This window comes from Limanda limanda, chromosome 14, assembly GCF_963576545.1.
Source record: "Limanda limanda chromosome 14, fLimLim1.1, whole genome shotgun sequence".
Classification (NCBI taxonomy): domain Eukaryota; kingdom Metazoa; phylum Chordata; class Actinopteri; order Pleuronectiformes; family Pleuronectidae; genus Limanda; species Limanda limanda.
Window position 1 is genome coordinate 21,092,856 of NC_083649.1, and position 116,889 is coordinate 21,209,744.

General features: G+C 42.1%; 3 protein-coding genes across 3 annotated transcripts; 2 read left to right on the forward strand and 1 right to left on the reverse strand.

Annotated features, from left to right (window-relative positions):
* Window positions 1-3,214: 3,214 nt before the first annotated feature.
* Window positions 3,215-4,678, forward strand: supt4h1 (SPT4 homolog, DSIF elongation factor subunit). Its single transcript, XM_061085996.1, has 5 exons — window positions 3,215-3,380; window positions 3,689-3,795; window positions 3,900-3,955; window positions 4,272-4,325; window positions 4,422-4,678. The coding sequence occupies exons 1-5, from the start codon at window positions 3,312-3,314 to the stop codon at window positions 4,487-4,489; spliced, it is 354 nt and encodes a 117-aa protein (XP_060941979.1). The 5' UTR covers window positions 3,215-3,311; the 3' UTR covers window positions 4,490-4,678.
* A 10,574-nt stretch (window positions 4,679-15,252) lies between these two features.
* Window positions 15,253-78,015, reverse strand: LOC133019504 (RIMS-binding protein 2-like). The gene is made up of 30 exons (XM_061086013.1): window positions 77,853-78,015; window positions 75,200-76,181; window positions 52,583-52,690; window positions 51,553-51,681; window positions 49,953-50,129; window positions 49,063-49,248; window positions 43,098-43,265; window positions 40,821-40,904; window positions 40,610-40,699; window positions 40,247-40,369; window positions 40,067-40,171; window positions 39,789-39,839; window positions 39,078-39,110; window positions 37,108-37,291; window positions 35,825-36,030; window positions 33,233-33,339; window positions 33,030-33,139; window positions 32,078-32,953; window positions 30,660-30,811; window positions 30,068-30,547; window positions 29,580-29,966; window positions 28,477-28,632; window positions 26,073-26,172; window positions 24,225-24,367; window positions 23,515-23,683; window positions 21,873-21,920; window positions 21,020-21,144; window positions 20,855-20,926; window positions 19,758-19,877; window positions 15,253-19,160 (listed from the first exon to the last, which is right to left on the reverse strand). Exons 2-30 carry the CDS (start codon window positions 76,019-76,021, stop codon window positions 18,822-18,824), a joined length of 5,850 nt encoding a protein of 1,949 aa, XP_060941996.1. The 5' UTR covers window positions 76,022-76,181; window positions 77,853-78,015; the 3' UTR covers window positions 15,253-18,821.
* Window positions 78,016-86,549: 8,534 nt separating this feature from the next.
* Window positions 86,550-96,137, forward strand: LOC133019010 (scavenger receptor cysteine-rich domain-containing group B protein). The gene is made up of 11 exons (XM_061085348.1): window positions 86,550-86,706; window positions 87,487-87,519; window positions 89,983-90,021; window positions 90,522-90,824; window positions 90,922-90,990; window positions 93,240-93,554; window positions 94,155-94,223; window positions 94,464-94,532; window positions 94,667-94,981; window positions 95,646-95,738; window positions 95,821-96,137. The coding sequence occupies exons 1-11, from the start codon at window positions 86,571-86,573 to the stop codon at window positions 96,135-96,137; spliced, it is 1,758 nt and encodes a 585-aa protein (XP_060941331.1). The 5' UTR covers window positions 86,550-86,570.
* Window positions 96,138-116,889: the final 20,752 nt, after the last annotated feature.

Genomic DNA, 116,889 nt, shown 5'->3' on the forward strand with positions numbered 1-116,889 from the left:
CTGTCGGTGGTGGTGCTGATGGTGGTGCTGCTGCTGTCGGTGGTGCTGATGGTGGTGCTGCTGCTGATGGTGGTGCTGCTGCTGTCGGTGGTGATGCTGGTGGTGCTGATGGTGGTGCTGCTGCTGTCGGTGGTGATGCCTGTGGTGCTGATGGTGGTGCTGATGGTCTGCCCCTTGATGAGGTTCATGTCGATGATAATCACCTCGCCCAGACTGTCCCAGTAGATAGCCTTATTCTCTGGGTTACTCATCAAGTCCCAGAGTTTTCCGTGGAAAAATTGATGAAGGTTATCCCCTAAATGTCCACTAGCATCCATGCCGTTGACTCGTATGTAGATCTGGAAGTGGGGGTGAAACTAGTTAACATGGGCTTATCAGGTCAAATGCCAGCAATTAGCTTTAGTTAGCTTATAATCCAACACAATACACTAACTACCAATCCTACAGCTAACTATGTATAGCAAAATTTAGCTCAGATGCTACATCTTCAAAACATTAAGGAGGAGTGGTTTACGGTTAAAAAACAATACAATATTTTCTAGATTTTTATCAACAGTGTAATTAAAACGCATCATATTAATGGCTATTTTGTTTCCGCACCTTGATCTTCTATGTGTGTATTCAATACCCTGCATGTCACAGTCTGACAAACTCGTAGCACCTGCACGTTGAAGTCTGTTGCGGTCGGGGGAGAGAGCGATCGATGACCAAGTGCACGTCTCCGCTTTGGATGCGTTTTCCTCTCTGTGGCAAGGATAAACACTTCACTTCCTGTAGCCACCAGGGGGTGCTGTGATTTAAAGTCATGATTTCTGTGTAGATGTCATCAGGCCGGGACTCTAGTCTTACATGTCTTGTTTGGACTCGGTTGGACAATAAACGCTTCACTTCCTGTAGCCACCAGGGGGCGCTGTGATTTAAAGTCATGATTTCTGTGTAGATGTCATCAGGCTGGGACTCTAGTCTTACGTGTCTAGTTTGGACTCAATTGGACAATAAACGCTTCACTTCCTGTAGCCACCAGGGGGCGCTGTGATTTAAAGTCATGATTTCTGTGTAGATGTCATCAGGCTGGGACTCTAGTCTTTAGTCTCTAGTCTCTAGTCACACGGCCTTAAAACCATATGAATATCTTCAGGGGGGGGCTGTTGATACACACATGTAGTTTGAGTGAGATGGAACCATGAACACAGAAGTTACAGCAATGTCGTGTTTCGCGGCGAGTTGATGAACTTTGACGCCACGCCACGGTTACACAGTGTGAAGAAGGACAAATCCCTAAATCATTTTTTATCTCCATCTTGTTGTGATGACACTCATCTGAATTTGAAGTTGATCTGATGAAAGCCCTGGGACAAGTATGTCAAAGTAAAAATGGTGAATATGGTCAAAATGGCCACTAAATAGAAAATGGCGGGCTTCCTGTTGCGTTTTTCATAATGCTCTAAGAGGCTTTTTTTTATCATTAGTCACGATACACCTCTCGCCCGATTTTGGTGAAAATCGGTTATGTGGAAACCTAGCTGCTGGGTTCCAGGGGGCGCTGTTGAGCCATTTTGCCACGCCCATTTCCAAATACTCCAGAATACTGTCATTTTCACCACGTTCTAATATACTGCAAAGTTTAGCAATTTTTTGAGCATGGGAAAGCCCTCAAAAAGCAAATTCCAAATAGTCACAATAATAAGAATAATCCTTACAATTTCAATAGGGCCTCACACCTTTCGGTGCTCGGGCCCTAATGAGTGTCATCACAACAAGACGGAGATTAACTGATTGAGGGATTGATTTTTCGTCACACGTTATGGCTGTGGCGTGGCGTCAAAGTTCGATTACATGCCAATAAAACACGATGTTCTGTATCGCGGACACACATGGACGATGAATCCTTTGATGCTGAGCCGTAAACAAACAAACAACTCCACTCCTGCAGTGACAGTGGTCATAATTCAAAGGAATATTGCAAAGGTGAAGTCTCTCTCTCTCAAAGAATCAGAGTCCAAGCCTGAACAGCTCTATGTGTCAAAATTTCCTGAGTCATTATTTATTTTTTTCAGGCAAAACGCATGCAACACTTTCAAAATGCATGTGCTCGGGCCCGCCCAGTGCTGCTTTGCAGCCCTAGAAATTATAGTTAGGATATGTTATTTGTAGATTAGTAGCTGACCTCAAATGTCACTGCTTATAACACCTTTCATTTCTGATTTGTGCAAAATGCACATGGTGACATTTATTTCAAAACTTGAATTAGATATATATATTATTTATTTTTATTTATTATTATTATTATTTATCCTTATTGCTTCTTCTGTATAACCTCCTTCTTACAATAAACAATCTTATCTGTCACAGGAAGAGTGACAGATGACCACAAATAATTAATTGAACTGAAAAGGAACTTGTCAGAAACATTGAACATAATCTATTTCTGAATGTCTTTGGATAATAATGCTGAGTCGTATAAAAACACAACAATTATTAAAATCACAACGAACAAAGAAGAGAAAGAAACAACAGCTGCATGATTTGGGGATATTTCTTCACCCACGGTTTTGCAGGAGGTAAATCTTAAACAAGAATATGCAATATGTAAGCTTTTAATAACTCTTATTAATTATACAGTATACAAAGTTAAATGTAAACTACAAGAGAAATCTGTGAATTGTTGGACTATAATATACTGTACCTGTCATATTACTTGAGGTTCTAAATGTACTGGGATTAAAAATTGCATAAAATGTCACTTTGTTTTAGTCTTTCTTGTGATATGTGTTTATTAATTCTATATCTGTCGTGGGTTTGGGCTTGGGAGGATGTACTGTTGTGTTTTGTGTCATATTGTCATGTGTGCTGTGTATTGTATGCCTGTATCTAATAAAATGAATTTGTAAATGTGTGCATTTCGATTGTTATTATAATGATAATATTAACTAAAAGTAAGGATTACCAAGGAATTTTTATACACAGGGAAATTAGTATTTATTTTCCAATTTTGTGAACATCTCAGCAGTAGCTGATGAAGATTTATGTTTGATTTGACATTTCATATTTTGGTAAAACTGAAAAGTAGTTTTAAATAAATAAAATAAACAATTTGCAACAACACAAACACACAATCCCTCAAAGCTCGTCATTTCAGGATTATTTTTATACAGGCGCATAGGCGGACACCTCTGTGCTTCTGGCTCGTTCTCTCCTAGTCTCCAACTGATGACGTACTTCCTTCAGCGACAGTAATACATTCAAAACATTTATCTGTTGGACTGGTACACCGGCTTTTGTCGCGTGTTTCACTGCTGGGATTTAACACAATGGCGCTTGAGACGGTTCCTAAAGATCTGCGACACTTGAGAGCTTGTCTCCTGTGTTCGCTGGTGAAGGTAAATCATGAACAGTTCGGAAGAAACGATGGAGCTAGCTTCAATGCTAACACGTAACCGCTCTCTGTGCAGCGTTCTCTATCTGCTGGCACAAACATGGAGTGAAGGTTTCAAGTCATGACTTCACGATGAACTTTATTTACGGAATATTATTGAAATCTTAAGAAATTGTGTGTTCGCGTTACAACAAACAGCGGTTTTGTAGCTGGACACGAACCCACTACACCAACAGAGACCAAGCATGTCTGCATATATCTGGATCGCATCTTAATTCTCGTTTCATTTCATCGTCCTCTTTTCTTCCTCAGACCATTGACCAGTTTGAGTATGACGGCTGTGACAACTGTGAGTCGTACCTCCAGATGAAGGGGAACCGAGAGATGGTGTATGAATGCACAAGTTCCTCGTTTGACGGGTAAACATCCACGTACAACGATCGTCCCTAAAGGTTCACATGGAGTGTGTGTGTGTGTCTGTGTGTACTTTACGTTTAACATGACTGTGTGTGTATGTTCACAGTGTGATATCCATGATGAGTCCAGAAGACAGCTGGGTAGCTAAATGGCAGAGGATAGGTAAGGATGTGTTCCTCCACTTAAAGGTGCAGTGATCAATTACTGACCATTGGGAATAAGGGAAAGCAGACACACACAACCATTCACATAAAGTCACACACACATACACACACAGAGAAAATCTAAACATTTGTTTGTGACTCAATATGATTTCATTAAGGATATTTTCTTGCTAGTAACGAGCTAGCATACCCCAATGCTGTAGAGAACAACATTCATTATGCCCTTGTCCCGACACTCAAGTATTGTCTCAAGTCACTGTCAATTGGAATCATTATTTAAGTCTTTACGCTTGGGTACAATTTCCGTCCTACAGGAAACTTCAAGCCAGGCGTATATGCTGTGTCAGTGACAGGCAGACTACCTCCAGGTATCTAAACTGTCCTGTCTTAATATGTAACATAACATAAATGTGGAAAATCTTCATTGAAGTTCCTTTCTAATTTTCCTCTCTCCTTTTCTAAAGGTGTGGTGCGAGAGTTGAAAAGCAGAGGAGTGATATACAAATCCAGAGATACAGCAGTGAAGACATAAAACCAACAGCTTCCAGTTTATGTTGTCGAGTGATATCGTTGTGCAGCAACCCCAAGACGAGAAACTACAACATCACTTCTTCTTTTTTGTCGGGATTAGGAATGTTAGCATAATGATTATGTCAGAAAAAGGGGGTGTTTTGTATTTCTTTGAGTTGTTGAGAAAAATAAAAGTCTGTTTTATAGGAAATTGTCATATCATTGTTTATTTTTACACTTCTGTATGATGTAAACACACGAACATGAACCATGAAGAAGCTGAACTCTTCATCTTCTCTCTTATCTTCTTCAGACTGTTTTTCTGTAGAGAATGGGTTAGCCAGCAAGTCAGACATGTTCCAGGATGTCTAAGGTTGATACCGTCTGCAGGTGTTCATTGAATAAATGTACAGTGATCAAAAAACATCCACACCAGGATGCAGGTATACAAAAGTAGAAGAAGTCATGAAAGAGGAAAATACTTTTTCACAGCACTTTGAAACCACGACTGAGCTGAGAGATTGTGTAGACATTTTTGGTTTGAACAAACTTCATGAAACATTTCTGTACTTAATTATTTGCGCCACAATACATGGCTTTTTACCTAGTACCTGAATTGTTTGCAGAACCTTTTACTGCCAGTAGGGGGAAATAAACGCCCAACTATCAGTGGAATAAGCCCATTCTCATCTATTGTCTCCAGTTCAATTTCAAAGCTTGTTTCATTACCAGTAACCGCTGTAGATACTGTTTCATTGCACAAAAGCCTGTAAGTTATAGCTTGTTATCCTGTGATGTGTGTATCAGGTAGAGCAGTCTGCTTTTGTCTTGCGTTGCTATTTTGGGAGAATGTCCTTATTCCCAGAGGCTCCAGGCTTTGTCTAATTTCACTGTAACCTGATGGAGCGGGGTCATGCACATCAAAGACTCTTTAAATCTCTGTAAGTGAGCACAGTGAGCTCTCGCTGTCGTCTTATTAGATCTTATTAGTTGAGATTTGATTACACCTGGGAGGATATTTTGTTACAAAGGTGTGGTTAGTGAATTCTCTCTGATTAAAAAAACACCCTGAGGTTATGGTTCAGTGAAGTGAAGCCGATGGTTTAATCTCAGGATCCTCATCTCGCTGGTAATAAAAGTAAATCCAAAATAAATGGGTATTCCCTGATTTTAGAGGGTTTGAACTCAACAAAATTAGTTTAAAACAGTATAAGAAAGGTATATGTATGAGTCATATCATACACGGGGCAGCTGTCCCAGTTTCATGTGTCTCACTTTATGTTTCTGAACAAACTTCAGTCGAGAAAGAGATGAAATGATGTGCAACAGGCCACTGAAGAAACAATCCTTTAAATATCAGGAGGATTTCTTTTGCATCTTTTTTTAATGGAGGACAGAATCTTTATTTTTTACCTAACACCTCTATACTCACTGATAAACTAAAAATAAATGCCACAACAAAGACTAATACAAATATAATCTGACAAACTCATATATCACACTGCAACTTGAAAGTGTCTCACACTGCACTCTGTGGTGTGCTGCACTGCAGGATGTGCACGAGGGCCTCACGTTAGTCTGCCCTTTGTGTGGTTTGACACTGTAACTGGATCTGTATTAGAAGCAGCTTGCAACAGAGGGAGACGTCTCTCTATCGCCACAGAGGAATCATTCTGTCCCTTCATCCTTTTGGAGAAATTGCACTCAACTATAAAAGAGTGGCCCGTGCTTAAAAACAGAAAGTGTTCAAAAGTATTAATACCACACAGTAAAAATACTTTAAGGTCCTGCTTTCAAAAGTTTACTTGAAATTCAACTACATTTTATAAGTGTAGCACCAAATCACAACATACATTATCTCAAGGTATTCTAAACAGTCAGGTTGAGACCAGACAGAAATTTAGAGAAAACCATCAGTTCCCACAACGAGCAAACACTGTTGAGAAAAAAAACTCCCTCATTAACTGGAGGAAACCACAAGCAGAACCAGACTCAATGTGGGCGGCCATCTGCCTCGACTGGTTGGGGTGAGTAAAGAAAAATAGAGGAGAGAAGATAGAGAGCTGGGGGGTGGAGGAAGAGAGGGGGGGGTTGTTATCTAAAAAAGAAAGAAGAAAAGTAGCAGAAGATTCAAAACTACTTCAGATATTAAAGATAAAAATACCAGAATGGTTTTTACCATTATTTATGTGTTCATATCAACTATAGTTTAATTCATCAACCCAACAATCGTTATTGTATTCATTTTGTGGATCAAGCTTTAGTTTTATAAGTTAATTGTCACTATAGCTGTCAGAGAAATGCTGTAAAATAAAAAAAATATGAAAATATGTTCTTGGACTGTGGTGGAGTAAAACTACAAAGCAAGAGAAAATAAAAAAATATTAGATGCGTGAACATTTTACGTAAGTTAGTACTTGAATTAAAGACCCAAGTTATTTTTCACTGTTAAGCTGAAAAGCTATACTGTAAATTAACTCACTAAATATACTTTTCACAAATGAGTATGATAAACAAAACAAATAAGTTTAAAGTTTAAATTGATAAACCAATGTGAAAATAATGCACTTATTTATTTGAGCATCTTTCTTTCCTGCTGCTGCCACAATGAGGTCAGAGACTCTGTAGCAATGAACTTTATTAACAGTATCTCTAGCTATGAGTCATCTTGTTGCATTTTATTTGTCCTACTATTTAATTTTTCCCTCCATTCCTCCACTCTCGGTAACTAAGATGAAGTGTTATGTTGTAAGATCTTCGTTTGACAAGGACCCATGCTTCCTCTCATACAGTTAGCAGCAACTTACATTTGTTTTACACAAAAGCTAAATTCACATCAATCATTCCATTACATTGCTTTTATCCAAAGCGACTTACAATAAGTGCATTCAACTATGAGGATACAAATCCAGAACAACAAGAGTCAAGTAAGTACAATCATTACAGTTATTCAAATGTGAAGAATGTTAAATACGTCTCATTCCCCTCAACTCAAATGAGACTTTTTGAACAGAGTGTAAAGTCTTTAGAGACAGTTGATGATCAAATCAGAAATAAACCACAAGTGTCTGTGCCTCCTTGTGGGTTTTTAACTCTCAGTGCACATCTACACGAGGGCAGCCAACAGTCCATTTTTACTGGTGTTCTACTGTGTAACACAACAGTTTCACACTGGAGTGCAGTTTTTAGCACTTCTCCTCGTGTTCTTCTCAGATGAAGCTGAAGTTGTTTCATGAAAACTAAAAACTAAAAACAAAACTGAGAACTGGGCTCGCTGCTGTGAGACTTCCACAACCACAAGCATGTGTCAGGAAGACTTTCAACTCCGCCCAGGCTCTCTACTCTACACAGCAAGTGTCATACTGGCATTTTATTTTCTCTCACAAGCACACACACACATACACACACCCAAACACACACACGCATGCAACTACACGTTAGGGTTTTGCCCTTATTTGGATATGTCAGGGATTAAAACTGAAGGGTAAGTATTAGAATGGAAACTGAGGTGTCAACTCGAGGTTTGTTCTAGAAATATGATCTGTGTGTGAGGATAAAGTGGAGAGAGAGATCAAGGACGATGTATTTCACACACACACACACACCCTCACAGTGAGTGTGTAAGTGTTTCATAAGGCTGACAAAACTTCCTCTCCTCTGCAGAGTAGAGAGCAGAAAAAGAACTGAGAGTAGTCCGTCATAGTTAAGGATTTCAATTCCTTTCACAAAGGAGGCTTCATCCGCAGCACTGACATGTGCACATGTGACCTTTGGGGCTCAGCAGTGTTGGAAGATGTTCTATGATCCTGTACGAGCACAACAACAAAATACTACAAGTTAATACTACAAGGGCTACATTTAAAAAATAATTATTTGTATAGTCAATTTACTTTAAGTATTAAAAATTAACTTGTATATTATGCGTTAAATGACCCCTGGGACTGATATTTTATTACATAAAACATATTAGGTTTTAATCATGGTGCATCACCCTGTGAGCTGCATTTCACTGTTGGAGCCACTCAAGGTGAAGCTGGTTACTTTAATCGGAGGAGTCTTTCAACAATTAACAGGAGGAAAAAGAAGACCTCCTCTTGTCCTCTATGAATTATTACCTCCGCCGAGGACTTCATGTTTTCAGCCCTGTGCGTATGTTTCTTGGTTGGTTTACTTTTAAGGAAGATTACGCAAAAACTACTGAAATGGGGTTGTGTCACGGAACAGGGAGGAACTCATTAAATGTTAGTGTGAATCTGGATCAGGAAGCAAATTACAGGAACTTTTTATTAGTTTAACAGGTGTCAGCCTTTTCATCAGTGACTATTAAGAATATTTTAATTATAGAAACTTTATTTGTTCATGTAGAGACAGGCTGAAAACAATAAATGAAAGTGCTGAAATTATTTTTAAAAGGACACTTTTATTTATATTAATATTTTCATTAACACTAACATTTAGTGATAAAGGCCTCAAAATAAGTTGGAATATTTCATATTTTTTCAGTTTCTGGTCAATAGGTTGTGTATCTCTGGTTCAACATTTTGTTGGGTTTTGGACACTTAGTGACCTAATATGCTATAATATTAATATGTTATATTGAGTAACGTGGTAGAGTTGAAGTATAAAGACGCATACAAATAAAATACTGAAGTGTAAGCACCTGAAAATGTGACTTCTAAATCTACTTTCCGTCGGTGCTCTGCAGAAGACGGTTCAGAGCCGCTCAGGCCTCTGTGGAGTTTTCAGGCCTGGGAGGCGTCTGAGCTTCTGGGCGGCTCGGTGGTGTCGACACACGGCCGAGGGTTACAGGCAGGGAGGGGGAAATGGCTGTGGGCCCAGATAAGGTCTATCACCAGAGGCAGCAAGGGCCCCGGCTTTGGAGCAAGGATCACTTCCTCATTGGTGGAGCAGTGGCTGGTGTCGGTGGAGGCTGGGGACTCAATTAGCCGGAGAGGGCAGGGATTAGAAACTGTCAGGGCAGGGGTCAGGAGATTGGAAAGGTTTAAACAATGTGTGACCGTAAACTGGATCTTTTCAACAAGTCGTCATTTTAATGGCTTGTTATATCTGTAACTTGAGCATCATATATTGTATTATAGTATTAAGTGTTCAACAGTATTCATTTAATGTAGACGTATTCAGTATGAATACATGTAGGGATAAGAATACACATACAGGCGTCAATTTGTTTTCCCCCTAACGTCCATCTTTCCCATACTTTTGTGTAAATTCAGTGTTATAACCATCTCTCCCCCACACACATGCACACACACACACACACACAGAGGTGGAGGGATTTGTTTCCCACATTCACTCAGCCTCAGAGGTATCGATGTCAGATGACGTTTCTTCCTTTTCTCACTACAGGAACTAATGTCGTGGGAAATAAGTCGTACTCTCCATAACCATGTCACACATTTCTGTCCACACACACACCCATGTTGTTCATGGTTCTCACTGGGAAAGTGTGTGAGCAAGGTTCCACATACAGAGAGAGTGACCTGTGTTGTAAATGTTCTACTTCTCCTTCCACTGCATTGTTATCACAGGTATATTCACTGCTCAGAGTCAGATTGACATCGAAATTGTACAGAAGATTCAGTCCATGAGGCTGCAGAACTCTCACGTTCTCTCACATGTAGCTGGTGACTCTGTGGAGGGGCATGACCCAGATTGGGCAACACTCAGTGTTGGGAAGGATACTTTCAAAACGTATTCCGTTACAGAATACAGAATACATGCCCAAAAATGTAATCTGTAACGTATTCCATTACATTAACTAATCTGAGTAACGTATTCTGAATACTTGGAATACTTCCGGTTTGTATTGCATTTTTTAAGTGTATGATTGCGGCGTTGTTATAGTCAGTGGAGAAGCAGCAGTTTAAACTCTCTCTCCAGCTGGATGTCCGGCTCCCATCCACTCCCACCTCTGTGCCGGCCCCACCGGAGGCTGAAGGACCCCCCCCCCCCCTGCGCCAAGGCTGCCTCGCGCCGTGCTACGATCGTTTCGGCGTCGAGTTTATTTTTTTTTGCGCTTGACGCGAGCGTATCGCTCCATGAAACACACTGAAAAATGATTTTAAACGATATTGATGACATTTTATATGATATAAATGATAAAGTATGCATCCCATAGTTTGCATTCCCCTTCTGTTGTCCTGGAGTTTTAATTTTACCAATTTTACCGATCACATTATTAAATGCCCCCCTCTGCCCATCCACTACAGACACACAAGCAGTCATAAAGATAAAAAGAGAGGGGGGGGCGGAGAATACGTAATTTACCCTCGACACCCGACATTGAACGGAGAGAACAGCGGAGAAGTTCTTGAAGATGGATGAAATTAAATTGGGACTCGGTTGCAGTTAATGTTGGAGCAACAAGTGACTAAATGCTTTTATACTACTTGGTCAACGGGTGATATTATTAGCGTTGCCCGGCGCTTCAGCGTCCGGTGTGAACCCGGCGTGCCTCGCTGGTCTCCTGCAGAGCCATGACAGCGGAGCTCTGGGAGCGCAGGTCGGTCTTCTCTCACCAGGTGCTGGAAGGGCAGCTTGCGGATCAGCAGCTCCGTAGATTTCTGGTAGCGACGGAACTCTCTCAGAGCCTCGGTCCCGGGCCTGTAACGGTCCCGAGCCGGTAGCGGTGAGGCTCCTTCACGCCGCCGGGGGCCCGGGCGCTCTTACGGCAGCCCTGGTCTCCAGCTGCTTCCTGGGGGCTTTGCCGCCGGTGGATTTACGAGAGAGTGAATAAACTCGAGAAGTACCGTCATGTAATCCACTGATTTCAACAATGTAACTGTATTCTGAATACCATCTATTTAATCTGTAACTGTAACGGAATACAGTTACTCATAATTTGTATTCTAAATACGTAACGCCGTTACATGTATTCCGTTACTCCCCAACACTGGCAACACTGGACTGAATAGTGACACATTTAAATGCTGTTTTCACATATAAACGTCAGTATTAAGAATCTAATAGCATCACATCTAACAGCACAGCATGGACACGCTGTGCTGTGCTCCTTCTGTCAGATTTTGCGTGCAGGACTTGTAATGTAAGTTGTAACAGAGTATTTTTAGAGTGTTGCACTGTTACTTTCAACCCAGTAAAGGATCTGAATACTTCTTCCACCACCTCCACACCGAAACCAAGAAACAGTGGATTCCCTCTTCATCGCACACATTTAACATCCACCCACAGTTCACAAAACAAAATTCAAATGCCAGTGATGGAAAGAATAACACCTGACGGAAAGAGTTAGCTTGAGAACTAAAAAGGAATGGAACAGGCAGCATTCATGCACAGTGCACACATATTTCAATAGATTATTATAAACAATAAGGATAACAAATCATTTATAATGCATTATTTCATTTAAGTTTATGCCATAAACGATATGAAACTATTTTGTAGTTTTTATTAATGTACATCCTTTATAGTTACTGGGTTTTTACTATGTCATTTATTATCCATCTATAAATGTGTTATAGTTTTTTGACAATAACAAACACATTTATCTGCTTATTATTATAATGTATATGTATCAATATCTATTCACACCTGAATTCATGGTCATAATTACTACGTAGCTGAACTTATTGCAAATTGTTACCCTCATCACCAGTGTCCATTAAGTATGTAAGCAAAAGTAATATAGACTTATTATAGAATTGAATACACTAAGCTTTTTCCTTTTCGTTATATAAAAAACAAATCACTGTCAGAGCTGCTGTGTAAAACATTTAGTGAATTAAACTGTTAAACTACCAGAGAGGGAGAGAGGAATGAAGGGAACACAAGTTTTGGTTCTCTGCTGAATTTAGTTAAGTCTGCAAGAGGCTGAACGTTTATACTTAGTGCTGGTGGACTTGTTTAGATCCTTCACATGAGTAAATACACCACAACACTGTACTAACACTTGTTTACAAGATAAAATCCTTTATTTAGTGTTGAATGAGAACTTATATGTAAATATTCTCTGTAAAAAATGTACTTAAACATGCAGGAAGATAAACTGTATGTGATACTAATATGTTTTTTTTTTAATTACTGATGTATTATTGAGAGGGATCTTAATATTATACTGAATTCATTCTGTGCAGTCTGCACTATAAAGATCATCATGCTCATCATGTTATGTACATTACAGCTTTAAAGAAAGTAGTACCTATAGCTTTCAATATATATACTGGAGTAACATTTCAAAAATTCCCCTCAACATGTAGTGAAGTAGAAGTATAATGTAGCATAATGTAAACTGGAAATACTTGAGTAAAGTACTTTAAAATTGTATTTAAGTGAATGTATTTCCGTCACAGCCTGTGCTCTACATAAAGAACACTCAGAGGTATCTGAGGCTGATGTTTCCACATCGCTGAATGTCAGCGGTGCAGCTTCGTGGCATCGTGTTCACGGTGTCGACCTGACGTCTGTGGACTCTGTGGGCTACAGTTGGACATTTGCATTTACAGGGAATTGAAACCTGTGGGCTTTTACTTTTGAAAAACAACAGAAAAAGAAACAGTAGTCCCTACAACTGCCTACAAGAGAACACAGTTCAAGTTTAAATTCACATTATTGCAAGTTTATAAGTACACTATAATTGTTTAATCAAGGGTTAAATCCTTCTTACTGGCCTCAAAGAAATCCCATTAAAAGTGATATCAGTGAAACAGAGGGGGAGAAAGTTGTCAGTGTTCCCTGTGTGATAAAAAAAAAGGGTCCTGACATGAGGACTGTGGATCAGTTGGAGTGAAACAGCTTCAGGAAGCATTGTGACACTTTTAGTGTTTGTATGAGCACAAGGACACATTTAAACATGTGAAACTTCCCTTTACCGATGCAGCTTCACAACCACCTTCAGTTGGAGCGGTTTCATTCTGAGCACACCTCTATTGTTTCTGCATTCGTCTGAGGTGACAGGCTCTGGTTGCTGAGAACAAACACTGACCATCTGTGTTCAGCTCATCTTACAGGAAACTATACTTTATACTGGAAAACCTTTCGTGTTTCTTGTAAAAGAAAGAAAAGTTCCACACACTCACACACACACCGACACACACACACACGGTGTTCATCTGAGCTCATCAGGTAGCTTCCTGTAGTGCTCTGACATCGAAGCAGCAACTCTGAGAACACGATCTCAGGATGTGCACGTCACATGTGTACCACCCAAACTGAAGTTAATGCAGAATATAAATATAAACAACCAATGTGAACGATATTAACAGTTCACATTTACTTAAGATGAGCTCATATCGTGTGTTGCAATCTTTCCTATTACCCAACAACACATTCTATAGTGTAAATGGCACCATCATGTGCACAGCAGTACACATGAAACTCTTGAAGGGATTTTATTTAAGTGTGATTGAGAAAGCAGAAATTATTAAAAAGAAAGCTATCAAAAGACGCTCTATTGTTTGTAGTCGACACAATATATGTTTGTGACATATTGTCAACGTGGCGTCTTCTGGTTGCTTTTAAAAAGGCGCCTGAAGAAAGCAGCAGGGAGAAGGGGCGGAAGTGGCGAATGAGAGCGGCTGTGACTGTTAGACCTCTTCCTGTGGTTACATCACGTGGTCATGGAGGGTTCAAAAGGAGACGGCTTCTTCTTCTTCTTCTTCACCCACTCCTCGGACAGAGAGAAGACACCTGTGAGAGGCTGCCGGAGAAGCTTCACGTCCAACAGAGAAAAAACACGAAGGTTGAGGTACAGTATGATGGAGGGCATCGTGTCTTTAATGTTCAAACGATCTGTGACGAATTCTGTGTCAGATAATACAAGATGTTACAGCATTTACTTCATTTATGCAACTTTTTTTAAATTATTGTTTTGTCAAAGGAGTATTCTATTCAATGTCAATTAGAATTTGGATGAATACATTGAAAACTTAGTGCTTGATACTGAACTCATTCTTCAAACTACATTTTTTATTTAAGCTTCAAATGTTTCTACAGGATCTTTGCATTTGTTACGATATTATTTTAACCTGCTCACAGACGTCTTTGATCTTATTTTCTGTAACTTTGTAACTTGTGATTGCTCCGACAGAAAAGCTAACTCATGCCAGACAAAATGGCTTCCACAAGATAGCGCTTCCTCTGCCTGTTAGGTTTTGACTTCAGCTTAAAAAAAACCCAGCACTGAGGCCCAATTTGTGACAGCTCTTTGTCGTGTGTTAAACTTTACATGCAAATGTTTCACGACAAATCAGGAAGTGTGTTTTTTCAGGTTTGAGAAAAAAGTGAAGTCTGTGTAAGTGTTGGGTGTGCACTGGGCCGATAGGTTTCAGTTTGGGGCACAACTGGGCGTGGGGGGTTGGTGTGTGTGTGTGTGTGTGTGTGTGTGTTCAGCTGCGAACCCAGGTGCAGAAGAAGAGAAGCGGGGAAGGACACAAGATGGAAGAAGAAGAGCGGTGGATGTACAGTGCAGTCATCCATAAAGTAGAAAGCACTACTAAACTCCTTGCCACAGTGTAGTGTTTCCTACTTTATGGATGAGTGTACTGTTGGCTTCAGGGGAGAGGAGCGATCTGTCATGGAACCCGCACAGGAAGTCACCAAAAGAGGAAGCTGCTTTGTCTCGCAAGGCCACACATTCACCCAGAGTGTCGCCCCAGTCTCTTCACATGGGCGGTGTGTGGTGCGGAGCAAAGTCTGCAACTCTTTCCGTCATTTTCTAATCTATCGCTTCAACTGTACCTGTGAAGTTTAAACTGTAAAATATTCAATAAAGTCAAACATGAAGAAGTATTTTGTTCGAGACTCGTGTTTTCTGTGAAAATAAACATACTTTATTCCTGTAAAAAGATCCATATGGAAAGAAACCATCACATTTTCAAGTCAACGAGTCCTCTGTGTTCTACATCTTTAGTTCATGTTCCTCCGGCGACACTGCCTGGACATGCAAAAACAAAACAGCAACTGAAAAAACAAGATTAACAAAAATATTTACACATGAGCTTTCAAAAGGATTACTGATAAAAACAGGGACATATATAAAAATGTTCATCTTCCACTGGTTTCAAACAGTGAACGCAGATCAGGAAAGACGAAGAAAAAAAGGAAAAGAAAAAAAAAAAGTTTCCCGCACTGCATTAAAATATAGCACAAGCCCCAACACTTTTCATTATTTACACAAAGCTCCTACAGCTTCTCTCCCACTACTGCGGCCATCTACATATATTGTAGACGAGTCAGCCTAGAAAAACAGAAACATGACGAGAACGTAAATAAGGCCAAACATGGGTATAACATTGTTCTGCATGCAGTCAATAAACATCCTGTAAACAACAGATTAAGACTAAACAAGGTCGTCTCGTAAGGCTAAATATGATCAGCAGGGCTAAAATGATACCTACCCGCCTACTCGCTACACAGCAGGTCGAGGAATACTTGTGCATTAAAGGCCGTCAAATACGAGATCAGTACAAATATTCACTGTACATTTCGGCAACTTTTGAGCATCCACTCCCCCTTAAGAAAAACATGAAACAGAAAAAACACTGTACAGCCTCAGTCTCGGCTCTATCCTAAAGTGTCTTTGTCAACCTGCCCTCAATTTTACTCTCACCGCCATCGTGCTCCCTTTGTGTAACACTGACAAACGATTCAAAACATTCATGACATTAAAGAAAAAAGGATGTTATGACTCTGTCTGCCCGTGTGAGGGAACTTCACTTCCCACTCTGCTGGATGCTGCACTAACAGGCAAAGCACCAAAGAGTTTGGCATAATTGTGCAGCCTTTCAACAGCCAGAGTCCACAGGTGGCTCAGCGTGAATGACTACGATTTAAAACCTGAGACGTGACCCCCCCCCAACAGCGACTCCGCCACATCAATCCAGAGAGATCCAATCAGACAGAGTGAATAACCATTGCACGGGTTGTAACTGAAAACTAAGGCCTGGTCCGCACATTCACATCACAACCTCTACATCTTCATCTAAAGCGTCAACAGACACGACACGCTGTTCCAGTATTGCAGGTCACAATACGCTATATTGCCAAAATGGTTTTACTTAGCTTTAAGAGTTAAAGTGTTATGACTTTAGTGTGTGAACACAAAAAAACCTGCATGAACTGATAAAGATGTTTTAACACTGTTTAGCCGTAACCCAATATTCACACACTGCAATTTCCCTCCTGACGTGGAGGCCAAAGAAAGAAAAGTCCCTCGCAGCCCAGTGCAGCCACAGACCACCTGACTGAGAGCTGTTCAGTTTAACAGCCCGCCCTCACATGTGTGAACTTTCGTCTCCCTTTCACTTCCTGTCTGCGCAAGCGAGGGAGTGAATAAATCATTTGCTTCCAGCTGTACAGCGGATCGCAGCGTGGCTTCACATGGAGTTTTACTTTGGTGAAGTTTGACCCACGATAATCACTTTGCATTCACGTGTGTGAGACATGTACACAAAATACAGTGTTGTTAATGTTAGCTGGTTTTACATGCAGAGATCAGTTACTGCATTCAAACCACAGGGAATCCCAAAGGCTGACCGGCTGTATGCTCAGCATCAGGCTGTTAACTGCTCACTGTAGCATCAGGCTGCTGCCAATTGTTTCTATATGAAAATGTCAAATATTCTATGGTTCACAAATATGAGAATTTATGATTTAAATGAAATGAGAGTGAATATCTTTGGGTTTTGAAGACAAAATTATACCACGAGGGGGAAACCGGGATGGGCATGTTTTACAGACTGAATAAATTAAGTGATTAATTAAGAGAAAAGGGGCTATAGTTTTATTATATTAATTAGTGGCCTTTAAGCTACTCATCACCTGATACTACAAAATTGTACAAACACTGCAGGTCTCTCTCTCACACACAAGTTACATATTACACATATGTGCGATATGCAACATTTATCCAATTATGACTGTGGTCAAAAACATCAAGACTTCCTTTATACATTTTTGAGAAAGGCATGTGTTTTCAGTCTCATCACGAGTGGACTGGGCAGCCTCACACTCTCACACTCTCACACACACGAAGTGCAATCCTCCACATTCTTTACATCTAACAGCTCATTCCACTCTGACAGTCATGACCCAAAATAAATTAGATCCAAACTACAAAAGTATGAAAGTGGAACATCACCGTCTCTGACAGCTTTCTATGAACTAAACCTTCTGCTCCAATCACTTCATGCAACTTCGTGATGACCAGGGCCAGAGTCTACAAATAAATAACATGTTCTGTACAAAGTATAAATACTACTAAAGAAGAGAAACACACGAAGAACTAGCAGACATATTTAGAATACATCCATTAAGGATGGATAGTGCATTTTCATATTTATAGTCACACAGAACATATAGACTGCAGCTTCTATTTGTTTGCTTCAAATATATAAAGTGGCACCAGTACATGAGCATTAAAGCTGATGTTAAATAAATAGCTGTGTCTGGAGCTGCTGTTCAGCAATATTTTCTAACCAACTAGTTTAAATAGATATGACCCATTGTTTTATATCAAGCATCAAAGGTACTAAATGTAAGAATGTTAAGCAGTTTACATATATTAAATCGCTTCTTTACTGCCAATGTGCAAACTGCCTTAACTTAAAATACAAGATATTCCACGACTTTCTCGGTTGCTCGTGCACCGATTTTTAAATAAACGACTTGGGCCACATTTATTCTGGGAAACTCTAAGCAATGTGACGCTAACACTCGTTTAGGGGTGGTTGCCTCAAAGCCTCTGTTCTGTTCCCCTACAGCACCAACAGTGCTGGCTAATGTTAGCTGGGAAATGAAGTCCACTAATGTCGACAATCAAGCAGCTCCCAGCATAACTCCAACACAAACTCCACGTAAGCACAACAAAAAGGGGTTATCCTCTGAAGCTGTTTGTAAACATGTCAAAGGAAAGTAACTTCCTGTCAACATGATGCTGGTAAACCAAGTTCGGTCTCATGCCTACCTACGGAGTGTGAGCATGCACTTGAGCAACAGGATGTGGACTGCAGTTCACTACCTGTGTCATTAATACCAAGGGTTTTCTGACCTTTACACGTAGAACCTTTAAAGCCTCTGTTAAGCCAATGCTTAGATAGTTAGGAAGTATCTGGAGAGTATATTTGGACACTTCAACATGCTCCTCTACATGCTCTGATGCTGCAAGCTGTATGTTGCTGTTTGAACGTACTCTATATCTAACAGCTGGTTTTGCAGTGCTCAAAGGCAAATGTACAGTTACCGGCGGTTAAAGCATCAGTTATTAGACCTGATACTGACAGCCAATAACCGCACAGCCTACCAACTGAGACTGACAGAGAAGACAGTAAAAAAGTGCATTTGATGCGACGCAAATCCGGAGTCAGAGGTCCCGACTCTCATTCTTTCTTGCTGGATCCCAGCTTTTTGAATAGCTTCCTGCCTTTGGAGAAAAAGCCTTTCTTCTTCTTGCCTTGTGAAGAGCAGTCTGTCTTTGTCGAGCTGTCTGGTGGAACCGGGGCTGGAAGAGAGCAGTGGACCTCAACTGCAGCTGGAGTAACAGCTGGACCAGGAGCAGGGCTGTGGTCGGACGGGAGGTCTACGGAGGCTGCTGGTTTGGCTGGTGTGTCCGTGCGCTCCGTTGGGTCAGGGCGAGGAACTCCTGTTTGGGCGTGCAAAGATACCTCTGCTGTTGAGCAACCAGGATGTTGTGTTTCTGTAGAAGACGTCACAGTAACCTTCAGGAGGAAATTAAGAGTGTTAGAATGACCAAGAAAAATAATACTACATTCTTAAACAATATCTAAAGCTTAAATGATTGCATGTCATTTGGCAGACGCTTTTATCCAAAGCGACTTACAATTAGTGCATTCAAAATCTATGATGATCATACAACAGGGGGACATTAGTGTAGGAAACACACAAGGGAGGAGGCTCACTCAAACCTGTGTTTCAATAAACCAGATACGAGGTGGGAGTAGGAGTGGTGTGGAACTATTGTTGAAGGAAGTGAAGTGGACATGTACTGGGAGGGAAGAGAAATAACTAGGACCATTGAGCAGCTGCAGTTCTGTTTGAAAACACTTACAATCATGTCTCAAAGTGCACACTTCGTTTGTGCTTCTGTACAAGGCCATGCAGGAATCAGTGTGGCAGAAGAAATGCGACAGGGCAAAATTAAAGAAACAGAACAGAAAATGATAGAATGCAGTCACTAGAAATACAAGTGATGGAAAAATAAAGTACTTTTTTGTGTCAGTGAACATGACACATTACGTAAGAGCAGGACGTCCACAGTTCATTATCCAGCAGCGTGCAGTTATAAACAGAAGTACCTGTGATTCTTTCTTGGGTTCTGTTGCAGGCTGAGCAGAGAGTGGTTCTGCTGGAGCGTCTTCTGGTACAGCCTGCAGGAAGTTGGACGGGACCAAGCCTCTGTGTCCATTCAAATCTCCCTGCAGAAAGAATGGATAAGATTTAAAGACGTACATCTTGAATGAATATATATAATGAATGTAAAGTGTGTGTATGCTGCACATATATAACATTATATTATTTAATATATAATGTCTATATTGTGTCCATGTGTAGTTTGAGTATTTTCCATACTAATCATGCTGGCTCTCTTTTGCACAAAGATTTTCACTATTTACTTTGCCTATTACAGTGCCCGTTCTAAAGCTGCCTGTTCGGAATGGGCTGTTTTCTTGGTCTGTCGTGATGCTGGTTGCAGTTTTTTTTCTGAAATGCTACAGGACTCAGTCCACAGAACCCTGAAGCTGCAGCACTGCTGCACAAAGAGCTGTTCACCTGTTTATTTAAAGCTCAGTGAAGCTCGCCTCATTATGCAGAACCAAGAATTTGAGAATCAGTTGTTGTTGCTGTTGTTGTGAATGAGCTGTTATCATGAACGACAACAACACTTACGCTGATGAGTCCCAGCCGCCAATGCTACAGAGTCCTGGTGTGCTGTTCATTCAAAGCTTATTAATATTGAACGTATCACATGTCTAAATCGCTCCAAATTTGACCCTGTGTTTTCATGTGCCCTTAACAATACACATGCCGAACATGAAGCAGATAAGGCAAAAAAGAAAACAGTTCTTGAGACATGGGAGCCACATACACACAGATATTTCAATGATTATTAGATATACAATGTTGTCAATAAAGTGTCAATTATCGTTGATGTCAGCTCTGAAACTTACTTAAATTATTTTATTTGTATTATTTCATCCAGTTAGTTCTATACCTCTTGCTGTAAAGACCAGGAAATTCAGATCTTGTCTTGTGTTAATGTATTTTATGGATAGTCAGTTCTTGCACACAGGATTGAAATGTATTAATACTTGTCAGTGGTTTCAACAATGACAAAATTGAATGCATCTTTTTAAGTGAAGTACAAAGACTATAACCACTGAAAAAGACTCACGTAGAAGAAGCCATCTTCATCCATGTCACCAAACACATGTATGATGTCTCCTGCACTGAAGGTCAGCTCAGCCTGAACAGCAACAGAAAAGATGATGAACAAAAACTACCACTAAACACAAAGCATGTTCCCTCAAATCAAAATATGAGCCTTTGTAAGCCTGACCTCTATGTCAGTGTTGGGGGAGCTCTCTCGTGGGTCATAATCAAAGATGGCGACCATCCTGCGAGCTCCTGGGGCTGCGCTCCCTGCAGCTGCAGCAACAGTAGCAGCAGCAGACTGGCTGGGATCTGTCAGTCGAACAGAGAGGGACAAACAATTCGGTTTAGTAATGAGAGGAGTGAGATGTCTCTGCAATCCCGGTCAGCTCATCGTGCCTGCATGTCCAACTCACTCAGCGTCATGCTAAGCTGAGGAAAAGTCACAGCACTGCAGTCAAACAGAAAAATAAAGACAACAGGAAGTTAGCACAGAGTCGTATCAGCTGGCGCTGTGCTGCTGTTTTAAACGTCATTCAGAGGAAACATTTGTCAGGAGCTGAGGTGTGAACTCTTTCCTTCACTGTTAGTGTAGATGAAGACAAAAAGTAAACATTTGATTAAACTTAAACTGTGAAATGAAAAGTGGAGTTAGCAGTAGAAACTGTTTGACATTTATAACTGGGGGTAGACAGAGATCTTAGGGATACTAAAAAAGTTGGAGTTGAATTTTCTCCTCTCAAAAAAAAACATTATGTCTTTTAACAATTTCCATCCCCGATGAAAAAGTCGATATTTTTCAGTGAGCCACCCAATTAATCAAACAGTTCCTAATGAGGATGTTTAAAGGTGAGTTGAGATGTTATCAGCAGCTACAACACAGTTCATGTGTTCATAACCATTCAAAATAAACATAAGGTCACAAAATGTATAGAAATTATCCAGTAGACACATGCTGGCCTCCAATGGACAGTGGTGGCGGTCGTTTGAACATGCAGGGACAAACAGAGAGGCAGAAGGTCAAAGGGCTAACCACAAACCTTGGCTGGAGGAGTCTACGCTCTCCTCCCAGAGTGCTGCAGACTCCACTGGAAGAGACGTGGACGGGGGGGGAAGAGCATTAGCATCAAATCGCCGCAACGGTAGAAAATATATACACATTAGACCTCAAAAGCCAGAATCTGAAGTTAAAGTACGTCTCCAAGTCACAGATGGAGATCAGAGGGGATGGACGAGTGATTTTCAGGTTTATGTGATCATGTAATGCATTTGGGACAGAGCAGCAGAACACTGGCAAAATGACTGTTGGGAGAGATTAACGTTCAATAAGCGACACGCTGCCACGTTCTGCTGCTGTGCCTTCTGTGTATTACATGAGCCCCAATGGAAGCTGACCAGAGGGACTCAGTGCTCATGCATGTGTAGTGGAACAGTTGTGAAGATGTTGCACAAACGTTAACAAAATCATAAAATGTTAACCTGCTACCCTGAATAACCGTTTAACACCAAGGTAGCAAGAAGAAGGCCTTAAATTATAGAATATGAAACTATTGTAAAGGGAGAACTATTCACGATTGTAATATTTGACTACAACTGATTATATTACAACAGCTGACCTTAAATTCTCCTCACTGAAAGACCAATAGCTACATTGAAAGAGACATAAAGACAAGCAAACCAGAAAACCAGAGAGGAGCAGAAAGGATGACGGTGGGAAGCTGCAATCTGCAGCCAGACACACCTTTCTTGGATCGCCTCGGTTTCGGTGGTGGAACAGGGCGGCGTGGAAGCTGTGCGTGTGTGCGAGTGCCTTTATGGAGTTTTAGACAGGAAAACCAAAAAAATACAAAAACCAAAAAGAAAAACAGAGGTGCAATTTTTGAGATATGCAGACACCAGACAAAATAGACAATGAGAAGCCAAAGTGGAGAGCAATTCAAAAATGACAACCAGCGAGCAGCAGACACAGCAGTGAGAACAAGTGGAAGTGAACAGGTTAAACCATCTGCAAATACCGCTCTGGGTTGAAAGCTGGAAACAGACGCAAAGTGAATGCTGGATTTTACTGGGTGTCTAACTACGACTCCCCACAGGCAAACACTTTGTGATAAATGTATTCTTCAGAGACCTGCATTTTAATGCAGTCACAGAGAATATGTAGATGGTTATGATCATCTTAATAGCAACACAGTGAACAAGAATCCATGAAAGCAAAAAACTATGTTTTTAGAGAAGATTTTGGTGCCATTTTATAAAAACTAAATCTGATCTGAGACATGTATTTGTGCCTCCGGCTGGGTCAAGTGGCCTCAGAGTTTTAGCCTCATGTCCTATCGTAAGAAAAAAGTTTTTATTTTCCTCCTATGGACTGCAGGCAAAACTATGCCAACATGTGTCAATAAATCAAAGGTAAATATCAAGTCCATATTTCACAACAGTGGATTCTGCTACCCATGTGCTGCTATTTTCACTTTCCACGTAAACATGAACAGTGGTGATGTTATGGGTAAAACATTCACCTACAACAAGAATGTCCAAATATACTCATTTCCACGTGTAACACATCAAATATCGCATGACACAATTACAGTATGTTTACAGTTGACAGATAATTTGGTCTGAAATCTGCTGACAAACACATCTTCAGGTAGCTGCTAAATCTTTGAGTGGCAGTGAACATACCTATCTTCTCCATGGAGGCGGCTGTAGACAGGAAGCCCTGCTGCAGGAGCTGCTGCCGGGTCTCCTCGTCCTCCACCTGGATCTCAGACACCATGTTACACGGCACATAGCCCAGACGACCAGCGGACTCCCCTTGGTAGAACCCGTCTGCGTCTTTATCTCCGTAAACCTGAGAAAAGGAGTGTAAAGACTTATGAATAAAAAAATAATGAGGTTAGCGCCTGGTCAGAAACCCCACTAACATTTGGCTTTTTGTCTTGGCTCTGGATCTGATCTGCAGTGATGTAAACGTGACATTGCGGTGATTGTGCTAATTTGTCAAGACAGTGAGTTGAGAAACCGCCTTAGTTTTCATCTTAGTTTTCTTAGTTTCTGTTTTCAATGTGTTGGTGACGTCCAACATGTTGCATTGCAAACTCCACTACTGGCAACAGGAAAGCAGTCAATCGCCTTTTCTAGGGAGTTTACTCACGTTTGAAAGCCTACATATACCTGCTTGTTTTGGTGTAAAACAGGTGTGTAAGTGTGTAATGTTTGCGCTCTCAGAGGACAGTTTACAGTAATGTTCAAAAAGGTCTTGTGAGAAATCCATTACACATATTTATTGTCTCTACAGACTGCATACTAAACCCTGGGCATACTTTAGTCTTTCTGTTACAGTGAACCTGTCAAGGTCGCAGTGTGTGGTGTGTGACCAGTGAAGGACATACTTTGATGATCTGTCCTTCAGTGAAGGGCAGCTCCTCCTCCGCAGCATCAGGATTGGGTGACATGGAGGTGGGATCATATGGGAAGAGGGCCACAAAGATGCGTATGTCACCGTCTCCTTTGACCTTTGTTGAATCGACCCCACCTGCGTGTGTACGCATGCGCATAAACAACACACACACACAAACACGCACAAACAGGATTAAGACAGTGTTAAACCGACATAGATCTGAGCTTTCACACACATCTCTGCTTTTGATTAGAGACAATGCTGTGAGCATCGGTTATGTTACTATCACGATACTTCATCAGTTACTTCTTACGTACCTTCTCTAAGTACGTATTTAAGAGGTTCAACTTGATTCTTATAAGAAATAATATTGTATGAAGAAACAAATACCATATTAATTAATCAACAGCAAATACATCAGCCGCTATTTATAGTCGTTTTGGTAATTTTCTTTTACCAAAAATAGCTGGTTCTCAAATGGGATGATTTGATAATGTCTTTGGTGTACATGAGAATATTTGTGTATGTTGAACGAAACATATTTAAAGATGTGGCACTGGGCTGTTGGACAAATAATGAATCAAGAACTGATTCTGCAAATTAATCAATAATGAGAACGATTAGTAGTCGCAGCCTTTATTTTACTTAAACATTTGTATTTATGCAATTAATTTACTCGTATGCTGCTATTTTAACTTTGGTTCTCTATATTTCAACTGTTTCGATTATGTCAGTTCATCAGATCCTTTGCAAAGGAGCCATGCTTGGCTTGCAACGAGTTCTGCAAAAAGTACAGCCAGTGCGCCCCACCCCCACCGCCCACCAGCAGCAGTACAGCACAGGCATGTCCTTAAAACAGGTAATCAAGCTAAACCACTGATCCTAAGCTTTGTGAGCCGTTTGAAAAAAACGTGCACTCGTTCATGATCTGAAGCCACCGAGCAACAGAGGAAACATTGTGGGTCAACCACTCACTCCGATCTGACAACACAGCTACAAGCCAACATATAAAGATAATAACTAAATTATCAAAATGTTCTTTTAATACATTCCATGTGACAGATCATGCACAGCAACATATAAATGTGACTTGTAGTGCGGTCTACATCCGAGCAGGCCCGAGGCACGACACCAGTGTGACTAAAGGCATTACAACTGTAACCTGTTTGACAGCGAGACAAATTTGAAGAGCTGTAGTGAGACTTTAAGCTGCACTGAAGAGACGTGTTCTCTATCTCATTATAGAGAATCAGCCCATCTGTGGCAAGAGTCACGGGCCGACAACACACTTTCACATCCTCACTGATTCTCTAGTCGATAGCGCAGAACTTCTGCCAGCTCCCTTCCTCTATCTGTGTGCACGTGTAACACTTGTGCACTGGTCTGTGTTGTCAGAACAGAACAGTTTATTGAAGGAGCATGCAGTCTGTGTCATTCAGACAAATGAGGAGAGGCAAGTGAAGGAACATGTTGAGAGAGGAAGAGAGAGAGAGGCGCTTGCACGTCTACACCGCAGCCTAGTTCTCTGCTCGCTAATCGAGGTTACTATTTTAATGTCTGTCACTTCCTCCTGTCATGACAAGCCACTTTGGTTAAGCCGGTGCTCAGCTTAGCAGGCTCTCTCCCACTTCTCCACGGCAGCTACAGCACCCCCCACCCCCCCCTTGCTCACTCTTCCTACACAAGGTGCTAATCTCACTGCCATCATGTGAGACAAGCGGGTGGAGGCTTTACGACAGAGAGCACAGGTGTGTCAGCATCGCCTCATACATTTCAACTGCATTTGACAAACAAGACACAGAGCCACACAGGAGGAGGAAAAGAGCAAAGCATATCTGACCTTTCGGTTGCTTGGCCTGCAAGCCTGCTGGTTTAGAGGAGGGCTCAGCCTGGCCCCCCCACGATGGACCTGCCACAGCTGGAGGGACTTGGCCGGGCTCCTGTTAAATATAGAGAAAAATAAACGGGTCAAAGGGGGAAAAAAATATTCTCAAACACAGAAACACAGATTTACAGGGAGGAGAGGACACCTCAGGGGTTCAGAGGAAAATGAGTGTGGCTGTTCATTTTTAAAGACAATATTTCATTAGCAATGCTTTAAGTAGTTATGCTACTACTGAGCTCTTATGTATTTCAATACTTGAGATAATCAACAAATGCAAAAAACACTGGGTTTTCTAACATCCTACTGTTTCAACATTAACATGTTCCGTTTTTGCATTGTAACCTCAGCAGATTCAGACACTGCATATTCACTGGGATGCCTGGGCCGCTCTGGGTGCATCTGCAGCGTGTGATGGCTGCTTCGCAGATCTGCTGTTGTTCACACCAGGAGCGAGTCTGCTGTGTACCGGCTGCGGAGCTGCTACACCCACCCCACGTTTTACATGGCCATAAATTAAATATTTTTTTAAATGATGCCATTATATATCTACAATACATATATCTGTCTTCACTTTTCAGGTTTCAGCAAATTTTCTAATTTATATTAGGAGCAAGACGTTAATCAACATACATGCCAAGAGAACTATATTTAGATGTGTCTGGGTTTAGTATCTGCTTAATGCTGTGTGTTCGTTTTCCACTGTGTGTTGCTTTGGGATTGTTTTCCACTTTCCAATGGCTTTTTACTTTAAAAAGGGTACAGGAAGTGTTGCAGATATTTATGTTTGAGACATATTTGATGGATGATTTGATGATTGAAACGTTAGAAGAGCAGCGTCAAACGCAGGCAGTGTGGCTGCTCTAGCATGATAATGGACGTAATGAGAAGCCAGAAGTTTTGCTCACGCATCCAGTGAGGCCCAGGCATAAGGCAGCACTGCCTAGTTCAGGAGAAAAGATTAGTGGTTTTCAAGGAGAATAGAGGATAATGTGATGGTGGTGTGAATTAGTGCAGTCAGAAAGAGGGAGATCAGATTCAGTTATGCATAGATTGTAGAAGAATTAAAAATCTGGAGAAAGACAGTATTGATGAACTGGTTCAGATGTTTAGCAGTGACTCTAGCCCCATGTTAAAATACTGTGGGGTAAAACTACCTGACCTCTCTCCGTCCACTGCAGTTATGATGAAGGAAAGTAAGTATGGCTATTTTTCTACTGAGTGCTGGGGGACTCTCCACTATGGGTTAGATCCACACAGCTACAGGGGGAGAGGAGAGGGCTGGGACAACACACCCATTGTGGCTGGCCTGCAGTGACATTGACAGGTGGATCAGTCTTCAGCTCACGGCTGAGAGGAGGCCTGCCGTGCTCCGCCTGAGCCCCTTCCACCCACCACTCGGAGCTCATCTGCTCCATCACCACCTCCCCAGGGCCGTACTTCGCGGGCTCCTCACTATCATCTGTGCCGTACTCCAAGTCAATCTCCACCGGACGACCAACAGTTGACTTAACAGACCGTACTGTTTTGCTGACTGGGTAGGGTCTTTGCGGGGGAGGGCCATGGCTGAGGTTGCCTGCTGCAGTACCAGTCCTCTGACTCCTCAACAAGGCCTCCCTCCTAAGGCGGTCCCCTAGCCCTTTTAGTAGCGATTTCTCTCTGCTGACCCGCCTGCTGGTCGGACCCTCGTATAAGCTCTCTTCTTCTTCAGAATAACTGATGGTGTCCACTGTGTCTGCGTAGCGCACCCTGTGCTGCATCTTAGGCTTCACCTGCGAGGGTCCATGTCTGAGTAAAGGCTCTTTGGTTAGGGATCTTGGATCCCTGTTGAAGTGGTGATGGTTAGGGGGAACATTCTGGTGGGGGTTGGGTTGATGCTGGTGATGCTGTGGGGCATGACGGAGGCGCTCTGAGTCTCTCTGGTGAACGTGGCTGGGCCTGGGCCGAGGTTGCCTGCGGCGGGTTAAAGGATCCTCTTGACTACTGTCTTCTTCCTCTGTCATCTCAGGAATGCTGAACAGCTGCTTGCTGGGGTAGACCTGTGGGGGCAACTTCAGGATCCTCTCAAGAACATCCTCATCACTGTCTGAAGGCTCCCAATTGCAAGACTGCAAGGGCCACAGGTCAAAGCAAGCAAGAGTGGGTTGGTGAAGGTAATAATCAATATCATATTGTTCAGTGGAAATAACGGTGGAGATAAAACAGATGACAACCCGGCCATGCAAATGAAAGAGAAAAGAAAGAAGAAAAAAATCAAACACATGAGGAATACGACAACAGAAGACAAGGCCACATGGCATGGCAAAGTGAAGAAGCAGAATTTATTAAAAAAGCAGAACACAGGTTGCACTCATTCCTTTACCCTGTTAGCGCGAAGTGTATGTCCCCGTGCCTGTGATTCTCCAAGGTGGTCAGAATAGAAATCCTCCTCCTCCTCCTCCAGGATGTCGGACAGGTCTGAGCGGCTGTTGTCTGCATTGTAGTCACTGGGAGGTTCCACAAGCCCTCTGCCATAACTCTGTAAATACGATATGTGAACACCATCCAGTGAGAATTTATTTAGTGAATTTATCTTCAGTTTTAAATTATTTCTTGATCACTTTCAATTCTTATAGTAGTGTTTCATTAAATTAAGAAACTGTTGCTTTTTGCTCTTGAATCGTCTGCTCTCAGATTTCTCCTCTGCTCTTGGATTTTTTTGTACAACAAACCTGTTGAAGTTCCCCAACCAATAACATGACAGGTGTAGTGTTGACCACAGGTCAACCAATGAAATGTATGCAATGATCCCTGCCTCGTTGCAGGCGCGTTTGCTTTACTTCAGAGTGTCCTATGCGGGCGGTAACTCTTTAACCGGGTTCATCCATAGTGGATGAACTATGGGATGAACCCGGTTTTGCATTATGTATTGTCTCCATGAAACTAATGTGACAGGCTGCATTACAAGCACCAAATACTTGTCAATTAAAAGAGTATCATTTAAAAGGGAAATGATTTTCTTAAGCTGAATCAGGCTTTAAGACTGGTGCTAATCTTTATCATATTGCTTCAATGAATGTGACTTCTGAAATCAACGGATTCCTGCTGTACTACACTCTTCCTTCAAATCTGAAAGCTTAGATTCACTCATGACCACTACTGGACATTATGACATTTCCTTAGGTTAGCAGCTGCTCAAATGACTGAACATAATCAAGACGGATAAAGGAAAAACTGTTCGAGGCTCTAGAAGAAATCATCAACTTTTTTTGTGGATTATTTGATGTACTTTAGATTCTACACCTTTTGCAGTATAGAACTACTAGTGCGGGTGAATTCGACAACATCTCGACCAAATCATCTTCCTACTTTCAGACAAGCTCTCAGTTGTGATCCAACTCAAACTGTAACTACAGCATATACTACATTTATCTTTCTAGGGATGAGTCAACTATTTTGAAGTAATAGATGATTGTCAGGACTGACCTGCTGCCTCCCGCTGTACATCGGCTCCTGGTCCTGTCTCAGGAACTCTTCGATAGACACCAGGCGGGTATTCTCCGGCTCCCACTCTACCTCTGACTCCAGTGGGGAAGTGCTGAGCGGCCGGAGGACGTTTGTGTCCTGAGGGTTAAGGAGGTCTGTGATCGGGGCTTTGGGTGGGGTAGGGGTGCGCTCAGGGATGCCGAGCTTGGCACTGGGGTCCTCGATGAAGTCTGTGATGGATGGGAAAGGACGTATCGTTCCAGGGCTGTTAGTGTCTCTGCGCTGCTCCAACATTGCTGCTGCTGCTGCCATTGGTGCTTCTGCAAGTGCTGGTACTGCTACTGGAGAAAGTTGAGGTGCTGAGGTTGTGGGGGAGGTCACATTAACCTGGAAAGGAGAAAGAGTCTGTGCAGCATGAAACAATTTACTTAATTATTGTAGAAAATAAAACATTTGCATTCTCTTCTAGACAATAGAGTGAGGATTACCACTGGAGTGATGGAGGGGACGACTGGTGATGTGGTCTCAGACACGGCTAAGGCAGCAGCAGATGAGGGGTTGGCCCAGGCCTTCACATATGAGGCAGATAAGAGAAGGTCTTCTGAGTGGAGGGCAGTAGGAAAGTTGGCAGCAGCCTCCATTGTGAGGCCAGTGAAGTGTGTGTCTGATGGCAAGGTGCTGGGCAGCACTGAGACTTTGGCAGCAGAGTTCATGTAGGACTGCGGTGAGGGCAGGTTACTGGGACCTACAGGGGCACAGGGCAGATGGGGTGGCACAGCTCGGGCGGTGATAGCTGGGCCCGCCATGATGGCAACCAGCTTGGAGGGCACATTGACTGGCAAAGAGTCACAGGACTCGCCATGGGCAGACATTGTGCGGACAGTGAGCTCCTGTGCTGCCTGCAGGGACTGGATCTGAGAGGGCCCCAGCAGGGCACTGCCTGCTGTTGGGGAAGACACCTCCAGCACCTTTGGATAAGAGAACGACAGGTACTCAGGTCAAATTTTCCATGTGAAGTTGAAATGATCAAACTCTGCTTCATCTAATAAAAATCTCAAGACGGATAAAAACCCTTCTTACCTTTTTCTTATCAGCATATATGGTGTATCCAGTGACACGGACTCCGTTGGAGGTCCCGGTAGCATCTATAGTGACTGGCAGCCAGTTGATGAGGGCGATCCCAGGAGAGGGGCCGTGCTCCAGCTGGACGTCCAGAGGAGCATCAGGTGGACCTGCAGGGGTGGAAGGCATCACACAAGGGAAAGCAGAAGATAAAAATGCATGATTTCATATTAATATATGATGATGGAATTGCTCATACTGAAAATACAAAGTTTGGGATTAGAACTAATTATCACAAAGAGCAAATTGGAGACTGCTGTCTAACACGCTACAGGGACACTAGGAAATTCAGAAACCATATACCTGAGTTCTCAGTGTGTGGGCATGGAACTTAAGCAAATTTGAATGAATGTTTAGAGAAATTCAATTTACATCTCATAAATATACATATTAAAGGCCTAAGGTGCCTCAAACAGACAACAACATTTAAATTACTTCAACAGTCTTCAGCAAAATACCACAACCTCAAACAGAGCAGATCTTTGTTTCTTCTTTCTGCAGAAGCTTAGGTCAATGCTATTTAAGAATGGTGGAAAAATATCAATCAAATGGAAAAGATGCACAGAAAATAACCAGTAGTTACGATAATACAAGCCAGTTGGTGCAGTGGAAAAATGAACTCTGACGTGACCAATCAAATCGGATATTTCACTTTCGTTTTCAAGCAATGCATTCTGTGCCAAGGTGCCCTTGTTGTAATATAAAGGCAATGTGCGTCAGAGCAGCTAATAAAAGCAGATCTCCTGAATTAATTGATGACCTTGTGTTGGGAGAAAGAGAATCAACACGACTTAAGATGAAACATATTCATTTGCATAAAGAGATACAAGCACTGTAGCTCTGAGAAGAAACTGTGCTGCTTTATTTCAACAACTGCAATTCAAAGGTTCAGTGAGATTATGTGAAGAGCTGGACTCTAGGAACTGTGTAGCTATGAGAGGAGTTAGCACACTGGTCCCTGACATTAATTGTGATTGAGTTATTAATACAACATACACACTGGAGTGTTTGCGAATTAAATCCTAACAAAAAATTGGATTATACACATTTTAGATTTTTGCAGTACTGAGCTCATACGCATGTACCCAATCCATATATTCTTTTTGATCCAGCCATTTTATTGTTCTTCTTTGTAGTAGATATATGTGATTTACACATCCTTTTACATTAGTGCCCTTTTAGAATACAACAATGATGCACTATGTGGGTAATATGTGTGTATCTGAATGACCTGATGGAATAAGCCATTTTCATTACTTTTATCCAATTAAAATGTTTGATTTAATTTTTAGTTGACAAAAATAGCAACAAAAATAAATACATATCACTTCTTCTCCAGAGAGCCTTCGAAAATATAGAAAATACTTAATCCTGACCTGCCATCAGTGTGCTGAAGGTGATTGTAGTGCTTTTGTGTTCACGTCGCTCCACAGGTAACTCCCAAGGTGTGCGGTGCGGCCGCGCCTCCACTTTGACGTAGTACTGCAGGCTGGGCAAGAGATTATTGAGGCACAGTGAGTGGCAGCCAGCCTTCACCAGCTCACACTCCTCCTCATTCAAGGACACAATGTGCACATAGTTACTGTTGCTGGGCAGCCAGGTCAGGTTGGCAGAGGTGGCAGTGATCCTCTCCATACGCAGCTGTGTGGGCGCCACACAAACGTCCCGACCGACCAGCAAGCTGCAGCGCAGCTGGTCTGACGGCCCCTTCTCTGTCAGGCTCTGCACTGACACACGGTAGGCCTTGAGGTTTATGTCCAGCCGCTCCAGCACTGCTTTGGTCTGGGAACCGAAGGGCACATTGATCCGCAGCTCCTGGTCCACATACACGTTATAGCTCCACACATTGCCCCACCCAGCCGGCACCAGCGGGGGGTCCCAGCCAATGATGATGCTCTTGGCGAGCTGCTTGATGAGGGTAAGCTTACGTGGGTAAGGCACAATGTCCACTCCCACCTCCTCCAAATCCAAGTCCAGGCCGTTGGTGAGGGGGGCTGGGACAGCCAAGGCTGATGCTGAGTCTGTGGGGGCTGAGGCAGGGCCAGAGGGAGCAGGTACCTCTGTCCTTTCTGAGGTGCTGGCGCCGAGGTGGAGGTGATGCTGGTGGCTGGCACTGTGCAGGCTGTTGTCTAACAGGGAGTTATGGGTCACCTCCCCTGTCTCTTGATGGTGACTGCTCATGACGTCGTCGTCCGATACACGCTCCACAAAGTTAGAGGGGACCAGCCCTCTCCGTCCATCCATCAGCTCGCCTGATAGGGACCAAAGTAAACAAGTGAATCCCACAAACAGACAGGAACATGAAAACAAATTAGACTGTGGATTTACCTTCATAGAAGCCATCGTCATCCATGTCTCCATACACATAGATGTACTCTCCAGCAGTAAGTGGTAGCTCCACTTCAGGGTTGTCGTTGGGGCCATCATAAGGATTATAACTGTTTAAAAGTAAAATGTTTAATTAAATTATTTTCTTCACACATCAGCAAACTGTGGATGTAGTGACTTGACCTCCTCAGTATAAAGCTCACCTATATCTTCCAATGAAAACCTGAAGTTTTGCTGCTCCTCTGCTGGCTGTGTAAGGTGCTGGGGCCACGTCAATGTCTAACTCCTCTACTTCACTGGCTGTGTCCACCTGAGAACAACATGTACAGACCAATGAATCAATGATAAACTTGATACATTTTATTTCAGTGAAAAGTAAAAGCATATAAATGGTTGTGAAATGGCCCGAATAAACAAGCATCTGACAAACAAGCCTCCGACATCAGTTTCCAGTTTATTAGGTACACCTTGCGAAAACAAATGAAGTCTAATACCACCGTCCTTGGTTATAATGTTCTTATATGTTGTATCATAATGTTATCACCTCAGCCCAGGAGGTTATGTTTTCATTTCAGTGTCTTTGTCTGATAGCAAGATTATCAAAAACAACTGAAAAATTGTTCTAGAAAGTTGTCGGATGAGAAAGGCATCTGTCAAGGATGAACCCAAAACATTTTGGAGTGGATCCTATTAAGGGGGCAGATCCAGGAAATGTCTACCCTTCATTTAACGTTGTAAGATTTTCATATGTTTTTGTGAATTTCTCAAGAAATAATACAGACATTTTTAGACATATATAGACATTTTAGAGGATTAACATTAATGAACGGGTAAAATTTGGTGCATATTCAGATAATCATCTGGATCGTGTGAATAGAAACAAGTATTTTCAGTTTGCAGAAAATAACATGCCTCTTATGTCAATGCATACATATGCAATAAGGTTATAATGTGGCCAATTACCCTAGGAGTGGCTGTCTAGTTAAAGGTGCTTTAGAGTTGTTGACTCCGCTGTATGATGATTTTAAAGGCTTGTATTACATCAGACAGAGCTTTGTCTTCTTCATTGATATAGAGGGATTATCCAAAAATAACAAAAAACCTGGTAATTATAGTGGGCAATAACAGACTTCATGTAGTTGTAGTTTAATGTAGATATATGTGTTGCTCTAAATTTGAACACCAGAATTTTTACAACAAATAAAATATTGGTTCTTAATACCATAAACAAAATTCAGAGGATACATGGGGAAAGGCCAACATGCTGGCTACCTTTGTTACACGTTTCTCGGCAATGTCAGTAAATTTGGTATTGGATGAGTTTGGATTTGACACATATAAACTTCAAAGGCCACGAGGTGCAGTCTTTTTTGGGGGGACGTTAAATCTGGCTTAAGAACACAACAAAATATATTGAATGCAAATACAAGACTAGCTGTAGGTGACAATAAATTACTGCTTGTTTAAAAAATATAATATTTGTATTATATAATGAATAATATGAATAAGTCACTGTTGCTGGAAAAATCATAATCACACCTGATGCGGAGTAAGAATTCCATTCATACCCACGAGACATAATACAATAGGAGAGCCTGTTTATTTATAGCTCCCTGGGAAAACCTTTTTAAGGATAATCACTTACAACTACTACTGTATAACCTTTATAATCCACGGTGGCCAGAGGATTATTTCACTAAAAATGAGCTTTGCAGAGCGGTGTGCAGACGAGTGACGAGATGAAAAGATCACCAACCTGTCTGCTATGCAAGACCAGAGACTGACTCTTTGGAGACATGACCCAATTAAAAGACTAAATCCTGGCAGCAGATCCAAATTATTTCTCCTATATATATATATAAGCAAAAGGGGCTCTAGTGTATTCAGCTGTAGTCTGTGAGACTACTCGCGTGAGATGACAGAGAGGGTTAAGGAGGGCTTTTTAATCCATTAAATCCAAACAATCAATGTGCTCGTGCATAGCTGTCTTGGTAATCTTGATGAGTGATCTGCCTGTCTATGCTCGCCCAAAGAAAGCAGACATGTTTGCGAGTAGGAGTCCTACACAAAGGATACATTTTCACAAACCTACAACCAGGGATCTAACACTAACCAACAAATCAAACGTTTGACAAAAGCAAACCATTCTGGACAACAGTTATCCAGAGGTCTCAAATGTCAAAGCAATATTAGTTTCAGTTTGAAAATGGTCAGTTCAGGCCATGATAACAAACATTGTTGATCCATTGTAATTAAGTATAATACAATAAATAATACGATAATTTTTCCAGCAGCAAATAAACATTTAATTTATAGTTTGAGAAATACTTCTGTAACAGTGACTATGTTGACATGGACACCAATATTCTGACCATTGACCTTATTCAGTATAAGACATGACTTCCATTATGGTGCATACATGAGTTGCTCATAAACATTCTGTTAATATGTTACAGAGACTCATTCCAGCATAATTTGATGGTTCCTTATTGGATACGACCTTATTTGGGTTGAGGTTATCAGAAAATGCTATTTAAATCGCATAATCAGCTCAATATTGGAATATTGTTGACCATGTAAATTTAGCAATTTTTCACAATTTTAGGTAAAACTAAAACAGTTATATGTGCTTTAAAGTGTTTTTTTTAGTTCTTAGTATGTCTGCTTATCTTCTTTTTAAATGTACGACACCAACCTGTGATTAAAAAAAGCCTATATTCAACAAAAAAATCTAATCCAAGTGTAGAAAGAAATAACAAGAACAAAGAAAGAAATACAAATTCTACGGGTTGTACCTCATGTGTTGGGCTTGATTTGTGCGGACTGAGGTGGGAATCAGACTTGGGGGAGAGGTGTGTGGTCTCTGACTTGCTGTGGGAAGAGCCTGACTTGCTGACACTGATGGTGGGCAGCTCTCGATGCTTGGTGACGGGCGAGCGCTCCACCCTGGACAGCCCTGCGGCGTGAGGGGTGGCCCCCATCCGCAGTGCAGCCGCCACATCTAGCAGGAGACAGGGGGGAAGAGGATAATACATAATCCATGACTTTAGCAAACACCTCCTCCAGCCCTCTCACTGGTTAACCTGCTTGAATCCGTGAGCAGCTAGGTGGGTGAGGTCACTGGTTGACATGCAGGAGGCTCAAGGTTGAACCTGGCTGATTAAACAGTGGAGGGTAAAATCCTGCCTCCATCTGTCTGCGGTCAGAGGTCATGCTAAGTTGTGGCAACGTGTGTCACACCAGCACTGTTAAGGTGCTTAACTGGTTCCGCAGTCCACAGACATTTCCCCGACCCTCATGTGATGGCGAGGAATAAACACAAGCTCTGTTACAGTGTTGGACGGTGTAGGTGGGATGACGGGTTCGGTCATGCCGTGCCCAACACATATTATGGGTAACAGAGACAGAGAGCATACCGAGCGGATCATTACCCTCGGGGCAGGAGAGAGTGTCACCTCCCTCGAGACTCCAGAAGGCTATTTCACCCAGAGACACCATATCCCATGAGCCATCAGTGCAGTCTAAAACACATGAACAGTGTAGGAAAAAGAGGTTGGATACACAGAGTAGGAAAGATTTGGACTACTGTAGATTTGCACTGCTGTTAAGCTGAGCTTTGGATGGTATTGTGTTATAATGGATATTTATAAAACCTTTCTTACTTTGTGCATGAAAGTCAAAGCATGCACACACACGCACACACATACACGTGAAATGAAACGAAAGCAATTGTGCTTAATATATTTTACTGATACAAAATTAAAATACACTAACACCATGATAATTTTTGGAATAATTTTTTATGTGCCCTTAGTGTTTAGAAGGAAACTATGAAGTCAATAATAAAATATCCCTGTAAATAACACAAAAACACTTGCTGTCCATGCTGTTGGACTGTGTCTGATTCTAAAGCTATGCTATTTAGCCAGGACTCTGTAAGTCACATAATTATCTTTGGAAATGAAACAATCCAATTATTAAACACTATGGAGGTTAAATCAAACTTAGCCAATGATTTAGGTTGTTTCCTTTTCACCTAGTTGTCGCAACAGTACATATCCGTGGTGTCATGGCTCACCTCGCTCAGTCGTCAGGCCCAGCCCGTTGGTCAGAAGAGAGAGGTTTGCTGGGTTGTGGAGGAGGGGAGAGCCGGCCAGATCCACCTTCGACGCCTGCAGTCGAAACTTCTCCAGCTCCTGGGACAGCAGGCCGAACTGTTCGCTCTGGCTGCGACATTTATCCTCCAGGTCTCGTACCTTTGACTACACATGAGGCGTAACAAACACACGGTGAACAGATACAGACAAAGTAAAAACAGCCATCTTTCCACACTATTACATAGGATATAATCAATATGTGATCATTAATATATTTAAGTGGTAACTGTATGATAAAGTGCTATAATTAAAATGTCTTCTGTGCCTGTGTTTAAAGTGAATTTATCCTTATTATACAATCACAAATAGTACTGCATGACATGTGGAGGGATCTGACCAAATTAATTAATCTTGTTTATAAATTGTTAAATGTCATGAAGAAACATTTTGTTGCCATTTACTTGTTCGATTCTAACTAGGAAAACTTTATATAATCATTCATATACATGTCAACTTCCATATCTGATTTTACACATTTATGGTTATTTTTATAATACAAAGACACGGTTTATAATATTAAACTATTACATTCAGAGGTTAGGGTTCTGCATGACAAACAGCTGCTACTAAAACACATTTTAAAGCTGCAAACACAACTGGAAAGCAGAACTCAGACTCAAAGGGAAGAAGATGGGAGGGAAACAGAGGCAGGTAGTTTTCTGCTAAGACGTGAAACAGCAGTAAAAAGAGCTGGAGAGTAACATAGGTTGGGAGAAGTTGCACATTGTGCTTCTACTTTACGTGGCAATCACTTTAACAAAGTGACAGCAGACAGCAGTGTTATTTGCCAGAACACTACAGAGGTTGGCCTTAGCTTCACTGAATGTCTCTATGCGGCGGATTTCACTTCCGGTTGTGGTGGGAGTTTCCTGGCAGCCTGATCTGACAAAGGCCTCTGCACGAAACTGTCTAAGCAACATTTCCTGTTAGCTCTCACCTACGCAAACCAGAGCCTGCAGTCAACTGTATTCTGGCGTCGCTGGGTTGAAGTGATGATGAGAACTAAAAGACTGAGAAATCGCCTACAGACCTCAAAATTAATACTTGGCTATGTGACGGATTTATGGAAAGGTCAATTCTACTTTACTGAAAGAAGAGTAAAAAAACAATCCAGCATGACGACCATGGTGAAAGTGCTCAGTGCAGCTGGAAGCGATAACTGTGCCGTAGCTGTAACACTGTTATCTGGACCTCTGTTAATGACCCAATTTACTCTACATTAAACCTAAAAAACTGCCTTATATTGGCTTCAATGGCCACATGGCACATTTATGAAAGACTGCCGGTAAAGCGATCCAATATAAGTTTATTTACATATCACAAATGTTGTAAAAACCTGGTTAAGATCTATAAACGTTTTGTATTCGAATAAAAGGAGGAGGGATTTTCTGGTTCTATCTACAGGGGCAAGGGAAGGCTTTGTGGCACATACATCATTTGTTAGAGGAGGTCAAGCAGGCTAAAGGTTAACAGTACCTGCATGCAGTCCAGTGTACTCTGGTTAGCAAAGAGATAACACAAAGCGCAAAGGTAAACACATGCTTGAATCAGGGACAGAAAACAATAAATATTAATAAAGTAGAAACACAGCAGTCTGAGTCCAGGACGATGAGAAAACCCCTGTCAGGAGCCCATGTCACCAGAATGTCTCTTGGTCTTCAGTAGCCAACCCCTGCCTTCTTCATGAACACACATATTCCTTATAATCTTCAAAGAAATGGTTTAAACAGACTGAGAGAGGTTGTGTGTCGACCTAGTGACAAAGCTCAGACTGTTGGAGGCAAAGAGACTTTCTCCTGTGACGCTCTGGGGTTAAACTGAGAGAAGGAAAGTGAGTGAAACAAAGCAAGTGGAAGGAAACAAGCACTTCCAAGGAGCAGCTATACTCTACCAGCTCCCTCCGCAACACAAGCTGAGTCAAATCCTAAAATGAAATACACACTTCTTTTAGGAACAAGTAGGGTAATGTTGAGCACAAACCGCAGATATATTCAGTCATCAACACAGCCATCAACTGTGGATGATGACAAGTTATGAAATGAGTTCTTGCTGTTGGCTCTTTAGTCTTTTACATTTTTTTCAGTTGTAAATTAAATCAGAATGAGACCGACTGTCTGCACTCATTTTAAATACATGATGTGTTACACTTACACTGAGGCCAAACACAAAAGTCCCACAATAGCAGAGCAGCCATCTGTTCAAACGGTTTTCCAGGCCCTTCAGCGCTACAAAAATACATATACGTCGTTTCTGCCACAGCTTCTCCTCCAGGTGTTTAGATAAGCAGAAACAGCTCATTGTATGTCCACAATGTAATGTATTTTGTGCACTTTAATTGTCAACTTTTACTTATAATCATACTCTTTTGGTTTGGTGTAAAGAAGATAAGAAATATCTTTAATGATTAGTTATAAGTTTCACTCTTTTGTGTGACTTTACAAAAACTCTGGAAGCTTTGATTTTTATTTTGGCAACTCATTCTAAAGTGCTGGAAGCCTCTCAAGCTTCAATGCATCGTGATAGAAGCACTGCATGGTATAAAACAACATGTATTTGCTTTTCTCCTTTGAGGAGCAGTCACAATGGTGTAATATAAACTTACCTCCAGCATCTGAACCACTCCCTCATGCTCCCTCTTGGCAAATAACTGAGCCTGATGATCAAAAAGATATTAAAGTCAGTGTAATGTTGGTTATTTGCTCATAAAAGCCAAGTTCAGAGCACAGCGAGAATAGTCAGAGCTTTATAGGTGCCCAGAGGTTGCCTCCTGCTGGACAAGACCCCCATTTCTCAAAATATGGTTGAAATTAACCAAAGGGTCATGATGGCTTTACTTGAGCAAGAAAAATATGTCTGTTAAAGATGGAGAAAGGTTCTTACCCGCTGTAACCGTTTGATTTCATCCTGTTTGAACTTAAGGATAGCGAGTGCCTGCTCATGTTCCAATTCCAGCTGCTGCCTTCGCTCGGCGACCTCTCGCATATGCTATTCAGGGAAAACAAATATGATCAGAAGACAGTTTTTACAGGTAGCATGGTGAGGATCTGACCTGCTCTTTACCTGAAGGACCTGCTCTAGGTTCTCCAGTTTGGCACGGAGTTTCTGGTTCTCCTCGAGAACTGAATTGTGTTGAGCAGTCACTTCAGAGAGATCTTCCCTCAGCTCCTCATTCTCAGCCCGAGTCTTGAGAAACAACATTGGGTTAGATGACCGGATTACTTTAAGGGAAATTTGTCTCTTTATAACATCAGTCAGTTTACACTAAAACTAAATTACGCTGAAAGTTGTTCACATTCTCTTAAATTATATCATTACAATATATCATCACTGCATCCCCAAATTTCAGCTTTGTTGGAGGGTAAAATATCATTGTAGGAAAAACAAAGCATAGGATGGAGTTTGGCAGGGAGGGGAGACACTGACCTGGTCGAGCAGCTGTGCCTTCCTCCTGAGGAGATCTGACTCCTCCTTTAGCTGCTCATTTTCACCTCGCTCATCCTCAAGCTGGCTCTCCTATGAAGAAAGCACAAGTTCAGAAAAAAACTCTCAAACTCTCAGATCTTCACTACGTCCAATATAATAACCAGCCACACAGCACATGAGAGGGAAATACCATAGGAAGAAGGTTTCTTACCAAATCCAGACATCTCTTCTGTCGCTTCTTTACTTCATGCTCGAGGTTTTCACATTCTTTTCTCTTCTTGCTCAGCTCACTTTCCTGAACCAACAATGATAACAGTCAGTTACACTAAATTCTTGTTTTAAAATCTGACCCTGGGCTCTGAAACAACATGTAGTTCTTTACACGGTTTTAAAAAGAGCTATCTCTCAATTGAGCAGGACACATACTGTATAAAGGCATAATCAGGATGAACAATATATAATATAATGGCACATGATCTGCATTTACATTCAGCAATGCTTAATACATTGGCTTTAGTTTCCATATTGACCTCTGACACACATCAATGAGGTATTACAAAGCTTAGCATCCTTTAATTATTCTAAATGCAGCTTACATGCAGGACCAGCATATTAGAAATCTGCTTATTTCAGCATAGCCACAGGACCTTAATCAAGTATTACCACTGGGACTGTACGGGGGGGAGCAACAGAACACACAGGCTAATTGCAAACCACTTGCAGGAGAGACATTTTACTCTCACCACTGATGACACATTAAGACAATAACGATAATTAAACTGCAATCTGTGTTCTTATTTGTTTGCCTGTGAATCTGTCACAGCTTTAAATACCTGAATAATGTGAATCAAGTAAAGATGTTCTGTAGTATCATGCAACTAAGACTGTGAAAGTAAACTGGAGTTTACCATTTCACACAGACACTCACTTAACTGTTCACTTGTGACTACAACTTATTATTATTTTTTACTGATATTGATTGTCAAGTTCACCAAACCGACATATAGGATGTTGATCTGATAAACATTGTTCCCAAACAATGTTCTTGATTGCAAATGAAAGACAATGAATATTTAAAACATGGAGACACATGGGGTCGTGTTTTAAGGTCAAACAGCATGTTTGATAAGTCTTTAGCTACCATTAGATAATTGCTATGTTGGCGTATGTGCTTCCCACCCTGGTATCAAGAGAGTATTTGTCTTTTATGGGTCTTTCAAAAATCAACAAGGTTGAAACAAGGTTGAAACATTATCACTGAAGTCTGGTGTGTAAACTGGATTAAGAGTCTAACAGCCATGCTACTAAATGCTGCACTTCTAGTGGGCACTGTGACTAACATGCTGATGTTCAGCATAAATTAACAATAAACACATAGTCATTGGTGACAAATATGCATCCACTTGGCACCATGAATGTTTTTAATTGTATGGAAATCTGTTTAAACATTGTTGAGGTATTTCATATTTCATGGACCAAACCAATCAACCCTAGCAGCTAAAAATATTACTTGGATGCTTTTGGGCTAATTTCAGCTCAGTGTTTCCTCAGCTGAAGGGCTTTGTTCTATGTTGTATCTCATTAAACTCATCTAAGAAATCCCATTGTCTGAGATCCCAGTTTTCTCCGTGACTCAGTCATGCTCTAAGTTTGAGATCCTATTAACAAACCAAAGATTTTTAGCCATCAGAAACCATAGAAACCATCAAGCACCAAAGCCATCAGAAATTAAAAGCAGAACATTACTGCCTGAAGAAATATACAGCGTATATATATGAGTGGTGACTTTTTCCACACTGTTGGAAAAATCTGCAACCAGCTTTTAGTAGGAGAACAGTGAGTCATCCTCAAATGATGGCGAATTAAGCTTTCCGTGTTCTTGTGAATTACAAACACACAAAAATTATGATGACACACATCCTGTTAATTACACCATTGCTACTTTATAGTCAATTCTGCTTGTACTGTAAGTTTTTTACAGCTGATGTCCATTATTGATGCTCAAACAATAAACAAAACAACATCTATTTATGTCTGTAATCTCCATTTTGCATAGCTCAGAGAGACTGTGGTCTATTTAAGCCATGAGACCCACTTGTGGAGTCAGTTAGGCCAATGTGCTATTCTTCTGTTTCCAAGGGACAAGATCAAAATAATCCCTGCATTACACAACAAATCTGACCCTGGTTTTTCCTTAAGTGGCAGTCAGTTCAGCCACAACACAGAAATCAGGCTGCAATTTCACATGAAAATGCGCAGTGGAGAGCAAAGTCCTGTCCCTGCAGTTAGGCATAATATGCCTTTAGTGCGGCTTGGAGACGTCTACGACTCTCATGAATGACTGTTGGGAGTAAAGCTCCAGTTTGAAAATGCCAGAACAATAAAAAATAGCATTTTAGCAGTGGAGAACCACGGCATGATTGTACTCTAAATGTTCCTCTAAATTTCTGGTATATTTTGAAGCATCAGCTCAGCACAGTGCTCTCACCAGAAACTGTAGGCGCTGCTCCTCTGTGGGATCCTCCTGACCAGAGGGGTTCGGGCAGAGGCCCGGTGTGGGCGTCACTCGCAGCCCCAACTCCTCCTCCTCTCCGGGAGTCTTCTCACACCTGGATGGAGCTTCATCTAATGCCACACACGGGGTCTCTCCTCCAACCTGACAGGGAAAGGAAGAACTTTTCATTCAGTCACTTTACATTTACAGACATTATTTAAAAAAAGTCAAGTTTCAAGGTAGTCTAAATAAAAAGCCTCTGCTCTGATCGTAAAGCAGGGAGCAAGTGTGTGATGTAATACTGTTTAGACACTAAACATAACCCACTGCTGCGGGTGAGGGATTAGCGGCAAGCCCCCTTCCCAGGGGTCCAACTACAATCAATGAATAATCCAGGGGAAATCCCTGTATCCTGCAACATGACTGGAACTCATTAGCAGGAACTTGTCCTTGCTAATTAGGTTGAGTGTTAATGACTCAAATGTTTCAGAGTATGTTTTTTTCAATCAATTACAGCTACACATTCATCTTCACAACTTGTATCACTGGTCGAACTGGGATGCAGGTGGGGGACAGGTTGACATTGGTGGGGGGTTAAGAGTCGGGAATCAGCATCTAATTTTAGAGCAAACCTACTTATGCTCGGAGTAGAACTGTGCTAGTGCAGCCAAGGCCATGACCCAATAACAGGATCAAAAGCACTGTGCCACGTGCTGCAGAGGGGATCTCAACTTAACACTCTACTTTCCTTTACATTTTTAATCACTACAAGGCACATTACTGTACACCTAACAGTTAGGTATAGTCACAACAATGAACAGAGAAGATTTTTTATCTGCAATGACAAAGGGATACCGCAAAGCAGCCATATACCACCAAAGATCCATTTAAACGTGTATGTGATCTGGTAGCATTACCTGCAAAGATTAAATAAATTCTGTTGAAAGTAGCTATTGTTAACTCACCTGATTTTACTGGTGATGTAAAAAAGTCACGAAAGAGAAAGTACATAATCCAACCTAGGAGCACTGGCTTCTCTTATTTAAGTGTTTTACATTTGTCTAGTCATATAGACAGGGTTTATTGTTATTTTTACCTAACAACTTATTTCTCACTTCCAGCAACCTGTCAATAACAAGACAGAATTCCCTGTATGGAAGACAACACGTAATTTCTTAAAACATAGGCATTTTTCTGGTATTATTTAATACTATTTTTAAAAAGATTTTAAATTTAAGAGCATAGAAAAAAACCTGTCAACGTTTTCCTGCATCACAGTAAAAGCCTGCTAAGTGCCTTTGTGTTGAATGTGCAGGTGATTAATGTAAGTTCTTCTTCCTTACACACGCGTCCCAGTTCACATCAAGGACAGGTTTAAGGTTGTTCTTAAGTAGTATGTTCACAGTAGATGACAGACATCCTCAACATAGTTTGATAACTCATTTTGACTGTTCAGCACAGATTCTGTGGCACGCCTGTGAAGTTAAGAGAGGCCATCCCTGGTTTATCTTTTGGATAGGGGACCAGATGGTGTGAGTAGTGGTGACGAAAGGCCAGCAGGAGGCACTAATTCCATTGGCCCCTTTACAGAAACAGCACACAGGAATGAGTGCCTTAAACAAGTGCTTTGCTGTTTTGTCTTCCTGTTCCTGATTCCTTTTTGCGGCCAAACATAAAGAATGGGATCATCCCATTTCGTGATCCGAGCATCTTTGCAAAGTGTCTTTGGTTAGTTGTTAAAACAGTCGCCCTTCTTGAGATTCTTAATTAGCTTGCAGCTCTTCATACCAATCCACTGGGCTGGCTTAAGCGTGTGGAGTTAGTTGCTACAATCTGGCAGCCATGCCACGAGGTGGGAGTGACCCATTAGTCAGGTAAGATCCCATAAGTAATTTTTAACAAACCCCATCCTTTTAATGAATACTTCACTACTTTGCTTTACTCCTTCTTTGGAGTTCAGAGCCAACTTTCACCATGAATCGAATAAAATTAAACACATCAACGTAGTAATACAATCGTTGTTTTTATGTTTGAGATAGTTTAGTGGGACTAACTACCCAATGGTAATATTTTAAAATCAGTATGTCATACATCAGCCTGCAGGTCAAATCCCTTAAAAAAGAGCAATCCTTTTTGTAAAGGGAGCTCACAATGATGAGCAGATATAATCAGGGTTAAGGCAACGTGTGATATAATTCTAACATGGTTTTGACGAATAAGCACGAGGGGGAAGATTACATAATGCTTCATTTATATGATGCTATGAGGACTAAAGGGACTGTCATAGAGAGAATTAGACCAGGGCTTACAGCTATTAAGAATCATTTGCCGTCAATGTTTGAGATTCTATTCTGATGTGTAGCTCAACTGAATAATGATGCTCCAAAACATTCAAACAACATATCTTATTTTTTTTTAGCAAAGTAGTCATGTATTTTAATGGTTATATGCCTCATATACAGGAGCAAATTATTATATATTTGAAAAACTAAATCAAGACATGGAAGCACTTTATGTAATTGCAACTAAATATTTTTAAAATACCTCAAACCCATGTGGCATTGCTGTACCTGCTAAATATTGCCAAAATTCAACTTGTGTCTAAGAAGCAATATAGAATCTTTTCACTGATGATTGGCGTAGTACAAACACAGATGTGCATATGGCTTGCAGATAATTTGGGTTGAATTATACTCAACAAATGTTTAACTTATACTTTTCTCTGTTGTCAGATTTGAGCAGTGATTCTTCTTTAAAACTATATAAATCAAAATGTATCCTGCAAACAGAAGAATCTTTCAGAGGATCACATGAACCTTGACCAAAGAAGGAAGAATTTAAGAATGTAACATGTTATAATGAAGGTGAAAGGGTGAATCATGTCATAGCATTACTACAATATAACATGTAAATAGATTAAGTACTCAAAGCTTCACTCATACTCAGGAGGAAACTATTGACCATTGTATTTTTATATGAAGTATATTTAAAATAGACCATGAATTGATTTAATGAGAATGTTGTACTTGTATTGGCCTAAACTCGTCACAAACAGTCAAAAGATGAAAATTACCAATTTATAAGCAATAAGTGCATCAAGATAAAGCCTCATTTTAAGATATATGGGAGTGAGTATAAAGCTGCTTGGCACATGTATAGATTTATTGTGTCCATATTGGTCTTTCAATAAAAAATAATTATAACCAGCAAGTCAACATTGTTTTGGAATTTCTGAGCAGGTAAATGTTTATATTCAGGGATGCTACACTTAGCATTACCTTCAATTATAATATGTTGGTACTAGCTTTGATAAGGTAATAATGACACAGAGATGAACACAACATACTGACATGCATTTGTTTTTGTTTTCTGCATTAATTAAAAAACAGCAATCTATCATCTTTTACCTTAAGTTGACCTTAAACTTGAACATGGAATTCATAGAGTACATATGAGCGTTCTCCCTGTTTAGTATGCAATCATGCACTGAGTTCAAAGTCAGACAGTATAAATGTAGTTACTTATAAGCTATTTATAGTTACTTAAGAACAGTCCCAGCATTAAATAATATTTTTGATTCGTACCCACATCCCCTTGCATTTTTCTTTCACTTTGCAGCTTCTCAGTAGCATTTTATAGACTCTGCCTGGTGGAAGTATATTACTTTATGTCCTATGGCTTGACTGTGTTATGACAGATAGGACAAAAAGTCATAATGTGAAAACTGAAAACAGCAGCACTTGTTTAACCTCTGAAAACACAGAAACAATAATTATATATATTTATATATTATACTATTATATATAATTTATATATATCATTGTGGTCTTTGAGAATGGAAAGTCATTTAAAATAAATGCATCATTATAAATAAATGACCCGATAAAGAATGCAGCCATGTCTTTAGGTTATCCTACTGCTGAGGTCATGACGTGTGGTTTTGTCGGATGAGGTCCATGTTTAGAGGCTCACCTCTACTCGGACACTACTTCACACAGTTAGGTGCAATTGTGGACACTTCACACTGACGTGGTCCATATATACTAAAGGATCAAGTACTCCCTGGGCCCATGCATACTAAAGCAGGGTCAGATCCCATGCAGCAGGCCCTGAACGCCATAAGCACATTGGTATAATCCCTGCAGACTACTGAAACGGGTAACTGGATCACTTCTTTTAAAAGCACCTTAATGGATTGGCCTGGCCGTTGATTTTCTTTTTAATACGAAGCATATCAATGTCCGCCAATCAAACGCTCTACCACCCTGTCTGTCGCTAAGTCGGTTTGTCCAAATTCTACATCTGGAGTTCCAAAATATGACTGAGGATAGAAAACTGACTGGCTGTCCTTGACCAGGCCTCATGTGTGTGCCATCTCTCTAAAGTGTAAGAAAGTGGCCGTGTCATCACACACAAGCTTAGATTTACTTTAACTGAATTTAATTTAAAAACAGCAGCCATAAGACCCTTGATGAAAAATCTCCTTCGCTGCACAGAAGTGCTGCATGTAAAATACTGATAATCTTTCAGAACGAGCTGCCGGTTCAATCATATAACACAAATACAGCTCCCATAGTTTGTTGCAAATTCCCTCACACCCCAGATTCGTCATGACACTGATTTGTTGTCAGTGCCAAGTCACAAGTTTGAGTCGTGCACAGCTTTATTCTCACATCCAAGCAGACGCTTATGAAGTAAGCCAAGGAGAACTGCACAGGACCAGAGATACGTAGACACAGTGATAATGAAACCATAAAGGACGACCTACCCCTTTCGTGTGATCTGTGGCAACGTCAAGGCTTCCCTTGGCCTGCTAGTTATCCAGAGCAGGGCGAGATAGAAAAGTCTTTAGTGCGGCTGGAGTCTTACCTACCACCCAAAACCCTCTCACCGCTGCCACAGCAACAGAGAGCGGATTACTGGACTGTACCATTCTGTTGTTGGAGGGGATTAGAGTTCACACAACATGGCCCCTTTCTGGGTGTGCGCGTGCCACTGGCAGTGCGTGTGTTCGTCCCACAAACGAGAGATTACCACAATCGGCGTTCCCATTTGAGCTCAGCAGGCATATAATTTTACTCCATTCGCAGGCAGAGGAGAATTTTACAAAAATATAATGGACGTTTGCCTTTATAGTGATATAAACTGATAATAATTCAAAAAATTATTTTTTTTAAATCAGAGGACACCAGTAAAATGATATTTGTCCATATTTCTCCATTATAAAAATATGAGCCAAACTAAATTATTATTAATTATTAATTTACACATATCATGTATATGTGACACTGTATCCAGTATGTGCACATTACATTTTTTGCCAGTGACGTACATCTCTGAGCATCACTTCAGCTGTGAAGAACTGCTTCTAAGAACTGAATACCGAGCAGATCAGTATTACATGCAGAGAGGATCAGAGTGTGTGACTTTGGTATCTTTGATCAGGCCCAAGTTCAAGACAGGGAATCATCTCATTATTGCTTGTGGCAGATTAGTATCAGGTCCAAGGACAAGCCATTATATAACACTGTAAAACACCAATCATGCCAACATAAACATACACAAGGTTTCAGAATTTTTTTTTAGATTACCAACAAAAAGTATAAACCCAATTTAACAGTAGTAACACCACCATCAATGCTCCTTGGTGTAAATACATGATCTCCTTATCCGTGCATGTTTGTAATCACACAGAAGTATCAGCCCACCAGCTTTTCAGAAACGCCTTTAAGAGCCTTACACTGACTTAGGTAAAAATGTCTGGATCATTTTGAGCTTTTTATCTTTTTAAACAATCTTCACTACAGAGCAACTATGATTAAGTTTTACTCTTTGGATGTCAGGTTTTAAATTAGAGTTAAACTGAAGTTTAAGTGTGCTTGGACAACGTTTCGAGTCCAACAGAGGTCAGTGTAGAGTTGAGCTGTGCTTTGATATAAGGGTGGGGGGGTGACTTTACCTTCTCCTCCACTTCCTCCTCCTCCTCTGTTTCTTCACACTTCTCCAGACCGCTGGGGTCGGGACTGTGGTTGTGTTGCTGTGTGGACGATGTGACGGACAATTGCCTCTGGAGCCGCAGCACCTCCCTCTGAGACTCTCTAAGAAGCCTCTCAAATTCCACTCTGCCAGATGGAACAGGGGAGTCCTGCAAAGACATTTAGACATGCATTAGAGACTGTCTTACATGTTATTTGAATTTTTGTTATAACACTGTCTGTATCTCAAACTACTAAACTGATTCAAAGACAGTTAATCTCAATTAAAGATATCTAATTGTATTTTTTTGTTTAATTTTCTAATCTTCTCAATTGTAAATCAATCTTGCGTGCTTTACCCTTCTTTGCTGTCACCCTTGTGACATAATGAATGAAATGTGTTGTGGTTGCCTTAGAGATTTAGCACAGTCATTCTAATCAAATCAATGCTCAGCTCATACAGTAAGACTTTTCACTGTTTAACACAGCACATGTTCACAGTATGAGCTGTTAAGTCACTGTACCAGTAATTAAAAGCAGGCACTTAGAAAGGCAGCCTATTCCTGCACTGTCATCGAGACATCAGCAGTGACGCAGCCTTTGTAATACGGGCTTAAGAGGGAGTAAGGATGAGCAGTGCCCATGTTGTCCAGCAGAGGGCGAGCTTGTGGCATACTGAGCCTGGTCAATAGTGGAATAGGTAAATGTGGCACAGCAGACCAAAAACTCTAAAAATCAGTGATGGTCAGATATGTTACGAGGCACTGCGATCTTAACTTGATCCGTCTTTTAGTCCAGACTGAGCTTAGGTTCTAATTCATAACCATGGTTCAATGTTGCTGAGTAAGTAGTTAATGGGGAAGTGTTGGAATACCTTGGTGTTGCCCAGTCGTGCCTCCAGCTCTCTGCACTCCTGCTGCAGGGCAGCAATCTCTTTGTCCTTCGACAGTAGTGCATCAGCGTGCTGGGCGAGGTCACGAGCTCGCTGACGGGCAAACGCCCTCTTGTACTGCTCCACTGACCCGGGTCTCATCAGTGACGGGGAGTTCACCTGTACAAGTGAAAGAAGGAAACATACTGAATGTACATCAGCAGAGAGGACACTAGAGGTGAAATTTCATTGAGGCTTCAAACAATAACTGGAGCAAACTAACTCAGTTTCTAAAAAATCTGTATACATCAGCCTGTGACCTAAGCAGTCAGGACAGAGACAGATGGAGCTTGAGAAGACTGCTGTACTGTAGCTATACATATAACATACTACAATATATATAAATCTAAAAAGTGTGCATCACACAGCTATTCATTAGAACAGTTACAATACATTTGTATTGGATTAGATCTGATCACAGTGATGATGTTATTTTTAAGAGAAAGACACTTTTTATGTTGTGTTTTCATCGCACATGGACCTCCTGGGAAAAATGTGTTTGTTTACGTCCACTAATACTGCATAACCATTTCAACACAGTAGGGATTAAAGACACAAACTTAGCTGAGGCTATTTTAGATTGAAATATTTTACACTCTCAGTTCAGAAAGTAGCACACTGCATATAACATGTTGTCTTCTCAGCCACCCTCAATTGCTGTTGCACACATGGAGAGAGAATATACCAGAATATAACTTCTAAATATCCTTTCAGTTGACTACTTCTAAACAATTCTTCCTCCACAAGAGGCAATTCACTCAGACACTGTATGGTTATTTCCTCAGAATAGAGTCTGATCAGGAGATTATGTGGTGCTGATGTACTTGAGTACTTAAGATAACTATACTTACATAACTAAACAAGATGCTCCACATTCCTTATTTCAACACAGGCAACAAGGTGATCAACTGATATTCCCCTCTAACACAACATGTCAATTGATGACCTAATTCTCCTGAAATTCTGCCTTTATTCTTAAAAGAAAACACAACTATATTCCAATAAAACTATAACTATATTCTCGAAATCCCAGAGTTTTATTTCCGTGTGAGTGGCCCTCATACTATGTCGTAAGATGATACCTAACTAGAGATCAATACTGCAGAACAAGTCAACCCAATTTGAAATACATGTCCACATGGTTTTAAAATACTTAGTTCAAGAAGTGCTACACGAAGAATGTAAATGTTTTAAACTGCTAATAATAGTGTTTGTTTTTTGTTCTGCTTTATATAATCTTTTTTGTCTTTGCTGCATCTCTTTTGTTAGATATTTTTTAACTTCCTATTGAGTTCTTGTGACTATTCTAGTGATGCATTCAATTATTCAGAAGGGTTCTGGTATTTTTCAACAAGGCTCCCATTCATCACATGCACAACTATTCCATTCAACTCATTACCGGACATTATGATGATGTGGTGATTTTGCTGGTGGTGCTTGATAATGATCACTCCCAGCATTTGGGTCAGAGTGCAGACGAATAGGCCTGGCAGTTCAGTGGGAAATTGTTTGAGGCCTTTTTTTGTTAATTTGTGTGTTATACCACTTTGAGGTTTGCCTCCTGCAGTTTCCGAGCTCTTTCTTCCAGCCTCTTAGCGAGAACAGCGAGCTCTGTGTTCTTTCTCCTCAGCCGCCTGACCTTCTCCTGGGTCTCTGGGGCGCTGCTCTTTCGCTAAACACAAGGGAAACAAAAACTCATCATCAGACAATGCCAGCAGCAAATAGTAACACAGAAATGCACAACAAAACGGTCGCTGAAAATGTTATTTAGGAGTCGTTATTCAACAGGGAGTCAGAAACACTTCCTGGTAGGGCTTAGGGTTTGTGATACGATATTCAGCATTTTAAAGATCATCTGAATCGTTGACATTTTTAATGTGATATTTTGGCTCTGATGATCTTGTCTCTTTCCGTCTATAGTCCCATTCTGGGGGGATTTAATTAAATAAATTAACATTTATACCTAAATATATACATTAATCACACAATTTATTTATTTTGATTTATTTACACTTACTCAACATGATAGCGAACACTTGATTAAATGTGACCATTTGCTTTGAACAAAAAAATTGAATATTTTATATGCAATTGAACTACAAAAGTCATAGTTTTAGATGTTTTTTTTACTGTTTTTTATATTGGTTCTAAAAATTGTTTATCAGCCGGTTTCATTACTAATAATCAGGGTAAGAATTATCCTCGTGCCCTTACTTGTATTTTTATGTGCATGACATATACCAATTATGTTATCCCTCTTATTGTGAATTTTACCAATTTACTTATAAGTGTATATATATAAATATATTCGCAAATATAGTACATTTCCTAGTTCAATCATTTTATTTAATGTTACGGTTTTTAATATGCCTGTGTAACTTGCATGGGGGGGATTTCAGAAGACAGACAAGGAAAGGAAAACATGCAGACTTTTTATAAACTGAATAAATGGGTCAAGTTACAGCTCCTAAAAGACACAATGCTCATAAAGATGTTGTATTAAACGTGTCTGTGCACCTGGCCCACTTTCTAGGAAGCTTTGTGTCAAGACTAACTGTTATTTTTAGACTTACCAGCAGGCAATTTTCCTCCCTCAGCGTGGAGCAAGTCTTTTCCAGCTCATCAAGGGCTCGCAGGAGTTCGGAGTTCTGACGAACCAGGAACCCGTAGTCTGTGCCATTCTGAAAGGGGAGCACAACCACAACATATTCAGTTAACTGACTATTTCTATTTTGTTTTGCATAATAAACAAAGACCCACATAAATTTCAACAGTGAAACAGGGATTGATTTGTATCTATCATGTCCCATCTGTCGGCCGCATCAAAAGCCCTTCTCTGCTTGTCAGCATGTGTTTACATAGCCACTACTTGTAATGGCAACTAATTGTGGCTGACAGATGACAGCACACTGAAAGACTTTTCATTAGACCAACTCAATTAGTCTACCAGCAGCTCTGAACACCTATTACTCCACAATAACTCAGCATAAAGAGAGGAACAGCTCTGCTCGCTTGTCGCACTATGGAGAGAGGAAGAGAGGGGAAGATAGAAACCACATCACAGAGATGAATCAGACTAAACTATTCCTTTTTGAATTGTTCTGTTGTTTTATAGACTTAATTGTGTTATGGCGTTTAAAACATTTTGGCAACATACTGTCATAACAGTTGTACCCTGGTCACACATATGCAAATGTGTAACGAATATCGATGGTCGCCAGAGTGGAACTCCACATGAAGCTACATTGCAATTTGCTTTGTGTGTAGTAGTGATGGAGTAATAATCTTGTTACATAGTTTTTTATATTGTGAAGGGACAGCTGAACAAAGCAGCAGCCAGCATGGCAGATAGTCAATGTGCTGATCAAGACTGTCATTGGTGCTAACCATCCATGTGGAGGTTGGCTGGAAGTGGTGATGCTGTTGTGTGCCTCTGTGTCAGGGATGCTCTAAATTAGCTCTGAGGCACGAGGGGACAGGTTGAGAGAAGACCTGGCACACATGGACTGAAGTGAGAGCAGATGGACAGACAGAACGGGGGAACAGATATGCTGGAGGTGAGGGGATGGTTCTGCCCTCAGACTAAAACACACTAGACAAAACAGTCACCTGGGCCCACTTTGGCTGGTGTGGCTAAATATATGTGACAGGTCAATCTGCACACAGATGTGAAACACCAGTAAACCTGTTTAGATGTCATTGCTGTTTGGAACCTCTTTATTAACCTGAAATATTCCTTTGCCATAGATACACTTTTCTAACTGCACAAAAACTAATGTCATATTAACATCTTGATGATATGGCGCACTCAAAAAAAAATAAATGTAACCATCATCATATGAGATTATGTTGTCTTGGCAACTGCGGATGATGGGCGATCTGGTGGCTCTCTGAAGGGTCTTTAATGCCCTTGTACCTGTGTTTTAAGTCAATGCTAATGACCAGCTGTTTACTGAACTAGCAGCTGAGGCTCCCGTGTGTTTATCTTTCAGTACTATTATGATGGTGACAGGGGACATCCGGATAGTCTACTTAGCGGGTCCTTATCTGGTGCCAGAAATACCATATGGTTTAAGGGTTAAACCATGCAGAGCAGCACACACAATATGAATGGAATTATGAACACATGTTCTAGTGAGGAAATGCCCTAACAGAAAATAAATACAAAAATATAGTAGCATGAATAAATAAATGGTTTGCAAAAAGACGCAATCTGCACAAACTTCCATCAAAGTTGGCAGAATTAGAGGAAAACTACTTTAAATGCAATATTACATGGTAACAATAAATACATGTTTTAGTAATTTGCAAATACTCTCTAAATTTGTTGTAAATCTCCTGCAATCAAAACAAAGATTTAGTTACTATTTGACACTGCAGGCAATAAAAGATGCTTCATGGAAGACACTTATAATCAATGCAGGTGCTGAGTAAGCATGTACATTGTCATTAAATGTGATTGCTCTCTTCAAGCACAGCTTGGCACCATGAGCTACAGTACTGACACACAAAATGTTATCCTTCTATTGTGGTTAAGAATAGCTGCACCTTAAACATTTGATAAGGAAACTACTGACCCTGTGACATCAACAGACATGATTTGTCCTTGAGATTTTCACACGATTGAAATACAGTTGATACTATATGGTTGAAATTTCTTCTGAAATAGACATTAAATCTATTGTAAATAGCAATTATCCTTCTACGTGTTTGCCTTTATTGGTAGTGGTGGAGTCCCCAACATATAATATAGTGCAATTCTGTCTCATTGATATCAGCCTCACTCTTCACACATTATATTAACTTCCTGCTAAAGTGAGTGGATCATCCACCTGCTGCTGCTACAAATTAAAACCATACAACTGGCAAAACACAAGGGCCGTTAAGCAGCACTTTCTGCTAAGGATAACACTCACTCACTCATCACTCACAAACTCAAACACACACACACAACCCTATAACAGGCACACAGTCTGCAGGACATTCTCTTCTCAACCTCATTACATGATTTACTGGGGTACACTGAAAAACAAAAGCTTGTCATAAAATCCTGTGAACAGCACTTGATGAACAGATTATTTGCTATTTGTTCACAATGAATGCATTTTCCAGGGACAGATGGAATCTGCTTATTCAACAATATTGGCTTGATTTATTTGTTGCACGGTATAATTGCCAGTATTAGGGCTCAGTCCAAATTTCAGCTATTTTCTTTAACAGTTAAATGCTGTGGTTCTTTCATGTAAACATGGTACATTTTAGACTTATAAATTGTTTGAATTTGTATTTATGCATCAATCAGAGCAAGTAGCAATCACTCAAAAGAGACACAAAATGTTTTACATATAATGTAATAATGTTTGTCTACATATAATGATCTGCTGACAAATATTAATATGAAACAATTTGCAATCAAACAAGAGGTCAGTCACTAAACTGTGGTTATATCAATAATTCATGTAGCTCAATAACAATCGGCTATCAGTGGTTTACTCATTCAGTGCTTTTCAGCTAAATTTGTACTGCATGGGAGTTTTGATGCAGAGCATAGCACAAACAGATCTAACAAAAGTAGTAAAAACCCAAACAAATCAAATTCTTAAAACACTTTGTCATGCACATATTTAATTGAAATTACAAATGGAAAGCATCACACTACAATGACACTCACTAGAGTGCATACCTCCTCAAAGGTCTAACAGTACCCTCATGAAACCACATCAAAATTCCCTAGATCCAGATTTTTCTTTGTTTTTTTTCATCAAGAGCCATTCATTCTGGTAATAACCGCTACAGTACATGCAGCCATTATGAAACACACACACATTTCCCAAGGAGTTGTTTTGGCGGCATGTGTTTTGTCTTTCCTCAACATAAAAAGAGCAATTCTTTCAGAATTCCAGGAGGGGTACTGTGGGCTCAGCTCTAAGATGAACCTTTGTGTCGTTGAGTGTTACTTTGCCATCAGTCAGATGAGTCTGCCGGTCCCAGTGAATCAGTCCTCTTCTTAGGACAGCGATATTAAAGCCCAATCTATCACATTAGAGGAAGGCCTGCCAGAAGGAACTTAGCCTCTGCCTTCTTCCATTCTGATTCTAATGTTCTTGGAGTCCATCCATTTCTTGTAATTGTTCCCCGTGAATCATACTAAAACACCGGAAGCTTTTCCTGAAGCATGAGGTAATGCTGGCTCCTTGTAAACTAAAGCCAACCCCGCTGCCACAGAAAAGAGCTGCAGGTGGTGAGGTCTACTCAAGGCCAGTGTATTAGCATTCAGACATGTGCTTCTTCTCTCTCAGCGGTGCTGTTCTCACATGGGTCTGGCTCAGTGAGCAAGGCAGATGTAACTCAGTAGCAGGAGGGCAGGGGTCTCCATACAAACGTCTGTTAGAGGAGCCAGAGCCTTGGGCAGGGCAGATGGGCCTAATGGAGCCATCTTCCAATGCTCTGTTTGAATCTGTCTGCAATAATTGCGGTGACAAGCGGATTATAATACACACACACACATGCATGGATAAAACACACACACACACAAACACACAAAAACAAACACACTATACTGACACCTATAATGATACTGTCTGCAGCCTGCAGGGTCTAGACAAAACTGATATGCACCAAGGATTATTCACTTTTTAGCATTTTGAATTTATTTATGTCACTATCAAAGTGAAAAATCGAATGATTGGATTTGATTGTAAAGCTGAAAAAATAATACATAATAATAAAATAAGTTATTTTGATTCCCACATATCTTTTTACAAGATACTGAACCCCAAATTGTGAATTATTGATTCGGAATATACTACATCATGTATGGAGGCATTGTATAAATGTGGTTGAATGGGTAAATGGGATCTGTACTGTGAAGTTCTCTGAGTAGTTGTTTTCCATTTACGATTCCTCTGAAATTCAAAGTTAGAAGTGATTACGCAATAACTTAAATGAACAACACAAAAATCAAAAATTACCCATTCACAGTCAGCTCAGAGTGATCCTGCTGTGAGAGCTCTTGTGCGACTGCAGTTAATAAAAGCAGAGTGGTGGTGTGTGTAATATATTTTTCGTCATAACACCATTCTCTGCTTTTCCTACCTCAGAAGAGGATGTGAATCAAAGTGGGCTTTCAAATGATCACAAAGCACAGTTTGCTTTCAGGGCTGCAAATCAGCTTGTAAAACACCAGAATCTGCTCTAAATCTAACCTTACTGTAACCCCACTTCATGTCTCTGACCATTTCTTTATCTCTTATTTTTTCCCACTCTCACAAACTGACAACCCTACCACATCAACAAACTCTGAACCTGTCCGTCGGAAACAATCGCTCCCTCTGTCCTCCTATCTTGATTGTCTCTGTCCTCTTACGTCACGACAGAACGGCAAGTCTTCCCCAGCTTCGTGGTTGTCTGACTCGGTGCGTGCCGACAGAGCCACTATGTGAGCATCAGAAAGGTAATGGCGAAAACATAAATCATCAGGTTCTGGTCCAGGATATGGTCATCTCACACCTAGACTATTGTAACCCCCTCCTGGCAGGTCTGCCTGCTAGTGCCATCAGCATAAAATCTACACATCTTCCGCAGACTAAAAACACATATCTTCCGACTATACCTTGAATAAAAAAACTTAAAAAAGTAGCAATTAGCAGCACTTAAATGGAACTTACATGTAGCACTTTGTAGTTAGGCCTTCTTGAAGAAAATTGTACTTTCTTGATTCTTGTTGCTCTAGGTTTGTACTAGAGATGAGCCGGATACTCGGCTGAAACGAGTATCCGGTACGGATAAAGCACTTTTGCCGAGTACGATTATTATACGAGTAATCGGAGTCATTATCTGTGCTCGGTGTGAAAATCCTCACACAGCGTCACAGCGCTCCTCCCGTCACACACGGCTCTGCTCACTCACTCACAGAACAGCTCTCTGTCTTTCAGTCACTCAGGTTCACTGCGCATCGGGACTGTTCCATAGGCTCAGTCAAGGAAGCAGAAATGATTCGTTCATTTCCCGACTGGGTCTTCGGGTACGAGTCTTTGGAAAAATTTTCACGAGACCTGCATTGGCTCAGTAGAGGTGCGCTGCAGATGCGAGGGACGTTCACTGTCTCCCGGAGAAGTGAACGCTCTGTGTTTTTAGTATGGAAAGACGTGAATTGTATTTGTTCACGGGTCATGGTGACTGGTTTTGTTGTTTTCACTTTACATTTACACTTACTTTACAGTAAAGTAAACCTCTATTAAATACAGTACAACATGACAGTTTGTATGGTTTGAAATTGTCATTTATTATCACACTAGCATTTAATTATCACGGCAAACAATTACACTTCACTAAACTTTAAGTGTTAATGTAAGGTGAAAGTATCAAGGCCAGTCTGTGTGACTTGTGAACGAATGTGGATCGCGTCTTTCACACACACACACACACACACACACACACACACACACACACACACACACACACACACACACACACACACACACACACACACACACACACACACACACACACACACACACACACACACACACACACACACACACACACACACACACACACACACACACACACACACACACACACACACACACCTGGTGTGGAAATAAATTTAAAAAAAATAAAAAATAAAAAAATCATAAAAAAATTTCAAAGTTAAAAAAGAAAGTTATGTTGAACCAGCCCACTTCCGGGTTAAATCACACCCACTTCCGGGTTAGGCCCCGCCCACTCAGAGTACGGATACGGATAATTCATATGGTTAACAGATACAGATACAGATACAGATAATGCTGTACTCGCTCATCCCTAGTTTGTACCCTCATGGTTGAATGCACTTATAGCAAGTCACTTTGGATAAAAGCGTCAGCTGAATGAAATGTAATGTAATAATGTAATGTCATGAATTTCCTGTTCAGAAGCTTTGAATAGGTGAACCATTATTGAACCTAAAGGCCAATTTATGCTTTTACGTATTTTCTAAAACGGATAGATAAGACCGCCCTATCCGTCGAGGAACGCCCTCTCCGAGCGCCTCGGAGAGCTTTTCGTACACCTCTGATTTTTCTAACTATCCGTCTTCATGTCGGAGAGCCCACGGACAGCTCTTGGCTGTGATTGGTCCGCGAACGACATCATTTCCCTACGACGTCATTTCCCTACGACGTCATTTCCGGACCTCAAACTTCCTGTTTACTTCCCTGTAGCATCAAACCCAAACACAACTACGATTCTACGATGAATGTGACGTGTGTGTTAAGCCAGCGAAGTTGTCCGGCTGATGGTGGCTCGTTAGAGCACTGACGGCATGTGTGCACGGTCACATACGGTTATAACAAGCTTTCAAAACGGCGCTAGCAGGCTAGGCTAGCGGGCTAGCCACCATGCTAACTGCGGTGGTAACAGTGCAAGAACCCGCCGTCACTACTTTAATTCCACTTCTATCATGACACTGTTTCTACAATACCGTCAGGTTAGAAGCAAACACTGGGTAGTATTTAGTGTCGGGAGTCCCTGCTGACTGTGTGTGGAAGCTGGGGGGAAAGCTAGCTGGGAGGGGAGCTAGCTAGCTCCGTGTAGCCTCAAGCAGATTCAAGCTGTGGAATCAGCAACACAGTTCGGAAACAAGACCGGAGAACCGCTGCGCTAAGAAACGATAACATCAGCATCTTGACCCGCTGGGTGTCACTTTATTTAGTTCTGTTAGTTGCCATGGTTCAGTGTGTGGGAGGCAAGCTAACAGAGATAAACAGACACACGTGGACTTCTTCTTCCCAAATGGGGTAGGCTTCTCTGAGCTTGTCTTCCGTTGCGCCACCTATGGGATTTTTTTTCGACGTACAGTGGTCGGACTAGTAAAAATCAAAAAGACTCTTCGCCCCCCGTCGAGCCCTCTCGGATACGTAGAAGTATATAAGAGCCTTAACACTAGCTACGTTTACATGGTGACAAATGGCAATATTTTCAAAAAGGTTGTGGAAACATAAGACGTATGATGTAGTGTACACGAGCCATTATCAGACTAAGCTCTGTAAAATGAGAATATGTGTGGAATGTTTTATTAGCAACTCATGTACACATCATTATCTGGGTAATGTCTTATTCAGAATGACAGGAACTAAACTTAGACTTCAAAGTCAAAGTGGGCCCACACAAGGACAAATTATTCTAGAATCACATGGCTGTTGGGCTAAGCTGCAGGTGGTTCCTGGACCAGCATATGTTACTGAACTTGAATGTACAAACATCCTCAGCATGACTAATTTCAATCTCAATTATCATAAAACAAAGATTAACAGACAAGCAAAACAACCTCAGTTTTTGACAAATTTTAGGAGTAACAGTGTTTTGTTTCAAATTATGTTCTATTTCTTGGAGTAGGGCAAGCGGATACTGAAAAATCGGAGCTTTGTTAAGAGAGCAGTCTAACATGCTTCATGACTATCGGTCAGAAGCTGTTTTATATGCCTCTGAGGATCTAAATTAGATGTCTGAAGGGTTTTCTGAGATTCATCCTCCTTGTGGGCATCTTATTGGCAGCCTGATAAAGTTGAGAGTTAACACAGATACAAACTCTGTGTCTTATTTAGAGATAAGCTGCTCTTAAAAATATATATATATGGATGTTAAAGGTTTAGAAAAGATGAGACTGACATAATTAAATGATAAGTTCCCTGAAAAATGAAAATTCCCTCATTATCTACTCATCACGATACGTTCTGCATTGTCAGGGGTAAAGAGCGTTGCAGCCAAATCCAATAGAATTGAAGTCAATCGTAACCTCTTCTTCAGACATAATAAAACCACAGAAAAACATATTGCCTCCATACTGCTCCTGTGGTGTCATCCACGTTTCCGCAAGCCTAGATATTCCTTTTTCGACTGGAAACTGCGTCATTTACACCATTATCCTAAAGGTGTACTTTCGTTTAGCTACGTCCGCTAGCTTCCCCACTTACGGTAGTGGACTTTTAGGCTTAAAAAGCAGTGAAAAATTACGTTGTTTCGAGTCGAATATGAATGTCGGGGTTTGCAGACACTTGGATGACACCACATGTGCAGTATGGAGGCATGTTGTGTTTTTTCTGTTGTTTTATTACGTCTGAGAAAGAGGTCACTTTGGCTGAAACACTGTTTACCCCTGAAACTTCTTAAGTGTTTGGCATCATGGTGAGTAGATAATGAGTGAATTTGAGTTTTTTGGTGAACTATCCCTTTAATGAATCAAATGATAAAGAATCTGTAAATGGTAAAGACTGTGCATTTAAAGCGTGAGAGAAAACAAAGAACTACACAATAGCAAAAGATTTATCTGTTCTCAGTTTCAAGGGTTTGTTTTGTCAGAAAGTGCAAGTAGACTTTTAACTTCAGTGTTTAAGTTTATTATATTTAAGTCATTCCTAATATCCTACCAAAAGCATCTATTTAACCTGTGTCCGTGATTCATCAAATCACAGTGAATGTCAGATGAGTTTCATCACTGTGTTCACCACTGCAATGTTATGAATATATAAGCAACAGATACAAGAACTGCTGGGGGAAAAAAAAATCGAGGAACCCTGAAAATGTCTGCGTATAGGGGAAAAAAACAGATAATTTTTGTTACATTTCTGACATAGAAATTTAGATAAATCATTAAATGTTTGGAGGCTTGTTCATACATATTCATGAGGTCACACAACCAGATTATCCCTTTGTCTGAGGTCTATGTGAGCTTTTGTACAGCGTATGGAAATATCTTCAGTCTGGTTTCACAGAAACACCAACATCAGCATTTTTAGCTGACAGCTAGAAATCCCCCACTAGAGTATTAGCCTCTGAGGAGACAGCAAGACAAAGGCACAGACATGCACATAGAAGCACACAAACACATGGTTTGCCTTTGTTAAGTCTGTGTGACATGATAGCTAAAGTAGCAGTATAAAAGCTAGAATCTGCCATTGGTGTGCAACATCATTTCAACATAAGCCAATTTTATCACCATGAAGGTCGGCTGCTAAAGCAATACCTCAGAACACCACTAATTATACCTACTGTAGATTGGGTCTTAAGAAATATGAAAACTATTATTTACACTGGTTTAGCTTTTGGCCAGTGTTCTTCTGACATTCCCAGGGAAAGAGAAAAACATTTTGCTGGATGGAAAAAAGCATAATACATAATGGAAACTAAATAAACAAGTTACATACACTGCAAATCAATAGTTCTGCTTCCGATAGTTAAAGAAAGCAAGTCTCAGCAGCAAAACAGTATTTGCACTGTAAAAATAATTTAATAATAATAATTACTGTTTTTATTGCAATGCATCTTAACACTGGTATAGTGTTCCAATTCTACTGGAGGCAGCTTCTTTCAAAGAAGAGTGACTCCTTCTGTTTTTCAAACAAAACCCTGAATAAGATCATCCGCATATTTATTTACTCAGGCTTTTTAAAACTGCAGATACATTTTTCTAAAAGCATAAACACTGCATACAATTTGAAAGAACTTGCTGCTGAATTTCATCCAAAAGTGTGTCTCAGAGGATTGGTATGAAGGAGCCAGTCAGCTGAATCTGGAAATGTTCCTTAATTAGTCCAGGCCTTGTCTGCTCTTAGCAATAATGAAAAGGTAAAGGCCTCCTCCCATTGACCCAGTCCTCAAACACCACATGGTCGAAGAAATGACTCCTGAACACAGTTTTAATTACAACGAGAGGCGTGGAAAAGCAACATCCAGCAAAGACTGGGAACGGCAGCCCTTTCAATGAAGTGGATACTGACGGACTTGACGATATCGGTGAAGTGTTACAATTTAGAGCCAAATCAATGACACTCTCTATCTCTGTCTCCTGCATCAGTGGTTTTCTAATGATATTGCCTGAAGTGCTCGGCTGTCAAACATCCTCAAAAGACACGTAAAAGTGAGAAGAATTTCATCTTCTACAGTAAACCATATTATTTTGTTTTATCTTGTTACCACATATCCTGTGATTTAGAAATGCTAATATATTTTTTGCAAACCCCTTTTCCAAGCCTGTTTTGCCTGCAGCAATATTCACATTATTCATTAAAAAACAGAGCCAATGGAAATACTTTCATATCTTTAAATAGTGAAAAAAGTAAGGCTATTATCTACAACAGTCTAAAACTTAACAGAGAAATATTTCCATAAACAAATCACATATAAAAACAACCACAAAGCTGTTTGTGGCCAGAATTATTTTATTAACAGCGTGTCTCTCCCCCTCTACTCATTTATAAATCATGAAGAAGCTCTCAAGAGTCCTCTCAAATCCTCCCATGTATTTATCACGACTCATCTCCCCGGGGTACATGATGGTGACGGATTAGGGGTCTAACATAGAGCGTTAGAGAACAAAGAGCCAACACGAGACACCCCTTTACTCCCCCTCAGGCATCTGATTCTACCTCCAACACACCTTGTGCCAAAACGTCCTCTGGGTGAGGTTATGCACAAATAAAATGGACTGTGGAAATGCTTGTTAGTGCCTTCTGCCTTTAATGTCTTAGAGTATACCATGTGCATAATTTACAGGTGATATGAGCTATCTAAAGGATGATGACATGTAACCTAATAGCTCATAATGTCTTTTGACGCTCAAAGTCATGGTGCAGTCACAATGTTTTCTTATGAAGCGATGGGCAAATTCTTCAAGATTTTAAGCTTACTCCAAGTTAAGAAATTTACATGGAGACATGGTTACCATGTGTTTTAGTATCTGCATTAAATAAATCATCCCTTCAGCTTTCAGATTGTATTTCTATTAAGATTTGGAGACATCTCAGCCCTCTCCCTTACAAAATCAATATAACACCGCAATTAAATCCATACGAGCATGCCTGCCTCATCATCTCATGGTCCGCATATAATAATGTCACAATCCCGTGAGCCTTCGAGGGCTTAATAAGGTGTCAGACATGCAGCACATCTGTTTTTTTAAAAGTGAAAAGACGAACAGTAGGAGGGGGCCTCGGATTATTCCTTTTAGTGCAGTGTCAGCAGAAATGATTTGTTTCACCCCAGACAGGCTCAACCCGAAGAGCTTCTGAAGAATATAACCCTTAATCTTGTCAGAGAAAATTGCAAATGCATACAAGCTCCAGCAACAACCCCCACCTTGTACATCGCAACAGAAACAACTTAATTTGTGGTCTTACACAAAGGATGCACTTAGAAAGAGTTTAGTCATCAAGTAATCGATATATTCAATTACTCCTCCTCTGTGTTGCTAATGTACTACAATGCATAATATTATTAAATCAAATATTGTATCACATATTGAATAATGTGTTTCTCCTAAAACACAAATTTTACTGTCTTTTTTTGTCAACCAGTCCCATGTAGAAGAGCAATATTAAAGCAACACACCAACCAAATCACATGACATCTAGATATTGTGGCTGCTTCTAAGTAGTGGTTTAAAAGACTGAGGATAAACAGCCTTTGTAAACTTAAAAACAATCAAAATGCAATGCCATTCAGCCAATTTCATTCTATAGATTGGGCTGACCTCATCAAGCTACTGTGCTGTCATGAGTCCCACGAGGGCCTTTTCGCCAATGTTGCCAAAAAAAAGAACTACTCCGTTACTGTCATCACTACAGGCCAGCATCTCATCACCCGGAGCTCAAGTGATAAAAGGCTGAAATATTTCCCCTGGATGTTTTCACCGTGGAGATAACTCCTAGTGGGAATTCCCCTGTATTACCAGCCCTGACCCAACATAATGAACTATTGTTAGTTACATACTTGCTTTAATGGAACATCAGACTCAATGTCTGCCATCACACAATAGTCTACCCTTCACATTAGGAGTCAACACATTCCTTTAAACTTTGATATTCAATCAGGTAGCATCTTGTTTAAGGGGAACAATCCAAACAAAGAAAATAGGCTGTGACAAAAACACATAATATCTCTCTTTGTGGAGCAGATCATGTGATATCATGCTCTCAAAGTAGACTTAGCCAAGAGGAAGACAGATCTAACATAATCTTCAGGAGGTCTCAACTGGACTGGCTTGTGATTCTTGAAGACATTTCCCCTCTCATAACAAGAGTCCCATTGCCTTGAACAATTCCTGAAGATACCATTACCTGGATGAAAATAAACACATAGTTCATACATACTGAGAGATGGGGCACCAGGCTCAGAAGATTTTTTTCTACAGAACAGAACCCTTACCACTTAACTCCTAAATTAGCAGATATACACAGGTCTTTTAAATAAGGGTAAACCAGCTGAAAGAAGGCAACTGACTCCTTTCCCATTGCTAGTAAAGCTCTGCAAAAAGTGAGACGCCTTCCCACCTCACAGTTTTACGCAATTAACACATTCACCCTGTTTACTCGTTTCCATCACTGCTGATGTTCATGGAGAGTAGCGTTTTTTAACAGTGGAGAAGGGGCTTAGGACTGGCAATCAGAGGGTATATGTGGTTGAAAAGTCACATTCAATAAATGTACATCTGGTAGAGGTACTTGAGTAATGAAAGGCCAGAGTGACCTTCACTGATATCCACTGTGTCAACAGAATAATTCTTTCTCTCTTCCTCCAGGCAGAAAGCATTTCCCATTAGGGGCGAGAACAGAGGCCATCATGGGTTTTATCTCACCAGCAGCCTGGGACCAGGACTAAATATCACAGGCATGTGACATACACAGCAGACAGCTGCTGGAGGACTCCACATATGTATCAGCCAGTGCACAACAGAGAATGGTTTTCAACTTAATCTTTATTCAGATTTCAAATCTTAGTCACAGCAAATCAGTGAAACAATGAGTTACACTTTAAATTAATGCCTATGAACATCTACAATTTTCAGTACATTCTGTCACACACACACAGTGTATGGTGTGACAGTGATACCTAAAAGTCATGACTCCACACTGAAATTGAACGTGACAATGAACATGATGTCTAACCCTTGTTCCATACAGACACTCTGCACCTCGTGCTGCCAGACAGCAGACACAACAGAGAGTGATGTTTGGGCTAGGATATGGTGAGATGAAAACACTCCAGAGATTCCTCTCTCACTGCCCCATCAATTATTCACAAGTCATAACATGGCTGGTCAATAGAATATACTCATATGTGCATGCACATGCAGACACACACACACACAAAAGTAGAATTGTCCAAAAACAAAAACTATGGTATTTTAAGTGTTTAAATTAAATTATAAAATATTTTGATAAGACATTTATTTAAGGAATAGATGTCTGATTTTGACAGTTTTTCTGAGGTCTGAAGAAGACAGCTTGTATTCAGGAAAGCTTATATGAAAAGGTTTCACTATTGAAACAGTACACAGTTAATCACCTCAATCCAAAAAAACAACAGAGGAATGAGCAGGGGAATAGTTAGTTGCAGAAATCCCTAATTGCACTTCTTCACTTCTTGTAAGTGCTGCAAACAAGATACAGTGCTTACTATGTTGAAATATCAAATTTTTACAGAATATGAGAAAGAAAACCAAACAAATCCTTAGAGGATTGTGTGTGAGAATAAAATGTTTTGTATACAACTTTATAGAGAAATACATCACATCTTCACCAATACTAATATAAAGTAAATCAGCCCTTTTATCTACTCTATGCGTTTCTCAATGGATGCAAGGTTCAACATCACATGCTACAGAAGCAGGGCCGGTTGATATAGCTTCAAATCAATATTTGTGATCAATATTCGTGATTATTTCAATTTGTACATACATTTTCACTTAATTGCCCAGCCCTAATCAGAAGTAGAACAAAGATGGCATGAGAACATCCACTTTGAGATGTATGATTAATTTTAGAAAATTACAGAGCAAGTTATGCTCAAATCTGCCAGGTGTTCTATACAGACACAGCGCTCCACTTTCTGTTCTCCCTAAGGTATCAACTAGGTCAGTCTTCTCAGTACCTCAACCTCTAACCATCAGAACCAGTGATTGAGAATTCTGATGCAACTAGTTTGATCTGCCCTGTTTGTTGCATATAAGACATAACCTCCACAACGATACATTTCTGTAACAAATGAATTAACACAAAACCTTTGCTTTTATACTTTCAGGCAATGCTGAGTCCAGTTCCCTAGACAAGTATGTCTTAAGCTTGAGAGGACACTCACTCAAACACAGAGAACATGTTAACAGCAAACACATTTTCTCCACATAGACTTTGATAATGGCTTTGACTCAAATTGATTTGATGAGATCCACTATGGAAATGATGGCAGGACTTGAAAACCTGGCCTTTAAAACAGCCTTAACCTAGAAACATGTGACTGCACTGGATATAGAGCCTCTGTAAGCAGTGAGAAATAGTGCTCCAGATTTTTTATGCTGAGCATCAGTCATGCCATTTTATCCACAGCTGGGGGAATTACGTGGTGACAAAGTAAAAAGACTGTCAACAGATTGAGCGACAAGTTCTCTTATTTTACAAGGCAGGAAAGTGAAATCAGATAATTTAAGATTCTTGGTAACTGTTCATTGTGTCTTGTAAACATAAAGCTGAATGGAGTGTACTTTATGAATGAGAGTATTTAAAACATTTTAAAAGAAGTAGTACTAGTACTAGAAGTATTTACATCATTCTCATTTTATCCAAGATTGTTTCTAAATATCTGTAAATTAATGATGATAAAAATTTTCATTATTTATTATAAGAATTGATAAGGATACATTTCCTCAAGAAACTGCCAGTCAAAAAAACTGAACCAAAATAGTTCACAAAAGCTTTAGAATACAACACATGGAATAAGTCTCTGCTCTATGGCCTAAGCCACACTGGATCATGGAAATCTGAGGAAAAACATCACTTACACAGTAAAGCCTACTCTTTCAAGATTATATTTATAACCCAGTCTGTTCATTTGGGTTTCAGCTGAACATGAACTCAATTTCACCAACTTTCCTTCTGCTGTATAACAACTGCTTAGCCTCTTATAGCAACGTTTTACTATTATTACAGTGGACTAGCATTCATTATATTCTTACAAACATGTATCCTGTTGTACTGATATACACATACACAGACAATCATCCCTGATTCTTGATTAAGGAAACAGAAGAACGGATGTGGTACCCCACAGCAATTAATGGTGCATCATAAACAAAGTGTATGGGCCCCACTGGTCTGAAAGAGCCAAATAATAATTTCTAATGCATCATTTAATGCTCCCTCTCAGCTCCTGTAGCCACGGATCCTCTCCCAGGTTGTGTGTTGACAGTTCATTAGGGGTTTTCACTACACTGTGATTGTGGTGTTTAGGTAATGAGCTGGCGGGGGTGGGGAAGACAGGAGGCAATGTTGCACACCGATTAATTCTGAATGATGAAATCCTGTCTCCGGTAAGGATGCTTTCAAACCATGAGGCAAAGGAAAAGGAACTGAGGTTTAACCAAAGAATTGGTGGTTAAACATTCTGTACTTCCTTTTCTGTAGTAGTAGCTGGACATTAAAAATACTGCCCTACGGTTGTTTCCCTCTGACAACCAGGGCTGTTTTAATCTACATCCGGTAGGTCACTGTGACATTTACCTTTGACCACTGAAATCTCTTTTAGCCCAAGTGACAACTGGTTAAATTGTGAAGAAATTCCCTGAAGGCAGACTTGAGATATGTTCAAGAGGCTATAATCATGTTTTGTTAGACTCCCATGACCTTAGCCTTTGACCACCCAAATCGAACTACTTAGTCTGGGAATCTAATTGAACATTTATGCTAAATTTTATTGGATTCTCTCGGAGATGTTGTGTTCATAAGGATGGACCCCAAAACATAATGCTTATGGCCACTGACTGTTGCCAGCATGGTGGCATAAAAAGGTAAACATTGTGCCAGATTGCTGAACAGCACTCCTTCAGAATCAGAAATACTTTATTGATACCATGGGGAAACTGTGTTTGTTCCCCTAACTCTATGCAAGATTAGAAATATAAGCTTATAAGATTTACAAAATATATAAAATAAAATAAAATGTGTATATGTGCGTTCTGTATTTTAAGCATTGATATGTCAGATACTGCTGGCAATAAAATTAGTCCAGTCGGTTGACTCAGAGTAACTGATACTCAGAGGGTCCGACACTCACAGGGAGGAAGTGTGTATGCTCTGTGGTGCATCTTGGTAGTCTCAGTCTTGCATGAACTTGCTCCTGTGTTTGACCAGCACGCCATGGAGAGGCTGGGAGACGTTATGCTGCCTTCATAAGTTGAGCTTCAAATTGATGAAAACACTGTACGATCTGTTAGGGCTACAGTACCAAGGCACTGTGTGTTACCTTTAAACAGCATCTTTTAACTGTTCAGAAGAAACCACTCGCAATCAATTGCTCCAGATGTCTTTGAATATAAACATTGCATATCTCTTGTTAATTGTATTGGCAATTTAAATAAGGTGTTTTGACATGTTCCATCGAAATCTCACACATTCTCTATTGATTTTTGACTTGTCACCATTAAATGGTTGATCTGTCTGACACGGATATGAAAAAAGAAACTCTGTTTACTCTTCCAGTAAACATGAGCAGAAAACATGCTCAACACTTGGTATTGAGAGGGCTAGTGATACTCAAATACACTAAGAAATGGTTGTGACTAATGATGCTGGAACTGCAAAACTCTCATGTCTCCAGGCCCAAACAGTTTTACGTCAAGCATCTTGAATATTTCTGGAAGAAAGGAAATGTTCCACGCTTACCTTACGTACCCTTTCCACTTCATAGCCATTGAGGTTTGCATACAGTGAGTGATGCCTCTTTCCTAAGAGTGATGTTGAAGTGCTATTAGCCGTGGTTGGGACTGCCTTGTCCAAGAGCCCGTGTTGTGTCTTAACCTGCTCCTCCGACCTCCTAAACTCCTGCTGCTGTCCAGGAGCCTCGGTGTCACGGACCTCCATTTCTGTAGCCAGTACAGGCTCGGGCTGCTCAGGCCGAGCGAACAGGTCATACATCCCTCTCTGTCAAAGTCAAACAGTGCAGATGGGGTCAATATGACCGTATGAGGTGCCCAGCCAAGACCAAGCCATCACAGGCATTTCATTTGCTGGAGGAGAATAACACGGATCAGCCGGGGGAGGTTGACTTCAGAAGGATAAAGATGTGATGTTCCTCCCGTTCTTAAAAACAGTTTATAAACTGCAGTTTTCTACACGCAGACGACTGTTTTTGCCATGGTTTTCAGTAACAAAACAGTCTCTTCACTATGCAGTGGGAGTTTAAGCGAACAAAAATGACACTGCTGGACTGTCACAGTCAAAGTTACTGTGTAACATCCAAGATAAAGCCAGTGACATGTAAACCAAGAGTTATACAGTACCTCATACTCCTTCTCACTGTGACGTTATGAAAAAAATACATTCAGCCTTAAAAGGATCTCACATATTTTTGGCCTTGGTTTCCACTGTTATAATTGTCATCATCCCGATAGCGTTCTTCAGCATCCTGATGTTAGACTTTATCACAGTGTAGCATTCAGATTCAGAGACCTGCTCACCGCTCGGATACAGCATGTTTCATCATGCCTTACCGCTCTGTCGTCTGGGCTTTTTCGCAGGTGCTTGTCCAGACCATGAAAAATACAAACGGTTCCAGCTCTTGTGTAGGCCCAGCTGAGATAGCAAACAAGAAGAGACCTGCTATGGAGAAAGAAATACCAGAAAAGGATTTATCTAACAGGTCTCCCCTCCAGTTGCCACTCTCTCAGTAAGACTGGGCTGTGGGTGGCATGTTGACTCTTCAGCCGCGAGTCCATCCTCATTGTTGCGGCTGTGACAAAAAGCATATGATCCAGATGCGACAAGACTCGACAGGGCTGCTTAATCCTATCTCGCTTGCAGCGCCATAAAGGTGAAGAAAGAGGACGAAGGGAAGAATATGTGTGTGTGTGTGTGTTTTCGTTTTCGTGTGTGTGTGTGTGTGTGTGTGTGTGTAAGGAGGCGAGTGTCGATGAGAGGAGGGGGTAGGGAGGACTGCTTCAATCGTCCTATCACAAAAAGGCAGTCTTTGAGACGGGGCCCAATCATTACCGCGACCAGAGCTCGTTTCCATGGAGATGACGCTGGAATGATGTTGGCTGCCTATTGATTGTTCAAGAGGCAGTACACACTGCAACACAGGCAGGCTGCAGGAGGCAGACAGGGGATGAAGTGTGTCCAGTCCAGACTACTTCTAATGTTTTATTGCAGTTGTCCACTATATAAACTAATTGCGTCTGACAATGTAATAAATGCTACTCATGGTTTAGAAAAAGACAATAAAAAGACATGTAAACAGGTCTGAAGCAGCAAAAGATCTGGGTTACAACTTAATGCAGATTTATTTGGCCTTACTGCCCTCCCCTTTACTAGCAGGTGATATAAAGTACTCCAGCTATTTGTATATCAAATGAGCAAGGCAGCCTAATGAATCCCATTAACAAGCAGTGGCTTGAGATAGAGGGGGTTATTTGGGCATCTAGTTAAATCCTCATTCAACCTTGACAAACTACACATTACCTTAAAGCACATACCGTTAATTTGGCTGCTGCTCAATTTAAAGCATGCTTGTATACAAAGCCAAACAGTAATAAAATAGAATAAAAAGAATAAAGATGCAGTGATCAATCAACCAGCTTGATTGGCCATTACTGATGACCTTTCAACTATACTATGTGCACTTTCACAGTGCATACAGCAGCATAGACACAGTCTAAGGCACAACATGCTGGTAGTTCTTCACCGTGACTGAAGAAGATGCAAACTTGCACTTTGTAATACCTGTAAGGCCAAACTAAGCAGTGGTGCAACCACCACAAAAACATTCAGGGCAACAAAGTTAATGATACTTACAACACCATCAATCCACTGAATATGCAATGTTAAGAAGTTAGCAAAGGCAAAGTGGCTATATATAGCATTTAGTTTTTAGTTTTGTACTTGACTTTTCTATAATAAGCTCTTACAATTTTGCCTATTTTTTAATGTTATTATTGCACTGCTTAGCTTACCCGTTTGTTATCATCCAACACATTTCATTCTTTTGTTGACCCTGTCTTAACTTGCACAAGACAAATACAACTTGAAACATGAACAATAAAAATTTAGCTTAAAGCAGAGCCATTCACAAATCTGCAGCTTCTGCTTTCTATTCTCAACAATACAATCACTAAATGGCACTGGTCATTTTTTGTAGTTGAGGAAAGAGACTGAAGAAATACCAGAGCCCATGACACACATTTACCAAGTAGACCATACTTCTCAGACGTCACATTACCAGACTTTATTAAGCTCATGTTATGCCACACACAGCTTCCTTTAAGCCAATTCCAGAGCAGCAAATAGTTTTCCAACTGACTAAGTTTGATGTTAATGTGAAGTCTGACTGCTCAGTGGGTTGACAAAGATTTCCAGCAACACAGATTATTTTACACTGTTAAGAAATGCCAGGGTCCCACAGTGCTGACAATCTTACTGCCACATTTGACACAAAGGCATGGTCCATGTGGTGTTGGAGACATTGCAAAAAATATGACCAAAGCACTGGATGAGGGAAACTTGACAGGCTTGCCCTGCTTGTAACACAGACTACACTACACATTAGTTGATGGAGAATGACGACCTGCTGTGTCAGTGAAACATTGCTGATGCAGTGCCAACCTGAAGGAAGAGTATTTAAGACACTCTTCACTCAACTATTCACAACATCCAGGCACAGCAGCCTAATGCTGCTTTCAGAAATGCACTGAACTACGGATAGTCTCCTGAAATCATCCAGAGGGGATTATGTATGTAAGAATACAGTCAGACGCTCCAGACCTCTGGAGTTTTTCCTGTTTTTTTGTGGTGTTCACATGATTGGCTGCTGACCCCTCTCTCCTTGCCTGGCAGCAACGGCCTGCTGGCTAAAAGTACATCTTGAGTCACAATTTTGAAAAAAAACATGAATGGGACAAAGATAGTGATTTACTAACCAGAACTTATTTTTAATAGAATGGCACTCAGTATAATCACCAGTTCCCTAAATGTGCCTGATCTTTATCATCAATAAATCCTGTATCAGGGGGCTGATCCGCACCACACTCTTTTGGGTTCTTCTCTGGCCCATACCACATGCCTACACCAAGTTTGGCGGTAATCTATCAATCAGTGTTTGTGTAATTTTGTTTATCCACAAACAGACGAGCAGGGGCGACAAAATAAAATCCTTGGCAGATGTAATGAAGTGTTTACTTGATATATTGTCCCTGTTTTGGGGCAACATTGTGGGCCTGTTGCAAATGAATGTAAATTCATTTTTATCTGATTTATCTATCAATTGTTCAAAGTCACTCTGAACACACTTAACCTTGCAAACCAATATTAGATTATAATATAGATTTCAATTAACAGAATGTTCACAGTGACCCATGGAACGACTTTTGATTTTGATTTAAAAAATGAGGAGCCTCCACTAGACTGATCATGCCCATACGCCCTGTCTCTCGCAGACATGAGCTTCTTGTTTTGTGCTAACGCATCATTTCAGTTCTTCCCATTAATAATTCCTGTGTGCTCACAAGACCATGGCTTCAGGAGCTGAACGACTGAAACCAACCCTGGTGTGAACAGAGGTGCTTACAGCGAAACCACTGCCACCAGCTAAGGTTCTAATCACAGGCTGCACACAGCACACATAAACTAAAAATATAAACTTTGACTGAGCATTAAATAAAGAGAAACATCCAGTCAGCATTCATGTCAAATTGCCTTTCCCCTGCACATAAATTCAATGATATTGACATCCTTTCACCCTGTTAACCATGTGACTCAGTAGCAGGGCTTGTGGTCAAATACGTCTGACACAAACATCCAAATATCATTTAGATTTTTTCAAACTAACTTGCAAATGCTAAAATACAAATACGGCTGTCTGTCCTTCCTTAAGTTTGCTTGTAAGTTTTGTGAGGCCTTACATTTTTGGCCAATCTAATGAGCTGAGAAGAGCCACTAACTTTGTTATGATAAACATGTTTCTCCTATTGAGTTGCATATGCACATTTTATTCTACAGTATATACATCTTTGAAAATCAAAAACTGTATGGCACAAATTGTCAGAGGAATGAAACATTTGTGTAATCTATAGCACAAACACTATATATATACACAAACTATATATATAATGTTTGAGAGAGAGAGAGATATTAGATATTATCTATCTGCTTTATTATCCATACAACAAAAGGTGATGCTTTCTTAGTGATGTGAAAGACACACAAAACAAAAATGAGGCTGGGCAAGTAGGCTTTGCTGATTGCATTACTTTGATGAATTATTCATTTTCATTTTCATTATTAATTTTCCTCCCAATGAAAACTTGATCCAAAATTTAGGAGACAGGAGCACATTGACCCACTTCTCCCACTCTTAAAACAGAATTGATGCACCAGCACATAACCCCTACTCTCTGCTCACATCCCACATGACTCACCGCCACAACACTGACAACAACAGAAATTCACAGAGGGGTTTTTACACAAAACCAAATCAGTCTGCACAGCCAACCAGTGTTTGGTTCTCCTGTCTGTATATAATTAGAAACTGAGAAAACAACAAACTCCTCCTTAGTTTGAGCAGGGGGATATTATCTGTGGTCTTCACAATATTGGATGTGTTTCGTTTAAATCCACATGCAATTCTTTTAAGGAGGGATGACACAAATATATGTTGTTGAGCTACAAAAAATGTAATAGTAATTTTTTTGTTTGCAAGTCAATAGGAAGCCTTCAAGAAAAAAAAAGAAATAATAAAGTATTGTTTTCCTTTAAATATAAGCAATAAACTGAAAGATATGTTTCCATTAAGGTCTTGTCCCCTTATTCTTCCACACCAGCCACTATGTCTGCAGCATCTTTAGTAGCTTGGATTTTTCATATAAATACAATGTCTAACAATCCAGCCAAGTGACTTCAATTCAAGAAGTGAAATGTAGTGGGGTTCATGGGGATATATTTGACCTAAAATCCTGTCCAATCAAAACATGTACAATATACTATAGTTTATAAAAAGTACAGTGAAAAAGCAATATCGCTACATATTATTTGGCATTTTATGGTATGTCTGAGTGTCAATCTATATATATGTGGTATATACCACAATTTCTTCTAAAATACTGTATATTTTCAATATATATTCAACCACCAGTGAGCATGTTTTGAGGAATATGTAAATATGAAATATCTTACCTCCATGTTTCTCTCCATGCATTTGGAGGGCCAGGACTCAGTGCAGGAGGGGGGCTGGTCGTCCCATCCGGCATGGGGAGTGTTGTGAGGGTGAGTAATTTTCAGAGAGGCGCTCCGACAGGTGTCCACGACTGTAGCAGCGGTGCTGGGGTCAGATTCACACAAGTCTCTGCCTTCTTTGATGCTCTTCTTCGATGAGTGATATGCACTCTGAGATCCCTGTAGTCTCTGACAGGATTTATCGCCGTCTTCCTGAGTAGGCTTTCTTGAGAGACTGTCAAAAATGTCACTGGGGTGTCCTTCTCTCTGTCTCCCCTGCAACGGTCGTCCGTGGGTCTCTAGCAGGTGGCAGAGGAAGATGGCTTTTTCTAGCTCAATGTCCTGCCGCTGATGCCATTTACAGACTGCCTGCTCACCATTTATCTCCTCATACAGTGTCAGCAGCAACAGCTCCAGCTTTCTATAGGTTTCTCCTTTGCTTAAACGAAAAGCGTCTTTCCCTGACGGCTCATCCTTACTGCATCGTTCAGTAGGTTTATTGTTCACCTCTATAGCCACCAAACCCCTGCGTCTGTCAGAATGCAAGTCCTTTTGGGTCCCACGCTTTGCTGTCAGCTCCCTCACGGCCCTCTTCTGTTCCCTCTCTGCTTCTTCTCGCAGGCGCCTTAGCTCCACACTGAGGTGCCCGCGGACCCGCTGCGTCTGGCTCTTCTCCGTCTCCAATTCAGCACGGAGCCTCTCCAGCTCTCGCCCATAGTCTGCCTGACTCTGGCAGTATTTCTTGGATGAGAGTGCCAAAGGGTTATCCCTGTCTTTCCTCATGATGCCTCATTCACAGCACAACATGCAAGGAGAGGCAGGACACATTGGTTTCTAAAGAAGGGCCTGTGCATCAGACCTGAGAGGGAGTGCAGGTGGGTGATGGATGCATGGTTATCACAGCCATGCAGCATGCAGTTATCACACCAGGTCACAGGCCACACTGGAAAGATGAGACAGTGGAGGGTTTGAAAGAAATTGGCAGGTGTTATTGTTTTAGTGCACTGACAAAAAATACAGTGCTTCTAGTTTGGTGAAAGATCCATCTAAAAAAATTATAATATCTTGGAAAGTATATATTTAAATTATATTTTCAAAAAGGGAAACCTTCATATATTCATCACATGTATAGTGAAATATTTCAAGCCTTTTTTGTTTTAATTTAGATTATTATGACTTACAGCTCATGGAAATCTAAATTAAATTATTGGCATGTCCATTAAGCATGTCAGCAGTAAAGGGCATGTAGTGCTAAAAAATGTCATGGTAGGACTGCCCCCTGGACTTCAATTAACTTGGAATCTGGGCCTTTCTACCTTTTCACCTGACTTTGGGACGTTGATTTCCAAATGAAAAGAGGACTTTGGACCACTGAGCAATGGCCTCAGCCCAGGTAAGAGGCTTCTGACATTGTCTCTATTGACACTAGCTCATTTCCTGAAGACATCTGTGCGTGGTGGCTCTGGATGCATTGACTCCAGCCTCAGTCTACTCCTAAAAGCTCTCCCAAGTTCTTGAATGGGCTTTGGTTGACAATCATCTCAAGGCTGTGGTCATCCATGCTGCTGGGCCACCTTTTCTCATTACAGTTTCTGCCTATCCATTCCAATTTCATTGAATATGCTTTGACATAACCCTCTGCTAGCAGCCAATCCTTTCTGTAGTGACCTTCTGTGGCTTACCCTCTGGACATGCAGTCAAGTCAGCGGTCTAACCCATGATTGTGGTTGAATGTACTGAACCAGACCGAGAGATACACGGTATTTACACTGTATGAATAGTAATTTACCAAAAATTATCCTCATATTTTAAGATACTTTCATTGAACTGTAGGCCGTTTTTATCAAATAAAATAAAAAAATACTTGAAACATTTTAATTTACGTGTAATAAGTCTAGAATAAATACAAATTTTACATTGTTAAAAAAACGGATGAAAAACATTGAACTTTTTCACGCTAATGTAAAGTTTAGAGATGCACATGTACAAGTGATGATCTCCTCACTCTGTTGGGAGGAGGATGCAGAAAGAAATTATGGAAAAAATGATTTTGAATTATGAAAGAAAGGATATTAAACACAGAATAAATGTGATACTCTAAATAAAATGGAAAAGATAAACTGCAGAAACCATATCAGTGTCCAAGTCCAAACTTAAACTTAATCAATTTAACTGCTTACATGGACACCTCGACATGACTGTGTTTATAGGTGTTTCATAGCTTTATCGCATGATGATGAGTGACAGAACTAATCACCATTACACACATGCGACCATAATACGACCCAGTGTTAATGGAGGCCATGTTTAGGTGCAGGGGTCTGACCTCCAGCTGAGGATGCAACAGGTGAACCGTTAACTTTCATCACTTCTACCCTCAGTAGCTCTACTCGGCGGTCCCCACACCCGGCTCTTGTTACACAGAGGGTGGACCCTCCTGCTGTTAATGGCTAATTACCAACTTGAACTCCGGCAGACTGCCACAGGCCGCAATGGGCGATGCTACACCAGCTGACGCTATTTTAACAACACGACCCAACAAGTCCTGACGAGCTAACTAGGTTCCCGTTAGCCGCGGTTAGCTCGCCGTGAAGTTTCCCAGCATTACACTCACCTCTCAGCAGGACTCCACTCTTATGTGGCACTTCTTATCAATGGAGTCCTTCACTTTGAGCCCAGGTTTCTTGTGTCTCCATTAACAGTGTCCATGTGGTGACACGGAGACAGCGGGGGCGTGTGGTTAAAAGTCCCTGAAGCCATGCAGCCAGTTTGTTTATGTGTCTGCTGAGTCTCGCACTGTGTCCGCCGTCACTCCGCTGGTCAGGGTGCTGCGTTCACTTACACTGGTCTCAGCACATAACAACGCGACACGTTTCAATGGCTCAATATAGCCTATGTGTGGTGGTTTCCAATCGACTATTTCAGTCATTTTTGCCCCAACCGTCCTCACCATTCCTTCTAAATCATTTTTTTGTATGTCTCTAAACTCCAAATGTCCATGATTTGCTGTTGCATTCATTTGACAGATTATTTGGAGTTGTTCAAGTGCTTTTTACTAACGATTACAATATTACCGACAGTTCCTGAAGGCAACATCATCATTGAGTACAACCAACTTGTGTGAGACGGGCGACTACGGGTGGTGACAAGGTGAAAGTGCAGAGTTGACCAGTTGTGTGGAGGCTTTATGTTGAAATATATTTAAACTGTGATCTGAGAGGTTGTTGAAGGACTTTGACTCATCTTGAAAAAATACCTTACAAAACTTAAATTGTGAAAGTGAAACATTCTCCTAATGCTCCTGAGCCACTGGAGTGTTGTGTCGTGTTTTGATTAACAGATCAGTTTATTTATAATGATCCCTGGAGATGAACTCCATCCTAGGAAACCATTATATTCATGTACTCTGAGAGAAATGATTGAGAAAATGGCTGCAAAACATTACAGTGAAATAATAATTTATTACTCTAAAAACTGGGGAATTAACAGTGCATTATAGACTAACATTTTTATAAAACAAAGGAACATCAGTAGAAGTCATGCAAATTGAACACAAAGAAATTGATAATAGATAGATAGATAGATAGATAGATAGATAGATAGATAGATAGATAGATAGATAGATAGATAGATAGATAGATAGATAGTGTCATTAACATTAATGTTAATGTCACTTATTAAGAGTCTGTTACAAGTATAAATTCACACGTATCTTTCCTGTTTTTCATGTTATGTTAGTGAAAATGTCCAATCTCACCATAGATTTCAATATTAACACACTCAACTGGATGATTTATTATGTCATCTCTTACCTTTATAATTTTTTCAGTGCAGTGTCACCTGTCAGCGGTGTGTTTGATGACAGAGAATGACTGTAGTGTGTGTGGAAACATAAACAAAACACCACTTGTGTCATGCAGTGTATTAATGACCCCTGAGACCTTGAGGAATTCTTTCTGAGGGATCTTTGTTTGGCAAAGGCAATGATATTGAAATGTATAAATCCTCAAAGGTATGTACATCCCTGTTCACTCTGCCAAAAGCCATCCCAGAGGGAAGGACACAGTATGTCTGACCACAGGGGGGCATGTACTCAGTACACCTTCTTAAAACATATTTACTTTTCTCTCTTAGTTTTTGCTCTTGTGTTTCCTGCAAACATTAAACAGAAATTCACCTTGCCTCTTGCTTTTCTATTTGTTTTTTCTCACCCTCATCAGTGCTGCAAGTGCATCGGCTGAAAGCATCTCTAGCGGCCTGTGTTCATTGTGAGGGGGAGAGAGACAGAAAGAGAGAGATCTAACATACCACTCTCTGTTATCAGGGTGTCCTTGGGCCGCTCCCTCGCTCATTTCCATCTCTATCTGCTACCGTGTGGTCGACTGTTGGGAAGAGAAAATGCCCTGAAAAGTCTTCTGTCTATGATAATAACTTAATCTTTAACTCAGGAATACATGGCAGAGACCTTAGTTACGGTAATGTCAAGTACAGAGGATAAACAAAACATTCCAAAACTCCAAGAAAACACGAAGAAGAAATTTTTGCTAAATAGCCAAAGCAAAAGCAAAAATAAATTCCTCAGGAATATTTACAACAACAACAATCAATTTGATGAGTCAATTTAAACAAGAACTACTGAAGGTAAAATAAGATGAGATTAATAACCCAAATATCCCTAAGGATAAAAACAAGTTGATGTTTTGGTTGTTTATTATATTAATCCCTGGAATAAAACTGTGTTTGATCACATTACACATTAAAATACAGCAGTGAGGTGGTGTAGGAGGGTAAAAGTCCAAGAAAAGTGTGTTTCTCATCTAACTGAGAGAGAGAGAGAGACATCCAACCTTGGCAGATAACTCACAATGATGAGTATTAGTAGTTATCACCAGTATAAATTTAAAAGCAGCAAAGTAAAAGTCTACAACAGTTTCAGAGTGGCAGCTGAAGCACGCATGTATGAAATGTCACCATCATCTAAAGCAGAGAGGAATATATAAGATGTTCAACGTTCTGTAGTTTCAGTGGATCACTTCCGATTTTAAAGTGTCATTTGTGTCCATTTGTGTTGTGTCATGCACACGTCAGTACTTCAAATTAATTATTTATATGCCACAATATTCTGAATATATATGAGAATTGAAATAACTAAAAGCAGTCAGCTTAGTCTATGAAATATGTGTACTATATAAACTTGATCTGACATGTTTGTCAAAGTAAAACATGCTTCTGTTACATACTCCATAACCTTGAGCTTATTATATTTATTAAAAACGGCATGTTAAGGATATACCTAAGGATATCTGCCTCTTTGTCATTTTGCTTTTGTGAATGTCATTGATAAACCCTGTCACAGTTTTCAACACCTGAGTGATCGAATACCACCTGTCTTTGTGACCCAAATAGAATAGTCCTCAATAAAGGTGTCAGGATGTCATGTTGCACTACTTGTGTCAAGTTCTGAATTCAAGACTCTTGTATCTTTCACAACAAAGGCATTTAGATAGCCCATGGCCTGGACTCTGGGACATATATGTGTATATAGGTGATCTATATGAATACACAACCTCTGTGCACCTTCAGCGTTACATAAAATAGACTCCGATGACATGAACAACATATGATGTCAACAAATCATCAGCTCTCTATTACCAGAATTGTGTTATTGCCTAATGGGAGCTCTAGTTAGAAATTCAAATGGATATGTTAACGTATTTCCTACGTGTATGTGTGTATTCTTATGCTTTTGTGTACTTGTACATGTGTATGTGTATGCATATGTGTATATGTATTTATGTGAACATGTACAGTATGTGCATATGTGTATGTGTAGGCTATTTGTATGTTTAAATGTATATGTATATGTATGGACAATGGCAACTTAACAAGAAACACAAGCAAGTCCAGTTGCCTATGTTCACTTTTGCAACTTCTTTGTCCTTCCATCATCTATTCTCTTCATCATTTGTGGGTCGAGGGGATGACAGGTCAGCTCATCCCTGGACAGGTCTTTACAGATTCTTCACAAAGCACATGAAAAGCAGGAGGCCTTTTGAGGGACAGTCACAGACCTCAATCAGACAGGTGAGGTTTGTACTGCAGCTAATCATCACTTACCATCTCCACGTCATTGTATGTCTTAGTACAGGTGGGACCACTTAGAATATGTGTTTGGAAGAGTCCAGTAACACTTGAATATTCCATCACACAATGTCACAAACTGGGTAAGAAAGTTCACTTTGATTGTGTGCTGCTTTGTTTGATTCAAAATAAATAATTGCAGACTCTCTGTTCACTGTGGTTTCAATAAGCTTTGACACTGGTAAAGAAGAAAATAGTCGCCCATCTTCAGCTTTCCCTAGTTCTATGGTGCATGTTAGCCCCTTTCAGCAGATTGTATTGTTATTTACCAAAAATCATTCAATACAGGTGTAAAGATTTAAAATTTACAGAGAGTATTGACTTGTGGCTACCTTCTATACTAATGCCATGTTATAGCTATTTTACTCAGTGATACACACTCTTTAGTTGTGTCTTAGTGTGATTATACATTTTCATATATTCCCAACCTCCCACCTTCCTAACATTGAATATAAGCACTTTTTCTTTGGAGGAAATGCAAATGGTGCAATAGCGCCTATGAATGGGAACAACCTTTCCATTGAATTAGCATGTTGAGAAAGTCGCTTTTAACCAAACCAATCAGTAACTGAACACATACGGTGACTATGAAAGACTCCAAACAGTTTTTTGTCGATATCATAGAACTGAATCTGCTCTGATAGAGGTACTAGATGACATTCACATGAATAACTATCCAGGTATTGCCTTAGGAGAGCTTTCAATACTGTTTGTCACAAAATATGAGGCTCTGATTGAACTGGATTGAAATCTGGAACAGTTCTCAATTGGTGCATGACCTACTTAGAAGTCAGGGGTTGTTTTGTTTCTATTGGCACTCATGAATAACAAAAAGCCACAATAATCCCACTGGGATCAATTCTTGGATCCCTCCGTTTTAACATCTATATGCTCCCTTTGGCCATATCCTCAATTTCCTCTGTAGGAGTTGATCAGCTATGGTGCCTGGAGTTGTGATAGGTTCAAATGGCATTTTGAAACTATGCTTCCCAGTGCTAGTACCATTCACAGCTGTAGATATATAATCTGCCCCAAACTGCTTTAAAAATAAATTTAAACTTCTCAATTTTCTAGTGCCTTCACTTAATCACATGAACCTGTACATCATGAATTACCTGTTTAAGGTTCTGATCCATACTTTGATGCTTCTTTTATTTCTGTGCAGCCCACTGAATGACCCCTGCATATGATAATGTGTTATACAAATAAATGTGCCTTGCCTTGCAAACACAAAAAAGCAATTCACGCTTTAAGGGCAAAAAACAGAGTTTAGCAGATCGGCCGCTTTGTCATTGAGCTGTTGTGTTTTCTTAATCGTATCCTGGAGGTTCAGAAAACTTGCTCGGTGTAACAGAATCCCCCATATTTTGACTCGACCACTGTTGCGGGTGACATTGCAGAAGAGAGCCCTGAATTGGTCCTGGAGAACCGTGACAATTGCCACAGACAGCCCGCTCGTTTCTCCGCAGCTCAGGAAGGATTAGTGTGAGGAAGTAATCGCTGTGAGTCGGCGGCACAATCTAAAGAGGCCCCGGACTTTTCCATGTTGGATGACATGAGATTGCAGAAGTATAGATAATGTTGTATGCCTTGAGTATAAACACACTGACAAACATTAAGCTACTTTAAGCAACAAAATAAATGAGAGAGAGTGCAAGAATTCTTGGAAATAGAAGTTGATGTGAAGAAACAGTATTTCTTTCAAGGGATGTACTGTACATGTTGAATTATCGTAAAGACAGTATTTAGTTTATTTTGTTGATAAAAAGATTGTGGATGTTTTTAAAGGTCAATAACCCCACTCTAAGCTCAACTATGTCTTATGAAAAATATCATAACGAAAACTTGTTTAAAACTGCATTTTTAAGCACCCAATCAAGATGTTTGTTTGGAACTTAGCGAGTGCTCGTTCGAATATTATTTGCCAGTCATCAGCATTTTTGTGGGATTAATTGAAGAGTGGAGGATTATTCAAATCTTAAACATTTTAAGAGAGCTTCTGTTCTCCGAGAACTTCATAACTTTCATTGTCTTCCGTGTGGAAAAGTGTCACGCACGCACGCACGCACGCACACACACACACAGGCACACACACACACACTCACACACACACACACACAGGACCTAAGCCACAGCCTCGTCTCCCTCTGTGAGTGAGTGTGTGCAGAGATGAGCAGGACCGCACCTTCTGTGAGCTCTACCTGAAACTGGAGATGCAGGGTTACCAGGAAAGGGTTGGCTTTCATTGTCTTTGTCTTTTTGTTTTTGCCCCTCCCGCAGCTTCTTTTTAAGTATAGACAGATACAGGGCGTTAAAATAGTACCAAACAATGCTGTGGTATTCAGTGTTTTACGTAATCTTTGTCACTGAAGCCAGGTACTTATAGTGAAGCTTGGTTATAAGGAGATGAAAGACCAGACACATGCATCATTGCATGCACTGAATTTCCTGCCACCTTTCTACACAAAGTATCTGTGGTTTTTGAGTGACTTGTGGAATTAAGCTGCCTGCTATTCAAGCTCCAAGGACAATTTTTTTGTGCTTATTCTGGAAGAAGGAAACAAGTTTACAATTGTTTTTTTATAATTTTTTATTCTGGCAGAAGAGAAATACTTCATAACAGGTATGTATATTATTTCATTTGATAAAATATTGATTTGCACATTTGTTTGCTTTATTCAACAACAATTTAAATGTTGATGAAACTGTGACAAATAACAGATTTGTAATTTAAAACACTAAAGCTGTTTAGTTTAGAAATTTAACTTTATTTCAATGTGAAAACGTTCAACCTCTCGGACAGAACTTAATTAAGATGTATAGCCTTTATATACCTAATATATTTTTAGCTCAAATTCACAAGTGTATATATAATACCCATATTCTATGAACTGTTTAATCAATGATATTAATGAGGGTCATTTCCATTATTTTATGTTATATTTTGTCACATTTTACAAGAATAAATTGCAAAAAGGAGAGAACCAATAAAAAACTACAGTCAGACACAAATGCTGACATATCTATTGATTCTCTGTTTAAATGGATCAGGATTCTCTCCATTTAAGACACTGACAGTGTTATTTTCTGGTTTATCCCAGACATTAAGGGGTATTTTCCGTGAGGCTTAGCTCTTAGCTATTTCTCAGTGCAGGGAAGTGAGAAGGGAGGGGAGGCGGAGACGACACAAAAGGCAACATTATTCCCCAGCGGATATGCGCTACATCCTTCCATGAATGGAGTATTGAAAAACATAACATTGGGGAATAGATTCTCTTTCAACCCTAATAACTGAGCCATTTGTCCCAGAGTTTCGAGTGGTTTGTTGGTGCGGCCCGCAACTGAGACAGCCGTGGTTCTGGAGCGCTGTGCTGGTGTTAAGATCCCCACCTCCCAATTTGATGCACAATTAGTTCTCTGTGGACTGTTGGCCCCTGTGTGCTGCACCTATGACAATGAAACAGTCAGGTGAAAACGGGCCTGGATGAAAACTAAAGAGTTGTTGCGTTGACTGTTGTCATGGTACCAATGTCCCAAAAGGGTGACAGTGTGTTAACTTTACCTCCAAGCACTGGAGATCATTTTTTGTACACTCTTGGGTCAATATTTTAACACTACTCCACCCCCTACTCCTCCTGCCTCCTGCTCACCAAGGATACGAGAGGCGCCCCTGCAGTCAGTGTCATCAGGTGCCTAAGCGTTTTGGAGGGTTCTAGTGACAGATTGCAGGAAGCAGCAGTTTATGCCTGACGATGGGGACCACAGAAAGCAGAAATGTCTTTTTGTGCCCCCTGGGCTCGGAATGTCCACTATCTCGAGGGGCCAATATCAAATTCTCCCCTCATCATCCCCTAATACACATTCCTGTGTAAGGTCAGGGGGAATTCTGCACGAGTGAAGAGACAAACAACACAAGGCTGAACAACACAGAATGGTCTCTTAGCAGCAATATGATTAGTAACCCTCCCCAATTAATTTCTGGGACATTTATGCAAAAAGAAAGTATAAGATTTTTAAGAGGTAATTGCAATGTCCCCCACTTTCCGCCCACAATTCAATTCAAAAATTCAAATTAATTAATAAATGAATTTACGTAAAAAGTATGTGGTCTGCACTAAAAAAATAAAATGACCTCTTTGGGTAAAACAAAAATGAAATAAGTCCTTTTGAATTTAAGTCAGCAATTGTGTTAATATAACTTTTGATTTGAAGTTGAAGACATTTAGGTGATGGTGTTTTACCAATTGAAGTATATTTTATGTTGGTTTAACATTTCTTTTTCAGTGTATAATACTCTACTGGTTGTATTTTGGGTAAAACATGTTAAAAATACCACATTTTGAATTACATCCTAACACTTACCTTTTCTTAAACATTACAATAATTTTGTATCCATTTGCAGTATAATGTAAATGTCCTTCATCCCAGTTTCTCAGTGGTACAGAATGCAGGGTATTGAGTGTCTGGTATATTCCTATCTACCACTGATTATTGAGTGATTGACTGTGAATCCCAATATTCTCTGTCTGGAGGAAAATCCCCTTGAAAAGCACAAAGAAAGGAGCCGGCCTCTGTCTGTAACACAAGCCTCCCCCAGCTGTTGATGATGCTTGCCAGCTTGAACGTTAACCTTCCTCAGCTCTAGAACTCTCAGTGTAGCAGACTCCACCCTGACCCTCTTGTTGCAGACTCTGTTATCCGCGGCCAGGTCAGTGCACGGCAGCCATTTTGTGTTTTCAAAACACCAATGAAACTGGACTCCGTGTTCCTGCTGTTTTATTGGCAATAGCACAACTAGTTTGTAGCACATCCTCATGTCTGGGGAAACACAGGCAACAACTCTTTATCACATGTTCCGGGTTTGCTCCCAGAAGTGCTTGTATGCCTTGAGAACATCCAAACAACTTAATCTGGAATGATGAACACGACATAAAAAAAAGGGTTTTGAGGTACACATTTCCCAAAGCCTGGCCCCAGATTTCACCATCAATACTGACTACAGCACAATAACAATAGCTGCAGGCTCCATCAGCGAAAACAATCCAATACTATAATTAGGCTACTCTGAAACAGGACACAAATAGTGATTGCTTTGAAGTAGTAGTGCATTCTGGTCTACTACTTCTTTTAGAAGTGTGTGAGGACTTTGAGGAGCCGGATGACAGTGTGTGACGGTGTGTGTTGCAGGCAGATGGTCAGTCCAGCAGCCATGCGAAGCCAGCGTGTGGTGGAGAGCGAGTGTAGGTGCTGGAACCCGGCCGTCTGGCTCCTGGTAACTCTGCTGGGATCCCTGATCTTGGTGGCCGTCAGTGTGCTGCTGCGACTCGGTGAGTGGGTGGGCTCACATCTAATCCAAATACTGGCTGTGATTTAAAGTGATCAGGGGAGAAGTGATTTTTCATTGTATTTTTATCATTTAAGAGACATATATATATATATATATATATATATACATATAGAAAGCAAATGGCCTTAAAAGTTCATTGCACTTGTCTCAAGTTCTTAAAAGGCAAGTCACGAGTATATTAGCTTATTAAAGTATATAGTCATTTTCTATTAATTGGCCTAGGACCAAAGGTGTGTTACACAAAGATTGAAGGTGATTATCGAGGTACTATTTCATTCACTATCTCCTGTGCCCTTGTTTTTTATACAAGACTTTTTGAATTAGACCCATCAACATTTCCCAGGTAAATCCAGTCAATGGACTAAATATACTTTGAGGGAAAACGGTGACTACTGTTATGAACTGAGACACAATGTGACATATGAGACGATTCCTTGTGTGTCAGCGCATCAACACGTTGGAGGCGTTAATAATGGTTTAGAACCGGCTGTACCTGGAATCGAACTCCCTGTAGATCACTGCCTTTGTGTCCACAGTTACTGTCTGGCCTGTGTTTACCAGTGATGGCTAGCTGAAACCCCTGCGGTTACTTTGAAGGCGCCAGGATCAATTCCACTCACTGGACATTTCTGGATCAACATATAGAGAGAGACATTTATCCAGATGTGCTGACATCAGCTCAGTGGTTATATCTCTTCACAGAGCCAGCAGCTATCCAAATATGGGTCTGACTAACGTTTTTTTTGTCTTCTAATTTCAGGGGATGTGAAAATAAGCAAGCGTGCTGTATCCAGTAAGTGACATTTGATACTGACTTCACAGATTCTTTTTAAAATAGGAACAATGTCTTTCCAGAATATAAACTTGAGCGGAAACTGCATGTGAAACTGGCAATAGGTGTATCAACATCACCTGGGTTTAAAAAAGCGATAGCTTTTTGTATGTATACACTTCACATGTTCCAGTGGCACAAACAATTTGGAGAAGCCTGTGAATTGACCCACATTGGATGTGATCATTGAAAAAAAATCCCCCTGGTGTCTTTGTGAGCTGTTGAAACCTGAGATATTTGTCTTCAGGCGCTGGGATGTCCTCTTTAGAGGCTCAAAAACAACTTCCAGTATGACATCTTGGGAAAAAATGTGTTGCGTTTAAACCAGGGGTGTCAAACTCAAATAGGCAGTGGGCCAAAATCAAAAAATTGCTTCAAGTCGAGGGCCACATGGGTTCAACGTTTATTGAAAACTTATTGAAAGAACCTTAGTGCACATATTGAACCTGGAACTAACAAGGCCTATAGAGTATTGCCGATAAAACAACATTAATTATGAAATAAATGAAAACAAATAATAAATAATACATAAATAAATATAAAAGTAATAAAATCAGTTTCATTAATTGCTTTCTGGCTTTATCTGCAGTATTTCCAGAGTAATTTCCACTGAAAACATTTTCTACAGGCAAACAACAGACAAAAATAATTGACTTGGTTTTAAAGCCCTCACTGTAGAGTACATGTCAGTGATGACACGGCCCCGCCCCCCCCGCCCCTGAAGCTGCAGGTTGAGCGCATTCGGGTGGCTCGTGATGTCACACAGACACGTTGTATTTCGGAGCTTTCAGAAAAGACTTGAACTGGCGGTGATTTAAACCTTTGGCTCTGATTAAGTTAACCGCTAATGTTATGATGCTCATCACATGTTCGTTTTCAAGGCTTTGCAACACAAAGACTCCTGGTGTATGATGCAGTGATAAGCTGTCAACTCACTTTTTTCCTCACTTTTTTCCTCCTTCATCTTTTCTCGGATCCACCCTTTACATCCGCGATCATATACTGTTCCTCCCACCTGTCTTGAAAGCTCCTGTTTTCAAATGCCACCTTTCGTTTTGCCATTTTTGGGGAGCGGGATAGTTGAAAGTTGACACAAGTGATATGTGATACAGACTGCGAGCTGCGCGGTCGCGGGACCGTGATTGACGTGCCGACACACGGGCAGTGCATTGTGGGATCTGTCATTCACCATTGACCCGCCCACTCGTCAGCCAATGAGAGCCTGCTATTGGTCTAGAACTGTCACGTGCCCCATCCCGATGTGTTCACTGACCCTCAGGAATTGTCAGTACTTATTTTGTATTGAGAACTTGCAAAACACTGCCGGCGGGCCAGCTCTAATAGTAAATAGATTTTATCATGCGGGCCACATATAATTCATTCGCGGGCCACATGTGGTTTAAACAATCAAATCTCAAACATGTATTTGATTCATATATGTTTTGAATGAAAGCATCTAATTCCATTTGGATTGGGATTGTCATGCTAATTATGTGCGTAATTGGTCATACAAATGTATGACCAGATGATGGAGGTTTAGAGGGGAAGTTAGGAATTATCAAATTTAGTAGCTCTATAGTGCATTGTTCGCTCTGAACCTGCCTGTTTGCTTGTCCTTTTGTTGATGCCCTGGACCTACTTCAGAATTATCCCTTGTCATTAGTGAGTTCTAACCCTAAGCCTAACCCTAACCATCAAACATTTCTACAATATACTGTCACTTTTTATTGTTTTTGTGCACAGATTTTTATAAACAGTCAATGGTGCAGAGTGAAGTTATAAAACGTTGTGTTTATCCTACCTGGTTTATCTGCAATGAAGACTTTTAGTCAATGTTTTTGACATAGGAAACAGAATTAGCTTTATTACTGTTCACTAGTGTGGGTAATATATTCGTTTGAATAATTAAATTAACTGGTGTTGTGTTTTCCTATTTTGCATGTCGGCTATATTAGAGATGTGTCAAGCAACGTTGTGCTTTTACATGGAAGACAAATTGCCATCCAGTTTATCCGAGGACATAGAAGAAGACATGTTAACTCGGTCCATAGACTTAAGGCACACTGAATTAAACACTGCACTTCCTTGGACCATCAACAATAGTTTTTGAGATATGTGCTTCAAATACAGACAGATGTTTGTGGAATTATAAATAGTTCTTCATGTTCCCTCCCTTTCCTTGCTGCTTACATGGCCTAAAATTAAAAGGAACAAGTTAGCATGTTCTGTTGTAACTGGTGAAGTGAACAGTCTGAACAGGCCCTTGTTGTGGCTTCGCTCTGCGTCTAGTGTTACAGGAAAATAGATATAGTAGATATAGAGTACAGTAACTATAGAAGGCCAAGATCCTCCTTTCAACAAATAATTTGGCCATACTCTCTCTCTCTCCCTTTCTCCCATATCCCCTCCTCCCTCTTGATTCAGCCAATGGCGTGCAAAGCTCAGAGAAGACATCGTTTCAAGGTAGGAACAAGCTCTATAGGAAAAACTCCCGCTGCCCAGACACACGCGATCAGTCGAAAACATGTCTGCATCCAGGTCACAGAAAGGATCAGTAGCAGGCTGTATGTCAGTGAAAGAGAGTAAAGGAGGTAGATCAGTGCCTGGGGCTTTTTTAACAAGGTCACTTTCCCAGCTCTCCATTTCCATAATCCCCACTTATTTGCTATGCAACATCCCATCCTCCTGCATCCACCTCTCTCAATTCCAAGGAGTCATGTGGCTTATTGTGTGGCTTAACCTGGTAGGAGTAGACTCATTTCAGAGGGATGTATTTCTTGCTATTTGCTATCATTACATAAGAGCTTACTAGTCTGTCATTTTCTGTTCCAAATGCCAAAGATCTTAACCACACAACCTGAACCTCCTCACCTCACTCAAAGACATAAATTGCAGTTTTGTTGAGCAAAATGAATCAGAAAGAGAGAGGCTCTGACAGATTTTGCCTGCTCGTGTCTTCAAAGTGCAACTGGTGAATGGACGCAACAGGTGTGAGGGCAGAGTGGAGGTGCTGTCCTTCGGCGAGTGGGGCACAGTGTGTGACGACGACTGGGACATGGTGGACGCTAACGTGGTGTGTAGGCAGCTGGACTGCGGGGTGGCCGTGGAGATGGGCAGCAGCTCCAGATTTGGACAAGGCTTGGGGCTCATAGCGCTGGACAACGTGGACTGCAGAGGATATGAAGCAGACCTCAGCCAGTGCGGAAGTCTGGGCTGGGGCATTCACAACTGTTACCACTATGAGGATGTGGGTGTCACCTGCAGAGGTAGGGATGTCATACACTTTTTGTTTAGCTGAGACAGTGTAGAAGTCCATTTCAGTTAATTTACTGCATCTTCTTTTTTATTTTTTGTTGCTGCCAGAACCAGCAGTGGTGGGGGCAAAAGGCTTTGGGGGTCCTGTCACACCACCCTGGGACAAATTTGGTTCAGGTAAGTGCCCTCTGCTTTAATCTAAATAAGACTGGGCTTCCGCTTTGAATATCAGAGTGATGGATGAGTTTTGTTTTTTTTTCGAACTTTTTTTCAAACAAGTACCTTGACAGTGAGTCTCATACAGCATGTCATACCATATTACAAGTGAGGATAAAATAAAAATAAAACACAAATGGCAGAAGAGTTATCCCAATGGGTTAGTCTTTTTTTTAAGCATAAAAGCAAATGATCAAAACTCAAAAACAATTTGTTCAGTTCACTCTCACTGCTCCCATATTGTCATTTTTGGCAGTTTTAAGCTCTGAATATGTACTATGCTGCAGCAACGAACACATCACCTGACCTCTCTCACACTGGGCATTCACGTGCCGATATGAACGCAGGAAGCATATTGTTTTTAGTTGCAGAAAGAGAAGTTTGAATAATTCCTCATCTACTACACATGTAAGCAGTTGTATCATTGAAAAATGCAGAATTCAACAGCACAACTGCTATTAGCAAAGACAACATGGTCATCAACGCATGTAATTCAATAATCCATGTTGCATTCTACACTGGTTGCCATGGTTAATGCCAGTTGTATCATTACGGAAAGTGGTCATGTGACAGGACCCTGATGAATCAGCGAAGGATACATCATGACATAAACATCCAATCAGCAAGTGGATTTGAGTGTCTATGTTATACTTTCCAGAAATCTCAGTTTCTGCTTCTCCAAAATTCCCTGATTAAGAGGCTCTGAAACTCCAGAGTAGTGTGGACGCCAGGCGCCAGCAGAGTTGATACATTTTCACACACAAACTTAGTAGTGTTTAGCCAAAGTTGACCATACGCTGTTAAAGATCCAGATATTTCCTTTAATGAGGAATAGGTGACCAAATCAAAACCTAAACTTTTCTGGATGTCATTCATCAGGTGACCAGAAACACTCTGAACGCTAATATGCAACTGTTTGCTAACATAGCAGCAACATTCACACAAAAGGTGTCAGTGATTTTTCTTCTTTTTGTTTCCACTGCCTCCTAGTGGTAAAAAAAATCTGTTTTGGCCGGTCTATAAACCTTTGACCCAGTATCAAATTTGCTCTCTGCAAATCACAATGCTTAATAACATTAATCAACAGTTAAAACAAGTAAACAATTTGTCTACCTGCTCTGAGACATTGGAATCATACCACCAGGCTTATTAAACTGAAAGCATAAAGACAGAATTGTTCCTGTGCTAAATAAGATCAGAGCATTACTTTTGTGTTCAACTCTTTCCAACGCAAATTAGAAAATGCATATACCTCTTTTTTGACACTAAAGAAAACTATATTGTATATTCAGAGGAATTAAATGCCAGGACAGTTTGATTAAATAGTTTTTTTATGCTCCAAGTTCAAAATCAAACGCGCGCATATCCCTAAAAAAATTGCTCACAGGTGGCACGCCAGATTCTAGCACAAAATACAAGGACAATTTCATTTTCATTAAATAATGAACGGTGGCTTATTTTGTCAGGGTGATTTCAAAATGCAGCAAGCCTTGTGGAACAATCACACACAGTAAGGTTTATTCAATATCTAGCTTTATTTAAGAGACAAAAAAAGTTGAGTTGAAGAGGGCAAAAACTGTTACGAAATGTTACACTGCATCAAAGCCTTTTCAGCTCAGTGGAAAGTATCTTTTATACGTTTTGGGAGTAACTAGTAAACACACTGTGCGTCTTGAGTTCCAGGCCATCCTTATTGTTTGCTGGATTTGCTTTGTTGTATTTGCACTCTTGTTTTTTTCCCCTTTACCCCTGAGAGGAGCGTATTTAGTAAACAAGTGATGCATCTCGCTAGATGTTTGGTGAAACCCACTGGGAATGTGTGAAGCTTTCCATATTAATGACTTCCTTAACTGATGGTCACATGAGAATTTCTATTGTCTCTTCTAAAGGTATGTTTTGTCTGTGGTGACGCATAAGGTGACAACATCTGTGCTAGTACAATATCAGATGTTCACCTTAACACTGTCTTTTTTAATTATGGAGCCAAGTATGTGTTGTGTAGTCCCACGCCCTTCTCCATTCTCTGTATCAGTGTTTCTTAGTCATATCCTCTGTCTTCCACTCACACACAAGCTACAGCTACAGTTTTTGTTACTTCAGAATCACCAAATTTGACATTAACATAGATTTGTTTGAGTCTAAAAATGTAGTAGAGAGAAATGTGCTTAACATCAGTCTCTTTAAATCCCTCCTTTTCCCTCTTGGTGTAGGAGATGGCACCGTCCGATTGGTGAATGGAGACCACGAGTGTCAAGGACGGGTCGAGGTCTACTTCCAGGGAAACTGGGGGACAGTGTGTGATGATGACTGGAACATAAATAATGCCATGGTGGTGTGTAGACAGTTGGGCTGTGGTGTGCAACTCTACGCTCACAGCAACTCCTACTTTGGTTACGGTACCGGCCTGATTCTTCTGGACAATGTCAACTGCTTTGGCTACGAGTCAGACCTGTCTAAATGCAAAAGGCTGGGCTGGGGACAACACAACTGTGGCCATCATGAGGACGCTGGAGTCACCTGCACTGGTACGCTGCTCCCATAGTCATAGAATATGATGAACAATAAACCAGGATTAACAACATCAACAATAATCATAATCATTATCATCATCATCATCATCATCATCATCATCATCATCATCATCATCATCATCATCATCATCATCATCATCATCATCATCATCATCATCATCATCATCATCATCATCATCATTATCATAAAAATCTAAATCATTACAATACAATATAATCGACAAAAACAGGAGCAAGTTAACTCTCAACAGGCCGCACTACATCTACTTGCACTTTAAACTAAACACTGATGCAGTTGTTGGGATATTTCCCTTAGAAACACAAGTGTGAAACTAGTAGTGTCGCTATTAGAGAACAGTCAGGCGATCACCAAATTTGATTCTTGATCAAAGGGACATTTCAATACTTAGAGCCATGCATAAACTTGACAATATTTAGAGAATAAGTTAGTAACAGTTAGAACAGAAGAGTTAGTAATTTATGTTTTTGCAGCAATAGTATTAATAGAAATTTCAAGAAATTTGATTTCATAAGAAAATCTTAGAAATTGTGCTGCATATGAAACTGTTTAATTTCCATTGTTATCCACTTCAGGATTAACCTCTGAGGCTCCTGTGGTGACACAAAACCCGAGACTGCACTGGAGAACGTTCAACACTGAAGGTATACAATAATACTGCACAGAGGTGTAGCTGTATTTTTTCCACTGGTTGAAAAAATCTGCACTTTTACAAAATGACCAACAGGGTGAGCCATTTCTCCCTCAATTGTGTTTCATTGTGTAGCACCACAGTGCTGCAAAACATGGTGGTGAAAGTGTGCGACAGATAACCCCTCAATAATCTTTATACACAGATCAAGACTAATAAAGTAATTTTGTCTTGTATTAATTTTCTCCTCCAGTTACACAAACTATTCCAGCCACTGACACACCAACTACGACAACTGTTACCACAACTGCCCAGACAATAGGTACGGAAACTCAACATCTGCTTTGTTAACAAAAATAAATATTATTATATATAATGCTTTAGTCTGTTCATAATATACTTTTTTTTACTAGAGAGAACATATTCTAAAATTTGAAGTGATGTTTATTCCTGCAGGCAAACCAGCCATCCGTGTGTCGAATGGAAACAATAGCTGCCAGGGTCGCGTCGAGGTCAGGTACAAAAGTGTTTGGGGAACGGTGTGTGACGATGACTGGAATATGGCCAATGCCCAAGTGGTATGTAGGCAGCTCGGCTGTGGCCCTGCCATCGCCGCCAAGCCCAAGGCCTTCTTTGGCTACGGCAAAGGTCTGATCCTTCTGGACAACGTGGAATGTTCTGGCTTTGAACCGGATCTCACCCAATGCTTCCACCTGGGCTGGGGTCAACACAACTGTGGTCATCATGAGGACGCTAGTGTTATCTGTCTACGTAAGACCTGACTCTGAGCAGCTTAATGACGTGTGCAACATAAACAATGATACTCTTTAATCTGAAAAGCATTCATCATCGGTCATCAGTTCCACTACAAGATCATATTTCCTACTCACCCAGTTGTCTGAGCCTGCCCTGCTGAGCTGGGCGGTTGAAATACATAACTGTGGTACTCTGAGGAGGAGACAACTCAGAGAATATAAAAAAAAAATTCTGTAAATGAGTCAGGGCACATCAGTGTCACATCTCAATTCTTTGAGGCTAAATCACATACACAACTCCCCTTTCCTTAGATGGCACATCTTTGGCTTCAGGTCAAAAGGAAGATATGGTTGTACATTTGTATTTTAATGCAGCAGTTTTAAGCAGTGCTCTAGAGTAATTCTGCCTTTAGCAGGTTATTAGAATTAGGAAAGGACATAACGTATACTTCTGTGTGACAATGATGGCTGTAAGCATTAAGACCATTACAAAAACACATGTCTCTGCAAAGTGCAGTGCGTCTGTCCTCATGGGAACCAGACAAGAGGCTTCCTATATTGATCAGTGGAGTAATTATAAAAGAGCTTTGCTAATGCGTTTGAGATCTGATATTTCCTGAGTAGGCCCAGGACTCAAAAGGATCAGAGTTTTTGATCTACTTTCTCTCTTCTTCTCCTAGCTTTTGTAGCTTTTGACTTCATCAGCGGTCTTCAACGTGACTTTGGAGCGACAGAACCCCCAGCCACCATCACCACGACACAGCCCTTTGAAGGTGGGTCAAATATATTTTCAAACAATTTCTTCTAGACTGGGTTAATCCTAGACTGGATGTGACTCTCCTTTGCTTTTTGAAGGACTGGTGAGACTGGTGGGTGGCCAGCACAGGTGTGAAGGTCGGGTGGAGATGTACTTCAATTCAACCTGGGGTACGGTATGTGATGATGCTTGGGACCTCCCTGACGCTCAGGTCGTGTGTCGCCAGCTGGGCTGTGGAGAGGCTGTGGCAGCCCGGGGAGAGGCTTTCTTTGGGCCCGGGGCTGGAACAATCCTGCTGGACAATCTGAAGTGCACAGGTGAAGAGGCGTCTCTGCAGCAGTGCTCCCATATATCCTGGGAAGTGCACAACTGTGATCACACTGAAGATGCTGGCGCCACCTGCTCGATGTCGTGATTTCCACTGAACCACACTCCCATTTCCACCATGGGTAGGAGTAGGTTGAGTCACCAACATGGGACTTGTATATATAATGTAAATAACAGCTATCGCGTTGCTGAAGGAATACTCCACCACCCCCAACATGATTATATATTATTACTATCTATGCCTATTAAGCACTTTATAAATAAATATATGATATAAAATACAGTGTACACAGTTTTTTATTTGATAAACAAGGGAAACTTAAAAAATGTAAATGCCTGTCTCTTTTTTTGCCTTTATTTACAGGAGAGTTTTAGTCAATAACTGCTATTATCAATGTACTAAACATGTACATCCATTTTATTAGGGCTCGAGCACAGAATGGTCGGAGGCCCTATTGAAATTGTAATGATTTTTATTATTAATTTTCTCCTGATGAAAGAATGGGCTTTTTGAGGGATTCAACAAGCTCAAAAATCTTCTAAAGTTTGCAGTAAATTAGAAAGTGGTGAGAATGAATAGCCTGACGTTGTCAGACTCAATTCTAGTCAGAATATGAGTCTGAGACCGCTCCATTGGGCTGTGATTATGGGGCGTGTTTCAACCGAACAAGGGAAAAAAATGCATCTTCGCTCAACTGGATAGACCTACAACCAATCAGAGCAACGTAGTATGTGACGTATGTTTAGCGACATTGTGAGTTATTTACTAATTCAGACAGTCAAGACTTTCTCTTACCATAAAAAAACAACACAGCGTGTTTCCTCATTGAGGTCTTAATTACAAGATGAACAACTCTTGTGGCAGTTAAATGGGATCAGTTCAATGGTTACACTTTTAAATAAGCGCTGCTGTACTCCTAAGCCCCGCTGAGGGAGCAGCTAGCCGCTGAGAGCTAGCTCGATTTGACGGCTCTCGACCTCTAAGTCCGGTTGTTGTCACGCCCTCACTTTCGGAACTCCTCACCCAGACCCGGGTCTGTCCGGGTTCCCTTCCCGTGGACTGACAGTCCGTGTGCGGACATGAAGCCGAGCAGCGGCGGCTAGCTCCGGGCTGCTGCCTCCAGCTGCTAACGTCCTCGCTGTGCTGCGTTCAGGGCAACCTCGATCAGGGAAACCTTCTGCCACATAGCGAACATGCAATGGTTTTATCGATGAAAAAATAATGTCCACCTCGTCGTGCACGCCGAGTTGCATCGCCATGCCTTGATCGCGTTTCTCTGTTCCTCTTTCAAAATTAATGCGCTATTGATGTCTTCTAAAACAGACTCAATGGCAGCATCTAAACATCTCAGCTCTCCAGCGACAGACATGTTTGTGGAAAACAAAGTCAACCCAAGCGCTGTTTGATGACGTAGTTGATTACTTAACTGCTGATCACATATCTGTGGTTGATCATCTGTCCATCATCGTATAAAGCTCGCCCTGACAATGTGATTGGTCCGAACAGCTTCTGTTCGGAGCATAATTTCTCCCCAATGGAGCGACACCAGACCGAACTTCCCGACCAAAAAATGTTGTGGGCGGGGCTAAGTTCGTCTGGCACCCAGGCTAGAGAATGAACGTATTCTGGAGTATTTTGAAAAGGGCGTAGCAAAAAAGCTCAACAGCGCCACCTGGAACGCAGCCCCTAGGTTTCCACATAACCGATCTTCACCAAAATCGGAACACAGGTGTATCGTGACCAGTCATACAAACAACGCAACAGGAAGCCCACCATTTGGATTTAGTGGCCATTTTGGCCATATTCCGCATTTTTACTTTGAAGTACTTGTCGTAGGGCTTTCATCAGATCAACTTAAAATTTAGATGAGTGTCATCAAAACAAGATGGAGATCTAATCTTACTCGAATTTTAACTTTTTGTCCTATCATGTGACCGTGGCGCTGTGTCAAAGTTTGATTACACGCCATCAAAACACAAGCTTCTGTATCTCAGGCATATTTGGTGCAACTGAGTCCAAACTAGACACATAAGACAAGAGTCGCGACCTGATCACATCTACACAGAAATTGTGACTGAAAATCACAGCGCCCCCTGGTGGCAACAGGAAATGTTTTGTTTTGGAACGTCTTACACCTGGAGGTATTCCTCCTCATCCACTTTGCGAAACCATGTCAAACTGTGTCAAATGGATCTCAAGACATTGATACTGTGACTTTTCGTCATGCGGATTATTAATGGCGTGGCATTAAAGTTCATCAACTTGCCATGAAACACGAAATTGCTGTAACTTCCGTGTTCATGGGTCCATCTCCCTCAAACTACGTGTGTGTATTAACAGCCCCCCCCCCCTGAAGAAATTCAGATGGTTTTAAGGAATGGGAGTGGCAAAGTAACTGACTAGCGCCCCCTTAAGTGAAGCCCCGGCACTAAGATTGGCCGACATGTACAAAAATCGACAGGGACATTTGTCTTTTCATGACAAACAAGTCAGTCTGATGAACTTGTCCTTGGGCTTTCATTAGATCAACTTCAACTTCTGTGAATGTCATCTCAACAAGATGGAGATATAAACTACCTCGGTATATATGATTTCATCACACGGTGTGACCGTGGCGTGACATTTTGATTATTCGCCAAAAAAAGGGATTTATTATAACTCCTGTGCATTGATCTTTCAGCCTCAAACCTCATTCACACAGTCCTGCCCTGATCAGATCCATATCAATATTGACTCATCATTACACCGCCACTTGCTGGCTACAGGAGGTGACATGTTTGAAACTTTGATGCTATTGGCTGCTTTCGATATACAGCTCAAATGAGCTGTAGAAATAAAAAAACACGACGAGGTGATGAAGATGTTCTGCCGCACTGATCAGCAGTGTATCTGTTATCGCTGCTCTATGGATGAACATAAAGACCACGACACAGTGTCAGCTGCAGCAGAAAGGACTGAGAGGCAGAGACAGCTCGGGCTGAGGAGACAAATAATCCAGCAGAGAGTCCAGGACACAGAAGTGAAGCTGCTTCAACAGGAGGAGGAGGCCGTCAATGGCTCTGCTGATAAAGCAGTGGAGGACAGTGAGGAGATCTTCACTGAGCTGATCCCTCTGCTGGAGAAAATAAGCTCTGATGTGGAGCAGCAGGTCAGATCCCAGCAGGAAACTGAAGTGAGTCGAGTCAGAGAGCTTCAGGAGAGACTGGAGCAACAGATCACTGAGCTGAAGAGGAAAGACCATGAACTGAAGCAGCTCTCAGACAAAGAGGATCACAACAAGTTTCTACACAACTACCCCTCACTGTCACCACTCAGTGAATCTACACACTCATCCAGCATCAGGATCCCTCGTCTGAGGAACTTTGAGGACGTGACAGCAGCTGTGTCACAGGTCAGAGGTCGACTACAGGACATTCTGAGTGAGACAGAGATTTTACAGGTTGTGTCTCAAGTGGATGTTTTACTGCGACAACCAGAGCCAGAGACCAGAGCTGACTTCTTAAGATATTCACAGGAAATCACACTGGATCCAAACACAGCAAACAAACATCTGTTATTATCTCAGGGAAACAGAAAAGTAACATGTATTAGTGAAGAACATTCTTATTCTGATCACCAAGACAGATTCACCTATTTCAATCAGATCCTCAGTAGACAGAGTCTGACTGGACGTTGTTACTGGGAGGTGAAGATGCGGGTGAGAGGAGGAGTTAGTGTAGCAGTCACATACAAGAATATCAGCAAGCAGGAAACTCATTGGAATGTTTACTTGATTCAAATTATAAATCTTTATTCGTCATTAGATTGTGATAAAAGTTAAGAATTTTCTCACAACAACAGCTGCACTCCAGTGTAAAGTCCTGTGTCCTCCAGAGTAGGAGTGTACCTGGATCACAGTGCAGGTGTTCTCTCCTTCTTGAGCGTCTCTGACACCATGACTCTCCTCCACAGAGTCAAGACCACATTCACTCAGCCTCTCTATGCTGGAGTTTATGTTCTTTGGATTGGATACTCAGCTGAGTTGTGTAAAGTCAAATAGACTCGAGTCATTAAAAGCAGTGATTGAGATTCTGTGTATAAATCTTTAACTTCTTTTGTCTCCATGTTTGTTGATCAAAGTTCGTTGTGGTGACTTTTCTGCTCCGCACAGAGATCAGCTGTCAATCAAACAGGTTTTAAGGAATGGTTGGGCAAAAAAACTGTCTGGCTCCCCCTAAAGGGCAGCCCTGGCACTACGATTGGCCGACATCTAAAAAATTTGAGAGGGACAAAAATTCTTTAATTTTAAAGGACAATAGGCTTGGAGTCTCTCTTGCATATGATACTGTTGCATTTATGTCAGACATAAGTTAAGAACTGCTCTGAGGGTACAGCTGTCCTTTCTTAATCAGCTACACAGGCTAAGTCTGTGTGATGTGATTTCTGGGAAATCTGTATCATTAATTATAAGCTTTATTATAAATATCCAACATTAAAATATATTCATCCACGAATTATCTATGCTGCTTATCCTTTAAAAGACCCGGGAGACATGTGCCAATCCAAGCTGTCATTGGCCAAGAGGCAGGGTACACCATATAGAAGTCGACTTACAGAGACAAACATTCACAATCACACCTACAAGCATTTTCAAGTCTCCAGTTAACCTGAAATCTTTGAACCTTGGGAGGGAACCGGAGAAAACCCAGAGAACATGCAACGTAACATGCACACTCCACAGAGAAGGGCCTGGTTTATTGACTGTATATAAAGATAGACGAAATGACTGCTTCCCAAAAGTGAAGCCAAAGTGCCTCAACTGACCCCTGGTGGGTGACTGCAGTTCAGGCCAAACATCTTCAATGTCATAATAAACTAAAAAGGTTGAACAAAAAGGTTTCCCAAAGATGATGTTTATTATTTTAAATGTTTCTTATCACACTGATGCATGTTCAGGTGTTTTCCTTGAAAGTGTTTTATTAGTTATTTGATGAAATAAAAAGAGAGTAAAATAACATGATTGACAGCTGAGACTGACTGGCAAACTGAATGAGTCCATGTATCAGTGAGAGAGCTTCTGAGCAGACTTTAGGTCCAGATCACGTTGCCGGTGTAAGATGGCATCTCTGGGTATTTGAAGGGAGTTGAAATGTGTCATCCATATTTATTTACAGACTATGGTTCAAACCCACAACCCTCTTGCTGTGAGGTTACAGTAGTCATCCATTCCACCACCGTGCTGCCCATGACATTAAATGTATATTCTTACATGCCTGTTGCATTTAAACATAGAGTAGTTGCATAGGCCCTCTAGTGGCTAACTCTAAGCTTCATATTCATTAAAGCAACAACACGATTTGTTCGTCCCCTAGAAGTAAGCTTTTATAATCTGCAAATAACATTTAACAGTTTCTTGTTAACATTGTGAACATATTGTATTATTTCAGTACATCCTGGTGTAACAGGTGGAACCAACCATAGGCAAAGTTACATTATATTTATTGTAAATTGAAACTTAGAACAATTGTGTCACGCTGAAACACTTCCCTGCTCAAAACAATTCTCTAAACAGAGGCACCTGTCCTACTCACCGGTGAGTTCTTCTAAATGAAAAGGGCACATTAACCTGAACACAAAATATCAATGCCCTGTACCAACATACACTTAATCCACTGTGTGTTAATGACACTAACATGTGTGCATAAATGCAATAAACTCCAAGTCAAGCTTAACACTTTTTCTTCTAACTAAATGCAAAGACATTCAGTTACATCATTCAAAAAAAAAAACCATAACAAAAGATCGTTTTGCACAATAAACATCTTTCACAATCAGAGTTCAATGTTTTTCACATTCAGTATGTTCACTCGCAGTTCACTGTTTTACACGTTCAGTTCAAAATGGTTGAGCCACGGTCCTCAAAGTGTATTAAACTGTTCCCAAAATGGACATTACTGTCCCGGACGAGTTGCTGTTGCTGACACGGTGGAGTCACATGTGGCAGGGTAATACTCACAAACCACACCCTCTGTCAGTGTCTTGGGAGAGAGAGGGACAGAGGGCAAGTGAGCTGCGGAACATCAAGGGGCTGTAGCGGCGAGACGGCAAGCTGTCCTTGTTCGCTGGCGTGGTGAAGTCCCCGACGCTGGCGACGAGCTAGTTGCTAAATGTTTAACCACACCTGACTAACTAGCGAGGACGTTCCGCCTCACACTACAACGTGATATACTTTTTAACAGCGACACCAGGTGATCTTCAGTGCTGGTGGTGTAGACTCCTTCTTCACTCCAATCGTGATTCTTCCGCAACATGGACACTTAACAAACTTGGAGCTAAACTTAAAGTTAACTGCTGTCATTCACTTCCAATAATGTGGGAGCTCTCCGGGCGCCGCCATCGTCTCTGTCGTCATTCTCCAACTCATCTATGTCCCGCCCCCTCCACTCTCTGATTGGCTGGACCAAAGGCCAAGCTCTGTGGTGCTATTGGGTGTGGAACACAGGATAGATGTCCCAAAGTATCGCAGGGGCTGCACATAAAGGTGTACCCCTACATTCCCCCCTTTCAAACCCTGCCACATCATAGACCTCTACACAAGTTGGGGTCCCTTGGTAGTCCAAAGAGTCCATGCTCTCTCTTTTTTTTTTTTTTTTTACATCAATAACAGAAGTACACATGTACCTTTCAGCATATAAACACAACTTCAACATCACACACATTGCAGGAAATCATTACCCATAGACAAAAAAACAGTTGAACACTCATTTGGGTACAAAATCTTTAAACCTGCTAGGGAGCTGACCTCTGGTGCTTCTGTGGGGTCTGGCGGGCCACTATCATCCCCAGATATATCTGCCTCCTTTGACTGTACGCCCCCATGTGACCTGCCCTCCCCAGTGCTTGGAATCCCACCCTGTTCGCTCTGCCTACTCCTAACTTCTGTCACAGTCTGCTCATCTCCTGTCTGCTGGTATTTTTCCACTCCTCTGTCTCTGCTCCACTCTACCTGTTAGCCACGCCCCCTCATCAGGCCAACTCTCCACACCTGTGACAGCCCTGGCTGCATATAAGCCTGCTCCTGTCTCTGCTTCAGTGCCAGATTGTCTTGCGTAAATGCCTGACCTCCAGCATTTCTCTCTCCGGCCTGCTACCTGTTATCTGCCTGCTACCTGCTCCGGCCTGCTACCTGCTACCTGCCTGCTACCTGCTCCGGCCTGCTACCTGCTACCTACCTGCTATCTGCCTGCTATCTGCCTGCTACCTGCCTGCCACCTGCTTGCTACCTGCTTGCTACCTGCTCCGGCCTGCTACACAGCTCACCACTGAACCTGTCTGCATCTAGGTAATCCTCCTGCTGTGGACCTTGCCTCCACTCAGCAACACCAGACTCACTCCTTGCCGGATCTCGCTGAAGATCACTGGGAACAAAGACTTTTCACCCTGCCACTGTTAAGAACTGTTTTAGACTGCAGTGAAAAATAAAGTTCATTACCAATTAAGATCTCGTCTGCCTGTGCTGCATTTGGGTCCTCACCATACCCGTGACAGTACAATCTGGCCAGACATGGACCCAGCGCACACGCCGATGGATCGCCTGGAGAAGGTAGAGGCGATGCTCCAGCACCACGAGGCGCTGCTGCTTTCGAACTCAGCAGATGTTCGACTGGCGGTGACTAAGCAGGAGCAGGCGTTTACCTTGCTAGCCTCGCAGGTCCAACAACTCGCCGCAGCTTTTGCTCAAGCTGTCCCTCTGCCTCCAGAACCAGTCCAGCCTCTACCAGTCCCGGCTGCCTCTGCTTCCGCCTCGGAGCCTCGTGTGGGGGTTCCTGAACGCTACGCCGGAGACGCGGAGGGCTGCCGCCCGTTCCTCACGAACTGTTCCATCCTGTTTGCCCTCCAGCCCCACACCTTCGCTTCGGAAGACGCCAGGGTGGCGTTCACCGTGAATCATCTGACGGGGCGCGCTCGGCTGTGGGGAACAGCCGAGTGGGAGCGTCGCACTCCTGCGTGCTCCACTTTCCAAGCCTTCGCCGCTGAGCTCCGCAAAGTGTTCGGAGAAGCTTCCCGAGGTCCGGACGCTTCTGGAGGGCTTCTGGGTCTGAAGCAAGGGTCTCGTTCAGTGGCCGATTACTCCATCCACTTCCGCACCCAGGCTAGCTCCAGTGAGTGGAACCAGGCTGCCCAGTGCGACGCATTCCTGATGGGGCTCGCTGACTACATTAAAGACGAACTGATTTCATACGACCTTCCCACCACTGTCGACGGCATCATTGAGCTGGCGTCCCGCATCGACCGTCGCATTCAAGCGAGACAGCGGGAGAAACATCAGGGGCTCGCAGGACGACGCCAGCCCGCCCCTTCACCAGCGGCTTCCGACGTATCGATGCTTTCTGGCTGCCGGTATTCAGGGGAGCCTGAACCCATGCAGGTGGGTCGGGCCAGTCTAACTCCAGAAGAGAGGAGGAGACGCCGCGAGGGGAGCCTCTGCCTGTATTGTGGCCAAGCGGGACACTTTATTTCCAGGTGCCCGCTAAAAGGTCGGGCTCATCAGGAAGGAAGGAGTTCCTGGTGAGTCATACATCTAGCTCCTCCTCCAGCCCACGATCCCTGTGCCAGGTCCGCCTGCTACTGCCTGAGGGATCCCAGACCCTCGCCACCCTCATTGACTCTGGCTCTGATGCCAACATTATGGACTCTAACCTAGCTCTGCAGCTGGGTGTCGGTCAGATTCCCCTGCCAGCTCCAGTTTCCACCAACGCTCTGGATGGCCGACTTCTGGGAACTGTGACCCACCTGACAGTGCCTATACGGATGTTAATTTCCGGGAACCACCATGAAACACTCCAGTTTCACATCCTGCACTCTCCTCGTCATCCTCTCCTTCTGGGGTTCCCATGGCTCCGACGTCACAATCCACACCTTGATTGGACCACAGGGGCGATCCTGGGGTGGAGTTCATCGTGTCACCAGGTCTGCCTCAAGCAAGCCGCCACACCACGACCTTCTGCCACGACCAGTTCTTCTACCGATGTGCTGGGGGTCCCGGCTGAGTATCTGGACTTCAGGGAGGTCTTCAGTAAGGCCAAGGCAACCTCCCTGCCCCCACATCGGCCCTATGACTGTGCCATCAACCTCCAGCCCGGTGCCACGCCGCCCAGAGGACGCCTGTATTCCCTGTCTGTTCCTGAGAGGGGGGCGATGGAGACATATATCAATGACGGTCTAGCGGCAGGCATCATCCGCCCTTCCTCGTCTCCGGCTGGAGCAGGTTTCTTCTTCGTGGAGAAGAAAGACAAGACACTCCGCCCCTGCATTGATTATCGTGGATTGAATGACATTACCATCAAGAACCGGTACCCCCTGCCTCTCATCTCCTCAGCTTTCGAGCTCCTAGAGGGGGCCACCATATTCACCAAGCTTGACCTGCGCAACGCCTACCACCTGGTCCGGATCCGCGAGGGGGACGAGTGGAAGACGGCGTTCAATACCCCCACTGGTCACTACGAGTACCTGGTGATGCCCTTCGGCCTCACCAACGCTCCTGCTGTCTTCCAGGCTCTGGTCAACGACGTGCTCAGGGACATGCTCAACAAGGTCGTCTTCGTGTACCTTGATGACATTCTGATCTTCTCCCGCTCCAGAGAGGAACATGTACATCACGTCCAGAAGGTCCTCCAACGTCTGCTGGAAAACTCCCTGTTCATCAAGGCCGAGAAGTGTGAGTTTCACGTCTCGTCTGTCTCCTTCCTGGGGTACGTTGTAGGGAGAGGGACCGTGGAGATGGACTCAGCCAAGGTTTCTGCCGTCACCACTTGGCCCGCCCCTGATTCCCGCAAGCAGCTGCAACGTTTCCTGGGCTTCGCCAACTTCTACCGGAAGTTCATCAGGGGCTACAGTTCGGTGGCGGCCCCCCTCACAGCTCTTACCTCCTCCAAGGTTCCGTTTCTCTGGTCCACGGCCGCCAATGACTCTTTTCTGGCCCTGAAGACACGATTCACCTCGGCCCCCATCCTCCAAATACCGGACCCTGAACGGCAGTTCGTGGTCGAGGTGGACGCTTCCGACTCGGGAGTGGGGGCTGTCTTGTCCCAGAGAGCAGCCTCCGACCAGAGGTTGCACCCCTGCGCATTCTATTCCCGACGTTTGACCCCGGCAGAGAGGAATTATGACATTGGAAACCGAGAGCTCCTCGCCGTCAAGTTGGCTTTAGAAGAGTGGCGACACTGGCTCGAGGGGACTAAACTGCCGTTTCTGGTATGGACTGACCATAAAAACCTTGAGTACCTCCAGTCCGCCAAAGGACTGAACTCCCGCCAGGCTCGATGGGCACTCTTCCTGACCCGCTTCAACTTTTCCCTCTCCTATCGACCGGGGTCCCGCAACGTCAAGCCCGATGCCCTGTCCCGTCAGTTCTCGGAAAAGGAGGGGGACAGGACCGACCCAGACACTATCCTGCCTTCTTCCCGTCTGGTGGCCACACTCACCTGGGAGATAGAGGAGAAGGTCAGGGTCGCCGCCCAAGACCAGCCCGGACCAAGTGCTTGCCCTCCCAACTGTCTGTTCGTCCCGCCTGACCTCCGGTCCGAGGTTCTACAATGGGCCCACAGCTCTCAACTTACCTGTCATCCAGGGATCCAACGGACCAAGGACGTGGTGCGGCGCCGGTTCTGGTGGACGTCACTGGATGAGGACATTCGGGGGTTCGTCAATGCCTGTCCCACCTGCAACCAGCACAAGCCGGCTCATCATGCCCCTGCCGGTCTTCTACATCCTCTGCCTGTGCCTCATCGTCCCTGGTCGCACATTTCTTTGGACTTTGTCACCGGTCTACCACCATCCAGCGGCAACACTACTATCCTGACGGTGGTAGATAGGTTCAGCAAGATGGCACATTTCGTGCCCCTGCCCAAACTCCCATCTGCCAAAGAGACGGCTAAACTACTCCTCCTCCACGTCATCCGTCTCCATGGCATCCCAGTGGACGTGGTCTCTGATCGGGGTCCCCAGTTCGCCTCAGTATTCTGGAGGGAGTTCTGCTCGCTCCTGGGAGCCACCGTCAGCCTGTCCTCGGGGTACCACCCCCAGTCCAACGGCCAGACCGAACGCAAGAATCAGGAGATGGAAACGGCACTACGCTGCATGACGTCTCAAGACCCTACTTCTTGGTCCGAACAGCTTCTATGGGTAGAATACGCCCACAACACCTTGACCAGCTCCGCCACCGGTCTCTCCCCCTTTGAGTGCATCTATGGGTTCCAACCACCGCTTTTTCCGGCACTTGAGAAAGAAACATCCTGCCCCTCTGTCCAGGACTTCATCCGCCGTTGTCGCAGGACTTGGACCCGAGCCAGGGCGGCTCTACTCCGGGCCGCTGACCGCTACACCGCGGCCGCCAATCGCCACCGCTCCAAGGCCCCAGACTACCAGCCGGGTCAGAAAGTTTGGCTTTCCACCCGTGATCTTCCCCTCCGGGTGGAATCCAAGAAACTGGCTCCTCGCTTCATCGGCCCGTTCGAGATCCAGGAGATCGTCAACCCAGTGGCAGTGAGGCTCAAACTCCCTAGATCCATGCGGGTTCATCCCACGTTTCATGTCTCCAAGGTTAAACCGGTCCAAGAGAGCGCCCTGGTTCCTGCCACACCACCTCCACCGCCTCCTCGCCTCATTGATGGAGGTCCCGCCTACACTGTCCATCGTATCCTGCAGTCTCGCCGGCGTGGGAGGGGATTCCAGTACTTGGTGGACTGGGAGGGTTACGGCCCTGAAGAAAGGTTCTGGGTTCCTGGGAGGAACATCTTGGACCGCACCATCATCAGGGATTTCCATCGACGCAACCCCACCCAGACGTCCAGAACCAGGCCACCTCCCAGACCACATCCTCCGTCGGAGTCCCCAAACGACAGCGACGACAGTCTCCCCGGGACCAGGGTCTTGGAGATGGACACTGGGCTCTCGGACGAGTATTAGCCCTCCTCCAGGCCCCCGCCTCCCACCCGGTTTGGTCCATTCGTCTTGGGACGTCGAGAGCCGTCCCTTGAGGGGGGGGTTCTGTCACAGTCTGCTCATCTCCTGTCTGCTGGTATTTTTCCACTCCTCTGTCTCTGCTCCACTCTACCTGTTAGCCACGCCCCCTCATCAGGCCAACTCTCCACACCTGTGACAGCCCTGGCTGCATATAAGCCTGCTCCTGTCTCTGCTTCAGTGCCAGATTGTCTTGCGTAAATGCCTGACCTCCAGCATTTCTCTCTCCGGCCTGCTACCTGTTATCTGCCTGCTACCTGCTCCGGCCTGCTACCTGCTACCTGCCTGCTACCTGCTCCGGCCTGCTACCTGCTACCTACCTGCTATCTGCCTGCTATCTGCCTGCTACCTGCCTGCCACCTGCTTGCTACCTGCTTGCTACCTGCTCCGGCCTGCTACACAGCTCACCACTGAACCTGTCTGCATCTAGGTAATCCTCCTGCTGTGGACCTTGCCTCCACTCAGCAACACCAGACTCACTCCTTGCCGGATCTCGCTGAAGATCACTGGGAACAAAGACTTTTCACCCTGCCACTGTTAAGAACTGTTTTAGACTGCAGTGAAAAATAAAGTTCATTACCAATTAAGATCTCGTCTGCCTGTGCTGCATTTGGGTCCTCACCATACCCGTGACAACTTCCTCCCCATCAGTGTCAGCGGTGACGTCTTGGGAGCTATGGTGGGGTTGTGTATTGGAAGCGTGTCATGTGTGGAGATAGCTACGGGGAATACACACTATGTCATAGGCATCAGACTCTGATTCATGGGATGTGGGTCTACCCTTTCGTGTGGGGTTGGCTGGCATAGGGGTCTCAAAGACACAAGGTTTCATTTGATCCCTGTGTACCACCTTAGTAGGGCCACCAGCCTCAGGCTTGACCGTATACACAGGCATGTCTGGATGGTTCTGTGCGATGAGAAGATAGGGGACTGGTTCCCACTTGTCCTGGATCTTATTCCTGCCACCTGGTTTATGGTTCCTCAGCAGAACTCTGTCTCCAGGCCGGATAAGTGCGCCACTTGCCCGCCGATCATACAGCCTTTTGCGTCGCTTGGAGGCATCTTGCATCGCTGCCCCTGCTGCATCGCTGCCATCCGCAGTCTCTGATGATGATTTAACACCCAGTCATCCAGATTCTCTGCCCCACTATCGTCGAAATCCATTCCTCCAAGAATATCTCTGGGCAGTCGCGCATCTCTTCCAAAACGCAAATAGAACGGAGAGTAACCTGTATATGAATGAACGTGGCTATTGTGGGCCATCACCAATTCAGGCAAGTGCTCCTTCCAGTTCCTCTTCTTGTTAGCTGGGAGAGACCGCAGCATGTCGTGCATAGTGCGATTGAATCTTTCGCACTGAGCATTTCCCTGCGGATGGTATGGCGTTGTTCTGCTTTTGGCAATGCCATATATATGACACAACTCCTTTATCACGCCGGCCTCGAAGTTGCGACCTTGGTCGCTATGAAGTCAGGCGGGGCACGCATAGCAGGTGAACCAGTGTTTGACTAGAGCGGTGGCTGTGGTCCGAGCTGTCTGGTCTTTGGTGGGAACGGCCACGGTAAATTGTGTGAACATATCCGTGAGGACCAGGACGTTTTCATATCCACCAGTGGATGGCTCTAGCAAGGTGTAGTCCATGGCCAGGACCTCTAACGGGACTCTAACATTGCTGCAGACCATTGAGGCCTGTGTCTTCGGGAATACATCTTTAGCTAGGATGCACCTTTTGCACTTCTGCACCCATACCTGGACGTCCTTGGACATTGAAGACCAATAGTAGCCCCTCTTCAACTTGGCCAAAGTGCCCTTTACACTAAAGTGACCAACATGGTCATGGTGAGACTCATAAATGGGTTGCTGTAGTGACTTGGGCACCATCAGCTGACATATTCACCCTGTCCCGTGGATCTTGCAGGTCTCTGACCAGCACTCCCTGTTGGATTCTCAAACGTTCCCACTGTCCACACAATCTCCGCTGTGACAAGCTCATGCCATGCAACTGTTGCTTATTAGGCCTCATACCCATCTTAACAGCCTCCAGTACGGGTCCAAGATCCTGGTCCTTCATCTGGAGTTCCCGAACCTCCAACTATAACCACAAACTCTGGTTCTTCGGCCGGCCTGGACGACCTGACCCTTTCCTGCTTCCTTAAACTGGTCTTTACGGGCAGGCCACAAGCTAGCTCTCACTTCGTCTTCCCTGATCACCAGGAAGTCTTTACCAGTGTCTTCGGTCTCGGGTTCAATAGTCACAGGTAGACGGGATAGCACATCTGCATTCTGGTTAGACTTCCCTGGCTTAAAGTGGACCTCAAAGTAAAATCCCGCTAACTGGGCCACCAACCTCTGTTCAACGGCCCCGAGGTTAGCGGTCTCCAAATACCGGAGAGGATTATGGTCCGTGACCACTGTGAATTTCGCATACATTAGTAGGTCACGGAATTTCTCTGTGATGGCCCATTTCAGCGCGAGGAGCTCTAATTTAAATGCGCTATCATTTTGATCTTTCCTCTCTGAACCCCGTAAGCCCGGACTTGCATATGCTATCACCCGCTCAATGCCATCCTGGTGTTGGCTTAGCACGGCTCCAAGCCCCTGGCAACTTCCATCGGTTGTGACTATGAAAGGAATTCGGTAGTCGGGGTAAGCAAGCACTGGAGGAGCAATCAAGCAAGCTCTTAGCTTATCAAAAGCTATTTGACATGCTTCGCTCCATGAGAAAGACTGGTGCTGCGCTCTCTTGTCCCCTTTTTTAAAGGTACCCATCAGGGCATGTAAGGGCTTAGCCACTTGTGTGAATTGGGGGACGAAGCGGCGGAAATAGGACATGAACCCTACCACCTGTCTAACATCTCTAACAGAACTGGGAGTGGGCCAATTCTCAAGGACACTGACTTTCTCCATGTCTACTTGGACCCCTGCTGCGGACACGACGTGCCCAAGGAACTTAACCTCTGGTCTAAGGAGGAAACACTTCTTTGGATTCAACTTGAGGCCATGGTTCCGGAGACGCCTTAACACCAAATCCAACTTCTCCAGGTGGCTGGTGAAGACCAACACATCGTCTAAGTTGACTAGCAGAACATCGAATACTAATTCTCACGACTGATTCCATGATGCGTTGAAAGCTTGCTGGGGCTTTGCACAGCCCAAATGGCATACGCGTCCACTGGAACAGTCCAAACGGCGTTGTCACTGCTGTCTTCTCCTGGTCTTTCTCCTCAACAGTCACCTGGAAATAACCTTAAGTAAGATCTAGCGAAGAAAATAAGCGTGCCTGGCCCAAGGCATCCAGGGATTCTTCTTTCAACCTAGGGAGTGGATATGCATCTCTATGGGTCACACTATTTAACTTCCTATAGTCACAGCAGAACCGGCCTGACCCATCCTTTTTCATAACAATGACTGCCGGGGAAGCCCATGGGCTGCAACTCTCTTTCAAGATGCCTTGAGCTACAAGGTCTTGCACATGGCTACTCTCGACCTGGGGGGCAGCATAACCGGTTCTGCTCGTGTGTTGAGCAGCCTAACTGACTCTTTTCAGATCACAAAAGCATTTGCCTGACGCCGCCTTCCCTGGCCTTTTCTACACTCCTGACTTATGTGTCCAGGTTCCCCACAGTTGTAGCAAATCAATTGCCCAGTCTTATCTCTGTGAGGAAATCTTTGCTGCCTACCCTTGGCGGTGTTTCGCATTTCAGGCCCCTGTACTACTCTGTAGAGCTCCTCTTGTCTTGCAGCAATGCCCTGTACCAACATACACTTAATCCACTGTGTGTTAATGACACTAACATGTCTGCATAAATGCAATAAACTCCAAGTCAAGCTTAACACTCTTTCTTCTAACTAAATGCAAAGACATTCAGTTACATCATTAAAAAAAAAAACATTACAAAAGATCGTTTTGCACAATAAACATCTTTCACAATCAGAGTTCAATGTTACAGTTTTTCACATTCAGAATGTTCACTCGCAGTTCACTGTTTTACACGTTCAGTTCAAAATGGTCGAGCCATGGTCCTCATAGTGTATTAAACTGTTCCCAAAATGGACATTACTGTCCCGGACACGTTGCTGACACGGTGGAATCACATGTGGCAGAGTATTACTCACGAACCAAACCATTTGTCAGTGTCTTGGGAGAGGGAGGGACAGAGGGCAAGTGAGCTGCGGCACATCAAGGGGCTGTAGCGGCTAAGCGGCTAGCTGTCCCGGTTAGCTGGCGTGGTGAAGCCTCTGACGCTGCGGCACATCAAGGGGCTGTAGCGGTGAGACGGCAAGCTGTCCTTGTTCGCTGGCGTGGTGAAGTCCCCGACGCTGGCAACGAGCTAGTTGCTAAATGTTTAACCACACCTGACTAACTAGCGAGGACGTTCCGCCTCACACTACAACGTGATATACTTTTTAACAGCGACATCGGGTGATCTTCAGTGCTGGTGGTGTAGACTCTTTCTTCACTCCAATCGTGATTCTTCCGCAACACGGACACTAACACACTTAACAGACTTGAAGCTTAACTTAAAGTTAACTGCTGTCATTCACTTCCAATAATGAGGGAGCTCTCGGGGCGCCACCATCATCTCTGTTGTCATTCTCCGTCTCATCTTTGTCCCGCCCCCTCCGCTCACTGATTGGCTGGACCTAAGGCCAAGCTCTGTGGTGCTATTGGGTGTGGAACACAGGATTGATGTCCCAAAGTACCGCAGAGGCTGCACATAAAGGTGTACCCCTACACTGGCTACACCTGGAATTATTTGGAGGGAGGCCAATGGAAAGAAATGAGCTAGGCCCCATCAACTCCCCCAGTCTATCCCTCTCTTTACCCTGTGCTCTTTGGCAGATTGTTACATGACAAGGTTGCTGTTAAGCAATCTGGTCGGTGGGTCGGTCCAGCCGTATGACCGTTGTTCGGTCCATCATTCGGTCCGTCTGTCCATTCCTCTGGGTATAAAAGCAAGTAAAACTGTTTCATATTCTTTCTTCAAAAGTTGATTGTGTGTTTGTTACTTTTACTTTTGCAATTTCCCCATTGGGACTAATATAAGGATTATCCAATTTAATTTCATCGTATTTATTTTGTGAGTTAAGTCTATGAGTTGTCTTGACATATTCTTCATTTTTTTAGAATATAGGACAAGATTGTGAATATCCCTTGTACGTTTGAAGGTCTTCTGCAAAATTTAGGTTACCAGCTACCAGTAGATGTTAACAGGTGTTAATGGCCACCAGCGGCTGTTAGAGACACAGCTTCAGGTGTGTACTTCAAGCGTTTTGACCTTGTGATAAATGATACAGGATGAGGTACACTGAGGCTAAAGGTAAATCTAATTGGCGGCTGGCTTGTGTGGCAGTAGCCATGTGGCGGCTCAGTAGATCAGACATCATTATCTCTTTGCCTTTTTAAACTTAACGTTTTTCCATTTTAGAAAATAGGACAAGATGGAGAATTTACCTTGTATCTTCCACCGCACTAATGCCTACCGCCAGTTGATGTTATCGGATGTTAGGGACCACCAGAGGTGTGAGGTACATATTATCAGTTATGTACTCTTTGAATTATCAAAGAAGTCCTATAAAATTGAAGGCAAACTACATTTGAAGAAGTGAAAACAGAATCATTACCCTTCTTAAGACACATCTTTATTAAAAAAAAATGATCATGTGATGTCTATTGCCATTATACTATATACCTTAGTTATTATTATTATCATTATTGTTAGTTTTATTATTATTATTAATATTATTTCTATAATGATTGCTTGTGAGTTTCATATCGTTTATTGTACATCACTTTGTTACTTGTATTGAGGAGTTCTATAAAAATAGCAGGTAGCGTGTGACGGTATTGAGGTGGGGTTCCATTTTCGGGCAGTTTTGCAAGCCAAACTTCGCAGTTGACCCCCCTGCTCCTAGGTCTATTTTTTTTTTTTTTTCACATGTAAATGACAAAACAGTGATCTTAACAAAATGCAAATCAGGATAGTTTCACTCAGTGGCAGAGGTTGCACCTTTTTCTAAAAGGTATAACTCCCTTTTAAGAAAATCTCTCCTATAGATACATCAGGCTTAGTCTAATTATAGAATCATAAATTGTAGCTTGAATAGATTTGCCTTATATAAGTAAGTATGCTATAACTACTGTAATCTGTGACACAATATTCAGGGTACATCTCAGGATACATCTATGAGAAGTATTTCTGTGGACACCAAAACACTGTGCTTCACATAAAGCATATCAGCGGTGTCATCATGTGACAAAGTCCCAAACATTTGTCCTCCAACTACTAGGAAATACTCAGCACCATATTCACAGGTAGATGGCATACTAAGCTGCTGACTCTGCTGAAATTGGCACATCATTTTGACTTCAATTGTCCTATTGTTGTCATTAAACTTTACCAGTATCTCCCATAGCATTGTACTTTATTTTGCATTGTGCAATCCAATAAAGCGAGCCCTATCATCACATATGATAGAGAACAACTTCTGTCCATCGGGTTAACGATAAAAAACACTTTTTTCACCGCCACCAACAACAAACAAAGGAGACTACCCATGGCGCTGGTTACCTGCGATACCTGGAACACGAAGGCGACGAAGGAAACAAGGGTCCCGAGCAGGCGTCCTGGTTTGGCTGAGGAAACGTGAGAACCGGCCTCCTCTACCAAGCATTCTTCTGGCTAATGTTCAGTCCCTGGATAACAAGCTGGATGAACTTCGTAGTAGGGTGGCTTTTCAACGGGACATCAAGTTTTGTAACGTGATGGTTTTCACGGAGACTTGGCTCGACTCATCGATCCCGGACTCCGCCATTGTTCCCGAGGGGGTCTCCATTCGCCGCCAGGATCGGACAATTAACTTGTGAAAGAGCAAGGGAGGATGTGGAGATTATTTCTTCGGGCTGTTCTCCGGACCTGGAGCACCTCATGATCAGATGACGGCCTTATTACATCCCGCGGGAGTTTACATCGGTCGTCATAACTAGGCCTGTCACAATAACACATTTTTCTGTGCGATTAATTGCCCCAGAAATTATTGCGATAAGCGATAATATTGCCGTTTTGACACCATTTTCAACTTATATAATGATAATGGCATAATAATGCAAGTACACCCTTTCGAAGATCAATAAACTTTTATTTTTAAAGAACACTGGAACTTGACATCTGGAAGACATTTAAGAAAGACTTTTTTATTGCCAAATATATGAACTGTTTAAAGTAGATTATAAATATAAATAAATACAAAAACTTTTTAACTTAAAACTATGAATAATATATGAACTGTTAACAAAAGTTTACACTATACTTAAATAAATAAAAATAAATACAAAACAGACACACTCTGACTCGTGACTCTGACTTCGGTGCCTGAGCCAATTGAGACCCCCGTGTCAGACCGCTCGGAGACCCCCGTGTCTCTGCGGCTGGGGCTGTCGCAGGCAGGCTTCCGCCCGCCTTCGTCCCCCCGAACGCTTTTGTGAAACCTTTCTCGCCGTGGTCTCCGTTCCTCCCGCCCCGAGCCTTTCCAAGCCGACCCGGAGCCGCGCGGCGCACCACGGAGGAAATGCGCCCGGCGGGGGCCAGCCAGCGCTTGGGAGAGGGCTCGCGAGGAGATCCTCCCACACCTGCACGGGAGCCCTGACGCACGCGGGGCGCGGGCAGCGCGGAGACAAGAGTCTGTCCACCGGCAGCCGCGGCCGACTGCCGGATGGGATCTGCATCGATCTCATTTTTAGCCTTATGCGAGCGGAGTTGACGGAAATCCGTCATAGCGACGGAAAACTTTAATCCCTGAATTTATTGCAGACGGCAAAAAATTACCGCTCATTTTAATTTATCGCGCAATTAATTGATTTATTGCATATCGCGACAGGCCTAGTCATAACAGCTGTTTACATTCCGCCACACACCGACACCAACCTGGCGCTGGACGAGCTGCATGCGGTTATCGACAGGACAGAGACATCACGGCCCGAGGCTGCGTTTATTGTGGCCGGGGATTTTAACAACGCCAAGATGAGGAAAGTCCTGCCGAGATACTACCAGCGCATCAGCTGTCCGACGCGCTGCGCGAACACGCTGGACCATGTTTACACTCCCTTTCGGGGTGCGTATAAGGCCCTCCCCCGCCCCCCATTCGGCAAATCGGATCACGTTTCAGTTCTGCTGCTGCCTTCCTATCGGCAGAAACTCAAGCGTGACAGACCGGTGACTCGGACCATTCAGCGGTGGTCCACCCAATCAGACTCGGCTCTTCAGGATTGCTTCAGCACGACGGAGTGGTGCGTGTTCCAGGATGACGACATCAACACGTACACGGACGCAGTCATCTGCTACATCAGCAAATGCATCGATGACGTCGTACCCAGGATTTCTGTACGAACATTTCCAAATCAGAAGCCCTGGATTAATTGTGACGTCCATGCTAAACTCAAAGCAAGGACCGTTGCCTACATCTCAGGGGATCTGGACGAATACAGGAAGTCCAGGTACGCGCTCCGGAGTGCTATAAGCAGTGCTAAGAGACTTTACAGGGACAAAGTGGAGTCCCACTACAAGGGCTCCAACACTAGGAACATGTGGGCCGGACTGAGAACCATCACAGACTACAAAGCTAAGACCAGCAGTGCTGATGATGTGTCTGCATCTCTCCCAAAGGATCTGAACACTTTTTACGCCCGCTTTGAGAGCAGCTCCCCGACGGGCAGGCCACAGGCGGTGCGGATCGGCAGCTCCACATCCTCCACCCTGACTCTCAACACCGGTGCCCCCCAGGGCTGTGTGCTCAGTCCTCTCCAGTACTCCCTGTTCACGCATGACTGCGTGGCCACCCA

What these genes read in the sequence shown, in the direction of transcription:
- LOC133019010 (XM_061085348.1), top strand. Translation starts at nt 86,571, where the DNA reads ATGGTCAGTCCAGCAGCCATGCGAAGCCAGCGTGTGGTGGAGAGCGAG. An exon ending in CACAACTGCCCAGACAATAG is followed by an intron (nt 94,533 to 94,666) that starts GTACGGAAACTC and finishes TTATTCCTGCAG; the next exon opens with GCAAACCAGCCATCCGTGTG. An exon ending in CACGACACAGCCCTTTGAAG is followed by an intron (nt 95,739 to 95,820) that starts GTGGGTCAAATA and finishes TGCTTTTTGAAG; the next exon opens with GACTGGTGAGACTGGTGGGT.
- supt4h1 (XM_061085996.1), top strand. Translation starts at nt 3,312, where the DNA reads ATGGCGCTTGAGACGGTTCCTAAAGATCTGCGACACTTGAGAGCTTGT. An exon ending in TCCTGTGTTCGCTGGTGAAG is followed by an intron (nt 3,381 to 3,688) that starts GTAAATCATGAA and finishes TTTCTTCCTCAG; the next exon opens with ACCATTGACCAGTTTGAGTA. An exon ending in AGCTAAATGGCAGAGGATAG is followed by an intron (nt 3,956 to 4,271) that starts GTAAGGATGTGT and finishes TCCGTCCTACAG; the next exon opens with GAAACTTCAAGCCAGGCGTA.
- LOC133019504 (XM_061086013.1), bottom strand. Translation starts at nt 76,021, where the DNA reads ATGAGGAAAGACAGGGATAACCCTTTGGCACTCTCATCCAAGAAATAC. An exon ending in AATCAAGCCCAACACATGAG is followed by an intron (nt 33,340 to 35,824) that starts GTACAACCCGTA and finishes TGTTGTTCTCAG; the next exon opens with GTGGACACAGCCAGTGAAGT. An exon ending in CGCCTCCATGGAGAAGATAG is followed by an intron (nt 21,921 to 23,514) that starts GTATGTTCACTG and finishes CGTCTCTTCCAG; the next exon opens with TGGAGTCTGCAGCACTCTGG.